The following is a 137,113-nucleotide window of genomic DNA, read 5'->3' on the forward strand; positions in this document are numbered from 1 at the left end:
AAATTTGTCGCGTTTTGTCCCAAATTCAGTGGACATTCTTGCGTGGAATTTCAAGAAAAAACTATTTCGGGAGAATTTTTAAGAAATTTTGTTCAAACCAAGGCTATCCTCTACCGAAACTTGTGAAATTCCGCCCTAATTTCTGCAATTTCATTCCGGGTTCGTAATGCGCTGAAAAAATTCACACAAGTACTTTCATATGTTGTTTGCACCCAGGTAAGGAGGCACCTCCATAAACAAATCACGAAAAGATGACACGGGGAAGAAAAGTCAGGACGTTTTGATTTCGGAAAACCAGTTTTGTTCACTCTCGGTCTGGGAATTACTACGGCTTGCTCCTTGGGTATTTTGGTCTGAAATTTTTACCAGACATTCGTCACTGTGTCTGTTGAGTTTTGGCTGAGATTTTAGCCCCAGATTTGTCCCACAAGCCTGGCAATAAATTTTTTATTCATCACTGCCACGGATGAAAGCAAGGTTCGTTTGTGTGCGAAACTGTTTGATTCTTTTCGAGTGTGAATACTCATCCGTTCGAACTTAAATTTGTCGCGTTTAGTCCCAAATTCAGTGGACATTCTTGCGTGGAATTTCAAGAAAAAACTATTTCGGGAGACTTTTTAAGAAATTTTGTGCAAACCAAGGCTATCCTCTACTGAAACTTGTGAAATTCCGCTCTAATTTCTGCAATTTCATTACAGGTCCGTATTGCGCTGAAAAAATTCACACAAGTACTTTCATATGTTGTTTTCTCCCACGTAAGGAGGCACGTCCATAAACAAATCACGAAAAGATAATACGGGGAAGAAAAGTCAGGACGTTTTGTTTTCGGAAAACCAGTTTTGTTCACTCTCGGTCTAGGACTTACTACGACTTGCTCCATGAGTATTTTGGTCTGAAATTTTTACCAGACGTTCGTCACTGTGTCTGTTGAGTTTTGGCTGTGATTTGAGCCCAGATTCGTCCCACAAGACTTGCAATAAATTTTTTATTCATCACTGCAAGGGCTAAAAGGAAGGTTCGTTTGTGTGCGAAACCGTTTGATTCTTTTCGTGGGTGAATACTCTTCCGTTTGACCTTAAATTTTTCGCGCTTTGTCCCAAATTCAGCGGAGATTCTTACGTTGAATTTCAGGAAAAAACTATTTCGGGAGAATTTTTCAAAAATTTTGTGCAAACCAAGACTATCCTCTACCGAAACTTGTGAAATTCCGTCCCAATTTCTGCAATTTCATTCCGGGTCCGTATTGCGCTGAAAATATTCACACAAGTACTTTCATATGTTGTTTTCACCCAGGTAAGTAGGCACGTCCATAAACAAATCACGAAAAGAAGATACGGGGAAGAAAAGCCAGGACGTTTTGTTTTCGGAAAACCAGTTTTGTTCACTCTCGGTCTGGGACTTACTACGGCTTGCTCCTCTAGTATTTTGGTCTGAAATTTTTACCAGACGTTCGTCACTGTGTCTGTTGAGTTTTGGCGGAGATTTGAGCCACAGATTCGTCCCACAAGACTGGCAATAAATTTTTTATTCATCACTGCCAGGGCTGAAAGGAAGGTTCGTTTGTGTGCGAAACCGTTTGATTCTTTTCGTGGGTGAATACTTATCCGTTTGACCTGAAGTTTGTCGCGTTTTGTCCCAAATTCAGTGGAGATTCTTACGTGAAATTTCAGGAAAAAACTATTTCGGTAGAATTTTTCAGAAATTTTGTGCAAACAAAGGCTATCCTCTACCGAAACTTGTGAAATTCCGACCTAACTTCTGCAATTTCATTCCGGGTCCTATTGCGCTGAAAAAATTCACACAAGTACTTTCATATGTTGTTTTCTCCCAGGTAAGGAGGCATGTCCATTACACAAATCACGAAAAGAATATACGGGGATGAAAAGTCAGGACGTTTTGTTTTCGGAAAACCAGTTTTGTTCACTCTCGGTCTGGGACTTACTACGGCTTGCTCCTTGGGTATTTCGGTCTGAAATTTTTACCAGACGTTCGTCACTGTGTCTGTTGAGTTTTGGCTTAGATTTGAGCCCCAGATTCGTCCCACAAGACTTGCAATAAATTTTTTATTCATCACTACCAGGGCTAAAAGGAAGGTTCGTTTGTGTGCGAAACCGTTTGATTCTTTTCGTGGGTGAATACTTATCCGTTTGACCTGAAGTTTGTCGCCTTTTGTCCCAAATTCAGTGGAGATTCTTACGTGAAACTTCAGGAAAAAACTATTTCGGGAGAATTTTTCAGAAATTTTGTGCAAACAAAGGCTATCATCTACCGAAACTTGTGAAATTCCGCCCTAAATTCTGCAATTTCATTCCGGGTCCTATTGCGCTGAAAAAATTCACACAAGTACTTTCATATGTTGTTTTCTCCCAGGTAAGGAGGCATGTCCATTACACAAATCACGAAAAGAAGATACGGGGAAGAAAAGTCAGGACGTTTTGTTTTCGGAAAACCAGTTTTGTTCACTCTCGGTCTGGGACTTACTACGGCTTGCTTCTTGGGTATTTCGGTCTGAAATTTTTACCAGACATTCGTCACTGTGTCTGTTGAGTTTTGGCTAAGATTTGAGCCCCAGATTCGTCCCACAAGACTTGCAATAAATTTTTTATTCATCACTACCAGGGCTAAAAGGAAGGTTCGTTTGTGTGCGAAACCGTTTGATTCTTTTCGTGGGTGAATACTCATCCGTTTGACCTTAAATTTTTCGCGTTTTGTCCCGAATTCAGTGGAGATTCTTACGTGACATTTAAGGAAAAAACTATTTCGGGAGAATTTTTTTTTAAATTTTGTGCAAACCAAGGCTATCCTCTACCGAAACTTGTGAAATTCCGCCCTAATTTCTGCAATTTCATTCCGGGCCTATTGCGCTGAAAAAATTCACACAAGTACTTTCATATGTTGTTTTCTCCCAGGTAAGGAGGCACGTCCATTACAATAATCACGAAAAGAAGATACGGGGAAGAAAAGTCAAGACATTTTGTTTTCAGAAAACCAGTTTTGTTCACTCTCGGTCTGGGACATACTACGGCTTGCTCCTTGGGTATTTTGGTCTGAAATTTTTACCAGACGTTCGTCACTGTGTCTGTTGAGTTTTGGCTGAGATTTGAGCCCCAGATTCGTCCCAATAGACTGGTAATAAATTTTTGATTCATCACTGCCAGGGCTAAAAGGAAGGTTCGTTTGTGTGCGAAACCGTTTGATTCTTTTCTTGGGTGAATACTCATCCGTTTGACCTTAAATTTTTCGCGCTTTGTCCCAAATTCAGCGGAGATTCTTACGTTGAATTTCAGGAAAAAATTATTTCGGGAGAATTTTTCAAAAATTTTGTGCAAACCAAGGCTATCCTCTACCGAAACTTGTGAAATTCCGCCCTAATTTCTGCAATTTCATTCCGGGTCCGTATTGTGCTGAAAAAATTCACACAAGTACTTTCATATGTTGTTTGCACCCAGGTAAGGAGGCACGTCCATAACAAAAATCACGAAAAGAAGATACGGCGAAGAAAAGCCAGGACGTTTTGTTTTCGGAAAATCAATTTTGTTCACTCTCGGTCTTGGACTTACTACGACTTGCTCCTTGTGTAATTTGGTCTAAAATTTTTACCAGACGTTCGTCACTGTGTCTGTTGAGTTATGGCTGAGATTTGAGCCCCGGATTTGTCCCACAATACTGGAAATAAATTTTTTATTCATCACTGCCAGGGCTGAAAGGAAGGTTCGTTTGTGTGCGAAACTCTTTGATTCTTTTCGTGGTTGAATACTCATCCGTTTGACCTAAAATTTGTCGTGTTTTGTTCCAATATAAGTGGAGATTCTTACGTGAAATTTCAGGAATAAACTATTTCTGGAGAATTTTTCAGAAATTTTCTGCAAACCTATCCTCTACCGAAACTTGTGAAATTCCGCCCTAACTTCTGCAATTTCATTCCGGGTCCTATTGCGCTGAAAAAATTCACACAAGTACTTTCATATGTTGTTTTCTCCCAGGGAAGGAGGCACGTCCATTACACAAATCACGAAAAGAAGATACGGGGAAGAAAAGTCAGGACGTTTTGATTTCGGAAAACCAGTTTTGTTCACTCTCGGTCTGGGACTTACTACGGCTTGCTCCTTGGGTATTTTAGTCTGAAATTTTTACCAGACGTTCGTCACTGTGTCTGATCAGTTTTGGCTAAGATTTGAGCCCCAGATTCGTCCCAATAGACTGGTAATAAATTTTTGATTCATCACTGCCAGGGCTAAAAGGAAAGTTCGTTTGTGTGCGAAACCGTTTGATTCTTTTCGTGGGTGAATACTCATCCGTTTGACCTTAAATTTTTCGCGCTTTGTCCCAAATTCAGCGGAGATTCTTACGTTGAATTTCAGGAAAAAACTATTTTGGGAGAATTTTTCAAAAAGTTTGTGCAAACGAAGACTATCCTCTACCGAAACTTGTGAAATTCCGTCCCAATTTCTGCAATTCCATTCCGGGTCCGTATTGCGCTGAAAAAATTCACACAAGTACTTTCATATGTTGTTTTCTCCCAGGTAAGGAGGCACGTCCATAAACAAATCACGAAAAGATGATACGGGGAAGAAAAGTCAGGACGTTTTGTTTTCGGAAAACCAGTTTTGTTCACTCTCGGTCTGGGACTTACTACGACTTGCTCCATGGGTATTTTGGTCTGAAATTTTTACCAGACGTTCGTCACTGTGTCTGTTGAGTTTTGGCTGAGATTTCACCCCAGATTCGTCCCACAAGACTTGCAATAAATTTTTTATTCATCACTGCCAGGGCTGAAAGGAAGGTTCGTTTGTGTGTGAAACCGTTTGATTCTTTTCGTGGGTGAATACTTATCCGTTTTACCTTAAATTTATCGCGTTTTGTCCCAAAATCAGTGGACATTCTTACGTGAAATTTCAGGTAAAACCTATTTCGGGAGAATATTTCAAAAATTTTGGTCAAACCAAGGCTATCCTCTATCGAAACTTGTGAAATTTCGCCCTAATTTCTGCAATTTCATTCCGGGTCCGTATTGCGCTCAAAAAATTCGCACAAGTACTTTCATATGTTGTTTGCACCCAGGTAAGGAGGCACGTCCATAAACAAATCACGAAAAGAAGATATGGGGAAGAAAAGCTAGGACGTTTTGTTATCGGAAAACCAGTTTTGTTCACTCTCGGTCTGGGACTTACTACGGCTTGCTCCTTGGGTATTTTGGTCTGAAAGTTTTACCAGACGTTCGTCACTGTGTGTGTTGAGTTTTGGCTGAGATTTGAGCGCCATATTCATCCCACAAGACTGGCAATAAATTTTTTATTCATCACTGCCAGGGCTGAAAGGAATGTTCGTTTGTGTGCGAAACCATTTGATTCTTTTCGTGGGTGAATACTCATCCGTTTGACGTTAAATTTGTCGGGTTTTGTCCCAAATTCAACGGTGATTCTTACGTGAAATTTCAGGAAAAAACTATTTCGGGAGAATTTTTCAGAAATTTTGTGCAAACCAAGGCTATCCTCTACCGAAACTTGTGAAATTCCGCCCTAATTTCTGCAATTTCATTCCGAGTCCGTATTGCGCTTAAAAAATTCACACAAGTACTTTCATATGTTTTTTGCACCCAGGTAAGGACGCACGTCCATAACACAAATCACGAAAAGAAGATACGGGGAAGAAAAGCCAGGACGTTTTGTTTTTGGAAAACCAATTTTGTTCACTCTCGGTCTGGGACTTACTACGACTTGCTCCTCTAGTATTTTGGTCTGAAATTTTTACCAGACGTTCGTCACTGTGTCTGTTGAGTTTTGGCTGAGATTTGAGCCCCAAATTCGTCCCACAAGACTGGCAATAAATTTTTTATTCATCACTAACAGGGCTGAAAGGAAGGTTCGTTTGTGTGCGAAACTGTTTAATTCTTTTCGTGGGTGAATACTCATCCGTTTGACCTGAAATTTGTCGCGTTTTGTCCCAAATTCAGTGGATATTCTTACGTGGAATTTCAGGAAAAAACTATTTCGGGAGAATTTTTCAGAAATTTTGTGCAAACCAAGGCTATGCTCTACCGAATCTTGTGAAATTCCGCCCTAGTTTCTGCAATTTCATTTCGGGTCTGTATTGCACTGAAAAAATTCACACAAGTACATTCATATGTTGTTTGCACCCAGGTAGGGAGGCACGTCCATAACACAAATCACGAAAAGAAGATACGGGGAAGAAAAGCCAGGACGTTTTGTTTTCGGAAAACCAGTTTTGTTCACTCTCGGTCTGGGACTTACTACGGCTTGCTCCTTGGGTATTTTGGTCTGAAATTTTTACCAGACTTTCGTCACTGTGTCTGTTGAGTTTTGGCTGAGATTTGAGCCCCAGATTCGTCCCACAAGACTGGCAATAAATTTTTTATTCATGACTGCCACGGCTGAAAGGAAGGTTCGTTTGTGTGCGAAACCGTTTGATTCTTTTCGTGGGTGAATACTCATCCGTTTGACCTGAAATTTATCGCGTTTTGTCCCAAATTCAGCGGAGATTCTTACGTGGAATTTCAGGAAAAAACTATTTCGGGAGAATTTTTCAGAAATTTTGTGCAAACCAAGGCTATCCTCTACCGAAACTTGTGAAATTCCGCCCTAATTTCTGCAATTTCATTCCGGGTCCGTATTGCGCTGAAAAAATTCACACAAGTACTTTCATATGTTGTTTGCACCCAGGTAAGGAGGCACGTCCATAACAAAAATCACGAAAAGAAGATACGGCGAAGAAAAGCCAGGACGTTTTGTTTTTGGAAAACCAGTATTGTTCACTCTCGGTCTTGGACTTACTACGGCTTGCTCCTTGTGTAATTTGGTCTAAAATTTTTACCAGACGTTCGTCACTGTGTCTGTTGAGTTTTGGCTGAGATTTGAGCCCCAGATTCGTCCCAATACACTGGTAATAAATTTTTGATTCATCACTGCCAGGGCTAAAAGGAAGGTTCGTTTGTGTGCGAAACCGTTTGACTCTTTTCGTGGGTGAATACTCATCCGTTTGACCTTAAATTTTTCGCTCTTTGTCCCATATTCAGCGGAGATTCTTACGTTGAATTTCAGGAAAAAACTATTTCGGGAGAATTTTTCAAAAATTTTGTGCAAACCAAGGCTATCCTCTACCGAAACTTGTGAAATTCCGCCCTAATTTCTGCAATTTCATTCCGGGTCCGTATTGCGCTGAAAAAATTCACACAAGTACTTTCATATGTTGTTTGCACCCAGGTAAGGAGGCACGTCCATAACAAAAATCACGAAAAGAAGATACGACGAAGAAAAGCCAGGACGTTTTGTTTTCGGAAAACCAGTTTTGTTCACTCTCGGTCTTGGACTTACTACGGCTTGCTCCTTGTGTAATTTGGTCTAAAATTTTTACCAGACGTTCGTCACTGTGTCTGTTGAGTTTTGACTGAGATTTGAGCCCCAGATTCGCCCCAATACACTGGTAATAAATTTTTGATTCATCACTGCTAGGGCTAAAAGGAAGGTTCGTTTGTGTGCGAAACCGTTTGATTCTTTTCGTGGGTGAATACTCATCCGTTTGACCTTAAATTTTTCGCGCTTTGTCCCATATTCAGCGGAGATTCTTACGTTTAATTTCAGGAAAAAACTATTTCGGGAGAATTTTTCAAAAATTTTGTGCAAACCAAGGCTATCCTCTACCGAAACTTGTGAAATTCCGCCCTAATTTCTGCAATTTCATTCCGGGTCCGTATTGCACTTAAAAAATTCACACAAGTACTTTCATATGTTGTTTGCACCCAGGTAGGGAGGCACGTCCATAACACAAATCACGAAAAGAAGATACGGGGAAGAAAAGCCAGGACGTTTTGTTTTCGGAAAACCAGTTTTGTTCACTCTCGGTCTTGGACTTACTACGGCTTGCTCCTTGGGTATTTTGGTCTGAAATTTTTACCAGACTTTCGTCACTGTGTCTGTTGAGTTTTGGCTGAGATTTGAGCCCCAGATTCGTCCCACAAGACTGGCAATAAATTTTTTATTCATCACTGCCACGGCATAAAGGAAGGTTCGTTTGTGTGCGAAACTGTTTGATTCTTTTCGTGGGTGAATACTCATCCGTTGGACCTGAAATTTATCGCGTTTTGTCCCAAATTCAGCGGAGATTCTTACGTGGAATTTCAGGAAAAAACTATTTCGGGAGAATTTTTCAGAAATTTTGTGCAAACCAAGGCTATCCTTTACCGAAACTTGTGAAATTCCGCCCTAATTTCTGTAATTTCTTTCCGGGTCCGTATTGCGCTGAAAAAATTCACACAAGTACTTTCATATGTTGTTTGCACCCAGGTAAGGAGGCACTTCCATAACAAAAATCACGAAAAGAAGATAAGGCGAAGAAAAGCCAGGACGTTTTGTTTTCGGAAAACCAGTTTTGTTCACTCTCGGTCTTGGACTTACTACGGCTTGCTCCTTGTGTAATTTGGTCTAAAAATTTTACCAGACGTTCGTCACTACGGCTTTGCATCTTCACGTCCTAGACGCTCCATGCATGAGTCTAGACGCTCCTTATGGTCTAGTTTTGGGTCTTGACCTCCTTGATGGGATGTGCTTGGCCTTCCTCCATCATCCCCTCCCCCTTGGAAAGGATTTGTCCTCAAATCCAGCTCGTCATCGTCATTGGTACCTACAAATGGAGAAAGATCAATTACATTAAAAGTGTCATGAACTCCATATTCAAGAGGTAGGTCCAATTTATATGCATTGTTGTTGACTCGCTTGAGGACTTGAAAGGGTCCATCACCTCGGGGACTTAGTTTGGACTTCCTTTGAGTTGGAAATCTATCTTTGCGAAGGTGAAGCCAAACTAAGTCTCCTTCCTCAAAAATTATTTCTTTCTTCCCTTTATTGTTGTATTTTGTGTACTTCTCATTTTGTTGTTGTATTTGGAGTTTTATCTTCTCATGCATTTTCTTTACAAAGTCGGCTTTGATTACGCCTTCCTTATGCACAAAATCTTGTGGATTAGGAAGAGGTATCAAATCCATGGGTGTGAGAGGATTAAAACCATATACTACTTCAAAAGGAGAAGCATTAGTAGTCTTGTGGACTACTCGATTGTAAGCAAATTCAATGTGGGGAAGATACTCATCCCAAGATTTATGGTTGCCCTTCATGATAGCCCTAAGCATAGTCCCAAGAGATCTATTGACTACTTCAGTTTGATCATCCGTTTGAGGATGACAAGAAGTTGAAAATTGTAGTCTTGTTCCAAGTTTGCCCCAAAGAGTTTTCCAAAAGTGGCTTATAAACTTGGGATCTCTATCGGATACTATACTCCTAGGGAGACCATGAAGTCTCACCACTTCTCTAAAGAAGAGTCTAGAAATATTTTGAGCATCATCTACCTTGTGGCATGGAATAAAATGGGACATTTTGCTAAAACGGTCCACTACCACAAAGATAGAGTCATGGCCTCTTGCAGTCCTAGGAAGTCCTAAAGTGAAATCCATGCTAATGTCTTCCCAAGGAGCATTTGCAATCGGCAAAGGGGTGTAGAGTCCATGAGGCATTGTTCTAGACTTTGCTTTTAAACATGATATGCATCTAGAACAATGTCTTTGGACATCTTTTCTCATGTGGGGCCAACAAAATTTTGCTTTTAAAAGGTCTAAAGTCTTATCAACTCCAAAATGGCCCATGAGTCCCCCCTCATGTGATTCCTTGACAAGGAGTTTTCTATGTGTTCCTTGGGGAATGCAAAGTTTTCCTTCTTTAAAGAGATACCCTTCGGACACATAGTAACCTCCTTGCGCTCTATGTAGACATTGGGCATAGATGGATGAGAGTTCTTGATCTTCTTGGTAAAGCTCTCTTATGTGGTCAAATCCAAGAATTTGGGCACCCAATTTTGAAAAGAGTGTATGCCGTCTTGAAAGAGCATCGACCACTATATTGGTGCTTCCTTTCTTGTATTTGATTACATAAGGAAATTGTTCAAGAAATTCCATCCATTTAGCATGTCTTTTGTTGAGCTTGTGTTGGCCCTTTAAATATTTTAAAGACTCGTGATGACTATGGATGACAAATTCTTTGGACACAAGGTAGTGTTCCCAAGTCTTTAGGGCTCGCACAAGAGCATAGAGCTCTTTGTCATAGGTGGGGTAGTTGAGGGTGGCACCATGGAGTTTTTCACTAAAATAAGCAATGGGGTGTCCACCTTGCAACAATACCGCACCTATGCCTACCCCCGATGCATCACACTCTATCTCAAAAGTTTTGGAAAAATTGGGAAGAGATAGAATTGGTGCATTGGTAAGTTGAGCTTTTAGCCTTTGGAAGGCTTGCTCATGCTTTTCATTCCAACAAAATGCAACATCTTTTTTAACAAGTTCATTCAAAGGAGAAGCTAGACTAGAAAAATTAGGCACAAACCTTCTATAGAAGCTAGCTAACCCATGAAAACTTCTTACATCACTTACATTTTGTGGAGTGGGCCACTCGCGGATGGCTTTGATTTTCTCGGGATCTACATGCACCCCCTTTTTGTTTACTATGAATCCTAAGAAAACTACACTATCTACACAAAAGGTACACTTATCCCTATTTGCAAAAAGACTATTTTTCCTAAGTACTAGAAGAACTTCCCTAAGGTGACTTAGATGGTCTTCTAGGGATTTACTATACACTAAGATATCATCAAAATAAACTACTACATATTTACCTATACAATCTCTCAAGGTGTGATTCATAAGCCTCATGAATGTACTTGGGGCATTAGTAAGCCCAAAGGGCATCACCAACCACTCATATAATCCAAATTTGGTCTTAAAAGCGGTTTTCCACTCATCACCTTCCTTGATTCGAATTTGGTGATATCCACTTTTAAGATCAATTTTGGAGAATAGAGTTGACCCATGTAATTCATCAAGCATATCGTCAAGCCTTGGGATTGGATGCCTATACTTGATGGTGATGTTGTTGATTGCTCGACAATCACAACACATGCGCCATTTTCCATCCTTTTTGGGCACCAACAAGACAGGTACAGCACAAGGGCTTAGGCTCTTTTGAACCCAACCCTTCTCCAACAAGTCTTGAACTTGTGATTCTATCTCCTTTGTTTCCTCGGGGTTGGTTCTATAAGCAGGCCTATTTGGTAGGCTTGCCCCCGGAATGAAGTCAATTTGATGTTCTATACCTCTAAGGGGAGGGAGCCTAATGGGACCCTCTTTAGAGAATAGATCTTCAAATTCACTTAAAAGGTTTTCTATTTGAGGAGGTAAATTCATAAGTTCACTACTTGTGGCAGTGCATGTAAGTGCTCCTTTACAAAAGATAAGGCTTGGTTGTTCAACAAGAAGCAAATTTTCAAAAACGTTTTCAAGAGGCTTTTCTTGTTGACCAACCTTGTGGGAAGGAACACTCTTCTCCCACGCCTTCCTATCCCTAAGGATTTTCTCTTTTTCTAGCTCTCTTTTCTTTTTGTTTTCCTCATCCCTCTTTTGCTTCATTTGTATTTGGTCTTTTACCACTTGAGAATGTGGTAAAGGACTAAGTACAAACTTTTTATACTTGTGGGTGAAGGAAATCTCGTTAGTGAGACCATCATGCAAGGTTTTCTTGTCAAATTGCCATGGTCTCCCTAATAAGATATGACAAGCTTCCATAGGTACTACATCACATAAAACTTTATCCTTGTAGTTCCCTATGGAAAACTTGATTTCCACTTGCTTGTCTACATGTAGTTCCCCATTTTCATTAAGCCATTGAAGTTTATAAGGTTTTGGGTGAGGAACTACTTGTAGCTTAAGCTTCTCCACCATCCTAGCACTACAACAATTGCAACTAGATCCACTATCCACAATGAGAGAGCATATGTTTTCTAAAACATTGCATCTTGTATGAAATATGTTCTCTCTTTGTGTTTCAATGGATGTGCTAGGGTGATTGTTGAGGGTTCTCCTAATCATAAGCAATTCTCCCTCTAGTGGAGCTACCCTCTCATCCTCTCCCCCCTCCTCTCTCTCACTAGGCTCATCCTCGCCACTAGTGTACTCATCTACACCTTTAAGAAACAAAGTCCTTTGGTTTGGACATTGTGCTTGCACATGTCCTCTACCATAGCACTTGAAACACTTGACATCTCTAGCTCGGATGGGTGGGGTGGAGGTTTCTTTGGTAAAGGGTTTGGTAGGTTCTTTTGGTTTTTCCTTTGATGTACTACCCTCCCTTCTAAACTCTTTCTTGGGATAAAAGTTAGAGTAAGGGCTCACCTTTTGACTTGACGTTTTGCGTAAGATTTGTTGTTCAACTTTAATGCAAAGTTGAACCAAGTCATTCAAGTCTTGGTAAGGTAAGAGCTCCACTCTATCTCTTATCTCAAGTGATAGGCCACTAAGGAACCTATCTATTGTGGTATCCTCCTCTTCTCTAATGGATGCTCTCATCATATAGAGCTCCATTTTTTGTCTATACTCTTCCACACTCATGTTTTTTTGTTGGAGTCTTTGGAGCTTGTCCATCAACTCCCTATGGTAGTAGGAAGGTATGTGTCGGCGTCTTAGGGCTCCCCTAAGGTCATTCCAATATGTAATGGGAGGTTCCCTATGAAGACGCCTTTCTCTTTCGAGAGAGGTCCACCAATACATGGCGTTCCCTTGGAAGCTAAGGGCGGCTAAGGGTACCTTACGTTCCTCACTTACCCTATGGCAAGCAAAGAGTTGCTCTACCTTCATCTCCCAATCTAGATAGATTTCTACATTTTCCTTACCATGAAAATGAGGTAGGTCTACTCTAGTTTCCCTTGGCACTTCTTGCTCCCTTTGCCTATTTCTTCTAGGGGGTGGTTGGTAATAGTCATTATTTCTAAGGCTTCCCTCCCCTAGAGACTCATTACTCCTAGATGCACGAGTATGAGTTTTTTTTTTTTATTTTTGTGAGTTTTGGGATTTCTCCTCTTGGGCTTTAGCCAACTCATTAATCTTATTCTCATTCTCCAATTGTCTAAAAGAAATCATTTGCACAGCTTGTGACACTTCTTTCAAAAGAGATTTAATAGATTTTACTTCACTTTCAATAGACTTTGGAGAGTGAGGAGAAGAAGACATGGCTAAAACTTTGTGTATACAAGTGTTTTACCTTGAGAAAGTTTAGGAAAGTCAAAGAAGGTAGTTTTCCAGGTAAGGGAGGTGAGTCACAAAGGACTACTTAAGTACCAAGCCTTTTCCTTGCCAAAAACTATCCCTTAATGCTTCACACAAAACTTTCTCTTAGTGAACCACTTAAACACAATCAAGTTGAGAAATCAAATGCAAGAAAACAATGTAAGCTAACTAAACAACAAAGCTAGTCGGTTTAACACAAACTAAACAAATAACCATGCAAAGCGTCACTATTTAAGCAATAGAAAAACAATTACAAACAAATAACAATTGCTAATTAAGAATTCTATACTAGTCGGCCCTAGGTGAGGCTTCTTGGACACTTTGAGCCCTTGAAGACACACTCACCGTCTAAAACGTAATTAAGAAGTAATTAACACAACTTAAGTTGTAAGGAAATTAAGAAAACTCCCTTTGTTGATCCTCTTTTTGCTAAATGCACTTCCTTGTTGTCTTTGCTTGTTGGTTCTCCAAGTGTTTGTAGTGTTTTCAAGAAAGCTTGTTTGGCTTTGGCTTTGTTTCCCCTTAGAATGAAGGTCTTAATTCTCCAATTTCCAGCACCTACCAAAAGACTAGACCTTACCCAAGTCAAGTTTCAATTCAAATAAGCACCAAAGGAGAATAATTTCCAGCACCCAATTAGAGGTCAAAGAACAAAAGCAAGAAACAATTTAATTGAATAAAACAGTACCACCAAAAGGAGTTAGAATATGACAACTAGAAAGAGGTCCAAGAAGTATTAAGCAAGCAAATAAAAGGTACCAAAATAAAGGTAGGCACATAAAAGAATCCTAAGAATGGCACTAGAATTAGATGACCAAATAAAAAAACAGCACCACTGGAAAATGTTGTGGGCCAGAAACGTTTTTTTCCCAATTTATGCTGAGCTGTGTTTTTAGAATTTTTCTCTGAAATTTTATATGCAAGATATTAAAGATGTTAGCTAAAATCTGGCTTTTGAATCACTCAAAACGCATGCACCAATATTTTTTAATAAATTTTGCAATTTTGGTGTTCAGTTACGCCAGCTGTAGCGCCTCAGATATGCACACTGATTTTAAAAGATTTATCATTTTTTTTTCTGTTGATCCTTTTGGACTAATTCTTTTTTTTGTCCTTTCTATAACACTTCAAACTTGCAAAATCCAAAGAATCAAAATTTTCCTATGAGTGGAAATATTTTTCTGGAACAAAACAGCCAGCTCAGAAAATGTAAAACAGGGGATTCTGGAAAACTGGAAACAAAAAACAGCAAGATACCAAAATTAAACACAATGGAATTTATGACAATAGAATTTGTGTATGATCTAAACACAAATAGGAACTCAAACTAAAATTAAAAGGCACCAAAAGATCAAAGAACAGCAGATTCAAGCAATTAAAGAGACCCAAAATCAAGAAACAATCAAGCCAAATAAAAGGACTACTATGAATTGTTGACAATGTGGATGAACATGACTTGACAAAACATGTATGGATTCAGAAAATAAAGACTCAAAAGCATAATATGAACCAAATTAAAAGTGCAATAAAGACTCAAAAGCCTAAAAGAAAATAGCAACTCAAAGGTGTATGGAATCCTATCACAATTTGCACAAGAATTTGTTCAAGATCAATTGAACAAAAGTGCTTCGGTTTGGATCTTCCAATTAGCACACCACAACAAATTAAAATGCAAAAAACAGCAAGACAATTATGGAAATAAGATGAACAACATGAAATAAAGAAGAACTAGAAATGAAAAGAACAAAAGCAACTCATCTTGAAGAACCCAAGCTCATGATACCAAATGATGGCATTTTCATGAAGGTCTTCTTGAATCATGTAAGAAAAGGGGTGTGGAAGCTATGGAGGTGTGTGTGCAAGATCCTCCTAAGAGTGATGTTGATCTTGAAGGTGCATGATAGGTATGAACATTGGGAGGTTCGGCCAGCCGAAGGAAAGGTGAAGGATGTGAAGTTTAGAGCCTAGAGTTCTAGGGAGAAGCAAAGCTTGGCACAAATTGGCAGCATAACTTTACTCACAATAAACTTGCAAATACAAGGTGTAGGCCTTCCTATTTATAAGCTAGATGGCCGTGAGTTTTAAGCTAATATCTAATGAAATGAAAGCCAAATGAAATGCAATTCACAAAGCACATGTGCCATGTGCTTATGACCGGCCAAACCTAGAGAGTTTCTAGAATGTTTCAAACAAAAATGCTTCCTACACTACTCTAGTTACTAAGTACCCCCATTGGGCCTTCATGTAGCATGTATAAGGCTTTCTCCGTTCCATCCGAATCTTCATTCAAGTGGTCATGCATGTGTTTAACCATTGATCTAGTCATTGGGCCTAGATGGTCTAGACGCTCCATGTGTGGCTTTGCATCTTCACGTCCTAGACGCTCCATGCATGAGTCTAGACGTTCCTTATGGTCTAGTTTTGGGTCTTGGCCTCCTTGATGGGATGTGCTTGGCCTTCCTCCATCACGTTCGTCACTGTGTCTGTAAAGTTTGGGATGAGATTTGAGCCCCAGATTCGTCCCACAAAACTGGCAATAAATTTTTTATTCATCACTGTCAGGGCTGAAAGGAAGGTTCGTTTGTGTGCGAAACCGTTTGATTCTTTTCGTGGGTGAATACTCATCCGTTTGACCTGAAATTTGTCGCGTTTTGTCCCAAATTCAGTGGAGATTCTTACGTGGAATTTCAGGAAAAGTCTATTTCGGAAGAATTTTTCAGAAATTTTTTGCAAACCAAGGCTATCCTCAACCGAAACTTGTGAAATTCCGCCCTCATTCTGCAATTTCATTCCGGGTCCGTATTGCGCTGAAAAAATTCACACAAGTACTTTCATATGTTGTTTGCACCCAGGTAAGGAGGCACGTCCATAAAAAAATCACGAAAAGAAGATACGGGGAAGAAAAGCCAGGACGTTTTGTTTTCGGAAAACCAGTTTTGTTCACTCTTCGTCTGGGAATTACTACGGCTTGCTCCTTGGGTGTTTTGGTCTGAAATTTTTACCAGACGTTCGTCACTGTGTCTGTTGAGTTTTGGCTTTGATTTGAGCCCCAGATTCGTCCCACAAGACTGGCAATAAATTTTTTATTCATCACTACCAGGGATGAAAGGAAGGTTCGTTTGTGTGCGAAACCGTTTGATTCTTTTCGTGGGTGAATACTCATCCGTTTGAACTGAAATTTGTCGCGTTTTGTCCCAAATTCAACGGAGATTCATACGTGGAATTTCAGGAAAGAACTATTTCGGGAGAATTTTTCAGAAATTTTGTGCAAACCAAGGCTATCCTCTACCGAAACTTGTGAAATCCGCCCTAATTTCTGCAATTTCATTCCGGGTCCGTATTGCGCTGAAAAAATTCACACAAGTACTTTCACATGTTTTTTGCACCCAGGTAAGGAGGCACGTCCATAAAAAAATCACGAAAAGAAGATACGGGGAAGAAAAGCCAGGACATTTTGTTTTCGGAAAACCAGTTTTGTACACTCTCGGTCTGGGACTTACTCGGCTTGCACCTTGGGTATTTTGGTCTGAAATTTTTACCAGACGTTCGTCACTGTGTCTGTTGAGTTTTGGATGAGATTTGAGCCCCAGATTCGTCCCACAAGACTGGCAATAAATTTTTTATTCATCACTAGTAGGGTTGAAAGGAATGTTCGTTTGTGTGTGAAACCGTTTGATTCATTTTGTGGGTGAATACTCATCCGTTTGACCTGATATTTGTCGCGTTTTGTCCCAAATTCAGTTGAGATTCTTACGTGGAATTTCAAGAAAAGTCTATTTTGGAAGAATTTTTCAGAAATTTTTTGCAAACCAAGGCTATCCTCTACCGAAACTTGTGAAATTCCGCCCTAATTTCTGCAATTTCATTCGAGGTCCGTATTGCGCTAAAAAAATTCACACAAGTACTTTCATATGTTGTTTGTACCCAGGTAAGGAGGCACGTCCATAAACAAATCACGAAAAGAAGATACGGGGAAGAAAAGCCAGGACGTTTTGTTTTCGGCAATCCAGTTTTGTTCACTCTCGGTCTGGAACTTACTACGGCTTGCTCCTTGGGTATTTTGGTCTGAAATTTTTACCAGACGTTCGTCACTGTGTCTGTTCAGTTTTGGCTGAAATTTGAGCCCCAGATTCGTCCCACAAGACTGGCAATAAATTTTTTATTCATCACTGCCAGGGCTGAAAGGAAGGTTCGTTTGTGTGTGAAACCGTTTGATTCTTTTCGTGTGTGAATACTCATCCTTTTGACCTGAAATTTGTCGCGTTTTGTCCCAAATTCAACGAAGATTCTTACGTGGAATTTCAGGAAAGAACTATTTCGGGAGAATTTTTTAGAAATTTTGTGCAAACCAAGGCTATCCTCTACCGAAACTTGTGAAATCCGCCCTAATTTCTGCATTTTCATTTCGGGTCCGTATTGCGCTGCAAAAATTCACACAAGTACTTTCATATGTTGTTTGCACCCAGGTAAGGAGGCACGTGCATAAACATATCACGAAAAGAAGATACGGGGAAGAAAAGCCAGGAGGTTTTATTTTCGAAAAACAAGTTTTGTTCACTCTCGGTCTGGGACTTACTACGGCTTGCTCCTTGAGTATTTTGGTCTGAAATTTTTACCAGACGTTCGTCACTGTGTCTGTTGAGTTTTGGCGGAGATTTGAGCCCCAGATTCGTCCCACAAGACTGGCAATAAATTTTTTATTCATCACTGCCAGGGCTGAAAGGAAGGTTCGTTTGTGTGCGAAACCGTTTGATTCTTTTCGTGGGTGAATACTCATCCGTTTGACCTGAAGTTTGTCGCGTTTTGTCCTAAATTCAGCGGAGATTCTTACATGGAATTTCAGGAAAAAACTATTTCGGGAGAATTTTTCAGAAATTTTGTGCAAACTAAGGCTATCCTCTATCGAAACTTGTGAAATCCGCCCTAATTTCTGCAATTTCATTCCGGGTCCGTATTGCGCTGAATATTTCACACAAGTACTTTCATATGTTGTTTGCACCCAGGTAAGGAGGCACGTCCATAAAAAAATCACGAATAGAAAATACGGGGAAGAAAATCCAGGACGTTTTGTTTTCGGAAAACCAGTTTTGTTCACTCTCGGTCTGGGACTTACTACAATTTGCTCCTTGGGTATTTTGGTCTGAAATTTTTACCAGACGTTCGTCACTGTATCTGTTGACTTTTGGATGAGATTTGAGCCCCAGCTTCGTCCCACAAGACTGGAAATAAATGTTTTATTCATCACTGCCAGGGCTGAAAGGAAGGTTCGTTTGTGTGCGAAACCGTTTGATTCTTTTCGTGGGTGAATACTTATCCGTTTGACTTGAAATTTGTCGCGTTTTGTCCCAAATTCAGTGGAGATTCTTACGTGGAATTTCATGAAAAGTCTATTTCGGAAGTATTTTTCAGAGATTTTTTGCAAACCAAGGCTATCTTCTACCGAAACTTGTGAAATTCTGCCCTAATTTCTGCAATTTCATTCCGGGTTCGTATTGCGCTGAAAAAATTCACAGAAGTACTTTCATATGTTGTTTGCACCCAGGTAACGAGGCACGTCCATAAAAAAATCACGAAAAGAAGATACGGGGAAGAAAAGACAGGACGTTTTGTTTTCGGAAAACCAGTTTTGTTCACTCTCGGTCTGGGACTTACTACGACTTGCTCCTTGGGTATTTTGGTCTGAAATTTTTAACAGACATTCGTCACTGTGTCTGTTGAGTTTTGGATGAGATTTGAGCACCAGATTCGTCCCACAAGACTAGCAATAAATTTTTTATTCATCACTGCCAGGGCTAAAAGGAAGGTTCGTTTGTGTGCGAAACCGTTTGATTCTTTTCGTGGGTGAATACTCATCCGTTTGACCTGAAATTTGTCGCGTTTTGTCAAAATTCAGTGGAGATTCTTACGTGGAAATTCAAGAAAAGTCTATTTCGGAAGAATTTTTCAGAAATTTTTAGCAAACCAAGGCTATCTTCTACCGAACCTTGTGAAATTCTGCCCTAATTTCTGCAATTTCATTCCGTGTCCGTATTGCGCTGAAAAAATTCACACAAGTACTTTCACATGTGTTTTGCACCCAGGTTAGGAGGCACGTCCATAAAAAAATCACGAAAAGAAGATACGGGGAAGAAAAGCCAGGACGTTTTGTTTTCAGAAAACCAGTTTTGTTCACTCTCGGTCTGGGACTTACTACGGCTCGCTCCTTGGGTATTTTGGTCTGAAATTTTTACCAGACGTTCGTCACTGTGTCTGTTGAGTTTTGGCTGGGATTTGATCCCCAGACTCGTCCCACAAGACTGGCAATAAATTTTTTATTCATCACTGCAAGGGCTGAAAGGAAGGTTCGTTTGTGTGCGAAACCGTTTGATTCTTTTCGTGGGTAAATACTTATCCGTTTGACCTGAAATTTGTCGCGTTTTGTCCCAAATTCAGTGGAGATTCTTACGTGGAATTTCAAGAAAAGTCTATTTCGGAAGTATTTTTCAGAAATTTTTTCCAAACCAAGACTATCTTCTACCGAAACTTGTGAAATTCTGCCCTATTTTCTGCAATTTCATTCCGGGTCCGTATTGCGCTGAAAAAATTCACAGAAGTACTTTCATATGTTGTTTGCACCCAGGTAAGGAGGCACGTCCATAAAAAAATCACGAAAAGAAGATACGGGGAAGAAAAGACAGGACGTTTTGTTTTCGGAAAACCAGTTTTGTTCACTCTCGGTCTGGGACTTACTACGGCTTGCTCCTTGGGTATTTTGGTATGAAATTTTTAACAGACGTTTGTCACTGTGTCTGTTGAGTTTTGGATGAGATTTGAGTCCCAGATTCGTCCCACAAGACTAGCAATAAATTTTTTATTCATCACTGTCAGGGCTGAAAGGAAGGTTCGTTTGTGTGCGAAACCGTTTGATTCTTTTCGTGGGTGAATACTCATCCGTTTGACCTGAAATTTGTCGCGTTTTCTCCCAAATTCAGTGGAGATTCTTACGTGGAAATTCAAGAAAAGTCTATTTCGGAAGAATTTTTCAGAAATTTTTTGCAAACCAAGGCTATCTTCTACCGAAACTTGTGAAATTCTGCCCTAATTTCTGCAATTTCATTCCGGGTTCGTATTGCGCTGAAAAAATTCACAGAAGTACTTTCATATGTTGTTTGCACCCAGGTAAGGAGGCACGTCCATAAAAAAAATCACGAAAAGAAGATACGGGGAAGAAAACCAGGTCGTTTTGTTTTCGGAAAACCAGTTTTGTTCACTCTCGGTCTTGGACTTACTACGGCTTGCTCCTTGGGTATTTTGGTCTGAAATTTATACCAGACGTTCGTCACTGTGTCTGTTGAGTTTTGGCTGGGATTTGATCCCCAGACTCGTCCCACAAGACTGGCAATAAATTTTTTATTTATCACTGCAAGGGCTGAAAGGAAGGTTCGTTTGTGTGCGAAACCGTTTGATTCTTTTCGTGGGTGAATACTTATCCGTTTGACCTGAAATTTGTCGCGTTTTGTCCCAAATTCAGTGGAGATTCTTACGTGGAATTTCAGGAAAAGTCTATTTCGGAAGTATTTTTCAGAAATTTTTTGCAAACCAAGGCTATCTTCTACCGAAACTTGTGAAATTCTGCCCTAATTTCTGCAATTTCATTCCGGGTTCGTATTGCGCTGAAAAAATTCACAGAAGTACTTTCATATGTTGTTTGCACCCAGGTAAGGAGGCACGTCCATAAAAAAATCACGAATAGAAGATACGGGGATGAAAAGACAGGACGTTTTGTTTTCGGAAAACCAGTTTTGTTCACTCTCGGTCTGGGACATACTACGGCTTGCTCCTTGGGTATTTTGGTTTGAAATTTTTACCAGACGTTCGTCACTGTGTCTGTTGATTTTTGGCTGGGATTTGATCCCCAGACTCGTCCCACAAGACTGGCAATAAATTTTTTATTTATCACTGCAAGGGCTGAAAGGAAGGTTCGTTTGTGTGCGAAACCGTTTGATTCTTTTCGTGGGTGAATACTTATCCGTTTGACCTGAAATTTGTCGCGTTTTGTCCCAAATTCAGTGGAGATTCTTACGTGGAATTTCAGGAAAAGTCTATTTCGGAAGTATTTTTCAGAAATTTTTTGCAAACCAAGGCTATCTTCTACCGAAACTTGTGAAATTCTGCCCTAATTTCTGCAATTTCATTCCGGGTCCGTATTGCGCTGAAAAAATTCACACAAGTACTTTCATATGTTGTTTGCACCCAGGTAAGGAGGCACGTCCATAAAAAAATCACGAAAAGAAGATACGGGGAAGAAAAGACAGGACGTTTTGTTTTCGGAAAACCAGTTTTGTTCACTCTCGGTCTGGGACATACTACGGCTTGCTCCTTGGGTATTTTGGTTTGAAATTTTTACCAGACGTTCGTCACTGTGTCTGTTGATTTTTGGCTGGGATTTGATCCCCAGACTCGTCCCACAAGACTGGCAATAAATTTTTTATTTATCACTGCAAGGGCTGAAAGGAAGGTTCGTTTGTGTGCGAAACCGTTTGATTCTTTTCGTGGGTGAATACTTATCCGTTTGACCTGAAATTTGTCGCGTTTTGTCCCAAATTCAGTGGAGATTCTTACGTGGAATTTCAGGAAAAGTCTATTTCGGAAGTATTTTTCAGAAATTTTTTGCAAACCAAGGCTATCTTCTACCGAAACTTGTGAAATTCTGCCCTAATTTCTGCAATTTCATTCCGGGTCCGTATTGCGCTGAAAAAATTCACAGAAGTACTTTCATATGTTGTTTGCACCCAGGTAAGGAGGCACGTCCATAAAAAAATCACGAAAAGAAGATACGGCGAAGAAAAGACAGGACGTTTTGTTTTCGGAAAACCAGTTTTGTTCACTCTCGGTCTGGGACTTACTACGGCTTGCTCCTTGGGTATTTTGGTCTGAAATTTTTAACAGACGTTCGTCACTGTGTCTGTTGAGTTTTGGATGATATTTGAGCCCCAGATTCGTCCCACAAGACTAGCAATAAATTTTTTATTCATCACTGTCAGGGCTGAAAGGAAGGTTCGTTTGTGTGCGAAACCGTTTGATTCTTTTCGTGGGTGAATACTCATCCGTTTGACCTGAAATTTGTCGCGTTTTTTCTCAAATTCAGTGGAGATTCTTACGTGGAAATTCAAGAAAAGTCTATTTCGGAAGAGTTTTTCAGAAATTTTTTGCAAACCAAGGCTATCTTCTACCGAAACTTGTGAAATTCTGCCCTAATTTCTGCAATTTCATTCCGGGTCCGTATTGCGCTGAAAAAATTCACACAAGTACTTTCATATGTTGTTTGCACCCACGTAAGGAGGCACGTCCATAAACAAATCACGAAAATAAGATACGGGGAAGAAAAGACAGGACATTTTGTTTTCGGAAAACCAATTTTGTTCACTCTCAGTCTTGGACTTACTACGGCTTGCTCCTTGGGTATTTTGGTCGGATATTTTTACCAGACGTTCGTCACTGTGTCTGTTGAGTATTGGATGAGATTTGAGTCCCAGATTCGTCCCTCAAGACTGGCAATAAATTTTTTATTCATCACTGCCAGGGTGAAAGGAAGGTTCGTTTGTGTGCGAAACCGTTTGATTCTTTTCGTGGGTGAATACTCATCCGTTTGACCTGAAATTTGTCGCGTTTTGTCCAAATTCATTGGAGATTCTTACGTTGAAATTCAAGAAAAGTCTATTTCGGAAGAATTTTTCAGAAATATTTTGCAAACCAAGGCTATCTTCTACCGAAACTTGTGAAATTCTGCCCTAATTTCTGCAATTTCATTCCGGGTCCGTATTGCGCTGAAAAAATTCACACAAGTACTTTCATATGTTGTTTGCACCCACGTAAGGAGGCACGTCCATAAACAAATCACGAAAATAAGATACGGGGAAGAAAAGACAGGACATTTTGTTTTCGGAAAACCAATTTTGTTCACTCTCGGTCTTGGACTTACTACGGCTTGCTCCTTGGGTATTTTGGTCGGATATTTTTACCAGACGTTCGTCACTGTGTCTGTTGAGTATTGGATGAGATTTGAGTCCCAGATTCGTCCCTCAAGACTGGCAATAAATTTTTTATTCATCACTGCCAGGGTGAAAGGAAGGTTCGTTTGTGTGCGAAACCGTTTGATTCTTTTCGTGGGTGAATACTCATCCGTTTGACCTGAAATTTGTCGCGTTTTGTCCAAATTCATTGGAGATTCTTACGTTGAAATTCAAGAAAAGTCTATTTCGGAAGAATTTTTCAGAAATATTTTGCAAACCAAGGCTATCTTCTACCGAAACTTGTGAAATTCTGCCCTAATTTCTGCAATTTCATTCCGGGTCCGTATTGCGCTGAAAAAATTCACACAAGTACTTTCATATGTTGTTTGCACCCACGTAAGGAGGCACGTCCATAAACAAATCACGAAAATAAGATACGGGGAAGAAAAGACAGGACATTTTGTTTTCGGAAAACCAATTTTGTTCACTCTCGGTCTTGGACTTACTACGGCTTGCTCCTTGGGTATTTTGGTCGGATATTTTTACCAGACGTTCGTCACTGTGTCTGTTGAGTATTGGATGAGATTTGAGTCCCAGATTCGTCCCTCAAGACTGGCAATAAATTTTTTATTCATCACTGCCAGGGTGAAAGGAAGGTTCGTTTGTGTGCGAAACCGTTTGATTCTTTTCGTGGGTGAATACTCATCCGTTTGACCTGAAATTTGTTGCGTTTCTTCCCAAATTCAGTGGAAATTCTTACGTGGAAATTCAAGAAAAGTCTATTTCGGAAGAATTTTTCAGAAATTTTTTGCAAACCAAGGCTATCTTCTACCGAAACTTGTGAAATTCTGCCCTAATTTCTGCAATTTCATTCCGGGTCTGTATTGCGCTGAAAAAATTCACACAAGTACTTTCATATGTTGTTTGCACCCAAGTAAGGAGGCACGTCCATAAACAAATCACGAAAAGAAAATACGGGGAAGAAAAGCCAGGACGTTTTGTTTTCGGAAAATCAGTTTTGTTCACTCTCGGTCTGGGACTTACTACGGCTTGCTCCTTGGGTATTTTGGTCTGACATTTTTACCAGACGTTCGTCACTGTGTCTGTTGAGTTTTGGCTGGGATTTGATCCCCAGACTCGTCCCACAAGACTGGCAATAAATTTTTTATTTATCACTGCAAGGGCTGAAAGGAAGGTTCGTTTGTGTGCGAAACCGTTTGATTCTTTTCGTGGGTGAATACTCATCCGTTTGACCTGAAATTTGTCGCGTTTTGTCCAAATTCATTGGAGATTCTTACGTTGGAATTCAAGAAAAGTCTATTTCGGAAGAATTTTTGAGAAATTTTTTGCAAACCAAGGCTATCTTCTACCGAAACTTGTGAAATTCTGTTCTAATTTCTGCAATTTCATTCCGGGTCCGTATTGCGCTGAAAAAATTCACACAAGTACTTTCATATGTTGTTTGCACCCACGTAAGGAGGCACGTCCATAAAAAAATGACGAAAAGAAGATACGGGGAAGAAAAGCCAGGACGTTTTGTTTTCAGAAAACCAGTTTTGTTCACTCTCTGTCTGGGACTTACTACGGCTTGCTCCTTGGGTATTTTGGTCTGAAATTTTTACCAGACGTTCGTCACTGTGTCTGTTGAGTTTTGGATGAGATTTGAGTCCCAGATTCGTCCCACAAGACTGGCAATAAATTTTTTATTCATCACTGCAAGGGCTGAAAGGAAGCTTCGTTTGTGTGCGAAACCGTTTGATTCTTTTCGTGGGTGAATACTTATCCGTTTGACCTGAAATTTGTCGCGTTTTGTCCCAAATTCAGTGGAGATTCTTACGTGGAATTTCAGGAAAAGTTTATTTCGGAAGTATTTTTCAGAAATTTTTCGCAAACCAAGGCTATCTTCTACCGAAACTTGTGAAATTCTGCCCTAATTTCTGCAATTTCATTCCGGGTCCGTATTGCGCTGAAAAATTCACACAAGTACTTTCATATGTTGTTTGCACCCAGGTAAGGAGGCACGTCCATAAACAAATCACGCAAAGAAGATACGGGGAAGAAAAGCCAGGACGTTTTGTTATCGGAAAAGCAGTTTTGTTCACTCTCGGTCTGGGACTTACTACGGCTTGCTCCTAGGGTATTTTGGTCTGAAATTTTTAACAGACGTTCGTCACTGTGTCTGTTGAGTTTTGGATGAGATTTGAGTCCCAGATTCGTCCCACAAGACTGGCAATAAATTTTTTATTCATCACTGCCAGGGCTGAAAGGAAGGTTCGTTTGTGTGCGAAACCGTTTGATTCTTTTCGTGGGTGAATACTCATCCGTTTGACCTGAAATTTGTCGCGTTTTTTCCCAAATTCAGTGGAGATTCTTACGTGGAAATTCAAGAAAAGTCTATTTCGGAAGAATTTTTCAGAAATTTTTTGCAAACCAAGGCTATCTTCTACCGAAACTTGTGAAATTCTGCCCTAATTTCTGCAATTTCATTCCGGGTCCGTATTGCGTTGAAAAAATTCACACAAGTACTTTCATATGTTGTTTGCACCCAGGTAAGGAGGCACGTCCATAAACAAATCACGCAAAGAAGATACGGGGAAGAAAAGCGAGGACGTTTTGTTATCGGAAAAGATGTTTTGTTCACTCTCGATCTGGGATTTACTATGGATTGCTCCTTGGATATTTTGGTCTGAAATTTTTACCAGACGTTCGTCACTGTGTCTGTTGAATTTCTGCTGAGATTTGAGCCCCAGATTCGTACCACAAGACTGGCAATAAATTTTTTATTCATCACTGCCAGAGCTGAAAGGAAGGGTCGTTTGTGTGTGAAACCGTTTGATTCTTTTCGTGGGTGAGTACTCAACCGTTTGACCTGAAATTTTGTCGCGTTTTGTCCCAAATTCAACGAAGATTCTTACGTGGAATTTCAGGAAAGAACTATTTCGGGAGAATTTTTCAGAAATTTTGTGCAAACCATGGCTATCCTCAACCGAAACTTGTGAAATTCCGCCCTAATTTCTGCAATTTCATTCCGGGTCCGTATTGGGCTGAAAAAATTCACACAAGTACTTTCATATGTTGTTTGCACCCAGGTAAGGAGGCACGTCCATAAACAAATAACGCAAAGAAGATACGGGGAAGAAAAGCCAGGACGTTTTGTTATCGAAAATGCAGTTTTGTTCACTCTCGATCTGGGACTTACTACGGCTTGCTCCTTGGGTATTTTGGTTTGAAATTTTTACCAGATGTTCGTTACTGTGTCTGTTGTGTTTCTGCTGAGATTTGAGCCCCACATTCGTCCCACAAGACTGGCAATAAATTTTTTATTCATCACAGCCAGGGCTGAAAGGAAGGTTCGTTTGTGTGCGAAACATTTTGATTCTTTTCGTGGGTGAATACTCATCCGTTTGTCCTGAAATTTGTCGCGTTTTGTCCCAAAGTCAGCAAACATTCTTACGTGGAATTTCAGGAAAAAACTATTTCGGGAGAATTTTTCAAAAATTTTATGCAAACGAAGGCTATCCTCTACTGAAACTTGTCATTTCCGCCCTAATTTCTGATATTTCATTCCGGGTCCGTATTGCGCTGAAAAAATTCACACAAGTACTTTCATACGTTGTTTGCACCCAGGTAAGGAGGCACGTCCATAAACAAATCACGCAAAGAAGATACGGGGAAGAAAATCCAGGACGTTTTGTTATCGGAAAAGATGTTTTGTTCACTCTCGATCTGGGACTTACTATGGATTGCTCCTTGGATATTTTGGTCTGAAATTTTTATCAGACGTTCGTCACTGTGTCTGTTGAATTTCTGCTGAGATTTGAGCCCCAAATTCGTACCACAAGACTGGCAATAAATTTTTTATTCATCACAGCCAGGGCTGAAAGGAAGGGTCGTTTGTGTGCGAAACATTTTGATTCTTTTCGTGGGTGAATACTCATCCGTTTGACCTGAAGTTTGTCGCGTTTTGTCCCAAATTCAGCGGAGATTCTTACGTGGAATTTCAGGAAAAAACTATTTCGGGAGAATTTTTCAAAAATTTTGTGCTAACCAAGGCTATCCTCTACCGAAACTTGTCAAATTCCGCCCTAATTTCTGCAATTTCATTCCGGGTCCGTATTGCGCTGAAAAAATTCACACAAGTACTTTCATATGTTGTTTGCACCCAGGTAAGGAGGCACGTCCATAAACAAATCACGCAAAGAAGATACGGGGAAGAAAAGCCAGGACGTTTTGTTATCGGAAAAGATGTTTTGTTCACTCTCGGTCTGGAACTTACTACGGCTTGCTCCTTGGATATTTTGGTCTCAAATTTTTACCAGACGTTTGTCACTGTGTCTGTTGAATTTCTGCTGAGATTTGAGCCCCAGATTCGTACCACAAGACTGGCAATAAATTTTTTATTCATCACTGCCAGAGCTGAAAGGAAGGTTCGTTTGTGTGTGAAACCGTTTGATTCTTTTCGTGGGTGAGTACTCAACCGTTTGACCTGAAATTTGTCGCGTTTTGTCCCAAATTCAACGAATATTCTTACGTGGAATTTCAGGAAAGAACTATTTCGGGAGAATTTTTCAGAAATTTTGTGCAAACGAAGGCTATCCTCAACCGAAACTTGTGAAATTCCGCCCTAATTTCTGCAATTTCATTCCGGGTCCGTATTGCGCTGAAAAAATTCACACAAGTACTTTCATATGTTGTTTGCACCCAGATAAGGAGGCACGTCCATAAACAAATCATGCAAAGAAGATACGGGGAAGAAAAGCCAGGACGTTTTGTTATCGAAAATGCAGTTTTGTTCACTCTCGATCTGGGACTTACTACGGCTTGCTCCTTGGGTATTTTGGTTTGAAATTTTTACCAGATGTTCGTTACTGTGTCTGTTGTGTTTCTGCTGAGATTTGAGCCCCACATTCGTCCCACAAGACTGGCAATAAATTTTTTATTCATCACAGCCAGGGCTGAAAGGAAGGTTCGTTTGTGTGCGAAACATTTTGATTCTTTTCGTGGGTGAATACTCATCCGTTTGTCCTGAAATTTGTCGCGTTTTGTCCCAAAGTCAGCAAAGATTCTTACGTGGAATTTCAGGAAAAAACTATTTCGGGAGAATTTTTCAAAAATTTTATGCTAACCAAGGCTATCCTCAACCGAAACTTGTGATTTCCGCCATAATTTCTGCAATTTCATTCCTGGTCCGTATTGCGCTGAAAAAATTCACACAAGTACTTTCATATGTTGTTTGCACCCAGGTAAGGAGGCACGTCCATAAACAAATCACGCAAAGAAGATACGGGGAAGAAAAGCCAGGACGTTTTGTTTTCAGAAAACCAGTTTTGTTCACTCTCGATCTGGGACTTACTACGGCTTGCTCCTTGGGTATTTTGGTCTGAAATTTTTACCAGACGTTCGTCACTGTGTCTGTTGAGTTTTGGCTGGGATTTGATCCCCAGACTCGTCCCACAAGACTGGCAATAAATTTTTTATTCATCACTGCAAGGGCTGAAAGAAAGGTTCGTTTGTGTGCGAAACCGTTTGATTCTTTTCGTGGGTGAATACTTATCCGTTTGACCTGAAATTTGTCGCGTTTTGTCCCAAATTCAGTGGAGATTCTTACGTGGAATTTCAGGAAAAGTTTATTTCGGAAATATTTTTCAGAAATTTTTTGCAAACCAAGGCTATCTTCTACCGAAACTTGTGAAATTCTGCCCTAATTTCTGCAATTTCATTCTGGGTCCGTATTGCGCTGAAAAAATTCACACAAGTACTTTCATATGTTGTTTGCACCCAGGTAAGGAGGCACGTCCATAAAAAAATCACGAAAAGAAGATACGGGGAAAAAAAGACAGGACGTTTTGTTTTAGGAAAACCAGTTTTGTTCACTCTCGGTCTGGGACTTACTACGGCTTGCTCCTTGGGTATTTTGGTCTGAAATTTTTAACAGACGTTCTCACTGTGTCTGTTGAGTTTTGGATGAGATTTGAGCCCCAGATTCGTCCCACAAGACTGGCAATAAATTTTTCATTCATCACTGCCAGGGCTGAAAGGAAGGTTCGTTTGTGTGCGAAACCGTGTGATTCTTTTCGTGGGTGAGTACTCATCCGTTTGACCTGAAATTTGTCGCGTTTTGTCCCAAATTCAACGAAGATTCTTACGTGGAATTTCAGAAAGAACTATTTCGGGAGAATTTTTCAGAAATTTTGTGCAAACCAAAGCTATCCTCAACCGAAACTTGTGAAATTCCGCCCTAATTTCTGCAATTTCATTCCGGGTCCGTATTGCGCTGAAAAAATTCACACGAGTACTTTCATATGTTGTTTGCACCCAGGTAAGGAGGCACGTCCATAAACAAATCACGCAAAGAAGATACGGGGAAGAAAAGCCAGGACGTTTTGTTATCGGAAATGCAGTTTTGTTCACTCTCGATCTGGGACTTACTAGGGATTGCTCCTTAGGTATTTTGGTCTGAAATTTTTACCAGACATTCGTCACTGTGTCTGTTGAGTTTTAGCTGAGATTTGAGCCCCGGATTCGTCCCACAAGACTGGCAATAAATTTTTTATTCATCACTGCCAGGGCTGAAAGGAAGGTGAGTTTGTGTGCAAAGCCGTTTGATTCTTTTTGTGGGTGAATACTCATCCGTTTGACCTGAAGTTTGTCGCGTTTTGTCCCAAATTCAGCGAAGATTCTTACGTGGAATTTCAGGAAAAAACTATTTCGGGAGAATTTTTCAAAAACTTTGTGCTAACCAAGGCTATCCTCTACCGAAACTTGTCAAATTCCGCCCTAATTTCTGCAATTTCATTCCGGGTCCGTATTGCGCTGAAAAAATTCACACAAGTACTTTCATATGTTTTTTGCACCCAAGGAAGGAGGCACGTCCATAAACAAATCACGCAAAGAAGATACGGGGAAGAAAAGCCAGGACGTTTTGTTATCGGAAAAGCAGTTTTGTTCACTCTCGGTCTGGGACTTACTACGGCTTGCTCCTAGGGTATTTTGGTCTGACATTTTTACCAGACGTTCGTCACTGTGTCTGTTGAATTTCTGCTGAGGTTTGAGCCCCAGATACGTCCCACAAGACTGGCAATAAATTTTTTATTCATCACAGCCAGGGCTGAAAGGAAGGTTTATTTGTGTGCGAAACCGTTTGATTCTTCGTGGGTGAATAGTCATCCGTTTGACCTGAAATTTGTCGCGTTTTGTCCCAAATTCATCGTAGATTCTTACGTGGAATTTCAGGAAAAAACTATTTCGGGGTAATTTTTCAAAAAATTTGTGCAAACCAAGGCTATCCTCTACCGAAACTTGTGAAATTTCGCCCTAACTTCTGCAATTTAATTCCAGGTCCGTATGTCGATGAAAAAATTCACACAAGTACTTTCATATGTTGTGTGCCCCCAGGTAAGGAGGCACGTGCATAAACAAATCACGAAAAGAAGATACAGGGAAGAAAAGCCAAGACATTTTGTTATCGGAAAACCAGTTTTGTTCACTCTCTGTCTGGGACTTACTACGACTTGCGCCTTGGGTATTTTGGTCTGAGATTTTTACCAGACGTTTGTCACTGTGTCTGTTAAGGTTTGGCTGAGATTTGAGCCCAAGATTCGTCCCACAAGACTGGCAATAACTTTTTTATTCATCACTACCAGGGCTGAAAGGAAGGTTCGTTTGTGTGCGAATCATTTTGATTCTTTTCGTGGGTGAATAGTCATCCGTTTGACCTGAAGTTTGTCGCGTTTTGTCCCAAATTCAGCGGAGATTCTTACGTGGAATTTCAGGAAAAAACTATTTCGGGAGAATTTTTCAAAAACTTTGTGCTAACCAAGGCTATCCTCTACCGAAACTTGTCAAATTCCGCCCTAATTTCTGCAATTTCATTCCGGGTCCGTATTGCGCTGAAAAAATTCACACAAGTACTTTCATATGTTTTTTGCACCCAAGGAAGGAGGCACGTCCATAAACAAATCACGCAAAGAAGATACGGGGAAGAAAAGCCAGGACGTTTTGTTATCGGAAAAGCAGTTTTGTTCACTCTCGGTCTGGGACTTACTACGGCTTGCTCCTAGGGTATTTTGGTCTGACATTTTTACCAGACGTTCGTCACTGTGTCTGTTGAATTTCTGCTGAGGTTTGAGCCCCAGATACGTCCCACAAGACTGGCAATAAATTTTTTATTCATCACAGCCAGGGCTGAAAGGAAGGTTTATTTGTGTGCGAAACCGTTTGATTCTTCGTGGGTGAATAGTCATCCGTTTGACCTGAAATTTGTCGCGTTTTGTCCCAAATTCATCGTAGATTCTTACGTGGAATTTCAGGAAAAAACTATTTCGGGGTAATTTTTCAAAAAATTTGTGCAAACCAAGGCTATCCTCTACCGAAACTTGTGAAATTTCGCCCTAACTTCTGCAATTTAATTCCAGGTCCGTATGTCGATGAAAAAATTCACACAAGTACTTTCATATGTTGTGTGCCCCCAGGTAAGGAGGCACGTCCATAAACAAATCACGAAAAGAAGATACAGGGAAGAAAAGCCAAGACATTTTGTTATCGGAAAACCAGTTTTGTTCACTCTCTGTCTGGGACTTACTACGACTTGCGCCTTGGGTATTTTGGTCTGAGATTTTTACCAGACGTTTGTCACTGTGTCTGTTAAGGTTTGGCTGAGATTTGAGCCCAAGATTCGTCCCACAAGACTGGCAATAACTTTTTTATTCATCACTACCAGGGCTGAAAGGAAGGTTCGTTTGTGTGCGAATCATTTTGATTCTTTTCGTGGGTGAATAGTCATCCGTTTGACCTGAAGTTTGTCGCGTTTTTTCCCAAATTCAGCGGAGATTCTTACGTGGAATTTCAGGAAAAAACTATTTCGGGAGAATTTTTCAAAAACTTTGTGCTAACCAGGGCTATCCTCTACCGAAACTTGTCAAATTCCGCCCTAATTTCTGCAATTTCATTCCGGGACCGTATTGCACTAAAAAAATTCACACAAGTACTTTCATATGTTGTTTACACCCAGGTAAGGACGCACGTCCATCAACGAATCACGCAAAGAAGACACGGGGAAGAAAAGCCAGGACGTTTTGTTATCGGAAAAGCAGTTTTGTTCACTCTCGGTCTGGGACTTACTACGGCTTGCTCCTTGGGTATTTTGGTCTGACATTTTTACCAGACGTTCGTCACTGTGTCTGTTGAGTTTCTGCTGAGATTTGAGCCCCATATTTGTCCCACAAGACTGGCAATAAATTTTTTATTCATCACAGCCAGGGCTGAAAGGAAGGTTTATTTGTGTGCGAAACCGTTTGATTCTTCGTGGGTGAATACTCATCCGTTTGACCTGAAATTTGTCGCGTTTTGTCCCAAATTCATCGTAGATTCTTACGTGGAATTTCAGGAAAAAACTATTTCGGGGTAATTTTTCAAAAAATTTGTGCAAACCAAGGCTATCCTCTACCGAAACTTGTGAAATTTCGCCCTAACTTCTGCAATTTAATTCCAGGTCCGTATGTCGATGAAAAAATTCACACAAGTACTTTCATATGTTGTGTGCCCCCAGGTAAGGAGGCACGTCCATAAACAAATCACGAAAAGAAGATACAGGGAAGAAAAGCCAAGACATTTTGTTATCGGAAAACCAGTTTTGTTCACTCTCTGTCTGGGACTTACTACGACTTGCGCCTTGGGTATTTTGGTCTGAGATTTTTACCAGACGTTTGTCACTGTGTCTGTTAAGGTTTGGCTGAGATTTGAGCCCAAGATTCGTCCCACAAGACTGGCAATAACTTTTTTATTCATCACTACCAGGGCTGAAAGGAAGGTTCGTTTGTGTGCGAATCATTTTGATTCTTTTCGTGGGTGAATAGTCATCCGTTTGACCTGAAGTTTGTCGCGTTTTTTCCCAAATTCAGCGGAGATTCTTACGTGGAATTTCAGGAAAAAACTATTTCGGGAGAATTTTTCAAAAATTTTGTGCTAACCAAGGCTATCCTCTACCGAAACTTGTCAAATTCCGCCCTAATTTCTGTAATTTCATTCCGGGACCGTATTGCACTAAAAAAATTCACACAAGTACTTTCATATGTTGTTTACACCCAGGTAAGGACGCACGTCCATCAACGAATCACGCAAAGAAGACACGGGGAAGAAAAGCCAGGACGTTTTGTTATCGGAAAAGCAGTTTTGTTCACTCTCGGTCTGGGACTTACTACGGCTTGCTCCTTGGGTATTTTGGTCTGACATTTTTACCAGACGTTCGTCACTGTGTTTGTTGAGTTTCTGCTGAGATTTGAGCCCCATATTTGTCCCACAAGACTGGCAATAAATTTTTTATTCATCACAGCCAGGGCTGAAAGGAAGGTTTATTTGTGTGCGAAACCGTTTGATTCTTTTCGTGGGTGAATACTCATCTGTTTGACCTGAAATTTGTCGCGTTTTGTCCCAAATTCAGTGGAGATTCTTACGTGGAATTTCAGGAAAAAACTATTTCGGGAAAATTTTTCAGAAATTTTGTGCAAACCAAAGCTATCCTCTACCGAAACTTGTGAAATTCCGCCCTAATTTCTGCAATTTCATTCCGGGTCCGTATTGTGCTGAAAAAATTCACAAAAGTACTTTCATATGTTGTTTGCACCCAGGTAAGGAGGCACGTCCATCAACAAATCACGCAAAGAAGACACGGGGAAGAAAAGCCAGGACGTTTTGTTATCGAAAAAGCAGTTTTGTTCACTCTCGGTCTGGGACTTACTACGGCTTGCTCCTTGGGTATTTTCGTCTGACATTTTTACCAGATGTTCGTCACTGTGTCTGTTGAGTTTCTGTAGAGATTTGAGCCCCATATTCGTACCACAAGACTGGCAATAAATTTTTTATTCATCAAAGCCAGGGCCGAAAGGAAGGTTTATTTGTGTGCGACACCGTTTGATTCTTTCCGTGGGTGAATACTCATCCGTTTGACCTGAAATTTGTCGCGTTTTGTCCCAAATTCAGTGGAGATTCTTACGTGGAATTTCAGGAAAAAACTATTTCGGGAAAATTTTTCAGAAATTTTGTGCAAACCAAGGCTATCCTCTACCGAAACTTGTGAAATTTCGCCCTAACTTCTGCAATTTCATTCCAGGTCCGTATTGCGATGAAAAAATTCACACAAGTACTTTCATATGTTGTGTGCCCCCAGGTAAGGAGGCACGTCCATAAACAAATCACGAAAAGAAGATACGGGGAAGAAAAGCCAAGACGTTTTGTTATCGGAAAACCAGTTTTGTTCACTCTCGGTCTGGGACTTACTACGACTTGCTCCTTGGGTATTTTGGTCTGAAATTTTTACCAGACGTTCGTCACTGTGTCTGTTGATGTTTGGCTGTGATTTGAGCCCCAGACTCGTCCCACAATACTGGCAATACATTTTTTATTCATCACTGTCAGGGCTGAAAGGAAGGGTCGTTTGTGTGCGAAACATTTTGATTCTTTTCGTGGGTGAATACTCAGCGTTTGACCTGAACTTTGTCGCGTTTTGTCCCAAATTCAGCGGATATTCTTAAGTGGAATTTCAGGAAAAAAATATTTCGGGAGAATTTTTCAAAAATTTTGTGCTAACCAAGGCTATCCTCTACCGAAACTTGTCAAATTCCGCCCTAATTTCTGTAATTTCATTCCGGGACCGTATTGCACTAAAAAAATTCACACAAGTACTTTCATATGTTGTTTACACCCAGGTAAGGACGCACGTCCATCAACGAATCACGCAAAGAAGACACGGGGAAGAAAAGCCAGGACGTTTTGTTATCGGAAAAGCAGTTTTGTTCACTCTCGGTCTGGGACTTACTACGGCTTGCTCCTTGGGTATTTTGGTCTGACATTTTTACCAGACGTTCGTCACTGTGTTTGTTGAGTTTCTGCTGAGATTTGAGCCCCATATTTGTCCCACAAGACTGGCAATAAATTTTTTATTCATCACAGCCAGGGCTGAAAGGAAGGTTTATTTGTGTGCGAAACCGTTTGATTCTTTTCGTGGGTGAATACTCATCTGTTTGACCTGAAATTTGTCGCGTTTTGTCCCAAATTCAGTGGAGATTCTTACGTGGAATTTCAGGAAAAAACTATTTCGGGAAAATTTTTCAGAAATTTTGTGCAAACCAAAGCTATCCTCTACCGAAACTTGTGAAATTCCGCCCTAATTTCTGCAATTTCATTCCGGGTCCGTATTGTGCTGAAAAAATTCACAAAAGTACTTTCATATGTTGTTTGCACCCAGGTAAGGAGGCACGTCCATCAACAAATCACGCAAAGAAGACACGGGGAAGAAAAGTCAGGACGTTTTGTTATCGAAAAAGCAGTTTTGTTCACTCTCGGTCTGGGACTTACTACGGCTTGCTCCTTGGGTATTTTCGTCTGACATTTTTACCAGACGTTCGTCACTGTGTCTGTTGAGTTTCTGTAGAGATTTGAGCCCCATATTCGTACCACAAGACTGGCAATAAATTTTTTATTCATCAAAGCCAGGGCCGAAAGGAAGGTTTATTTGTGTGCGACACCGTTTGATTCTTTCCGTGGGTGAATACTCATCCGTTTGACCTGAAATTTGTCGCGTTTTGTCCCAAATTCAGTGGAGATTCTTACGTGGAATTTCAGGAAAAAACTATTTCGGGAAAATTTTTCAGAAATTTTGTGCAAACCAAGGCTATCCTCTACCGAAACTTGTGAAATTTCGCCCTAACTTCTGCAATTTCATTCCTGGTCCGTATTGCGATGAAAAAATTCACACAAGTACTTTCATATGTTGTGTGCCCCCAGGTAAGGAGGCACGTCCATAAACAAATCACGAAAAGAAGATACGGGGAAGAAAAGCCAAGACGTTTTGTTATCGGAAAACCAGTTTTGTTCACTCTCGGTCTGGGACTTACTACGACTTGCTCCTTGGGTATTTTGGTCTGAAATTTTTACCAGACGTTCGTCACTGTGTCTGTTGAGTTTTGGCTCAGATTTCAGCCCCAGATTCGTCCCACAAGACTGGCAATAAGTTTTTTATTCATCACTGCCAGGGCTGAAAGGAAGGTTCATTTGTGTGCAAAACCGTTTGATTCTTTTCGTGGGTGAATACTCATCTGTTTGACCTGAAATTTGTCGCGTTTTGTGCCAAATTCATCGGAGATTCTTACGTGGAATTTCAGGAAAAAACTATTTCGGGAGAATTTTTCAGAAATTTTGTGCAAACCAAAGCTATCCTCTACCGAAACTTGTGAAATTTCGCCCTAACTTCTGCAATTTCATTCCAGGTCCGTATTGCGATGAAAAAATTCACACAAGTACTTTCATATGTTGTGTGCCTCCAGGTAAGGAGGCACGTCCATAAACAAATCACGAAAAGAAGATACAGGGAAGAAAAGCCAAGACGTTTTGTTATCGGAAAACCAGTTTTGTTCACTCTCGATCTGGGACTTACTACGACTTGCGCCTTGGGTATTTTGGTCTGAGATTTTTACCAGACGTTCGTCACTGTGTCTGTTGAGGTTTGGCTGAGATTTGAGCCCAAGATTCGTCCCACAAGACTGGCAATAACTTTTTTATTCATCACTACCAGGGCTGAAAGGAAGGTTCGTTTGTGTGCGAATCATTTTGATTCTTTTCATGGGTGAATAGTCATCCGTTTGACCTGAAGTTTGTCGCGTTTTGTCCCAAATTCAGCGCAGATTCTTACGTGGAATTTCAGGAAAAAACTATTTCGGGAGAATTTTTCAGAAATTTTGTGCTAACCAATGCTATCCTCTACCGAAACTTATCAAATTCCGCCCTAATTTCTGTAATTTCATTCCGGGACTGTATTGCATTAAAAAAATTCACACAAGTACTTTCATATGTTGTTTGCACCCAGGTAAGGAGGCACGTCCATCAACAAATCACGCAAAGAAGATACGGGGAAGAAAAGCCAGGACGTTTTGTTATCGGAAAACCAGTTTTGTTCACTCTCGGTCTGGGACTTACTACGGCTTGCTCCTTTGGTATTTTGGTTTGAAATTTTTACCAGACGTTCGTCACTGTGTCTGTTGAGTTTCTGCTGAGATTTGAGCCCCATATTCGTCCCACACGACTGGCAATAAATTTTTTATTCATCACAGCCAGGGCTGAAAGGAAGGTTTATTTGTGTGCGAAACCGTTTGATTCTTTTCGTGGGTGAATACTCATCTGTTTGACCTGAAATTTGTCGCGTTTTGTCCCAAATTCAGCGGAGATTCTTACGTGGAATTGCAGGAAAAAACTATTTCGGGAGAATTTTTCAAAAATTTTGTGCAAACCAAGGCTATGCTCTACCGAAACTTGTGAAATTTCGACCTAATTTCTGCAATTTCATTCCGGGTCCGTATTGCGCTGAAAAAATTCACACAAGAACTTTCATATGTTGTTTGCCCCCAGGTAAGGAGGCATGTCCATAAACAAATCACGAAAAGAAGATACGGGGAAGAAAAACCGGGACCTTTTGTTTTCGGAAAACCAGTTTTGTTCACTCTCGATCTGGGACATACTATGGCTTGCTCCTTGGGTATTTTGGTCTGACATTTTTTCCAGACGTTCGTCACTGTGTCTATTGAGTTTTGGCTGAGATTTGAGCCCCAGATTCGTCCCACAAGACTGGCAATAAATTTTTTATTCATCACTGCCAGGGCTGAAAGGAAGGTTCGTTTGTGCGCGAAACCTTTTGATTCTTTTCTTGGGTGAATACTCATCCGTTTGACCTGATATTTGTTGCGTTTTGTCCCAAATTCAGCGGAGATTCTTACGTGGAATTTCAGGAAAAAACTATTTCGGGAGAATTTTTCAAAAATTTTGAGCAAACCAAGGCTATCCTCTACTGAAACTTGGGAAATTCCGCCCTAATTTCTGCAATTTCATTCCGGGTCCGTATTGCGCTGAAAAAATTCACACAAGTGCATTCATATGTTGTTCGCCGCCAGGTAAGGAGGCACGTCCATAAACAAAACACGAAAAGAAGATACGGGGAAGAAAAGCCAGGACGTTTTGTTTTCGGAAAACCAATTTTGTTCACTCTCGGTCTGGGACTTACTATGGATTGCTCCTTAGGTATTTTGGTCTGAAATTTTTACCAGACGTTCGTCACTGTGTCTGTTGAGTTTTGGCTGAGATTTGAGCCCCGGATTCGTCCCACAAGACTGGCAATAAATTTTTTATTCATCACTGCCAGGGCTGAAAGGAAGGTGAGTTTGTGTGCAAAGCCGTTTGATTCTTTTTGTGGGTGAATACTCATCCGTTTGACCTGAAATTTTTCGCGATATGTCCCAAATTCAGTGGAGATTCTTACGTGAAATTTCAGGAAAAACTAATTTGGGAGAATTTTTCAGAAAATTTATGCAAACCAATGTTTTCTGAAATTTCATTCCGGGTCCGTATTGCGCTGAAAAAATTCACACAAGTATTTTCATATGTTGTTTGCACCCAGGTAAGGAGGCACGTCCATAAAGAATCACGAAAAGAAGATACGGGTAAGAAAAGCCAGGACGTTTTGTTTTCGGAAAACCAGTTTTGTTCACTCTCGGTCTGGGACTTACTACGGCTTGCTCCTTGGGTATTTTGGTCTGAAATTTTTACCCGACGTTCGTCACTGTGTCTGTTGAGTTTTGGCTGAGATTTGAGCCCCAGATTCGTCCCACAAGACTGGCAATAACTTTTTTATTCATCACTGCCAGGGCTGAAAGGAAGGTTCGTTTCTGTGCGAAATCGTTTGATTCTTTTCGTGGGTGAATACTCATCCGTTTGACCTGAAATTTGTCTCGTTTTGTCCCAGATTCAGCGGAGATTCTTACGTGGAATTTCATGAAAAAACTATTTCGGGAGAATTTTTCAAAAATTTTGTGCAAACCAAGGCTATCATCTACCGAAACTTGTGAAATTCCGCCCTAATTTCTGCAATTTCATTCCGAGTCCGTATTGCGCTGAAAAAATTCACACAAGTACTTTCATATGTTGTTTGCACCCAGGTAAGGAGGCACGTCTATAAACAAATCACGAAAAGAAGATACGGGGAAGAAAAGCCAGGACGTTTTGTTTTCGGAAAACCAGTTTTGTTCACTCTCGGTCTAGGACTTACTACGACTTGCTCCTTGGGTATTTTGATCTGAAATTTTTACCAGACGTTCGTCACTGTGTCTGTTGAGTTTTGGCTGAGATTTGAGCCCCAGATTCGTCCCACAAGACTGGCAATAAATTTTTTATTCATCACTGCCAGGGCTGAAAGGAAGGTTCGTTTGTGTGCGAAACCGTTTGATTCTTTTCGTGGGTGTATACTCATCCGTTTGACCTGAAATTTGTCGCATTTTGTCCCAAATTCAGTGGAGATTCTTACGTGGAATTTCAGGAAAAAATTATTTCTGGAGAATTTTTCAGAAATTTTGTGCAAACCAAGGCTATCCTCTACCGAAACTTGTGAAATTCCGCCCTAATTTCTGCAATTTCATTCTGGGTCTGTATTGTGTGAAAAAATTCACACAAATACTTTCATATGTTGTTTGCACTCAGGTAAGGAGGCACGTCCATAAACAAATCACGAAAAGAAGATATGGGGAAGAAAAGCCAGGACGTTTTGTTTTCGGAAAACCAGTTTTGTTCACTCTCGGTCTGGGATTTACTACGTCTTGCTCCTTGGGTATTTTGGTCTGAAATTTTTACCAGACGTTCGTCACTGTGTCTGTTGAGTTTTGGTTGAGATTTGAGCCCCAGATTCGTCCCACAAGACTGGCAATAATTTTTTTATTCATCACTGCCAGGGCTGAAAGGAAGGTTCGTTTGTGTGTGAAAGTGTTTGATTCTTTTCGTGGTTGAATACTCATCCGTTTGATCTGAAATTTATCGCGTTTTGTCCCAAATTCAGTGGACATTCTTACGTGGAATTTCTGGAAAAACCTATTTCGGGAGAATTTTTCTGAAATTTTGTGCAAACCAAGGATATCCTCTACCGAAACTTGTGAAATTTCACCCCAATTTCTGCAATTTCATTCCGGGTCCGTATTGCGCTGTAAAAATTCGCACAAGTGCTTTCATATGTTGTTTGCACCCAGGTAAGGAGGCACGTCCTTAAACAAATCACGAAAAGAAGATACGGGGAAGAAAAGTCAGGACGTTTTGTTTTCGGAAAACCAGTTTTGTTCACTCTCGGTCTGGGACATACTACGCCTTACTCCTTAGGTATTTTTGTCTGAAATTTTTACCAGACGTTCGTCACTGTGTCTGTTGAGTTTCGACTGTGATTTGAGCCCAAGATTCGTCCCACAAGACTGATAATAAATTTTTTATTCTTCACTGCCGCGAAACTGTTTGATTTTTTCCGTGATGAATACTCATCCGTTATGCGAGGAACAAGATTGTTTTTTTGTATTGCAAGCATTTGGAAGGTCTATGAGGCAGCCGTGGGTTCTCAAAAGTAGCAGGAATGTTCTCTTAAAGGTGCAACTGTTTGGAGTAGCAGAAGCATTGATGTACGTTGGGGCATGCACTTTTCTGCTTTTTCAGTGCAGAATCATTGATTCACGGTCTGCTACGCCTGAGGTAGCAGCAAATGTAGATGAAGGCTTAGTAGGTTTGTATCTTTAAAGCTGAAAGGATTTCTAAGTATAAAATGAGGTCTTCTTGGAAAGGTAGTGGGAATGCATATGTAAGACAAGTGGTCTTACTTATTTAGTGCAGAAAATGTATAGATTTGCTGCATAATTTGTTGTTTTAGTTCTTTGTTTTCTGGAAAATATGCACATTGTGGTATTGTTAGGGAGCCAAACATGTGTAATTTCGGTTACAGTTTCTTAAAATGCTGATGTAAGTGTTTTTTTACATTTATATTAATGTTAGTACACTCCTTTTAATTCATTTAATCTTTGTTAATAAAAAAAAAAAATGTGCCAAATGCTGTCCACATAAAAAATATTTATCGGATATGAACTGATCCGGAAGGAAAAAGTTTTATTGACACTCTTTAAAAATTAACATATATTTGACATACCACTTTAATAATATAATTATATATATTAGAATTTTACATTAAAAAAGAACACAAATATTATTAAAATATTATTATTTAGGAGTGTTATGTGTATGTTTTTTGTTTAATGAGTGTCAATATATCATCACGGAAACCTAAGGACCAACCCTCGTGAGAATAACTCATCGCTCAACGTGTCAAATCGTTTAACACTTGGAATTGATGTGCATGCCATGTCAAAATCTAATCGTTTGGGAGTAAAAGGAAAAGCTTTGAGAATTTCAATAGGTGTCATTCTACTGTGTATTCATTTGCATTCATTTTCTTTCTAAATTATGCTCTGAAAGATTTCTTTTAATATCTTTTAACAGAAGTATTGTAAAATATAACATAAGATTAATAACAAATATACAATATAAATCTATGGTTGTTTATGTTACTTGATAGTTTTTTCTGATTTTGATCTTAATAAAAAGATGATTCTTATTATTCTTTGAGTGTCGGTTGTCTATATAGTAATAGTGATTTTATAATGTCTTAATTTATTTTTCTAGTTCACTGTTGACGAGGATAAATTGGTTTTGTTTTATGCTGCCACAGGTAAAATATATTGTCAAATATCTAAAGCTTCTTCCATTAACAAATACATGTGTCTTTTTTATGTCTCCAAACATTTGTTCAAGGTAGTCTCAGAAATACCTAGGTAGGTTGGTGGACAACATTATGTTTAACTAGAAAACATGTGTACCTTTTACAGTTCAATAATTACATAATCCTGCTTCTGTAAATTTTATAAATAAATGGAAATTTGAGGAGGAAAATGTAATGTCAGAAGTAAAAGCTATTTTGCTCACTGCTTCAATGCCACTCCCAACACAGCATGAGCACAAATACAACTTCAAGTTCTATGAAAGGAAGTTTAGGATCCTCTGCCAACCGAAGATTGGAATACTGTGAAAAACATAATGTGATTATCAATCAAATCATTAATTTAAAATTAACAAACCAACAAAAGAAATCAGTAGACAAGTCATGAATACACAATACATTAGCATAAAGAGATTTTGTACAGAAGTGTGGGAGATCAAACAAATGTCCGATAAATTATAGTTTAATCATATTGCTTCAATGAGATTCTACAATCACATAGCTGAGATCAGCTACAATTTACTAATGCATTTGATCTATATATGTGTATGTATTCTAATTGCTATTGTTCAAGAAGCTCTACCATGACAGGAAAGATGTTGGAAATTATACTTATCCAATGTGAAATTTAGCAGAACAAAAAAATAATAAAAATTACTAATGTGATTACTTTAACAATTTTGTAATCAACAAATCCATAGTGATATTTGCAATGCTATGACATTATTACTAATTTTGTTCAAAAGTAACAACAGATAACAACAGCAAAAAGGCAACTTATAGAAAAATGTTTGATTTGGAAAAAAAAATATATTATTGCCAATTAACAAATAATCAATTAAAACTTGGAGTTTCTTTTGTTTAGTAAATACCGATTACAGAGTGAAACATTTTCAACTTAAGAAAATTGTAATTGAAAAGGTACAGAGATATTGGGGAAAATTAATTAGCACCTGTAGAAGAGGCAGTAAAATGGGAATTGCTCCACATCTAATTTTGAACTTGTGCTTCATCTTATTTACCTAACACTCAGTTTTTCAATGTGCGCAATCTTTCTCCTGTCTTTGCCTTCTGGATTCTGACAATGTTGTTTGAGCAATGAACATTCTCAAATTGTAAGAGAAGAGATGGATTTGGGCAGACCCTCCTCTAGTAAGCATTGGAGGCTGGAGCAGTCAATAAGTGTGAGAGAGGAGAGTTGACAGAGACCCTTGTAATCCACTTTTCAAGATTTGGCAATCAACTATTTGTAGAGAAGTGTGGAAGCAGAACTTCATCGGGAAAAGACTCCAAGTCAACCTTTTCAATACACAAGCTTGCAAGACATGTGTTTACATCCATAGTCTTTCAGGGAGGCCATAAGTTTGAAACTTGAAAGAGCACATGTTGAAAATTCCACATCGAATGTTCTTTATGTGCACTGCAGTTTCCAATCATCTTTTCTCCACTCAAAACCCATAACTTTATTTTATCCTGGCCAAGCTTTTCAATAATACATTCAGGAGTCAGTAGTGGTGTTAACAACTGAATTTTTGGGGTCATTTTTTCTCCAGTTTCAGTGATCTATTATTAAGTTAAAGTTCATTTTTCTTTGTAAGAAACTGCCATAGCATGGAGTAGAAGAAAGAAGGAAAAAATGTGACTATGAAAACAAAGATACTCATATAGCTAGATAAATGAAGATGATGCCACCACAACTTCCAACTATAGGCAACCTTCACTGTCTAAAAAGAGGAAACATATTTGGTTGGAATTTATTTTGAACACGACAATTGAAATAATTTTGCACGAGAATAAGAATGTGATAAAAGTAATTGAATCATGAAAAACGTAGCTGAGCCATCCTCCTTTAACAAATATCATCATTTTAAGTATAACATGTGATACTCTTGTTTAGAAAATGGCAATTAAAGGGTTACTGTTTGCAACGAAGAAAATTGTAAATGAATAGGAAGAGAGATATTGTGGAGAATTAGCACCTGTTGTGAAGTGGCAGAATGGAAATAGGTCCGTCTAATTTTTAACTTGTGGCTCATCTTATTACCAAAACAACACACTTTGGATGTGAGCCATCTTTTTCCAAATTTCGTCTTCTTTATTCTGAAAACGCTTAACCAGTAATGGACATCTCTCGATTTTAAGAGAAGAGATGGGTTTGGGTAGATCCTCCGGTTGAAAGTATTGAAGGCTGGGACAATCAAGAAATGTGAGAGAGGAGAGGTAGCAGAGACCCTTGAAGTGCATCTTTTTAAGATTTGGGCAATCATAAATTCGTAGAGAGGTGAGAGAGCGTGGCAGCAAAGGTTCATCGGGAAAACACTCCACATCCAACTTTTCAATACACAAGTGTTCAAGACATGTGTTGGCATCCAAGGCCTCTCTCAGGGAGGCGATAAGTTTTAAACTTGAAAGAAACACATATTTTATATTTAATGGCAAGCCTCTATCTAGGAACATCTCCACTTTTGGACAACCACATATCCGCAACACACTAAGGGACGGAAACAGGACTTGCATGGGTTTAGGCCACAACTTCAAATTCTCAGCTCCTTCAATTGATATTCCTTCACTCAGTAATGATTCAAATTGAGGACAATCATCAATATTTAGATCCATGAGATGATTATGAGCGTGCTCGTGTGAAATTCTTCTTAGGTTTTGGCACCTTATCATTTTAAGTAAACGGATCTTTGGAAAAAAATCTAGCCGGAAGATTGTAAGAGAGTCACAAGCACCAGTAATATTCATCTCTTCAAGGAAATCGTAATGGGTCATGGGAATATTCACAAGTGGACATGAATCAATACACAAGTATTCAAGCGACGAGGTGTCCATGTTGTTTCCGCTAATGACGACCTTACGACAGTACTTAATATATAGTTTCTTTAAATGAAGAAGTTGCTCTGACAGACCTTTCAGCTTTCGACAACCATGGACAAAAAGATATTGAAGACGAGGAAAAGAAGTAGGTTTACATTCCCATTCTTCCCATTCCTTCATATCGTGGAATTCCAATCTCTCCAAAGATGCAAATGAAGAGTTGCTCCCATAAAATTCAGCACCAATGCTCACTATTCCCTCAAACCCAGTAATTCGTAAGGTCTTCAGACATGACAAAAGTCCAATGGGAGGCAAACATAGACAATATTTACAGCCCGCCAACTCTAAGAACACCAAACTTGATAATGAATTATCGAATACCCAACTTGGGAATTTTGTACCATTGTAGTTGCAGATTGACAAACACTCCAAGTGTTTGGTGGGTTGTAGATTCTGAAATACTTCCTTTTCTTTCCTTGGATCATCAGGGATGTGGTCCCACTTCCATTTTAACTGTAACTCCACAAGTGGTTTATTTTTTAAATTTGCTCCTAATGCATCCAAAGGATTCAAAATATTCTGCACCTCATTAATTGATAGCCTTCCATGAAGATTGAGTCCTCCCAATGCGGCCAGTTGATTAGTACTTAGCCCACTATTTCTATCAATGAAAAACGGATTCAATACTTGAAGATTCTTCAATTCTCCAAAATGCATTGGCATCTTTCTCACTTTTGAATATTGAAATTCCAAGCACCTCAATTTGGTGAGTTTATACAAATTTGAAGGCAGCTCCTCCAAAAACCGACATAAGTTCAACTTCAGTATTAACAAATTATAGAGCAAGCATATTGAGTCAGGTAGTTTTTGTAGCAGAGTATTTGAAAGATCTAATGAATGGAGATGTTTAAGATCACCTACAGAATCTGGCACCAGTCTAATTTCCATACAACCATTGAAAGATAAGACACGTATAAACTTATAATTGGAGAACAAATCATGTATCAAAATCTTGAAATCCCATCCAAAATTAAGGTTAGGTTCCCATATAATAGGAAGAAATGAACGAAGTCTTTTAGCATCAGTTAAACTCACAAATCCATCAAAACTTATGACGTCACGGAATTCAAATGAAAAATGACGAGTTGTTTTCGGCATACATCGTCCTTTATCAAATTTCAACCTGAAACAGAAATCTGCACAAACATGTTTTGCCAAATCATTCAAAAGGTCATGCATGACGAAACGTCTATTGGCGCCTGCTTGTCGAAAAAAAGACCTTGACAGTAGATCAATATTTCCATATTGAAAAAAAGACCTTGACAATAGATCACTACTTGCATGTTGAAAAAAAGACCTTGACAATAGATCATTGAAGTACTCTTCACCAACTTCTTCTGGATGTCTAATCTGTTGTGGACTCTGGAGAAAATTTTGGGTCATCCACATCAAAATTAACTCCTCCTTCACAAACTCATAATCTTTGGGGAATAAGGCACAATAAGCAAAGCACCTTTTAAGATGAGAAGGAAGATAGCGATAGCTCAGAAATAGTGCAGGGATAATTTCACTGTCTTCTTTTGGTAAATCCCATATCTCACTTTCCATTATGCTTTTCCAATCTGAAATGGATGACTTTGTGCGTAAAAGACATCCAATTGATTTCAAAGCTAGAGGTAATCCCTTGCACTTCTCAACTATCCTTCTACAAATCTCCTTTAGCTCATCATTCAATTCATGATCACCATCTTTTAATGCGTGATTTTCAAAAACATTCCAGCATTCATCCTCTCCTAATTGCTTTAGGCGATGCACTTTAGACCTCATGTTAGAAGCAACTTTCTCACTACGAGTTGTGACAAGAATTCTACTTCCTGGAGCCCCATAGCGAAGAGGAGTTAGCACAGCTTCCCATTCTTCTCTTCTTTCGTTCCAAACATCATCCAAAACAAGAAGAAATTTCCTTCCTGACAAGTTTTCTTTCAGTTTTTTGTGAATCATTTCTAGGTTTTCACTATCATCTTTTTTATTATTGATTGCCTCAAGAATTGTTCTTGTCACGGTCAAAACATGAAAATGATCAGAAACACAAACCCAAGCTTTGACATCAAATTTTGCATCGTGAATCTTTGGATCATTGTACACATGCTGGGCGAGTGTGGTCTTACCCAAGCCACCCATGCCCACAATGGTAAGTATCGATGGCTGGTTAGGATTGTCGGTATCAGATGTGAGCCAACTAAATATGATTTCTTTGTCAGCATCTCTGCCATAAATGACACTTTCAACCACCAAAGAAGTTGATGGCAATTTCTGTGACACTTTACTGCCTGATCTATCATCAGAATAAGTACCCTCTTTCAAACCAAGAGCACCCTTTTGCTTTGCAAGATATTCTAGTTTCTCCAGGACTTCTTTCATCTCTGATTCAATTTTCTTTTTAAATGAAGTGAAAGTAGAGTTGAAGAGATTTGATACCTTGTAAATAATGTTTTGAGGTTCGGGTTGAGCTTCGACTTGGCATCTGGTGAGTTCATATTCTATTTCACCGAAAAGATCCTCTGCATCAAAGACAGCCTCTTTGACATCAAAAAGCCATGCTTTGACGTGTGGATCTGTGAACTGCTTTAGTTCAGCATCATCAGCAAGAGCATTGATGGAGCGCAGCATGATTTTCAAATTTGCGAGCAGTTTCTCATCAAGTTTTCTTCCACGAAAGAAGTCTACAAATTGAGGAGATGTGAGCCTGTCCAATGCAATCTGAAGAAAGGCCGAAAGAAGAGCACCACCAACAAGTTCTGCCATGGTAGGAGTTGAAATGGAGTGAATTAAAGTTTGTGATCTGAAATGGATTAAGTGCAGGGATTGCTATAGTGATGAAATGAGTAGTTAGCTAAGGATGACTCACTTTAAGGACAGTGGTTGTGATGAATGAAAGTATGAAATCCTGATATGGGAAGAGGGTTGTGGGCACCAGTGAAGGAATAATTGTTCACTGTTTCTGATAAGAAAAGTGTTGACAACTGTAATCCATGAATGGATGTCTGAACATTCTGTGAAATAAATTATCAGTGAAATCTGACAGCATTTCGAAACTAAAATTTTAATTGCTTCGCTAATCTCTGATTTCAAATAATATATTTTATGCACCAATTATATTATATTCATGCAAATTTAAAATATATATGATATGGAGGAGTTTGATTTATTTATTCATATACTCTGTATATAGAGTAAAATATAACAAAATTTCAAATATTAATAGTATTTCAATCTGACTTTCCTTAATCTAAATAATAAATGAATATATTTTTATCTTTATGTAAGAGATATTTTTAGAAAACTTAAAGATTTCCTAAAAGAATATTAAGCAGATATTTTCAATGTTGGTTTTTCTGAAATGGTACCTGATGTAAAGACACTATGAGTGTATAAAATTTGGAGAGTTGAAGTCACAATCTTACAAAAACATTTCTTAAAAATTATTTTAATGTACTTGTTCTGTAGATCAAGATTAAGCTGACTAATTGAATTTCATCTTACTTCCTGAGATTGTTAAGCAATCCATTTAAATAAGTGGTATTGATGATTTTCATAATATTTTGATTTATCTATGACAAGTTATAGAATTTTATAGCCTCATACCCTGCAGTTATATTACAGTGAAGACAGAAAACAATTATCTCTTCAAGCATCATGAACTTTAAGTCCTTTTGAATGACAAGCTTTCTTGTAGTTGCAACAATGTCCTTTCTTTGTAGAAATTGTTATTCTCTTTTTTAAGAGTGTTAGTTATCTACTCAGTTCAATCTTTGCAGATGGCCAAAGTGGAGAAAATTAGTAACTGGATTCAATTTGGATTAATATTGATTAGCACAGAATCTTGGAATCTTAGAATCTGTAAAGCATAACCTTAGAATCCTAAGAAAAAAAAAACTGAAAATAGAAGCTGAATTACTCTATTAAACAATATCTCATCATCTCTTATTCAAGAGAGAATGAGGGGTCATGAAGAATATGACTAAAGAATTAAGGACTCTGTTGAGCAAGCCGAGAAATCAGCTGAAGTGAGTGTGTTCTACTACCTCCAGATATAAAAGGGGATGATGTAAAACAAAGTGTGGAAAAATAGTAATTGAAAATTGTAGGATTAGTGTTTGAAACAAAGAAGATTGTAATTGAAAAGGTAGAGAGATATTGTGCAAAATTATAGCAGCTGTTGAAGTGGCAGACAAATTGAAATAAAAGAGTGTGAGAGTGGAGAGGTGACAGAGACTCATGAGATGATTATGTCTTGTGAAATTCTTCTTAGGTTTTGGCACCTTTTCAGATGAAGCTTTGGAAAGAAATCTAGCCGAAAGATGGTAAGAGAGTTAATTAAGTAACTAATTTCAATTGTTTAAGTAATTGTTTGAGTTAATTAAGGTCACAAGACAGAAGTCATCTCTTTCTACTAAGCTTCTGCACTACATCTTTTCTTATATTATTAATATTAATATAGTTTACATCATACACATTGTCATTTTTTTCATTATCATTGTTGAGTGTTCTTTCATGTATTATGTCGTATGACAATTTTCTCCTTCTTCTAATACAAGAATCAGTATACAATCAGAATTAAAACATTGCAATCTGAATACCATTGATTGAAAAACAACTAACCAGAAATTTATGATCAAGGTAATAGAAACAGTATATCTTCAATATTTATGGATATTAACAGTGTACATGCAAATTTCCTCGACAAAAACTTATAATGTTTCTTATACATTGTACCGCCCTGGTAGTCGGGAGTGATGACGTGGCACCAAGCTACAGTATAGGCGTGTTGAGAGGACGCCAGGTTGGTAGAAGGGAAGGAGGTCGGGGGGCTCGTGTAGTCGCCAGTTGTGAAGTTGGCGTGCTCCGATCCCCAGCATACCAGAACCGGCGATCACCCAGTTGAAGATGAAGTCGCCAGATGTAAACTCAGGCGACCCAGTGATTGGAGATCGCCAGAACAAGCACATCGCCGAAGATGAAGGTGGTGCAGATTATGAAGGCGGCCGGCGAGACCACAGGGAAGGTGTACGAAGGCACCCTAACTCGCCAGTTCCAGTAGAGATCGCACTCCCAAGTTAGCTATGCACTGGGCAGTACCGTGCATAAGTAACTTAGCCAAATAAGAGATAGAAGCAGCGCCCAAGTCAAGGAGACTCCAGATGATGGCACGTGTACGACTGGATGCGAGCCACGTGTCCAGGACTGTAACTGCCAGGAGAGAGAAAATGACCAGGTATATAAGGATTTCCCAACGGACTTTCAAGGTACGCACGTTCAGATCATACTCTTTACGCTTGCGAGTTTCCAGAGCATACTGGGAGAGAGAACATTGCACGGCTCCTTGAGAGTTCTTGAGTGTTGTTGTTCTTAGTATTTGGTGATTCGGTCACTGACTTGGGCGTTGGAGTGCGATCGGCCGCAGCGGCGCCGCTCTGTTCTTTTGCAGGTTCTTGAGGTGGATCTTGAAGAAGGACGGAGGTTGAAGCGGTGCACAAGTCGATCCAGGTTTGACGAGGCATAGCTCCTACGTTCTGGTCAACAGGCAGGATCATACATGAACTAACAAAAGTGAGCTACAATTTCAAAACAAAGTCCTGTTACAATCAGGAACTACCTATAATTTCAAAGCAAAGTCCTCTGGTAAGCATTGAAGGTTGGGACAGTCATCAAGTTCGAGAGAGAGGTGACGGAGACCCTTGTACTCCATCTTTTTAAGATTTGGACAATCATAAATTTGTAGAGACATATATTTTACATTTAATGGCAAACCTCCATCTGGGAACATCTCCAATTTTGGACAACTAGTTATCCTTAGCCTAGTAAGGAATGGGAAAAGGATTTGCATGGGTTTCTCCAACAACTTCAAATTCTTAGCTCCTAGTAATGGTGCCGATAATCCTTCACTCAAGAATGATTCAAATTGTGGGCATTCATCAATACATAGACTCATGAGATGATTGTGCGCGTGGTCATGTGAGATTCTTCTCAAGTTTTGGCACTTTCTCAGTTCGAGAAAAATGAGCTTTGGAAAGAAATCTAGTGGAAAGATTGTAAGAGAGTGGCAGCTACCAGAAATCGTCATTTCAAGAAGTAAATTGAATATTCACAAGTAGGCATGAACCAATATGAAAGGTTTCAAGCGTCGATGTGTCCATGTTGTTTTCACTAATGACGACCTTATCACAATCCTTAATAGATAGATTCTTTAGATTCTTTAAATGAAGAAGTTGCTCTGACAGACCTTTCAGCTTTGGACAAGTATCCATAGAAAGATGCTGAAGACGTGGAAAGGAAGTAGTTTTACATTCCCATTCTTCCCATTCCTTCATCTTGTAGAACTGCAATCTCTCCAAGGATGCAAATGAAGAGTTGCTCCCATAAAATTTAGCTCTAATGCTCACTATTCCATCAAACCCCGTAATCTCGAGAGTCTTCAGACATAACAATATTCCAAGGGGAGGCAAACATAGGCAATATTTACAGTCCTCTAACAGTAAGAACACCAGATTTGATAACAAATTATCAAATACCCAACTTGGGAATTTTGTACCTCTGTAGTTCCAGATTGACAAACGTTCCAAATGTTTGTGAGGTTGTAGATTCTCAAGTACTTTCTTTTCTTTCCTTGGATCATCGGAGATGTGGTTCGACTTCCATTTTAATTCTAGCTTCACAAGGTGTTTATCTTTCACATTTGCTTCTAATGCATCCAAAAGATTGAAAATATTTTGCAAGTCATTGATTGATAGCCTTCCATGAAGATTGAGTCCTCCCAAGGCTCCCAATTGCTTAGTACTTAGCTCACTATTTCTATCCACAAAAAATGTACTTAGTACTTGAATATTCTTGAATTCTCCAATATGCATTTGCATCTTCTTCACTTTTGTCTCTTTAAATTCCAAACAACGCAAATTAATGAGTTTACACAAATTTAAGGGCAACTCCTCTAACTTTGAACAGTAGTTCAACTTCAATATTAGTAAGTTATAGAGCAAACATATGTAGTCAGGTAGTTTTTGTTTCTCAGTATGCGACAAATCTAATGAATGGAGATGTTTAAGATCACCTACAGAATTTGGAACCTCTGTAAGATCTGAACAACTACAGAAAGATAAGATGTGTAAAAACTTAATCTTGGAGAACAAATCATGTATCGAAATCTTGAAATGCCATTGAGGTTCCCAATGTTGTGAAATAAGAAGAAATGAACGAAGTCTTTTAGCATAAGTTAAACTCCCAAAACCATCAAAACTTTTGACGTCACAAAATTCAAATGAAAAATGTCGGGTTGTTTTAGGTATACATCGGCCTTTATCAAATTTCAACCTGAAACAAAAATCCGCACATACATATTTTGCTAAATCATTCATAAGGTCATGCATGAAGAAGAGCCCTACGATGCTTGATTGCTGAAAAAAAGACCTTGACCGCAGATCATTGAAGTACTCTTCACCAAATTCTTCTGCATGTCTAATCTGTTGTGGATTCTGTAGAAAACTTTGGGCCACCACAACAAAATTAACTCCTCCTTCACAAACTCATAATCATTGGGGAATAAGGCACAATAAGCAAAGCACCTTTTAAGATGAGAAGGAAGGTAGCGATTGCTTAGAAATAGCGCAGGGATGATTTCACTGTCTTCTTTTGCTAATTCCCATATTTTACTTTCCAATATACTTTTCCAATCTGAAATTGATGACTGTGTCCGTAAAAGACATCCAATTGTTTTCAAAGCTAAAGGTAATCCCTTGCACTTCTTAACTATCCTTCTACCAATCTGCTCTAGCTCATTGCTAAGTTCAAGATCCCCATCTCTTAATGTATGATTTTCAAAAACATTCCAGCTTTCATTCTCTCCTAATTGGTTTCGGCGATGCACTTTAGACCTCATGATAGAAACAACTTTCTCACCACGAGTTGTGACAAGAATTCTACTTCCTGGAGCCCCATAACTAAGAGGAGTTTGCACAACTTCCCATTCTTCTCGTCTTTCAATCCAAGCATCATCCAAAACAAGAAGAAATTTTTTTCCTGACAATTTTTCTTTAAGGTTTTTGTGAATCATTTCTAAATTTTCACTATCATCTTTTTTATGAGTGACTTCCTCAAGAATTGTTCTTGTCACGGTCAAAACATTAAAATGATCTGAAACAAAAACCCAAGTTTTGCTATCAAATGTAGCATCGTCAATCTTTGGGTCATTGTACACATGTTGGGCAAAGTATTGATGGTTGGTTAGAATTGTCTGTTTCAGATGTGAGCCAATTAATGATTATATCTTTGTCAACATCTCTGCCATAAATAACACTTTCAATCACCAAAGAAGACGATGTCAATTTCTGTGGCACTTTACTACCTGATCCATCACCAGAATAGGTACACTCTTTCAAACCAAGGGCACCCTTTTGTCTTGCAAGATATTCTAATTTTTCTAGCCCTTCTTTCAACCCTGAGTCAATTTTATTGTTAAAAAGAACTGAAAGTAGCATTGAAGAAGTTTGATACCTTGTAAGTGATGGTTTGTGGTTGAGATTCAGCTTCTTCTTGGCATCTGGTGAGTTCATAATCTATTTCATCCAAAAGATCCTCTGCATCAAAGACAACTTCTTTGACTGCAAAAAGCCATGCTTTGACGTGTGGATCTTTGAACTGCCTTAGTTCAGCATCATCAGCAAGAGCATTGATGGAGTGCAGCATGATGTTCAATTTGCCGAGCAGTTTCTCATCAAGTTTTCTTCTACGAAAGAAGTCTACAACTTGAGGAGAAGCGAGGCTGTCGAATGCAACCTGAAGAAAAGCCGAAAGAAGAGCACCACCAACAAGTTCTGCTGCCATGGTAGGAATTGGAAAATGATTGGAAGAATGGTAATCAGTAAGTTGAAATGCAGTATGTATTGATAGGATGAGTAGTAATGTATTTTAGAAAGGATGACTTGAATTTAAGGATGGTGGAACATAGTTTTCTATGAGTCTTTGTTAAAAGCTTAATTCCATAAATATTTGTTGCATTCACAGATTCAGCCAATGATAAAGAGTGATTGATGGTTGGGTTCCAAACATTGGATACATATTTTATGTTTGATTAAGATATTCAATGGCTCTGGTGAGTGTAGGAAATGTGTGTCCAAATAAGGTCGATGGCCCCAAGTCAAGCTGTAATTGTTTATTTGATTGTTTTATCTGTAGCTTCAGTTCTTTTTATGTATTTCAATTTAAAAGAAAAACATTCTTATCATTTGGATATAAAATCTTCATTTTAAAATTAAAATAATGCTGATGTATGAATTTATATTATATTATTATCCTATGTTTAGATTGTATGAATAAAACACTAATGAAATTCTTCTGTGATAGGTCTAAGCTTCTTTTAAAAGCATATTTTGTATTATAAAAAATGTTACCCTGTGTTTACAATGTCCTACAGATTTTAAAACTTAGGGCATCTCTTAACTTATAGTATAAAATAGTTTGATGTCAATTTGTTGAGCAGTGCTACATCGAAGTTTTATTCCTTCTAATATCCATTTTTCATTCTTATAATATTTTGCTTTCAAGTGACTTGAGAGAGGCATTAGTATATTTCAAAAGCTGTAGAGATATTGTAGAGAATTAGCACCTGACAAAGAGATTGAGAAGTGAGAATTGGTGCATGATAAAAGTCCAAGGGGAGACAAATATAGGCAATATTTACAGTCCTCCAATCGTGAGAACACCAAATATGATGATGAATTATCAAATACCCAATTGGGATTTGTGTACCACAATAGTTACTGATTGACAGAAGCTTCAGGTGTTCTTGAGTCTTCTTGAAAACTAAAATATTCTCAGTTTAGTTCCACAGTTCAGACTTTAGATACATATTTTATGTTTGATTACAGATATATAAAACTTTAGCAGATTGATTTTTATTCAACGGTTTTGATGAGTTGGAGGACTGAATAATTCCAGGTGGAATTTATTATACTATTCTAACTCTAGCAACTCATGAGTTCAGACTTTAAACTTTTAGTGCACAACAAGAGTTTTTCTGTTGCAGGATGATCTCCAGATGGTAGAGGAGAGGTTACAAGGATGTGAAATAAAAGAGGAGAGACATGGTTTTTTATTGGAAGAATCAGATTTGTTTGTTCTTGATCCTCTGTAACTCATATCTAAGCTTGAGTATTGATGGTGTTCTTGAATTTCTTTGATTCACATCTTATACACATGGATTACAATCTTGTATCTTTAATTTCATCCACTTTTGTATCCACAAGAGGGTTAGTGGCGTAATGAGAGCTCAAGGAAAACTCCATTTTTCTTAGTTTATATAAGTATAGAATGATTGTTAGTTTTCCTGATTTGAAAGTGGCATAACTAATTGAAACAGTAGCATGCAAATAAGAAAAGATTTTATTCCTTCAAAGACAAATTTAGAATCAAATAGACCCACGAAGAGGTTAAACAAAACAGTTTAGCTCAGAAATACACTTTCCAATCTACAATGTTCTAAGAATTAATGTTTAAAGTATTTGCATTTCAAAACTCAATTGTTTCAATTTGCCTCTCAGATCTTGGAGTTTGCTCGGGAATTGTATAGGAACTCCTCATCAGAATCCAATTTCAAGCCCTTATAGTTATTTTCTCTGTATGATAAATATCATGGTACACTGCTACAAACCAACTTTGCAAGACCTGTGTAAGAAATAAGGTAGAAACAAAAGCACAAGCACATTGTTCAGTGTCCTGTTGAGAATCCAGACATAGAAACGGACACTGTAAACAATTTCACTGTAAACAAGATCCATCATAAATACATCAGCATACAAATTTTATATGTCTCTGGCATTAATGATAAAGCACATGTCTTTGGCATTAATGTATATTCTCATTGCTAGTTTGAGAAGCTCTACCATGAAAAAGTGGTTTAAAAATACTTTTAAATACCAATTACAAGTTCCTTAGATACAGAATGTCCCTTATTATGTCCACTGCAGTTTCCATTCATCTTTCCTCCACTCAAAACCCACAACTTCACTTTTGGGATCATTTTTTCTCCAATTTCAGTGATCTATTATTAAGTTTAAGTTCAACTTTTTGTCAGAAACTGTAGTAGCATGAAATAAGGAGATAGGAGGAAAAATGTGGCTATGAAAACAGATATACTTAGAGGATGCCGCCATAACCTCCAACTACAGACTACTCCATTCGGATTGGATGCCAAATGCCAGACCACCTTCACGACTGTCGTAGAATTCTAAAAATAAGAAACACATTTGATTGGAATTTAATTTCAACAGAACAATTGAAATAATTTTGCACAAAAATAAGAATAAAATAAAAGTAATTGAATAATGAAAAACGTAGCTGAGCCATCCTCCTTTAATAAATATCATGAGTTTAAGTATAACATGTGCTGCTCTTGTTTGGAAAATGGCAATTATAGGGTTAGCGTTTGCAACTAAGAAAATTGTAATGGAAAAGGTGCAAAGATATTGTGGAGAATTAGAACCTGTTGAAGTGGCAGACAAATTGAAATAGGGGCACGTCTAATTTTGAACTTGTGACTCATCTTATGATCAAACATCTAGTTCCAGTTCTTGGATGTGAGCAATCTTTCCCCAATCTTCGCCATCTGGATTCTGACAACGCTTCTTCAGCAATGGACAACGCCAGATTGAGAGAGAAGAGATGGATTTGGGCAGACCCTCCTCTGGTAAGCATTGGAGGTTGTGGCAGTGATCAAGTGAGAGAGAGGAGAGGTGGCAGAGACCCTTGAAGTGCATCTTTTTAAGATTTCGACACCAATAGATTTTTAGAAAGGTGAGAGAGCTTGGCAGCAAAACTTCATCGGGAAAACACTCCACGTCCAACTTTTCAATAGACAAGCTTTCAAGACATGTGTTGGGATCCAAGGTCTGTCTCAGGGAGGCGATAAGTTTTAAACTTGAAAGAGACAATTCTTTTACTTTTAATGGCAACCCTCCATCTGGGAACATCTCCACTTTTGGACAATCAATCATATGGAGCCTGGTAAGGGACGGCAACAGGATTTGCATGGGTTTCGGTAACAACTTCAAATTCTCATTTCCTATTAATGTTGCAGATAACCCTTCACCCAGGAATGATTCAAATTGAGGGCAATCATTAATATATAGATACATGAGATGATTATGAGCGTACTCCTGTGACATTCTTCTTAGGTTTTGGCAGCTTCTTAGTTGAAGAAGGCGAAGCTTTGGAAAGAAATCTAGCCGAAAGATTCTAAGAGAGTCGCAGCCACCAACAATACTCATTTCTTCAAGGAAATCGTAATGAGTCATGGGAATACTCACAAGTGGACATGACCAAATTTCGCTTATGACGACCTTATCACAGTAATTAATAAAGAGTTTCTTTAAATGAAAAAGTTGCTCTGACAAACCTTTCAGCTTTGGACAACTATCCACAGAAAGATGCTGAAGACATGGAAAAGAAGAAGTTTTACATTCCCATTCTTCCCATTCTTTCATCCGGTCGAATTCCAATCTCTCCAATGATGCAAATGAAGAGTTGCTCCCATAGAATTCAGAACCAATGCTCACTATTCCATCAAGCCCTATAATTTTTAGGGTCTTCAGAGATGACAAAATTCCAAGGGGAGGCAAACATAGGCAATATTTACAGTCCTCCAACCGTAAGGACACCAAATTTGATAATAAGTTATCGAATACCCAATTTGGGAATTCGGTCCCACCATAGTTGTTGATTCCTAAACTCTTCAATTGTTTGGAAGGTTGTAGATTCTCAAGTACTTTCTTTTCTTTCCTTGGATCCTCAGGGATGTGGTCCCACTTCCATGAGAATTCTAGTTTCACTAGGTGTTTATTTTTCAAATTTGCTACTAATGCATCCAAAGGATTCAAAATATTTTGCAACTCGTTAATTGATAGCCTCCCATGAAGATTGAGTCCTCTCAGCTGCTTAGTACTGAGTTCACTATTTTTATCGACTACAAATGTATTTAGTACTTGAAGATTCTTCAATTCTCCAAAATGCATTGGCATCTTTGTCACTTGTGTATATTTGAATTCCAGACAACGCAATTTGGTAAGTTTATGCAAATTTAAGGGCAACTCTACCAACTTTGAACAATAGTTCAACTTCAGTATTAGCAAGTTATAGAGAAAACCTATAGAGTCTGGTAGTTTTTGTATCCGAGTATTCGAAAGATCTAACGAATGGAGATGTTTAAGATCACCTACAGAATCTGGGACATCTTTAAGTTTTTGACAACCATTAAAAGATAAGGCGCGTACAAACATAATCTTGGAGAATAAATCATGTATCGAAATCTTGAAATGCCATCCATTATAACCAATGTAATTACTCCCACTTTGTGTAAGTGGAAGAAATGACCGCAGTCTTTTAGCGTCAGTTAAAGTCCCTAAACCGTCAAATTTTTTTACGTCATCGAATTTAAATGAAAAATGACGGGTTGATTTCGGTACACATCGGCCTTTATCAAATTTTAACCTAAAACAGAAATCCGCACAGACATATTTTGCCAAATCATTCAGAAGGTCATGAATGACGAAATGCCCTATGAAGCTTGATTGTTGGAAAAAAGACCTTGATAGTAGATCATTGAAGTATTGTTCACCAACCTCTTCTGGATGTCTAATCTGTTGTGGACATTGTAGAAAATTTTGGGCCATCCACAACAAAATTAACTTCTCCTTCACAAACTCATAATCTTTGGGGAATAAGGCACAATAAGCAAAGCACCTTTTAAGAGGAGAAGGAAGGTAGCGATAGCTCAAAAATAGCGCAGGGATAATTTCACTCTCTTCTTTTGGTAACTCCCATATCTCACTTTCCAATATGCTTTTCCAATCTGAAATGGATGACTTTGTGCGTAAAAGACATCCAATTGTTTTCAAAGCTAGAGGCAATCCGTTGCACTTCTTAACTATCCTTCTACCAATCTCCTTTAGCTCACCATTCAATTCAATATCACCATCTTTTAATGCATGGTTTTCAAAAACTTTCCAACATTCATCCTCTCGTAATTGTTTTAGAAGATGTACTTTAGACCTCATGCTAGAAGCAACTTTCTCACCACGAGTTGTGACAAGAATTCTACTTCCTGGAGCCCCATAGCTAAGTGGAGTTCGCACAACTTCCCATTCTTCTCGTCTTTCATTCCAAACATCATCCAAAACAAGAAGAAATTTCTTTCCGGACAACTTTTCTTTAAGTCTTTTGTGAACCATTTCTAGGTTTTCACTATGATCTTTTTTATTTGTGATTGCCTCAAGAATAGTTCTTGTCACAGTCAAAACATGAAAATGATCAGAAACACAGACCCATGCTTTGATATCAAATTTTGCATCATGGATCCTTGGGTCATTGTACACATGCTGGGCGAGTGTGGTCTTACCCAACCCACCCATGCCCACAATTGAAAGTATTGACGGCTGGTTAGGATGGTCGGTTTCAGACGTGATCCAACTAAATATGATTTCTTTGTCTGCATCTCTGCCATAAATAACACTTTCAACCACCAAAGACGTTGATGGCAATTTCTGTGACACTTTATTACCTGATCTATCATCAGAATAAGTACCCTCTTTCAAACCAAGAGCACCCTTTTGCTTTGCAAGATATTCTAGTTTCTCCAGGACTTCTTTCATCCCTGATTCAATTTTCTTGTTAAATGAAGTGAAAGTAGAGTTGAAGAAATTTGATACCTTGTAAGTAAAGGTTTGAGGTTTGGATTCAGCTTCCACTTGGCATCTGGTGAGTTCATACTCTATTTCACCCAAAAGATCCTCTGCATCAAAGACAGCCTCTTTGGCAGCAAAAAGCCATGCTTTCACGTGTGGATCTCTGAACTGCTTCTGTTCGGCATCATCAGCGAGAGCATTGATGGAGTGCAGCATGATATTCAAATTGCAGAGAAGCTTCTCATCAAGTTTTCTTCCACGAAAGAAGTCTACAACTTGAGGAGAAGCGAGCCTGTCGAAAGCAACCTCAAGAAAAGCCGAAAGAAGAGCACCACCAACAATTTCTGCTGCCATGGTAGGAATTGGAAAATGACTGGAAGAATAGTAATCAAGTTCAAATTCAGTTTGTGACAACTATTCAGCCGATGGATGCAACATATGTATTGATAGGATGAGTAGTAAAGTATTTTAGAAAAGATGACTTGACTTTAAGGATGGTGGAACATAGTTTTCTTTGAGTCTTTCTTAAAAGCTTAATTCAACAATTATTCGTTGCATTCACAGATTCAGCCAATCATAAAGAGTGATTCATGGTTGGGTTTTAAACATTGGATACATATTTTATGTTTGATTAGTTTTATATTCAATGGTTAGTTGAATAAGGTCGATAGAACCAAAGTCAAGAAATAATTGTTTATTTTCTGATATGATATCACAAACGTATTTAATGAATAAAAGTCTGACAATAATGGTGTGTTATACGTCTTTATTTTCTTGTTCTATCTCTAGCTTCAATTTGTCGAAAGAAGATACCCTTAAATATCAATCACCTAAATAAATTTTTAACTGTTTTTTTATGTATTTGAATTTAAAAGAAAAAAAAATCTTATCATTTGGATATAAAAACTTCATTTTAAAATTAAAATAATGCTGATGTATGACTTTATATTATATTATTATGATATGTTTAGATTGTATGAATAAAAATCTAATGAAATTCTTCCGTAATAGGTGTCAGCTTCTTTTAAAAGCATAAATTTATTACCCTCTGTTTAAATTTTCGCACAGATTTAAAAACTTGATGGCTTCTCTTAACTTATAGTATACATCAATATTTTAGTTTTATGTTTAGGATAGTTTAGAAAGAAATGAATCCTTTATTGTGTTTATGCACAATTGAGGAATATATACGTAACAAATAAAGAATTATTACACAAGGATGAACCTAAGTCCATGTACTAAATATATCAATAATATACTTGGCTCTTATTTTCTCTAAAAAAGTGAGAATCTATCTTGATATGTTGATTCTCTTGTGAAATACTGAGGCAATATATGTTAAGTGAAGAGACCTTGGAAAATGTGGTGAATATTTCTGCTGCTGCTGCTACCATAAGGAAACCCTGGGACACATGGTGATAGAATTAAGTGATTGAGTAACTCACAGTAGAGCACCTAAAAGCGTCCTGACTAGAAGTTAGAAAGCATAACCTGTATACAAAGCCTGTTCTGCATAAAACAGAATTCTTTTAACTACGTATACAGACTTTTAACATAAATCAATGTTTAGTTGTACATCAATCATAATAAAAGACTCATTCCTTCTACAAGAGTTATTGGAAATTTGAGGATCCATGGTGGAAGAGAATAACGCCACAAAGTATCATCTGACAGTTCAACAAATGAGTTGAATTGAAATTGTGAATTGCATGAGTTGATTTCTCTAATGTAAGAGTCCAAGAGGTGACAGTTTCAATATACAAGATTTCTAGAAAGGTGTTGGCTCCCAAGAATACCTTTTTATCTCCTTCTATACAGGGCCAAACTTGGTTAACAACAAACTTCACACTTTTGTTAGTTGCTGTTCAGAGTCTTTACACTTGTATGAACAATTTTTCTGTTGCGGGAGAGTCTTCAGATTGTGGACTAAGGAGAGGTAATAAAACAGCAAAACATACTTAATTATCACTTTAGATTTGAAATAAAACAGGAGAGACATGATTTTTTCCAAAGAATCAGAATTGATTGAGAATGGATACTTAATGAGATGCAATCTATTCAATTTTGTTGAAGATTGAAGAGTGATTTCTTAAATACCTGTCATGCATATTTTCAAAAAATCATGAGAGAAGCCAGCCTATCAAGTGCAATGGAATTTTTAACAGTTAAATGTGTAAATGTGTGATTGCTGACAACACAACCATTCAGTCTCAAACCACACACAGCACTCAGAACCATCCATAGATTTAATTAACAGTTTCACTTTGTCACACCATCTTTAATCTTTAATTTCATCTAGCTTTTGTTTCTTCTAGAGGGTTAATGACATATAGAGTGCTCGGGGAAAAGTTCATTTGTCTTGGTTTATATAATTATAGCATGCTGGATTATAACTGCCTGACTTAGTATTTGGTACCTGTTGCATAATATTGTCTATTTGTCTTTCTATATTCATCACTTTTTTTCAATTTTCTTACTTTGATTGTTAGTTTCCAAAACTGAAAGTAGCATAATTAATTGAAACAGTGGCCAAACAATTGGAGATGTTTAAGATTACCTATAGAATCTAGGACCTCTACAAGGTCCAAACAAGAATAGAAAAATATAACACGAAAAACTGAAATTCAGCTTCCACTTGGCATCTGGTGAGTTCATAATCTATTTCATCCAAAAGATCTTCTGCATCAAAGATAGTCTATTTGACAGCCAAAAACCATGCTTTCACGTGTGGATCTGTGAACTGCTTTAGCTCTGCATCATCAGCTAGAGCATTGATGGAGTGCAGCATGATGCTCAAATTTCCGAGCAGTTTCTAATCAAGTTTTCTTCTCCGAAAGAAGTTTACAACCTGAGGAGAAGCCAGTCAATCGAATGCAAACTGAAGGAAAGCCGAAAGAAAAGCATCACCAACAAGTTCTGCTGCCATGGTAGAAATTGGTGAGGGATAGGGTGAATGGAAATCAGTAATTTGAAGTTCAGTTCGTAACAATTATTGATGAGATGAGTAGTAAGGTGTTCTACAGAGGATGACTTGACTTTAAGGTGATGGAACATCTTTTCTTTGAGTCTTCTTGAAAACTAGATAATTCTCAGTTTAGTAGTGAATAAGAAAGAGTGATAGTTGGATTAGAAATGGATTGTTCAAACTTTAGCAGATTGACTTTTATTCAACGGTTTTGATGAGTTGGACTTGTGAGTGTATAAATCCATAGTGTAGAAAATCTGAATCTAAAAATTAATGAAACTCTTTCCTATGATAGATCCCCTCTTCTTATATTTTGTAGTGTACATGCACAATCACTTGCATTTAGCAAAGTGAGAGGGAGTGAAAGAAAATCATAGGGAAAAGACTCTAAATCCAATCTTTGAATATAGAAGATTTGTAGAAAGGTGTTAGCTCCTAATAATTACTTTTTATCTCCAACAATACAAGACAATACTTGGTAAACCAGTAGCTTTACAGTTTTGTAAGTTTGTTGTTGGTGTTCAGAGTCCTTAAACTATTAGTGCAGAGCAAGAGTTTTTCTTTTGCAGCAGGATCTCGATATTGTAGAGGAGAGGTAATAAAATGGTAAAATATAATTAACTGTTAGTTTTTGGATGGGAAGAGAGAATAGAAGGATGTGAAATAGAACAGGAGAGAAACGATTTTTTATTGGAAGAATCAGAATTGTTTGAGAATGGATACTTAATGAGGTTTTAAAACAACACTGCAATAATCATGACCAGAGACCATCCATCTAATCCAGCCCGAAGGAAATAAATTTTGAACAGTTAAATGTGTGTGTTGTGAAATCTGGATCCAATCAATGCCGAGTCTTTCTGAGAACACGACCATTCAGTCTTAAACCACTCGAAGCACACTGAGAATCCACGCATATTCAATTAACGTTGCACTTTCTCCAACAATCTTGGCACAAGTTTGCTCTTGATCCTCTGTAACTCATATCTAAGCTTCGGTAGGGAGATAGATGGTGTTTGGTACATGCCCTTGTACTTATTTTCTCTGTATAATAAATATCATGGTACACTGCTACAAACCAACTTTGAAAGAGCTGTGGAAGAAATAAGGTAGAAAGAAACAAAAGCATAAGCACATTGTTCAATTTACTTAATCAAGAAAGAATGAGTGTATCCATCATAAATACTAGCAAAGTGATTTAAAAATACTTTTAAATTCCAATTACAAGTTCCTTAGAAAAATGAAGATGATGCCATAACTTCCAACTACAGAATACTCTGTTCGGAATGGATGCCAAATGCCAGACCACCTTCACGATTTTCGTAGTATTCTAAAAATAGGAAACACATTTGGTTGGAATTTAATTTCAACAGAACAATTGAAATAATTTTCCACGCAAATAGAATAAAATGAAAGTAATTGAATCATGAAAAACGTAGCTGAGCCATCCTCCTTTAATAAATATCATCAGTTTACGTATAACATGTGCAGCTCTTTTTTGGAAAATAGCAACTAAGAAAATTGTAATCGAAAAGGTACAAAATATTGTTGAGAGTTAGAACCTGAAGTGGCAGACAAATTGAAATAGGTGCACACCTAATTTTGAACTTGTGACTCATCGTATCACAAAACATGCAGTTTTTGGATGTGAGCAATCTTTTCCCAGTCTTCTCCATCTGAATTCCGACAACGCTCCTTCAGTAATGGACAACCATAGATTGAGAGAGAAGAGATGGATTTGGGGAGACCCTCCGCTGGTAAGCATTGAAGGCTGGGACAATCATAAAGTATGAGAGAGGAGAGGTGGCAGAGACCCTTGTAGTGCATCTTTTTAAGATTTGGGCACGAAGAGATTTGTAGACAGGTGAGAGAGCGTGGCAGCAAAACTTCATCAGGAAAACACTCCACGTCCAAATCTTCAATAGACAACCTTTCAAGACATGTGTTGGGATCCAAGTTCTCTCTCAAAGAGGTGATAAGTTTTAAACATGAAAGAGACATTTCTTTTATATTTAATGGCAAACCTCCATCTGGGAACAACTCAACTTCTGGACAATTAGTTATAAGCAACTTGCTAAGGGATGGAAACAGAATTTGCATGGGTTTGGGAATCAAGAATGATTTAAATTGAGGGCAATCATAAATATATAGTTTCATGAGATGATTATGAGCGTACTCCTGTGAAATTCTTCTTAGGTTTTGGCAGTCTGTCAGTTGAAGAGAACGAAGCTTTGGAAAAAAATCTAGCCGAAAGATTGTAAGAGAGTCGCAGCCTCCATGAATATGCAGGGTTTCAAGCGGCGATGTGTCCATACTGTTTTCGCTAATTCTGAGCTCATCACTAACAACTACTTTCTTTAAATGAGTCCCTTTCAGTTTGGGACATTCAGTCATATAAAGCTCTTGGAGACGTGGAAAAGAAGTAGTTTTACACTCCCATTCTTCCCATTCCTTCATATTGCCGAATGCCAAACTCTCCAAGCATGCAAATGAACAGTTGCTCCCATAAAATTCGGCACCAATGCTCACTATTCCATCAAGCCCTATAATTACGAGGTACTTCAGTGATGACAAAAGTCCAAGGGAAGGCAAACATAGGCAGTATTTACAATCCTTCAAATTTAAGGACACCAGATTTGATAACGAATTATCAAATACCCAACTTGGGAATTCTGTACCATTGTAGTTCCTAATTTTCAAATCCTCCAAGTGTTTGGAGGGTTGTAGATTCTGGAGTACATCCTTTTCTTTCCTTGGATCATCAGGAATGTAGTCTGACTTCCATTTTAATTCCAGCAACGCAAGGTGTTTATCTTTCATATTTGCTTCTAATGCATCCAAAGGATTCAAAATATTCTGCACGTCATTGATTGATAGCCTTCCATGCAGATTGAGTCCTCCCAATCCAACCAAGTGCTTAGTAATTAGCTCACTATTTCTATCCACAAAAAATGGATTTAGTACTTGAAGATTCTTTAATTCTCCAAAATGCATTGGCATCTTTGACACTCTTGTATCTTTATATTCCAGACAACGCAATTTGGTAAGTTTGTGCAAATTTAAGGGCAATTCCTCCAACTTTGAACAATAGTTCAACTTCAATATTAGTAAGTTATAGAGCAAACATATCGAGTCAGGTAACTTTTGTATCGCAGTACACCATGAAAGATCTAGTGAATGGAGATGTTTAAGATCACCTACAGAATCTGGGACCTCTCTAAGGAATGAACAACGACAAAAAGATAACATGCGTATAAACTTAATCTTGGAAAACAAATCATGTATGGAAATCTTGAAATGCCATTGACGTTCCCAAAATTGTGAGATAGGAAGAAATGAACGAAGCCTTTTAGCATCTGTTAAACTCCCAAAATTATCAAAACTTTTGACGTCACAGAATTCAAATGAAAAATGACGGGTTGTTTTCGGTATACACCCGCCTTTATCAAATTTCAACCTAAAACAGAAATCCACACAGACATATTTTGCCAAATCATTCAGAAGGTCATGCATGACGAAACGTCCAACAATGGTTGACTGTTGAAAGAAAGACCTTGACAGTAGATCATTGAAGTACTCTTCACCAACTTCTTCTGGATGTCTCATTTGTTGTGGACTCTGTAGAAAATTTTGGGCCATCCACATCAAAATTAACTCCTCCTTCACAAACGTATAATCTTTAGGAAACAAGGCACAATAAACAAAGCACCTCTTAAGATGAGAAGGAAGATAGCGATAGCTCAAAAATAACGCAGGGATAATTTCACTGTGTTCTTTTGGTAACTCCCATATGTCACTTTTCAATATGTTCTTCCAATCTGAAATGGATGACTTTGTGCATAAAAGACATCCAATTGTTTTTAAAGCTAGAGGCAATCCGTTGCATTTCTCAACTATCCTTCTACCAATGTCCTTTAGCTCATCATTCAATTCAAGATCATCATCTTTTAATGCATTATTTTTAAAAATATTCCAGCATTCATCCTCTCCTAATAGCTTTAAAAGATGCACTTCAGACCTCATGCTAGAAGCAACTTTCTCACCACGAGTAGTGACGAGAATTCTACTTTCTGAAGCCCCATAACTAAGAGGAGTTCGCACAGCTTCCCATTCTATTGGTCTTTCGTTCCACACATCATCCAAAACAAGAAGAAATTTCCTTCCTGACAATTTTTCTTTCAGCTTTTTGTGAACCATTTCAAGGTTCCCACTATCATCTTTTATACCAGTGATTGCCTCAAGAATTGTTTTTGTCACTGTCAAAACATGAAAATGATCAGAAACACAAACCCAAGCTTTGATATCAAATTTTGCATCGTCAATCTTTGGGTCATTGTACACATGTTGGGCGAGTGTGGTCTTACCCAAACCACCCATACCCACAATGGAAAGTATTGATGGCTGGTTAGGATTATTTGTTTCAGATGTGAGCCAATTAATGATTATATCTTTGTCAGCATCTCTGCCATAAATAACACTTTCAACCACCAAAGAAGATGATGGCACTTTACCACCTGATCCATCAACAGAATAAGTACCCTCTTTCAAACCAAGAGCACTCTTTTGCTTTACAAGATATTCTAGTTTCTCCATAACTTCTTTCATCTCTGATTCAATTTTCTTGTTAAATGAAGTGAAAGTAGAGTTGAAGAAATTTGATACCTTGTAAGTAAAGGTTTGAGGTTGGGATTGAGGTTGGACTTGGCATCTGGTGAGTTCATAGTCTATTTCACCCAAAAGATCCTCTGCATCAAAGACAGCCTCTTTGACAGCAAAAAGCCATGCTTTGACGTGTGGATCTGTGAACTGCCTTAGTTCAGCATCATCAGCTAGAGCATTGATGGAGTGCAGCATGATATTCAAATTGCCGAGCAGTTTCTCATCAAGTTTTCTTCCACGAAAGAAGTGTAGAAATTGAGGAGAAGCTAGCCTGTCGAATGCAACCTGAAGAAAGGCCGAAAGAAGAGCACCACCAACAACTGCCATGGTAGGAGTTGGAAATGAAGTGAATGGATTCAGTGCAGGAATGAAAGCTATAGTAATGAAATGATCAGTCAGAAAGGATGACTTGACTTTAAGGACAGAGGAACATCTTTTTTCTTTAATGGCTATAGTGATGTATTGATTCATCGGTTGTGATGAATGAAAGTATGAAGGGAAGACAGTTGTGGGCCCCAGTGAAGCAGTAATTGTTGATTGTTTATAAGAAAAGTGTTAACAGCTGTAATTCTTGAATGGATGTCTGATAATAGGATGAAATAAATGATCAGTGAAATCTGACAGTATTTCGAAACCAAAATTTTAATTGCTTGGTATAGTGATGAGAAGAGTAGTTAGGAAGGATGACTTGACTTTAAGAACATGTTTTTCTTTAATGGCAACTCAACCAATATAAAATGTGAGCTGTTGGATATTCATTCAACGGTTGTGATGAATGAACAAATGGGAAGAGGGTTGTGGGCCCAGTGAAGCAATAATTGTTGACTGTTTCGGATAAGAAAAGTCCATGAATGACTGTAATCCACGAATGTATGTCTGATAATAAGATGAAACAAATCATCAGTGAAATCTGACAGTAGTTCTTGAATAATATCTGACTTCAAATAATATCTTTTATGCAACAACTATATTATATTCATGCAAATTTAGTTTATGTACTAATTCGCATCCTTTCGTTATTCACTTAATTTGGTATCTTTATCTCTTTATTTATCACTTAATATACCTTAAAAACATAAAAGATATATGATATGGAGGAGTTTGATTTATTTATTCATATACTCTATATACAGAGTAAAATATAACAAAATATCAAATATTAACAATTTCTCAATCTGAATTTTCTTAATCTAAATAATAAATTAATATATTTTTATCTTTATGTAAGAAATATTTTTAAAAAACTTAAGATTTCCTAAAAATATATTAAGCAAATATTTTCAATGTTGCTTTTCTGAAATGGTGCCTGATGTAAAGACATTATAAATGTATAAAATTTGGAGAGTTGAAGTCACAATCTTGCAAAAGCATTTCCTAAGAATTATTTTAATCTACTTGTTCACTAGATCTACAACTTAAGATTATCTTTTAAGTTATTTTCTACATTTAAAAGGTTAGTGTAGTTTTTTGCATTTATTTGAATAATGTCGTGGTGTTTTCAATGTATAATAGTGTGATTAAAATACTATGCAAACAAGGTTTGTTTGTTTCTAGTAATTAATTATATAGTTTCGTGATTTTAGAATATTTTATAATATTGATAACTTTGTTTGAGTTTATTAAGACTTTTTTAGTCATCGTATGCCTATTTTTGTTGTTGTTAATGATCCATTATTTGTTTGTCAATGTATATTGTTCGATTTTATTTTATAATTTTGTTTATGAATTTTCTTATCCCGCAAGGTTATTTAGTTATTGCTTGTAATGTATGAGTGCTTTTTTAAGAAGAAAATGTGTAAATATAGAATGAAATATGATGGTGAGATACTTCTTCTAAGCTAGATAGATGGAGTTATTTTTGAGATATTATGTATTCTTAAAGAAATTAGATATGTTTTTGGTGGTGGAAGTATGATGTTCTATTGATGGAGATATTAAAGACATTGAAAAGATTTTACCTGCATCTCATAGGAAATTTTGTATTTGACATGTATTCAAATTTTAGGAAGAAATTTCTAGGAAAACGTTGAAGAATATAACATTAAAAAATTTGTAACATTTTCAGATACAGTAATAGATCGTCCAGAAATTTGTATTTATTTAAATATTTTCATGTTTTGATTTTTAAAGTTTATAAATGGTCATTTTTTTCTTAACCATCCTATCTAGAAAAGTTAGATTATAAGTTTGGAATGAGCAGCATCTAAACTTTGGTGAGCATATGAAATTAGTGGGTTGTGTGGATAGCTATAAATGATATAAAATGATTATTTACATTGGCCACCATAATGGTTTTCTTACCTTTAACATGAATCATGGCTGCATGAGACACCACATTCATAGGAATTAATGATGACACAACTTTCCCATGCAGCCTTCCTCTTCTTCTTTGTCCTACTAACCCACTCTTGGAACTCTCTTTTGTGTACCATTGTAACAACTAAGAAGCATCATCACTCACATGGCCACTTATGTACATATATATATATATATACATATGTACATATATATATATATGTACATATATATATAGCTAATCTTCAGCAGATGTCTGCTACTGATATACTCCAACCACCACTCATTTTATAAACAAACTATAGTACATCAGTCTTTATATATTATATATATATAGAGAGAGAGAGAGAGAAAGTAAATTGATATATACCTGTTTCATCCACATGGTTCATGACTGTTTTATTAAAAAAGATGAATGAATGATTTCTTTCGTATATGGCTTCCATTAGAGAGAAGAAATTGAACACATATTAACCGTTGGATCCGTACTTTACATAAAACCATCAACGACAAAGATGAGAAAGAAAATAGTTGAAAAAAATTGTTAATGACAGGCAGCTAGAAGCATGTAGGTAATAGTGAAGTACAGGAAAAATCAAGTCCTATGTCAAACAGAGATAATATCAACATAATAATGTAAACCAGTTTTTGTAGAATTGAGTTATACTGAAATCTACATTCTAAGATATATAAATGAGAGTGAAGGCCTCTCAAAAACCAATGATTCAATTTACGTACATTCAATAAATAGTTCTTCTTTCATCATTTTCTGATACAGTTATTATCATGAAGTAATATAGTTCACCACTTTTTTCTGTATTTTCGTATGGACACCACAGAAGTTTCAAAAGAAAGATGATAGATATGCATGTCTTTATCCAAGCATATGAGATAAATGAAAGAAAATTTGGTTTCAACAGTTGACATCGGATCTAACCAGAACATATTTTTTCATATACTGTGACTAGATGGAAACAAAAGGAATAAAAAATACAAGTTACATGCAATGCTCACAAACAATTTGAATGCTATTTCTAACTCAGTAAGAAAAGCATGTACAATTTCAAGTTCTAATAATGGATGCTTAGAAGCATTTACATTTCACAACTCCCATTGCTTCAATCTCTCTATCAGATGTAGTAGTTTTCCCTGGACTTGTTTAGGTAACTCATCCTCTCATAATCTAATTTCAAACCCTTCTACTTGTTTTCTCTTCATCATATGTTGACACATTGGTAGAAACAGACTTTGGAAAGACTTATAATATCACAGTCCACACAACACACTGTGACCATAAGTATTTCAAAAACAGCAACCTTACCCTCTCTTCTGAAGGCTTGATTCAAGACAGAAATAGTGGTCAAGAGTAAGATCTCTAAAGAGGGTCTCTTCTACTCCCTCTAGATATAGAAAAGGATACTGTAAAAAAAGATATTATGAGTGATTGATTAGTAAAGCTTCTTGTCTTCCAATTAAATCATTAATTTAAAATCAAAACCTAACAAAAGATAAGTCAGCACATCATCGATACATTAGCATTGGATAAGCATATGATGGACCTTGTTGCTGTTGAGAGTCTTTAAACTTTTATTGCAGACCAAGGTTCTATCAAAGAAAAGAAGGAAATAAAAGAGAAATGTTGATGTTGATGGAGTAGCACAGCCACTTCTAACAGTTAGATTATGTACCGATAACTTTACCAATATTCTACGGTGCAAATGTAGGCGTTTTACATCTTGGTTGATTATCTACAATTCAATTTCTCCATAATTTAACATAATACACCAAGTCCTGTTCACATTTTAGGACCACATGTTAAATAACACAGAAAAAAATACACAAGTGAGTGTGAAAAAGGTAGCTTAAGTATGTGTTCATGAAAACAACTTAATTTATTCTTGTTCTCTAAATTTGAGCATTGAACATAATGGAATAATCTAAAAGGAGTTCTTTTGAAAAAGGTTATCTAAGAAGCTTATTGAAACAATAGAGATTATACGAGTCATAAGCTCAAATAAACTTCCAATATGCTCTTCAAAATACTTCCTTAGATAGAATTAAAATCCTCAATTTCTTCGTTTATTATGAATTCAGAGAATGTTAATCTTTTTAAATGCAGGTAAAGACATAGACCACATAGGTATAATCAAGTGAATCTTTAGACGTGAATTCTTTCAACACCACTGCTGGCAACATAATTTGCCCCATCACTGATAGAGAATGTTGTCTCCCCTGACCCTGTACCTACATATTTTGTTTTTGGCTGATGTGATTATAATTTTTTGATACCTCAAGCAATGACTATATTAAGGAATTTCTATTATTCATGACATACAAATTCAAAATTGAACTCCAGTAATACTCCCACATGCTTTTGTTTGGTTAAGATCAACTACATGTTTTGACAGAAGCACAGTATGATTTGCAAATGCTAAGAAAGGACCTCTCCAAAATCATGTTCAGAGAATAATCGAAGGACTTCCTTTATTTATATTAGAAATCATTGTGTAAACATATAAAGCAGATAGAAAAATTATTTGAAAATAACTTTCAAGTTTACCTTTGCTGGACACTCCTTTTCCCTTGTTTTTCCAGTGATAGGATATCTCAAGTATCAAGAGTAATTACTATTTGATTAACGTCTTATCTAAAGTAAACCAAAAGCAGACCTGTAAAAGGAAAAGGGAAAATAAAACTAGTTTATATTAAATACAAGTTCCTTAGAGATGGAATTCAGAAGAAGTCATTCTTAATGTACCCAATGTTCTCAGCTGTTTCCTTTCATCTTTTCTCCAGTCAATACCCCTAGCTTCATTTTATCATGGACAGCATTTTCAATATATCATGAACCAGTATTTCATTCAAAAAGAATTAAGAAACATGAGAATTGGTGTGAATAACTGCATTCTATTAAGTTTGTTTTTTTTTTTTGTCAGAAACATCATTAATCTAACGTACGAAGCATGGATTAAGAAGAAAGATGGATAGGTGTGGACAAGAAAATAAATTTACCCATGTAGCAAGCCAAAGGATGATGATGGATGGAACTATACCTTCCAACTACAGAGTAATCTTTCGGAATAAATGCCAGAACTTCTACACTTCACAATTTTCAGTGTCCTAAACATAGGAAAGATATTTAGTTGGATTTCAATTTGCAACAAACAACATTGCATTTCAAAAGATGTGGAGATATTGGGGATAATTAGCACCTAATAAAGAGGAGTGACAGACAAATGGAAATAGCTGCACGTCTAATTTTGAACTTGTGCCTCATCTCATGATAAAACTTTCAGTTTTTGGATGTGAGCAATCTTTTCCCAGTCTTCGCCATCTGGATTCTGACAACGCTCCTTGAGAAATGGACAACGCCGGATTGAAAGAGAAAAGATGGATTTGGGCAGACCCTCCTCTGGTAAGCATTGGAGGTTGGGGCAATTATCAAGTTTGAGGGAGGAGAGACGGCAGAGACCCGTGAAGTGCATCTTTTTAAGATTTGGGCAATTCAAGATTTGTAGATAGGTGACAGAGTGTGGCAGCAAAACTTCATCAGGAAAAAACTCCACATCCAACTTTTCAATAGTCAAGCATTCAAGACATGTGTTGGCATCCAAGGTCTCTCTGAGGGAGGCGATAAGCTTTAAACTTGAAAGAGACACATCTTTTACTTTCGATGGCAAACCTCCTTTTGGAAACATCTCCACTTGTGGACAATCAATTATCCGCAGCACAGTAAGAGACGGAAACAGGATTTGCATGGGTTTCGGCAACAACTTCAAATTCTCACCTCCTAGTAATGTTGCATATAATCCTTCACTCATGAATGATTCAAATTGAAGGCAATGATCAATTAGTATATCCATGAGATGATTATGAGGGTGCTCCTGTGAAATTCTTCTTAGGTTTTTGCACCTTCTCAGATGAAGTAAACGGAGCTTTGGAAAGAAATCTAGTTGAAAGATTGTAAGAGAGTCACAGTCACCGTCAATCTCCAGTTCTTCAAGGAAATCGTAATGAGTCATGAGAATATTCACAGGTGGACATGAACAAATCATCAAGACTTCATGCGACGAGGTGCTAATGACGAGCTTATCACAATAACGAATAACTAGTTTCTTTAAATGAAGAAGTTGGTTTGACAAACCTTTCAGCTTTGGACATTCAACCATAGAAAGATGTTGAAGACGTGGAAAAGAACTAGTTTTACATTCCCATTCTTCCCATTCCTTCATCTTGTAGAATATCAATGTTTCCAAAGACATAAATGATGAAGAGTTGCTTCCATAAAATTCAGCACCAATGCTCACTATTCCATCAAGCTGTCCAATTTCAAGGGTCTTCAGAGATGACAAAAGTCCAAAGGGGGGCAAACATAGGCAATACTTACAGTCCTCCAATCGTAAGAACACCAAATTTGATAAAAAATTATTGAATAACCAACTTGGGAATTGTGTACCACCATAGCTAATGATTGACAAACGCTCCAAATGATTTGAAGGTTGTAGAAACTGAAGTAGTTGCTTTTCTTTCCTTGGATCATTAGGGATGTGGTTCGACTTCCATTTTAACTCTAGCTTCACAAGGTGTTTATTTTTCAAATTTGCTTCTAATGCATCCAAAGGATTCAAAATATTCTGCACCTCATTAATTGATAGCCTTCCATGAAGATTGAGTCTTCCTAGCTGCTTACTACTGAGCTCACTATTTGTCTCGATGAAAAACGTATTCAGTACTTGAAGATTCTTCAATTCTCCAAAATGCATTGGCATCTTTGTGACTTTTGTATTTTTAAATTCCAGACGACGCAATTTGGTTAGTTTATGCAAATTTAAGGGCAACTCCTCCAACCTTATACAATAGTTCAACTTCAGTACTAGCAAGTTATAGAGCAAACATATCGATTCAGGTAGTTTTTCTATCTCAGTACGCTAACGAATGGAGATGTTTAAGATCACCAACAGAATCTGGGACCTCAGTAAGATCCAAAAAATGATAGAAAGATAAGACGCGTAAAAACTTAAACTTGGAGAACACATCCTGCATTGAAACCTTGAATTGCCAATCATAATTTACAAATTGAGTAATTGGAAGAAATGAACGCAGTCTCTCAGCATCAGTTAAACTCCCTAAACCATCAAAACTTTTGACGTCATCGAATAAAAAGGAAAAATGACGCGTTGTTTTCGGCATATATTTGCCTTTATCAAATTTTAACCTGAAACAAAAATCCGCACAAACATATTTTGCCAAATCATTCAAAAGGTCATGCATGATGAAACGCCTTTTGACGTTTGATTGTTGAAAGAAAGACCTTGACAATAGATCATTGAAGTAGTGTTCACCAACTTCTTCTGGATGTCTAATATGTTGTGGACATTGTAGAAAATTTTGGGCCATCCACAACAAAATTAACTCCTCCTTCACAAACTCGTAATCTCTGGGGAATAAGGAACAATAAGCAAAGCACCTTTTAAGATGAGAAGGAAGGTAGCGATAGCTCAGAAATAGCGCAGGGATGATTTCACTCTCTTCTTTTGGTAACTCCCATATCTCACTTTCCATTATGCTTTTCCAATCTAAAATGGATGACTTTGTGCGTAAAAGACATCCAATTGTTTTCAAAGCTAGAGGTAATCCTTTGCACTTCTCAACTATCCTTCTACCAACCTTCATTAACTCATCATTCAATTCAAGATCACCATCTTTTAATGCATGATTTTCAAAAACTTTCCAGCATTCATCCTCTCGTAATTGCTTTAGAAGATGCACTGCAGACCTCATGCTAGAAGCAACTTTCTCACCACGAGTTGTGACAAGAATTCTACTTCCTGGAGCCCCAAAACTAAGAGGAGTTCGCACAGCTTCCCATTCTTCTCGTCTTTCGTTCCAAACATCATCCAAATCAAGAAGAAATTTCCTTCCTGACAATTTTTCTTTCAGTTTTTTGTGAACCATTTCAAGGTTCCCACTATCATTTGTTTTATCAGTGACTGCCTCAAGAATTGTTCTTGTCACGGTCAAAACATGAAAATGATCAGAAACACATACCCAAGCTTTGATATCAAATTTTGCATCGTGGATCTTTGGGTCATTGTACACATGTTGGGCGAGTGTGGTCTTACCCAAGCCACCCATGCCCACAATGGATAGTATTGATGGTTGATTAAGATTGTCGATTTCAGATGTGAGCCAACTAATGATTATATCTTTGTCAGCATCTCTGCCATAAATAACACTTTCAACCACCAAGGACGTTGATGGCAATTTCTGTGACATTTTACTGCCTGATCTATCATCAAAATAAGTACCCTCTTTCAATCCAAGGGCACCCTTTTGCTTTGCAAGATATTCCAGTTTCTCCAGGACTTCTTTCATTCCTGATTCAATTTTCTTGTTAAATGAAGTGAAAGTAGAGTTGAAGAAATTTGATACCTTGGAAGTAAAGGTTTGAGGTTTGGAGTCAGCTTCCACTTGGCATCTGGTGAGTTCATAGTCTATTTCACCCAAAAGATCCTCTGCATCAAAGACAGCCTCTTTGGCAGCAAAAAGCCATGCTTTCACGTGTGGATCTGTGAACTGCTTTAGTTCAGCATCATCAGCGAGAGCATTGATGGAGTGCAGCATGATGTTCAAATTGCAGAGAAGCTTCTCATCAAGTTTTTTTCCACGAAAGAAGTGTAGAAATTGAGGAGAAGCGAGCCTGTCGAATGCAACCTGAAGAAAGGCCGAAAGAAGAGTACCACCTACAAGTTCTGCTGCCATGGTAGGAATTGGAAAATGATTGGAAGGATGGAAACCAGTAAGTTGAAATGCAGTATGTATGGATAGGATGAGTAGTAAAGTACTTTAGAAAGGATCAGTTGACTTTAAGGATGGTGGAACATTGTTGTCTTTGAGTCTTTCTTAAGAGCTTAATTCCATAATTATTCGTTGCATTCACAGATTCAGCCAATCATAAAGAGTGATTGATGGTTCGGTTTTAAACATTGGATACATATTCTATGTTTCATTAGTTTTATATTCAATGGTTTTGGTGAGTTGAATAAGGTCCATAGAACCAAAGGGAAGAAATAATTTATATGATATCACAAACGTATTTAATGAATAAAAGTCGGACAATAATGGTGTGTTATACATGTTTATTTTCTTGCTCTATCTCTAGCTTCAACTTGTGGAAAGAAGATATCCTTAAATATCGATCAATTAAATCATTTTTTAACAGTTTTTTTTGTATGTACTTCAAGCTGTAATTGTTTATTTCTGATATGATATCATAAACGTATTTGATGAATAAAAGTCTGCAATTATGGTGTGTTATACGTCGTTATTTATTGTTTTATCTGTAGCTTCAATCAGTGGAAAGAAGATACCCTTAAATATCGATCAATTTTTTAATAGCTTTTTTTATGTATTTCAAGTTTTAAAATATTACTTCAAGATAAGAAAATGGATCTTATCATTTGGATATAAAATATTCATTTTAAAATTAAAATAATGCTGATGTATGACTTTATATTATATTATTATGCTATGTTTAGAGTGTATGAATAAAAAACTAATGAAAATTCTTCCATGATAGGTCTCAGCTTCTTTTAAAAGTATATTTTGTATTATAAAGCAACAAAAATATGTTACCCTATGTTTACAATGTCCTACAGATTTTAAAACTTGAGGGCATCTCTTAACTTATATATCAATATTTTAGTTTTATGTTTACGATATGATGAGAATCAACTAAAGGTGACTTTTTATAATGAAGAACAAGATCATTCGTCTTCACATTTAAAGTTTTTCTTGTTAATCTTTGCAAAAGATAAAGCCCAAGCCCAAGCCCAAGTCCAAGAAGGCCAAAGCCCACAAAAGCCCAAAGACCATCCCATGAAGGGCAAGGCCAAGTTTTAAATAAATATTGTTTAGAAAGGTGCTTAGAGGGAAACATTAGAATCCTCTATTGTTAAAGCATCTTTTAGTCTTTAGTTAAGAGTCTTAGGGGGGGTGTATTAGTAGATAGGTGTAGGAGTAAATAAGGAGGTGCCAAAGTGAGAGAAAGGATCACACCTTCCTCATGCCTTGTTTTAGGCGCAAATTCTAGAAGCTTTTTGGGAGGGAGTTTTTTTGAATTTGTGTAGCTTACATTTCAGCACCTTAGGCTATAAATAGAGGTGCTCTCTTTGTAAAATTCAGATTGGAATTAATCTAAGAAAACTCTACTCAAATTTTGAGTGACCTTTGGAGAGCTTTTGGAGCCTTCTTCTCTAGTCTTATCTTGACGGATCAATGGAGTCCTCAAGTGGCGGCATCACTCTCATCTAGGAGCATTCCACACTTCTAGTGGCGAGATCATCCATCCTCCTTCCATCTTCATGAGCATTCTCTTCTCCTTCCTTTCTTCTTCTTCAATTGTTCATGTTGCCTTGTGTTCTTGAGTTGTTTAGTTTCGGTTTTTCTATTTTCCAGCACTATGTTCTGTTTTTGTTTTTAATTTCTGTTTTGGTTCGGTTCATTTGTTCAATTGTTCAATTCTGTTCGGTCAATTCCAGTTTTAATCTCTTTGTTGATTCAATTTGACAATATTTGGTTCATCCAAATGAGTTTGGGATTTGGTACTAGTTATTGGTGAGTTCTTGTCTTAGAACAATGATCCAACTCTAAGAAAAGTGTCTCTATATTTTCCAGCTCAAGGTGATTCCTAAGAATGTCAAGAATCTTGTTCTATGTGGCTATTGGAATCACATCATGTGGTATCATGAGTCTTAGGTTCATTCTTGTTTAATTGTTGAGTTGTGTGCACTTTATTTCAAGAGCTCTTTTAATTTCTTGCAATTTAAGTTTCTATTTTAGAATTTTACTTGAGTATTCTTGCTGTTTTTCTTTTACACCAAGTGTTTGTGAAAAGGTTTATAGCACTCATTCTTCTTATGAGTATGGTTGCTCTTTTGGAATGGCATTATCCTTCCTAGAGTTTACCTTAAGCTTCCTTTCACTTGTTGTTTAAGTTTGTGATGTGTCTTTTAATTTTTTTGAATCATGTCAAGTTTTGTCTTAGTCATGTTATTCCATATATGTCATTACTTCTAGTAGTACTTTTTTTTGTTTTGATTGTTTCTTGCTTTGGTGTCATATAATTTTCTGAATTGATGTTGATCCTTTGTGCATTTTCTTTTTAGAATTGAGTTCATACTTGTATTCTAGACCTATACAAGTTCCAATACATCATTTTCTATTATGTCTTTGCTAGTTCATCATTCTGTTTTTTATTCCTATTAGGATTCCTCTGTTTCTGAAAAGAGTGCTTACTGTTTTTCCTTATTGCAATTGATTTACGTACTGTAAAATTCTGAAATTCTGGATTTGAGATATTCAAAGTGTTAGAAAAGAATAGAAAAAAGAATCATTCAAAAATATGAAGTACACAAAAAATGATAAATAAAATAAAAAAAGTGTACATTCCTGCCGAAAAAAATACGGTAATCTGGCAGCGATTTTAAAAAATTTATTTCTCTCAATTGGCTTACTGTTTTTACTTCGTTCCAGTGCCATTATTGAGTTGAGACATTGAAGTTTCTGTGGTTATTTTTTGATAATCCAGTTCGCTCTACATCATTCCAGTTAAATCAGTGAATATCAAGCACAGTTTGCATTAAAAAAAAAATTTCCAGTAGCTAAATTTTTTGTTTTCTTCATCTACTCTAGTGCTTTTCCTTAAGTATTCTTTTGTGTGCCTACTTTTCTCATTGAGTTCTTTATTTTCTTGATTGTCTTTCATTCTTACTCTTTGAGTTTGTCTCACATATAGTTTTCCTTTTGCAATTACCTTTCCTTGCTTATACCTTTTCTTGTTTGTCTTTATTGTTTCATTGGTTTTGTGGTGGTTGCTCTTGAGATTGGTGTGCTTGCTTTGACATATTTCATTTGAGGATTCCAAGGCCTCAAGATCAGATTGGTGCAAGAACATTATTTCTTTGAGAGTGATCTCTTTTTTCAGCCTCATTTCACTTCGGCAGTTTCATTGCCATAGCTCACTGTTTTTGCTAATTTTGTTTATTAACTTGTTTGCTGTTTTTATGTGTTTGCTGTTTTTAATTACAAATGGCTGGATTTTCAAGTGATGCATCATACAAGCAGAATTCTCCTTCCAAAGCTTCAATCCTTGGTGAATTACATGAAGCACAAAGAACTATTAGACGCTTGGAAGAGAAAATGCAAAAGATGGAGGTCCAACAAGCTAGACCATCTCCTTCTATCCATGATGGGCATCATTCACATAGACCTTCAACAAGAGGTTCTTCCAATGACATAGGCCGTGAAGAGGACCATAGGAGAAGGAGAACTCCACCCCAATTCCTTGGACATAGACATCACAACCAAGGGGAGAGACCTCACTACGGCAATGGTTACTACCAAGATGCAAAGGCTAGGCTACCTTCGGTCAAGCTTCCTTGTTTTAATGGCTCTTGTGATCCTAATGTATATTTAGATTGGGAGGCTAAGTGTGAACAAATATTTGAGATCCATGAGATCCAAGATGAGCATAAGCTTAAGCTAGCCACCCTAGAGTTTAGTGATTATGCCATGAAATGGTGGCATGGAATTGTAAAGGACATTATCTATCACAAGGGTCCTCCCGTGGACTCTTGGAACTCTTTAAAGGATCAAATGCGCTTTAGGAAAGACCTCATGTTGAGACTCCAACGGTTTCAACAAGGCACGCTAAATGTGGATGAATATTATAAAGAGCTAGAGACGCTTGTGCTTAAAATTGAATTAGAAGAAAGTGAGGAAGCTATGATTGCTAGGTTTGTGAGTGGTCTTAGGAAGGATATTCAAGACATTGTTGAGTTACAAGAGTATTCATCATTGGGCTCTTTAGTTCATCTTGCAATGAAGGTGGAAGCCCAACTTGCTAAGAAAAACTCTTTCAAAAATGCTTCCAATGATGGATACTACTCCAAGTCTTGGAGAACCAAAAATTCTTTTTCTAAACATCCTTCCAAAGATTCTTCTTTCAAACCCAAGGATCCTACGCCATCTACTTTTAGGCCTAAATCCCCAATTAAATCATCTAGTCAAAAGTGTTTTAAATGTTTGGGATATGGTCACATTGTTGCTAATTGCCCTTCTAAAAGAAGTATGTACATGCATGAAGGCATTGTAGTTAGTGAGCATGATTCCACTTCACCTAGGCATTCTTCACCTTCTAGACCATCAAGTGAAAATGAGAGTGAAAGTCCTTGTGAAGGTGACTTATTGATGGTAAGACGTATGTTGGGCACAATTCCAAAATCTTTGAATGATACTCAAAGAGAAAATATTTTTCACACCCGATGTCTTATCAACAACAAGTTATGTTCCTTGATTATTGATGGGGGAAGTTGCACTAATGTGGCTAGTACAAGAGTTGTGGAGAAGTTAGCCTTACCCACTATCTCTCATACCAAGCCCTACAAATTACAATGGCTTAGTGAAGTAGGTGAAATAATGGTGAATAAACAAGTCCTCATTAACTTCGCTATAGGAAAGTATAAAGATGAGGTTTTATGTGATGTTGTGCCCATGGATTCTCATCTTCTTTTAGGAAGGCCTTGGCAATATGATAGACATGTTTTACATGATGGCCTATCCAATACAATGTCTTTTTCCTTCCTAGGGCGCAAGGTTATATTAAAACCCCTCTCTCCCAAAGAGGTTCATGAGGACCAAATAAAAATGAAAACTAAAAGAGAAAATGAGAAAGAAAAAGAAGTAAGTACTACACCGAGTCACACCATTTTCTCCTCTAAATCCATCATGTTGACTCGTGCTATACCTCAAACGGACCCTCCAAGGTCTTCTTCTTCTTTATCTTTTTCATTACCCAAGGTTCCTATTTCAACACCACCTTGGTTAAAATATGTTAGGGATGATTTTCTCATACCTCCTAATGGGTTTCACCATTTAAGAGGTCTTTTTCCAAAAAATATCATCATTCCCAAACAAATTTTTCCAACTTGGTTGATTCATAGGACCTCCTTTTCTGCAATCCCTTTGATTCCCTCTACTAAGTCATGTATTCCTTTTTCTTACTCTTTTGATTGTAAAAGTACACTGACTTTGTTATATGCAGGGATTCAGAATTCGTGGGCGAATTCTCTCCAACTCGGGGAGTATGATGAGAATCAACTAAAGGTGGCTTTTTATAATGAAGAACAAGATCATTCGCCTTCACATTTAAAGTTTTTCTTGTTAATCTTTGCAAAAGATAAAGCCCAAGCCCAAGCCCAAGCCCAAGAAGGCCAAAGCCCACAAAAGCCCAAAGACCATCCCATGAAGGGCAAGGCCAAGTTTTAAATAAATATTGTTTAGAAAGGTGCTTAGAGGGAAACATTAGAAACCTCTATTGTTAAAGCATCTTTTAGTCTTTAGTTAAGAGTCTTAGGGGGGGTGTATTAGTAGATAGGTGTAGGAGTAAATAAGGAGGTGCCAAAGTGAGAGAAAGGATCACACCTTCCTCATGCCTTGTTTTAGGCGCAAATTCTAGAAGCTTTTTGGGAGGGAGTTTTTTTGAATTTGTGTAGCTTACATTTCAGCACCTTAGGCTATAAATAGAGGTGCTCTCTTTGTAAAATTCAGATTGGAATTAATCTAAGAAAACTCTACTCAAATTTTGAGTGACCTTTGGAGAGCTTTTGGAGCCTTCTTCTCTAGTCTTATCTTGATGGATCAATGGAGTCCTCAAGTGGCGGCATCACTCTCATCTAGGAGCATTCCACACTTCTAGTGGCGAGATCATCCATCCTCCTTCCATCTTCATGAGCATTCTCTTCTCCTTCCTTTCTTCTTCTTCAATTGTTCATGTTGCCTTGTGTTCTTGAGTTGTTTAGTTTCGGTTTTTCTATTTTCCAGCACTATGTTCTGTTTTTGTTTTTAATTTCTGTTTTGGTTCGGTTCATTTGTTCAATTGTTCAATTCTGTTTGGTCAATTCCAGTTTTAATCTCTTTGTTGATTCAATTTGACAATATTTGGTTCATCCAAATGAGTTTGGGATTTGGTACTAGTTATTGGTGAGTTCTTGTCTTAGAACAATGATCCAACTCTAAGAAAAGTGCCTCTATATTTTCCAGCTCAAGGTGATTCCTAAGAATGTCAAGAATCTTGTTCTATGTGGCTATTGGAATCACATCAGGATACTTTAGAAAGAAATGATGATATACATTAATGCTATAGAATCGTTTAGTGTGTTTATGCAGAGGAATATATACATAACAAATAAAGCATTACTACACAAGAATTAACCTAAGCCCTTGAATTAAATATATGAATAATATACCGATACAGTCTCCTAGTGCTGAAGCTTATAAACATAATGAAGCTTATAAACATGTGCATCAAACTTGTTATAAAAAATCTTATCATTTTAAAATTAAAATAATTCTGATGTATGACTTTATATTATATTATTATGCTATGTTTAGATTGTATGAATAAAAAACTAATGAAATTTTTCCGTGATAGGTCTCAGCTTCTCTGTGAAAGAGTGAGGCAATATATATTAAGAGCAATTTGGTTATCACAAGCAAGAGTCATCTCTGTAACTTTCCCAAATCTCAATTCTTTAAGTAATTGTTTGAGTTAATTAAGGTCACAAGACAGAAGTCATTTCTTTTCGCTAAGCTTCTGCATTACATCTTGCCACCATGTTCTGCTCTTTTTTTTTTTATCAGCAATGAATAAATAAAATTAAAAGGGATACTTCAAGGGTCCTACATTCACCTCGCCATACGACGAATTACCCATGCACGTTGCATAACTTCGGCGACCACCGATTACACACATATGGAGGACACCGCTTCCTCGACCGGCGATCATGTTGACCTTTCCATAACTTCAACGACCACCGACTACGCACACATGGAGATCGTCGTTTCATTGACCGGCGATCATGTTGACCTTGCATAACTTCGGCGACCACCGACTACACACATATGGAGAACATCGCTTCTTCAATCGGCGATCATGTTGACCTATGGAGAACGCCCCTTCATCGACCGGCTATCATGTTGACCTTTGCATACCTTCGACGACCACCGACTACGCCGCATGGAGATCGTCGTTTCATCGACCGGCAATCATGTTGACCTTTGCATACGACCACCGACTACGCACGCTAGGAGATCGCCGTTTCATCGACCGCAATCATGTTGACCCGAACGCCGCTTCATCGACCGGCAATCATGTTGACCTTTGCATACCTTCGACGACCACCGACTACGCACGCATGGAGATCGCCTTTTCATCGACCGGCGATCATGTTGACCTTGCATATCTTCGGCGACCACCGACTACACACATATGGAGAGCGCCAGTCATCGACCGGCGATCTTACCTGTTCCTTGTTACATCATATCAGGTTCAATTGATACACATAAGGCATTGATTAGGATTCAAATGCCAATCAGAAAATGAATATGAGAAAGAACTTGCCCTATATTTCAACCATAGCCAAGAGAGAAGCTGAGCCGCTTGAAAGATTTCCTCAGAATCGGGGACCCCTTGTCTAAAAATCACCCTATTTCTATGCTCCCATATACAACGTACAATCGCTGCCCACACTCCCTTCCATACCTGATTCTGTTTCTCGGTCATGTGGACAAGGTGGAAGTTCTCAAAATGGCTGCCAATATCCTTATTATTTGCTCCCAAGATACCGATCCATCTGCAGCATAACATCCACACCCGATGTACATAGATACAGTCTAGAAAAAGGTGCTGAGTGGTTTCTTCTGCCATGTTACAGAACACACATAGAGCTGAATTTACTATAATACCCCGTGATTCCAGGTTCCTTTTAGTTGGTATTCTGTCCCAAAGAATTCTCCATGCAGTAATCATAACTTTTGGTAAAGCTTTGGTCTTCCACAACAAACTAAACACATCACTATTCGGTCCAGTGTCTTGGTTGGTCAGTAGGTTGTATGCAGATTTCACAGTGAAAATCCCCTTGGTATCCCCTCTCCATGTAATAAAATCCTTTACATCTTTATGTAAGACTTCCTTATCTAGAATTTCCAATAATTCCTCCTCCTGGTCCATTTCCCATTGGAACCTCTCCCTCTTCCATTTTAAGTTCCATTGCCATTCACCTTCTCCCCATAAATCGGTCTCCCCCACTGTCATGCCTTGATGTAGGGACAGAGCGTATAATCTGGGATATAAATCCTTGAGCTTACTGTGACTAACCCAGTGATCTTCCCACATCCTAATTGAGTCACCAGACCGGACTTTCCATTCTACGGCCTTTTGAAACCACCCTTCGCCCTCACCTTCTCTGCAGATTTTAAGTAGATCACTCCACCACCATGATTGTTTTTTCATCTGGCCATTGGTATTACTAGACGCCATTACATATTTAGACTTCAAAATATCTTTCCATTTCCCTTCTTCTTCACTCATCAACCTCCACTTCCATTTCGCCAATAGAGCAGAGTTGAATTTCCTAATATCTTTGATTCCTAACCCACCTTGTTCAAGAGGCTTACAAATGTTCTCCCAGCCTACCCATGGTATAGACCTGTTGTCTCTACTCCAGGCCCGCAGAAAACTCCTTTGTATACTCTTAATCTTGTTACAAACCGAAGCCGGAGCTTTAAAGAAAGACAGGTAGAATAAGGGAATGGCTGTGAAGACTGATTTAATCAAGCAGATTCTTCCTGCCATAGACAAGAATTTTCCTTTCCAAAAACTCAGTCTAGCATTAATTCTATTGATGACAGGCTCCTACAATGAAGCCTTACCAGGGTTACCACCTATTGATGTTCTGCTTCTTTCTTCTTTTTTCCTTTATAAGCATACACTATTATCTTATATTATTAATATTAATATAGTTTACGACATGCTCAGAAAGGACCTTCCAAAATCATGTTTACAGAATAATTTTGCTTTTATATTTATGAATAACGCGACAAAGTATCAATTGACAGTGCAACAATGAGTTCAAATTATGAATTGCATGAGCTGATTTCTCCTGTTAAGTGTCCAAGAGGTGACAGTTTATGCATTGCAGAAAAGTTTAGAAGTCTTAACAGTTCAATTCAATTTTTTAGTACATAACTAGTTCAGTTCACTGTTGACGAGTATAAATTGGTTTTGTTTTATGCTGCCTCAGGTAAAATATATTGTAAAATATCTAAAGCTTCTTCCATTAACAAATACATGTGTCTTTTTTAGAAGAATTTCAAGTTAAAGTTGTTAGGTGTGCATTCGCAGCTAATGTCTCCAAACATTTGTTCAATGTAGTCTGACAAATACCTAGGTGGTTGGTGGACAACATTAAGTTTAACTAGAAAACATGTGTACCTTTTACAGTTCAATTATTACACAATCCTGCTTCTGTAAATTTTATAAATAAATGGAAATTTGAGGACGAAAATGTAATGTCAGAAGTAAAAGCTATTTGCAATGCTCACTGCTTCAATGCCGCTCCCAACACGGCATGAGGACAAATATAACTTCAAGTTCTATGAAAGGAAGTTTAGGATCCTCTGCCAACCGAATATTGGAATACTGTGAAAAAGATAATGTGATTATCAATCAAATCATTAATTTAAAATTAACAAACCAACAAAAGAAATCAGTAGACGAGTCATGGATACATAATACATTAGCATAAGAGATTTTGTACAGCTACATTTTTAGATTAAAGTGTGGGAGATCAAACAAATCTCCAATAAATTATAGCTGAGATCAGCTACAATTTACTAATGCATTTCATCTATATATGTGTATGTGTATGTATTCTAATTGCTATTGTTCAAGAAGCTCTACCATGACAGGAAAGATGTTGGAAATCAGACTTATTCAATGTTAAATTTAGCAGAACAACAAAATAATAAAAATTACTAATGTGATTACTTTAACAATTTTGAAATCAACAAATCCATAGTGATATTTGCAATGCTATGACATTATTACTAATTTTGTTCAAAAGCAAGATAACAACAGCAAAAAGGCAACTTCTAGAAAAATGTTTGATTTGGAAAAAAGAATTATATTATTGCCAATTAACAAATAATCAATTAAAACTCATCTGACATCTCCTCTAAAACTAAGAGTTTCTTTTGTTTAGTAAATGCCAATTACACAGTGAAACATTTGCAACTTAAGAAAATTGTAATTGAAAAGGAACAGAGATATTGTGGAAAATTAATTAGCACCTGTAGAAGAGGAAGACAAATGGGAATTGCTCCACATCTAATTTTGAACTTGTGCTTCATCTTATTACCTAACACTCATTTTTTCAATGTGAGCAATCTTTCCCCATCTTTGCCTTCTGGATTCTGAGCAATGGATTTAGGCAGACCCTCCTCTGGTAAGCATTGGAGACTGGAGCAATCAATAAGTGTGAGAGAGGAGAGTTGACTGAGACCCTTGTAATCCACTTTTCAAGATTTGGCAATCAACTATTTGTAGAGAAGTAAGTGTTGCAGCAGAATTTCATCGAGAAAAGACTCCAACTCAACCTTTTCAATACACAAGCTTGCAAGACATGTGTTTACATTCAAGGTCTCTCTGAGGGAGGCCATAAGTTTGAAACTTGAAAGAGCACATGTTGAAAATTCCACATCGAATGTTGTTTATGTGCACTGCAGTTTCCAATCATCTTTTATCCACTCAAAACCCATAACTTTATTTTATCCTGGGCAAGCTTTTAAATAATACATTCAGGAGTCAGTAGTTGTGTTAACAACTGAATTTTTGGGGTCATTTTTTCTCCAGTTTCAGTGATCTATTATTAAGTTTAAGTTCATTTTTCTTTGTAAGAAACTGCCATAGCATGAAGTAGAAGAAAGGAGGAAAAAATGTGACTATGAAAACAAAGATACTCATATAGCTAGATAAATGAAGATGATGCCACCAGAACTTCCAACTATAGGCAACCTTCACTGTCTAAAAATAGGAAACAAATTTGGTTGGAATTTATTTTCAACACGACAATTGAAATAATTTTGCACGAAAATAAGAATGTGATAAAAGTAATTGAATCATGAAAAACGTAGCTGAGCCATCCTCCTTTAACAAATATCATCATTTTAAGTATAACTAAGAAAATTGTAATTGAATAGTAAGAGAGATATTGTGGAGAATTAACACCTGTTGTGAAGTGGCAGAATGGAAATAGGTCCGTCTAATTTTTAACTTGTGGCTCATCTTATTACCAAAGATCCAATTCATGGATGTGAGCCATATTTTTCCAAATTTCGTCTTCTTTATTCTGAAAACGCCCATTCAGTAATGGACATCTCCGGATTGTAACAGAAGAGATGGGTTTGGGTAGATCCTCCGGTCGAAAGTATTGAAGGCTGGGACAATCAACAAATATGAGAGAGGAGAGGTAGCAGAGACCCTTGAAGTGCACCTTTTTAAGATTTGGGCAATTTTTTATTAGTAGACAGGAGAGAGAGCGTGGCAGCAAAAGTTCATCGGGAAAACACTCCACCTCCGACTTTTCAATATAAAAGAGTTCAAGACATTGGTTGGCATCCAAGGCCTCTCTGAGGGAGGCGATAAGTTTTAAACTTGAAAGAGACAAACATTTTACATTTAATGGCAAACCTCTATCTAGGAACATCTCCACTTTTGGACAGCCACATATCCGCAACCCAGTAAGGGACGGAAACAGGACTTGCATGGGTTTCGGCCACAACTTCAAATTCTCAGCTCCTTCAATTGATATTCCTTCACTCAGTAATGATTCAAATTGAGGACAATCATCAATTGTTAGATCCATGAGATTATTATGAGCGTGCTCCTGTGAAATTCTTCTTAGGTTTTGGCACCTTATCATTTTAAGTACACGGATCTTTGGAAAGAAATCTAGCGGGAAGATTGTAAGAGAGTCACAAGCACCAGTAATATCCATCTCTTCAAGGAAATGGTAATGGGTCATGGGAATATTCACAAGTGGACATGAATTAATACTCAAGTATTCAAGCGACGAGGTGTTCATGCTATTTCTGCTAATGACGACCTTATCACAGTCCTTAATAGATAGTTTCTTTAAGTGAAGAAGTTGCTCTGACAGACCTTTCAGCTTTGGACAACAATACACATAAAGATATTGAAGACGTGGAAAAGAAATAGGTTTACATTCCCATTCTTCCCATTCCTTCATATTGTGGAATTCCAATCTCTCCAAAGATGCAAATGAAGAGTTGCTCCCATAAAATTCAGCACCAATGCTCACTATTCCATTAAGCCGAATAATTCGTAGGGTCTTCAGACATGACAAATGTCCAATGGGAGGCAAACATAGACAATATTTACAGCCTGCCAACTCTAAGAACACCAAACTTGATAATGAATTATCGAATACCCAACTTGGGAATTTTGTACCATTGTAGTTCCAGATTGACAAACACTCCAAGTGTTTGGTGGGTTGTAGATTCTGAAATACTTCCTTTTCTTTCCTTGGATCATCAGGGATGTGGTCCCACTTCCATTTTAACTGTAACTCCACAAGTGGTTTATTTTTCAAATTTGCTCCTAATGCATCCGAAGGATTCAAAATATTCTGCACCTCATTAATTGATAGCCTTCCATGAAGATTGAGTCCTCCCAGCTGCTTAGTACTTAGCCCACTATTTCTATCAATGAAAAACGGATGCAATACTTGAAGATTTTTCAATTCTCCAAAATGCATTGGCATCTTTCTCACTTTTGTATATTGAAATTCCAAGCACCTCAATTTGGTGAGTTTATATAAATTTGAAGGCAGCTCCTCCAAAAACCCACATAAGTTTAACTTCAGTATTAGCAAGTTATAGAGCAAACATATTGAGTCAGGTAGTTTTCGTATATCAGTCTTTGAAAGATCTAATGAATGGAGATGTTTAAGATCACCAACAGAATCTGGCACCAGTGTAATTTCCTTACAACCTTTGAAAGATAAGACACGTAAAAACTTAATCTTAGAGAACAAATCATGTATCGAAATCTTGAAATCCCATCCAAAGAGAAGGTTCGGTTGCAATATAATAGGAATAAATGAACGAAGTCTTTTAGCATCAGTTAAACTCCCAAATACATCAAAACTTCTAACATCATGGAATTCAAATGAAAAATGACGGGTTGTTTTCGGCATACATGGGCCTTTATCAAATTTCAACCTGAAACAGAAATTTGCACAAACATGTTTTGCCAAATCATTCAGAAGGTCATGCATGACGAAACGTCTCCTGGCGCCTTGAAAAAAAGACCTACTTTCATGTTGAAAAAAAAACCTTGACAATAGATCACTACTTGCATGTTGAAAAAAAGACCTAGACAATAGATCGTTGAAGTACTCTTCACCAACTTCTTCTGGATGCCTAATATGGTGTGGACTCTGTAGAAAATTTTGGGCCATCCACAACAAAATTAACTCCTCCTTCTCAAACTCATAATCTTTGGGGAATAAGGCACAATAAGCAAAACACCTTTTAAGATGAGAAGGAAGATAGCGATAGCTTAGAAATAGTGCAGGGATAATTTCATTGTCTTCTTTTGGTAAATCCCATATCTCATTTTCCAATATGTTTTTCCAATAAGAAATGGATGATTGTGTCCGTAAAAGACATCCAATTGTTTTTAAAGCTAGAGGTAATCCCTTGCACTTCTCAACTATCTTTCTCCCAATCTTCATTAGCTCATCACTTAATACAAGATCACCATCTTTTAATGCGTGATTTTCAAAAACATTCCAGCATTCATCCTCTCCTAATTGCTTTAGGCGATGCACTTTAGACCTCATGTTAGAAGCAACTTTCTCACTACGAGTTGTGACAAGAATTCTACTTCCTGGAGCCCCATAGCGAAGAGGAGTTAGCACAGCTTCCCATTCTTCTCTTCTTTCGTTCCAAACATCATCCAAAACAAGAAGAAATTTCCTTCCTGACAAGTTTTCTTTCAATTTTTTGTGAACCATTTCTAGGTTCTCACTATCATCTTTTTTATTAATGATTGCCTCGAGAATTGTTCTTGTCACGGTCAAAACATGAAAATGATCAGAAACACAAACCCAAGCTTTGACATCAAATTTTGCATCGTGGATCTTTGGGTCATTGTACACATGTTGGGCGAGTGTGGTCTTACCCAACCCACCCATGCCCACAATGGAAAGTATAGATGGCTGGTTAGGATTATCGGTTTCAAATGTGATCCAACTACATATGATTTTTTTGTCAGCATCTCTGCCATAAATAACACTTTCAACCACCAAAGAAGTTGATGGCAATTTCTGTGAGACTTTACTGCCTGATCTATCATCAGAATAAGGACCCTCCTTCAAACCAAGAGCACCCTTTTGCTTTGCAAGATATTCTAGTTTCTCCAGGACTTCTTTCATCTCTGATTCAATTTTCTTGTTAAATGAAGTGAAAGTAGAGTTGAAGAAATTTGATACCTTGTAAATAATGTTTTGAGGTTCGGATTGAGCTTCGACTTGGCATCTGGTGAGTTCATATTCTATTTCACCGAAAAGATCCTCTGCATCAAAAACAGCCTCTTTGACATCAAAAAGCCAGGCTTTGACGTGTGGATCTGTGAACTGCTTTAGTTCAGCATCATCAGCGAGAGCATTGATGGAGTACAGCATGATTTTCAAATTTGCGAGCAGTTTCTCATCAAGTTTTCTTCGATTAAAGAAGCGTAGAAATTGAGGAGAAGCGAGCCTGTCGAATGAAACCTGAAGAAAGGCCGAAAGAAGAGCACCACCAACAAGTTCTGCTGCCATGGTAGGAAGGAGTTGGAAATGAAGTGAAATGGATTGAATGTAGGAATGAATGGCAGAGTGATGAAAAGAGTAGTTAGAAAGGATGAGTTGACTTTAAGAAGATGCTGTTAGATATTCATTCAACGGTTGTGGGCCCAGTGAAGCAATATTGTTGAGTGTTTCTGATACGAAGTGTTGACAACTGTAATACATGAATGGTTGAAATAAATAAATTTGAATATATCCTTTCATCATCAATTATATTATATCCTCTATAAACCAATTTATTTGATGTAATAATTCGCATCCTTTCGTTATTCACTTAATTGGCTGTCATGAGTTTAGTATATGCAGTCACTAATATTTGGTTTATCGGTCTTTTCTTTGTCTCTTTATGTATCCTTTTTTTTTCAATTTTGTTTAATAGTGATTTTTATCTCTTTATTTATACTTTTTTATTTTATTATTTTTGAAAGTTCTCAAATTAGTTTCACTTTTATTTAAAATTAGTCAGAATTTTTTTAATATATTGTTTCGTTGACTAACTTTAGAGTGGGACTTAACATTGATTGGTATTATTGTAGTTACGTATTAAATTTGGATGATATTTTTATACGTAATTTTAGATGAATACAGTGACGTTGTTCTCCTCAAGTCATCGTGAATTGATGTACTCTGTTGGTTCTACATTTATTTCATAAGGTAAGTATAATTTTCAAATAATAGTGTGATTAAAATACTATGCAATTAAAGCTATTACAACCATGGACACTAAGAGAAGAAAATTCAGAGTGTTGTTCATTGACTGTGGTCTTTTTTGGTGTTTTTTTTTTATCAGCAAAGAATAAATAAAATTAATATGGGACACTTCAGAGGTGTCCCAACCCGTATACAATAGTGAAGAACTCCATACAACAAAAGCTTTTGGTTCTTGATCACCATAGAGCACCTACTAGACTCACACAACCATTGATGCAGTAAAACAACATGCAGACTACTAGAAACCAGCACATGCCTTAGGTCAATCAGAACCACTAGCAATCAAAAAAGCACAAAAACAGTGGCTTTAAAACTGAATGAAGTGAAATAAGCACATCCCCACATCCAATTCCAGCATACCAAACAGCAGAGTGTTGCACATGACAACATCTGCACACCGAACTCCTCAACATCCAACCACCATGCTCAATACATACGTTGAAGACGTGGAAAAGAACTAGTTTTACATTCCCATTCTTCCCATTCCTTCATCTTGTAGAATATCAATGTTTCCAAAGACATAAATGAAGAAGAGTTGCTTCCAAAAATTTTAGCACCAATGCTCACTATTCCATCAAGCTGTCCAATTTCAAGGGTCTTCAGAGATGACAAAATTCCAAAGGGGGGCAAACATAGACAATACTTATAGTCCTCCAACCGTAAGAATACCAAATTTGATAAAGAATTATTGAATAACCAACTTGGGAATTGTGTACCACCATAGTTACTGATTGAGAAACTCTCCAAATGATTTGAAGCTCGTAGAAACTAAAGTAGTTGCTTTTCTTTCCTTGGATCATTAGGAATGTGGTCCGACCTCCATTTTAACTCTAGCTTCAAAAGGTGTTTATTTTTCAAATTTGCTTCTAATGTATCATCTGCCGAAACTTGTGAAATTCTGCCGCAATTTCATTCCGGGTCTGTACTGCGCTGAAAAAATTAACACATGTACTTTCATATGCTGTTTGCACCCAGGTAAGGAGGCACGTCCAAAAACAAATCACAAAAAGAAGATACGAAGAAGAAAAGCCAGGACATTTTGTTTTCGGAAAACCAATTTTGTTCACTCTCGGTCTAGAACTTACTACGCCTTACTCCTTGGGTATTTTGGTCTAAAAATTTTACCAGACATTCGTCACTGTGTCTATTGAGTTTTGTCTGAGATTTGAGCCCAAGCTTTGTCCCACAAAACTGACAATAAATTTTTTATTCACCACTGTCAGGGCTGAAAGAAAGGTTCATTTGTGTGCGAAACTGTTTGATTTTTTTCGTGGGTGAATACTCATCCGTTTGACCTGAAATTTGTCGCGTTTTGTCCCAAATTCAGTGGATATTCTTACGTGGAATTTCAGGAAAAAACTATTTTGGGAAAAATTTTCAGAAATTTTGTGCAAACCAAGGCTATTCTCTACCGAAACTTGTGAAATTTCGCCCTAATTTCTAAAATTTCATTTTGCGACCGTATTGCTCTGAAAAAATTCACACAGGAACTTTCATATGTTGTTTGCACCCAAGTAAGGAGGCACGTCCATAAACAAATCACAAAAAGGAGATACGGGGAAGAAAAGGCAGGACTTTTTGTTTTCGGAAAACCAATTTTGTTCAATCTCGGTCTGGGACTTACTAAGGCTTGCTCCTTGGGTATTTTGGTATGAAATTTTTACCAGACATTCGTCACAGTGTCTATTAGGTTTTGGCTGAGATTTGAGACACAGATTCATCCCACAAGATTGATAATAAATATTTTATTCATCACTGGCAAGGCTGAAAGGAAGGTTCGTTTTTGTGTGAAACTGTTTGATTTTTTTCGTGGGTGAATGCTCATCCGTTTCACCTGAAATTTGTCGCGTTATGTCCCAAATTCAGTGGAGATTCTTACGTGGAATTTCAGGAAAAACTATTTCGTGAGAATTTTTCAGAAATTTTCTGCAAATCAAGGCTATCCTCTACCGAAACTTGTGAAATTCCGCCATAATTTATGCAATTTCATTCTGCGTCCGTATTGCGCTGAAAAAATTCACACAAGTACTTTCATATGTTTTTTGCACCCAGGTAAGGAGGCACGTCCATAAACAAATCACAAAAAGAAGATACAGGGAAGAAAAGCCATAACGTTTTGTTTTCGAAAAACCAAGTTTGTTCACTCTCGGTTTAGGACTTACTACGGCTTGCTCCTTGGGTATTTTGGTCTGAAATTTTTACCAGACATTCGTCACTGTGTCTATTGAGTTTGGGCTGAAATTTGAGCCCAAGCTTTGTCCCACAAAACTGGCAATAAATTTTTTATTCATCACTGCCAGGGCTGAAAGGAAGGTTCATTTGTGTGCGAAACTGTTTGATTTTTTTCGTGGGGGAAGACTCATCCGTTTGACCTGAAATTTGTCGCGTTTTGTCCCAAATTCAGTGGATATTCTTACGTGGAATTTCAGGAAAAAACTATTTTGGGAAAAATTTTCAGAAATTTTGTGCAAACCAAGGCTATTCTCTACCGAAACTTGTGAAATTTCGCCCTAATTTCTAAAATTTGATTTTGCGACCGTATTGCTCTGAAAAAATTCACACAGGAACTTTCATATGTTGTTTGCACCCAAGTACGGAGGCACGTCCATCAACAAATCACAAAAAGGAGATACGGGGAAGAAAAGGCAGGACTTTTTGTTTTCGGAAAACCAATTTTGTTCAATCTCGGTCTGGGACTTACTAAGGCTTGCTCCTTGGGTATTTTGGTATGAAATTTTTACCAGACATTCGTCACAGTGTCTATTAGGTTTTGGCTGAGATTTGAGACACAGATTCATCCCACAAGATTGATAATAAATATTTTATTCATCACTGGCAAGGCTGAAAGGAAGGTTCGTTTTTGTGTGAAACTGTTTGATTTTTTTCGTGGGTGAATGCTCATCCGTTTCACCTGAAATTTGTCGCGTTATGTCCCAAATTCAGTGGAGATTCTTACGTGGAATTTCAGGAAAAACTATTTCGTGAGAATTTTTCAGAAATTTTCTGCAAATCAAGGCTATCCTCTACCGAAACTTGTGAAATTCCGCCATAATTTCTGCAATTTCATTCTGCGTCGTATTGCGCTGAAAAAAATTCACACAAGTACTTTCATATGTTTTTTGTACCCAGGTAAGGAGGCATGTCCACAAAAAAATCACAAAAAGAAGATACAGGGAAGAAAAGCCATAACGTTTTGTTTTCGAAAAACCAAGTTTGTTCACTCTCGGTTTAGGACTTACTACGGCTTGCTCCTTGGGTATTTTGGTCTGAAATTTTTACCAGACATTCGTCACTGTGTCTATTGAGTTTGGGCTGAAATTTGAGCCCAAGATTCGTCCCACAAGCCTGGCAATAAATTTTTTATTCATCACTGCCAGGGCTGAAAGGAAGGTTCATTTGTGTGCGAAACTGTTTGATTTTTTCGTGGGGGAAGACTCATCCGTTTGACCTGAAATTTGTCGCGTTTTGTCCCAAATTCAGTGGATATTCTTACGTGGAATTTCAGGAAAAAACTATTTTGGGAAAATTTTTCAGAAATTTTGTGCAAACCAAGGCTATTCTCTACCGAAACTTGTGAAATTTCGCCCTAATTTCTAAAATTTCATTTTGCGACCGTATTGCTCTGAAAAATTCACACAGGAACTTTCATATGTTGTTTGCACCCACGTAAGGAGGCACGTCCATAAACAAATCATAAAAAGGAGATACGGGGAAGAAAAGGCAGGACTTTTTGTTTTCGGGAAACCAATTTTGTTCAATCTCGGTCTGGGACTTACTAAGGCTTGCTCCTTGGGTATTTTGGTGTGAAATTTTTACCAGACATTCGTCACAGTGTCTATTAGGTTTTGGCTGAGATTTGAGACACAGATTCTTCCCACAAGATTGATAATAAATATTTTATTCATCACCGGCAAGGCTGAAAGGAAGGTTCGTTTTTGTGTGAAACTGTTTGATTTTTTTCGTGGGTGAATGCTCATCCGTTTGACCTGAAATTTGTCGCGTTATGTCCCAAATTCAGTGGAGATTCTTACGTGGAATTTCAGGAAAAACTATTTCGTGAGAATTTTTCAGAAATTTTCTGCAAATCAAGGCTATCCTCTACCGAAACTTGTGAAATTCCGCCATAATTTCTGCAATTTCATTCTGCGTCCGTATTGCGCTGAAAAAATTCACACAAGTACTTTCATATGGTTTTTGCACCCAGGTAAGGAGGCATGTCCACAAACAAATCACAAAAAGGAGATACGGGGAAGAAAAGGCAGGACTTTTTGTTTTCGGAAAACCAATTTTGTTCAATCTCGGTTTGGGACTTACTAAGGCTTGCTCCTTGGGTATTTTGGTGTGAAATTTTTACCAGACATTCGTCACTGTGTCTATTGAGTTTGGGCTGAAATTTGAGCCCCATATTCGTCCCACAAGCCTGGCAGTAAATTCTTTATTCATCACTGCCAGGGCTGAAAGGAAGGTTCATTTGTGTGCGAAACTGTTTGATTTTTTCGTGGGGGAAGACTCATCCGTTTGACCTGAAATTTGTCGCGTTTTGTCCCAAATTCAGTGGATATTCTTACGTGGAATTTCAGGAAAAAACTATTTTGGGAAAAATTTTCAGATATTTTGTGCAAACCAAGGCTATTCTCTATCGAAACTTGTGAAATTTCGCCCTAATTTCTAAAATTTCATTTTGCGACCGTATTGCTCTGAAAAAATTCACACAGGAACTTTCATATGTTGTTTGCACCCACGTAAGGAGGCACGTCCATAAACAAATCACAAAAAGGAGATACGGGGAAGAAAAGGCAGGACTTTTTGTTTTCGGAAAACCAATTTTGTTCAATCTCGGTCTGGGACTTACTAAGGCTTGCTCCTTGGGTATTTTGGTGTGAAATTTTTACCAGACATTCGCCACAGTGTCTATTAGGTTTTGGCTGAGATTTGAGACACAGATTCATCCCACAAGATTGATAATAAATATTTTATTCATCACTGGCAAGGCTGAAAGGAAGGTTCGTTTTTGTGTGAAACTGTTTGATTTTTTTCGTGGGTGAATGCTCATCCGTTTGACCTGAAATTTGTCGCGTTATGTCCCAAATTGAGTGGAGATTCTTACGTGGAATTTCAGGAAAAACTATTTCGTGAGAATTTTTCAGAAATTTTCTGCAAATCAAGGCTATCCTCTACCGAAACTTGTGAAATTCCGCCATAATTTCTGCAATTTCATTCTGCGTCCGTATTGCGCTGAAAAAATTCACACAAGTACTTTCATATGTTTTTTGCACCCAGGTACGGAGGCATGTCCACAAAAAAATCACAAAAAGAAGATACAGGGAAGAAAAGCCATAACGTTTTGTTTTCGAAAAACCAAGTTTGTTCACTCTCGGTTTAGGACTTACTACGGCTTGCTCCTTGAGTATTTTGGTCTGAAATTTTTACTAGACATTCGTCACTGTGTCTATTGAGTTTGGGCTGAAATTTGAGCCCCATATTCGTCCCACAAGCCTGGCAGTAAATTCTTTATTCATCACTGCCAGGGCTGAAAGGAAGGTTCATTTGTGTGCGAAACTGTTTGATTTTTTCGTGGGGGAAGACTCATCCGTTTGACCTGAAATTTGTCGCGTTTTGTCCCAAATTCAGTGGATATTCTTACGTGGAATTTCAGGAAAAAACTATTTTGGGAAAATTTTTCAGAAATTTTGTGCAAACCAAGGCTATTCTCTACCGAAACTTGCGAAATTCCACCCTAATTTCTGCAATTTCATTCAGCGACCGTATTGCTCTGAAAAAATTCACACAGGAACTTTCATATGTTGTTTGCATCCAAGTAAGGAGGCACGTCCATAAACAAATCACAAAAAGGAGATACGGGGAAGAAAAGGCAGGACTTTTTGTTTTCGGAAAACCAATTTTGTTCAATCTCGGTCTGGGACTTACTAAGGCTTGCTCCTTGGGTATTTTGTGTGAAATTTTTACCAGACATTCGCCACAGTGTCTATTAGGTTTTGGCTGAGATTTGAGACACAGATTCATCCCACAAGATTGATAATAAATATTTTATTCATCACTGGCAAGGCTGAAAGGAAGGTTCGTTTTTGTGTGAAACTGTTTGATTTTTTTCGTGGGTAAATGCTCATCCGTTTCACCTGAAATTTGTCGCGTTATGTCCCAAATTCAGTGGAGATTCTTACGTGGAATTTCAGGAAAAACTATTTCGTGAGAATTTTTCAGAAATTTTCTGCAAATCAAGGCTATCCTCTACCGAAACTTGTGAAATTCCGCCATAATTTCTGCAATTTCATTCTGCGTCCGTATTGCGCTGAAAAAATTCACACAAGTACTTTCATATGTTTTTTGCACCCAGGTACGGAGGCATGTCCACAAAAAAATCACAAAAAGAAGATACAGGGAAGAAAAGCCATAACGTTTTGTTTTCGAAAAACCAAGTTTGTTCACTCTCGGTTTAGGACTTACTACGGCTTGCTCCTTGAGTATTTTGGTCTGAAATTTTTACCAGACATTCGTCACTGTGTCTATTGAGTTTGGGCTGAAATTTGAGCCCCATATTCGTCCCACAAGCCTGGCAGTAAATTCTTTATTCATCACTGCCAGGGCTGAAAGGAAGGTTCATTTGTGTGCGAAACTGTTTGATTTTTTCGTGGGGGAAGACTCATCCGTTTGACCTGAAATTTGTCGCGTTTTGTCCCAAATTCAGTGGATATTCTTACGTGGAATTTCAGGAAAAAACTATTTTGGGAAAATTTTTCAGAAATTTTGTGCAAACCAAGGCTATTCTCTACCGAAACTTGCGAAATTCCACCCTAATTTCTGCAATTTCATTCAGCGACCGTATTGCTCTGAAAAAATTCACACAGGAACTTTCATATGTTGTTTGCATCCAAGTAAGGAGGCACGTCCATAAACAAATCACAAAAAGGAGATACGGGGAAGAAAAGGCAGGACTTTTTGTTTTCGGAAAACCAATTTTGTTCAATCTCGGTCTGGGACTTACTAAGGCTTGCTCCTTGGGTATTTTGGTGTGAAATTTTTACCAGACATTCGTCACAGTGTCTATTAGGTTTTGGCTGAGATTTGAGACACAGATTCATCCCACAAGATTGATAATAAATATTTTATTCATCACTGGCAAGCCTGAAAGGAAGGTTCGTTTTTGTGTGAAACTGTTTGATTTTTTTCGTGGGTGAATGCTCATCCGTTTGACCTGAAATTTGTCGCGTTATGTCCCAAATTCAGTGGAGATTCTTACGTGGAATTTCAGGAAAAACTATTTCGTGAGAATTTTTCAGAAATTTTCTGCAAATCAAGGCTATCCTCTACCGAAACTTGTGAAATTCCGCCATAATTTCTGCAATTTCATTCTGCGTCCGTATTGCGCTGAAAAAATTCACACAAGTACTTTCATATGTTTTTTGCACCCAGGTACGGAGGCATGTCCACAAAAGAATCACAAAAAGACGATACAGGGAAGAAAAGCCATAACGTTTTGTTTTCGAAAAACCAAGTTTGTTCACTCTCGGTTTAGGAATTACTACGGCTTGCTCCTTGGGTATTTTGGTCTGAAATTTTTACCAGACATTCGTCACTGTGTCTATTGAGTTTGGGCTGAAATTTGAGCCCCATATTCGTCCCACAAGCCTGGCAGTAAATTCTTTATTCATCACTGCCAGGGCTGAAAGGAAGGTTCATTTGTGTGCGAAACTGTTTGATTTTTTCGTGGGGGAAGACTCATCCGTTTGACCTGAAATTTGTCGCGTTTTGTCCCAAATTCAGTGGATATTCTTACGTGGAATTTCAGGAAAAAACTATTTTGGGAAAATTTTTCAGAAATTTTGTGCAAACCAAGGCTATTCTCTACCGAAACTTGCGAAATTCCACCCTAATTTCTGCAATTTCATTCAGCGACCGTATTGCTCTGAAAAAATTCACACAGGAACTTTCATATGTTGTTTGCATCCAAGTAAGGAGGCACGTCCATAAACAAATCACAAAAAGGAGATACGGGGAAGAAAAGGCAGGACTTTTTGTTTTCGGAAAACCAATTTTGTTCAATCTCGGTCTGGGACTTACTAAGGCTTGCTCCTTGGGTATTTTGGTGTGAAATTTTTACCAGACATTCGTCACAGTGTCTATTAGGTTTTGGCTGAGATTTGAGACACAGATTCATCCCACAAGATTGATAATAAATATTTTATTCATCACTGGCAAGCCTGAAAGGAAGGTTCGTTTTTGTGTGAAACTGTTTGATTTTTTTCGTGGGTGAATGCTCATCCGTTTGACCTGAAATTTGTCGCGTTATGTCCCAAATTCAGTGGAGATTCTTACGTGGAATTTCAGGAAAAACTATTTCGTGAGAATTTTTCAGAAATTTTCTGCAAATCAAGGCTATCCTCTACCGAAACTTGTGAAATTCCGCCATAATTTCTGCAATTTCATTCTGCGTCCGTATTGCGCTGAAAAAATTCACACAAGTACTTTCATATGTTTTTTGCACCCAGGTAAGGAGGCATGTCCAAAAAAAAATCACAAAAAGAAGATACAGGGAAGAAAAGCCATAACGTTTTGTTTTCGAAAAACCAAGTTTGTCCACTCTCGGTTTAGGACTTACTACGGCTTGCTCCTTGGGTATTTTGGTCTGAAATTTTTACCAGACATTCGTCACTGTGTCTATTGAGTTTGGGCTGAAATTTCAGCCCCAGATTCGTCCCACAAGCCTGGCAATAAATTTTTTATTCATCACTGCCAGGGCTGAAAGGAAGGTTCATTTGTGTGCGAAACTGTTTGATTTTTTCGTGGGGGAAGACTCATCCGTTTGACCTGAAATTTGTCGCGTTTTGTCCCAAATTCAGTGGATATTCTTACGTGGAATTTCAGGAAAAAACTATTTTGGGAAAATTTTTCAGATATTTTGTGCAAACCAAAGCTATTCTTTACCGAAACTTGTGAAATTTCGCCCTAATTTCTAAAATTTCATTTTGCGACCGTATTGCTCTGAAAAAATTCACACAGGAACTTTCATATGTTGTTTGCACCCACGTAAGGAGGCACGTCCATAAACAAATCACAAAAAGGAGATACAGGGAAGAAAAGGCAGGACTTTTTGTTTTCGGAAAACCAATTTTGTTCAATCTCGGTCCGGGACTTACTAAGGCTTGCTCCTTGGGTATTTTGGTATGAAATTTTTACCAGACATTCGTCACAGTGTCTATTAGGTTTTGGCTGAGATTTGAGACACAGATTCTTCCCACAAGATTGATAATAAATATTTTATTCATCACCGGCAAGGCTGAAAGGAAGGTTCGTTTTTGTGTGAAACTGTTTGATTTTTTTCGTGGGTGAATGCTCATCCGTTTGACCTGAAATTTGTCGCGTTATGTCCCAAATTCAGTGGAGATTCTTACGTGGAATTTCAGGAAAAACTATTTCGTGAGAATTTTTCAGAAATTTTCTGCAAATCAAGGTTATCCTCTACCGAAACTTGTGAAATTCCGCCATAATTTCTGCAATTTCATTCTGCGTCCGTATTGCGCTGAAAAAATTCACACAAGTACTTTCATATGGTTTTTGCACCCAGGTAAGGAGGCATGTCCACAAAAAAATCACAAAAAGAAGATACAGGGAAGAAAAGCCATAACGTTTTGTTTTCGAAAAACCAAGTTTGTCCACTCTCGGTTTAGGACTTACTACGGCTTGCTCCTTGGGTATTTTGGTCTGAAATTTTTACCAGACATTCGTCACTGTGTCTATTGAGTTTGGGCTGAAATTTGAGCCCCAGATTCGTCCCACAAGCCTGGCAATAAATTTTTTATTCATCACTGCCAGGGCTGAAAGGAAGGTTCATTTGTGTGCGAAACTGTTTGATTTTTTCGTGGGGGAAGACTCATCCGTTTGACCTGAAATTTGTCGCGTTTTGTCCCAAATTCAGTGGATATTCTTACGTGGAATTTCAGGAAAAAACTATTTTGGGAAAATTTTTCAGATATTTTGTGCAAACCAAGGCTATTCTCTATCGAAACTTGTGAAATTTCGCCCTAATTTCTAAAATTTCATTTTGCGACCGTATTGCTCTGAAAAAATTCACACAGGAACTTTCATATGTTGTTTGCACCCACGTAAGGAGGCACGTCCATAAACAAATCACAAAAAGGAGATACGGGGAAGAAAAGGCAGGACTTTTTGTTTTCGGAAAACCAATTTTGTTCAATCTCGGTCTGGGACTTACTAAGGCTTGCTCCTTGGGTATTTTGGTGTGAAATTTTTACCAGACATTCGCCACAGTGTCTATTAGGTTTTGGCTGAGATTTGAGACACAGATTCATCCCACAAGATTGATAATAAATATTTTATTCATCACTGGCAAGGCTGAAAGGAAGGTTCGTTTTTGTGTGAAACTGTTTGATTTTTTTCGTGGGTGAATGCTCATCCGTTTGACCTGAAATTTGTCGCGTTATGTCCCAAATTCAGTGGAGATTCTTACGTGGAATTTCAGGAAAAACTATTTCGTGAGAATTTTTCAGAAATTTTCTGCAAATCAAGGCTATCCTCTACCGAAACTTGTGAAATTCCGCCATAATTTCTGCAATTTCATTCTGCGTCCGTATTGCGCTGAAAAAATTCACACAAGTACTTTCATATGTTTTTTGCACCCAGGTACGGAGGCATGTCCACAAAAAAATCACAAAAAGAAGATACAGGGAAGAAAAGCCATAACGTTTTGTTTTCGAAAAACCAAGTTTGTTCACTCTCGGTTTAGGACTTACTACGGCTTGCTCCTTGAGTATTTTGGTCTGAAATTTTTACCAGACATTCGTCACTGTGTCTATTGAGTTTGGGCTGAAATTTGAGCCCCATATTCGTCCCACAAGCCTGGCAGTAAATTTTTCATTCATCACTGCCAGAGCTGAAAGGAAGGTTCATTTGTGTGCGAAACTGTTTGATTTTTTCGTGGGGGAAGACTCATCCGTTTGACCTGAAATTTGTCGCGTTTTGTCCCAAATTCAGTGGATATTCTTACGTGGAATTTCAGGAAAAAACTATTTTAGGAAAAATTTTCAGAAATTTTGTGCAAACCAAGGCTATTCTCTACCGAAACTTGCGAAATTTCGCCCTAATTTCTAAAATTTCATTTTGCGACCGTATTGCTCTGAAAAAATTCACACAGGAACTTTCATATGTTGTTTGCACCCAAGTAAGGAGGCACGTCCATAAACAAATCACAAAAAGGAGATACGGGGAAGAAAAGGCAGGACTTTTTGTTTTCGGAAAACCAATTTTGTTCAATCTCGGTCTGGGACTTACTAAGGCTTGCTCCTTGGGTATTTTGGTATGAAATTTTTACCAGACATTCGTCACGGTGTCTATTAGGTTTTGGCTGAGATTTGAGACACAGATTCATCCCACAAGATTGATAATAAATATTTTATTCATCACTGGCAAGCCTGAAAGGAAGGTTCGTTTTTGTGTGAAACTGTTTGATTTTTTTCGTGGGTGAATGCTCATCCGTTTGACCTGAAATTTGTCGCGTTATGTCCCAAATTCAGTGGAGATTCTTACGTGGAATTTCAGGAAAAACTATTTCGTGAGAATTTTTCAGAAATTTTCTGCAAATCAAGGCTATCCTCTACCGAAACTTGTGAAATTCCGCCATAATTTCTGCAATTTCATTCTGCGTCCGTATTGCGCTGAAAAAATTCACACAAGTACTTTCATATGTTTTTTGCACCCAGGTACGGAGGCATGTCCACAAAAAAATCACAAAAAGACGATACAGGGAAGAAAAGCCATAACGTTTTGTTTTCGAAAAACCAAGTTTGTTCACTCTCGGTTTAGGACTTACTACGGCTTGCTCCTTGGGTATTTTGGTCTGAAATTTTTACCAGACATTCGTCACTGTGTCTATTGAGTTTGGGCTGAAATTTGAGCCCCATATTCGTCCCACAAGCCTGGCAGTAAATTCTTTATTCATCACTGCCAGGGCTGAAAGGAAGGTTCATTTGTGTGCGAAACTGTTTGATTTTTTCGTGGGGGAAGACTCATCCGTTTGACCTGAAATTTGTCGCGTTTTGTCCCAAATTCAGTGGATATTCTTACGTGGAATTTCAGGAAAAAACTATTTTGGGAAAATTTTCAGAAATTTTGTGCAAACCAAGGCTATTCTCTACCGAAACTTGCGAAATTCCACCCTAATTTCTGCAATTTCATTCAGCGACCGTATTGCTCTGAAAAAATTCACACAGGAACTTTCATATGTTGTTTGCACCCAAGTAAGGAGGCACGTCCATAAACAAATCACAAAAAGGAGATACGGGGAAGAAAAGGCAGGACTTTTTGTTTTCGGAAAACCAATTTTGTTCAATCTCGGTCTGGGACTTACTAAGGCTTGCTCCTTGGGTATTTTGGTATGAAATTTTTACCAGACATTCGTCACAGTGTCTATTAGGTTTTGGCTGAGATTTGAGACACAGATTCATCCCACAAGAATGATAATAAATATTTTATTCATCACTGGCAAGGCTGAAAGGAAGGTTCGTTTTTGTGTGAAACTGTTTGATTTTTTTCGTGGGTGAATGTTGATCCGTTTGACCTGAAATTTGTCGCGTTATGTCCCAAATTCAGTGGAGATTCTTACGTGGAATTTCAGGAAAAACTATTTCGTGAGAATTTTTCAGAAATTTTCTGCAAATCAAGGCTATCCTCTACCGAAACTTGTGAAATTCCGCCATAATTTCTGCAATTTCATTCTGCGTCCGTATTGCGCTGAAAAAATTCACACAAGTACTTTCATATGTTTTTTGCACCCAGGTACGGAGGCATGTCCACAAAAAAATCACAAAAAGAAGATACAGGGAAGAAAAGCCATAACGTTTTGTTTTCGAAAAACCAAGTTTGTTCACTCTCGGTTTAGGACTTACTACGGCTTGCTCCTTGGGTATTTTGGTATGAAATTTTTACCAGACATTCGTCACAGTGTCTATTAGGTTTTGGCTGAGATTTGAGACACAGATTCATCCCACAAGAATGATAATAAATATTTTATTCATCACTGGCAAGGCTGAAAGGAAGGTTCGTTTTTGTGTGAAACTGTTTGATTTTTTTCGTGGGTGAATGCTCATCCGTTTGACCTGAAATTTGTCGCGTTATGTCCCAAATTCAGTGGAGATTCTTACGTGGAATTTCAGGAAAAACTATTTCGTGAGAATTTTTCAGAAATTTTCTGCAAACCAAGGCTATTCTCTACCGAAACTTGCGAAATTCCATCCTAATTTCTGCAATTTCATTCATGGTCCGTCTTGCGTTGAAAAAAATCACACAAGTAATTTCGTATGTTTTTTTGCACCCAGGTAAGGAGGGACGTCCTTAAACAAATCACAAAAAGAAGATACGGGGAAGAAAAGCCAGGACGTTTTGTTTTCGAAAAAACAGTTTTGTTCACTCTCGGTCTGGGACTTACTTCGGCTTACTACTTGGGTAGTTTTGTCTGAAAGTGTGACCAGACATTCGCCACTGTGTCTATTGAGTTTTGGCTGAGATTTTAGCCTCAGATTCGATCCACGAAACTGGCAATAAATTTTTTATTCATCATTGTGAGGGCTAAAAGGAAGTTCGATTTTATGCGAAACTGTTTGATTTTTTTCGTGGGCTAATACTCATCCGTTTGACATGAAATTTGTTGCGTTTTGTCCCAAATTCCGTGGAGATTCTTACGTGGAATATTAGGAAAAAAAAATATCGAGATAATTTTTCAGAAATTTTGTGCAAACCGAGGCTATCCTCTACCAAAACTTGTGAAATTTCGCCCTAATTTCTGCAATTTCATACCGGGTTCGTATTGAGCTGAAAAAGTTCACACAAGTACTTTCATATGTTGTTTGCACCAAGGTAAGGAGGCACATCCACAAAAAAATCACAAAAAGAAGATACGGGGAAGAAAAGCCAGGACGTTTTGTTTTCGGAAAACTAGTTTTGTTCACTCTCGGTCTATGACTTACTACAGCTTGCTCTTTGGGTATTTTGGTCTGAAATTTTTACCAGACATACCTCACTGTGTCTATTGAGTTTTGGCTGAGATTTTAGCTCTAGATTCGTCCCACAAGATTGACAATAAATTTTTTAATTATCACTTCCAGGGCTGAAAGTAAAGTTCGTTTGTGTGCGAAACTGTTTGATTTTTTTCGTGGGCAAATACTCATCTGTTTGACTTAAAATTTGTCGCGTTTTGTTCCAAATTCAGTGGAGATTCTTACGTGGAATTTCAGGACAAAACTATTTCGGGAGAATTTTTCAGAAATTTTGTGCAAACCAAGGCTATCCTCTACCGAAACTTGTGAAATTCCGCCCTAATTTCTGCAATTTCATTCTGGGTCCGTATTGCGCTGAAAAAGTTCACACAAGTACTTTCATATGTTTTTTGCACCCAGGTAAGGAGGCACGTCCACAAACAAATCACAAAAAGAAGATACGGGGAAGAAAAGCCAGGACGTTTTGTTTTCGGAAAACTAGTTTTGTTCACTCTTGGTCTGTAACTTACTACGGCTTGCTCCTTGTGTATTTTGGTCTGAAATTTTTACCAGACATACCTCACTGCGTCTATTGAGTTTTGGCTGTGATTTTAGCCCCAGATTCGTCCCACAAGATTGACAATAAATTTTTTAATTATCATTGTCGAGGCTGAAAGGAAGCTTCGTTTGTGTGCGAAACTGTTTGATTATTTTCGTGGGCGAATACTCATTTGTTTGACTTGAAATTTGTCGGGTTTTGTCCCAAATTCACTGGAGATTCTTACGTAGAATTTCAAGAAAAAACTATTTCGGGAGAATTTTTTAGAAATTTTGTGCAAACCAAGGCTATCCTCTACCGAAAATTGTGAAATTGCGCCCTAATATCTGCAATTTCATTCCGGGTCCGTATTGGGCTGATAAAGTTCACACAAGTACTTTCATATGTTGTTTGCACCCAGGTAAGGAGGCACGTCCATAAACAAATCACAAAAAGAAGATGCGGGGAAAAAAAACCAGGACGTTTTGTTTTCGGAAAACCTGTTTTGTTCACTCTCGGTCTAGGACTTAATACGACTTGCTCCTTGGGTATTTTAGTCTAAAATTTTTACCATACATTCGTCACTGTGTCTATTGAGTTTTGGATGAGATTTGAGCCCCAGATTCGTCCCACAAGACTGGCAATAAATTTTTTATTCATCACTGCTAGAGCTGAAAGGAAGGTTCGTTCGTGTGCGAAACTGTTTGATTTTTTCGTGGGCAAATACTCATCTGTTTGACTTAAAATTTGTCGCGTTTTGTTCCAAATTCAGTGGAGATTCTTACGTGGAATTTCAGGACAAAACTATTTCGGGAGAATTTTTCAGAAATTTTGTGCTAACCAAGGCTATCCTCTACCGAAACTTGTGAAATTCCGCCCTAATTTCTGCAATTTCATTCTGGGTCCGTATTGCGCTGAAAAAGTTCACACAAGTGCTTTCATATGTTGTTTGCACCCAGGTAAGGAGGCACGTCCACAAACAAATCACAAAAATAAGATACGGGGAAGAAAAGCCAGGACGTTTTGTTTTCGGAAAACCAGTTTTTTTCAATCTCGGTCTGGGACTTACTAATGCTTGCTCCTTGGGTATTTTGGTCTGAAATTTTTACCAGACATACCTCACTGTGTCTATTGAGTTTTGGCTGAGATTTTAGCCCCAGATTCGTCCCACAAGATTGACAATAAATTTTTTAATTATCATTGCCGAGGCTGAAAGGAAGCTTCGTTTGTGTGCGAAACTGTTTGATTATTTTCGTGGGCGAATACTCATCTGTTTGACTTAAAATTTGTCGCGTTTTGTTCCAAATTCAGTGGAGATTCTTACGTGGAATTTCAGGAAAAAACTATTTCGGGAGAATTTTTCAGAAATTTTGTGCAAACCAAGGCTATCCTCTACCGAAACTTGTTAAATTCCGCCCTAATTTCTGCAATTTCATTCCAGGTCCGTATTGCGTTGAAAGAGTTCACACAAGTACTTTCATATGTTGTTTGCACCCAGGTAAGGAGGCACGTCCATAAAAAATCACAAAAAGAAGATACGGGGATGAAAAGCCAGGACGTTTTGTTTTTGGAAAACCAGTTTTTTTCACGCTCGGTCTGGGACCTACTACGGCTTGCTCCTTGGGTATTTAGGTCTAAAATTTTTACCAGACATTCGTCACTGCGTCTATTGAGTTTTGGTTGAGATTTGAGCCCCAGATTCGTCCCATGAGACTGGCAATAAATTTTTTATTCATCACTGCCAGGGCCGAAAGGAATGTTGGTTTGTGTGCGAAACTGTTTGATGTTTTTCATCAGGGAATACTCATCCGTTTGACCTGAAATTTGTCGCGTTATGTCCCAAATTCAGTGGAGATTCTTACGTGGAATTTCAGGAAAAAAACTATTTCGGGAGAATTTTTCAAAAATTTTGTGCAAACCAAGGCTATCTTCTACCGAAACTTGTTAAATTCCGCCCTAATTTCCGCAATTTCATTTCGGGTCCGTATTGCGCTGAAAAAGTTCACACGAGTACTTTCATATGTTGTTTACACCCAGATAAGGAGGCACATCCATAAACAAATCACAAAAAGAAGATATGGGGAAGAAAAGCTAGGACGTTTTGTTTTCAGAAAACCAGTTTTCTTCACTCTCGGTTTGGGACTTACTACGGCTTCCTCCTTGGGTATTTTGCTCTGAAAATTTTACCAAACATTCGTCACTGTGTCTATTGACTTTTGGTTGAGATTTGAGCCCCAAATTCGTCCCACAAGACTGGAAATAATTTTTTTTTCATCACTGCCAGGGCTAAAAGGAAGGTTCGTTTGTGTGCGAAACTGTTTGATTTTTTTCGTGGCCGAAGACTCATCCGTTTGACCTGAAATTTGTCGTGTTTTGTCCCAAATTCAGTGGAGATTCTTATGTGGAATTTCAGGAAAAAACTATTTCGGTATAATTTTTCAGAAATTTTGTGCAAACCAAATCCTCTACCGAAACTTGTGAAATTCCGCCCTAATTTCTACAATTTCATTCTGAGTCTGTATTGCGTTGAAAAAGTTCACACAAGTACTTTCATATGTTGTTTTCACCCAGGTAAGGAGGCACGTCCATAAACAAATCACAAAAAGAAGATACGGGGAAGAAAAGCCAGGACGTTTTGTTTTCGGAAAACCAGTTTTGTTCACTCTCGGTCTGGGACTTACTACGGCTTACTCCTTGGTTATTTTGGTCTGAAATTTTTGCCAGTCATTCGGTACTGTGTCAATTGGGTTTTGGCTTAGATTTGAGCCCCATATTAGAACTCACAAGACTGACAATAAAGTTTTATTTATCACTGTCAGGGCTGAAAGGAAGGTGTGCGAAACTGCTTGATTTTTTTCGTGGGTGAATACTCATCCGTTTGACCAGAAATTTGTCGTGTTTTGTCCCAAATTTAGTGGAGATTCATACGTTGAATTTCAGGAAAACACTATTTCAGAATAATTTTTCAGAAATTTTGTGCAAACCAAGGCTATCTATCCTCTAACGAAACTTGTGAAATTTTGCCCTAATTTTTGCAATTTCATTCCAGGTTCGTATTGTGCTGAAAAAATTCACACATGTACTTTCATATATTCTTTGCACCCAGGTAAGGAGGCACGTCCATCAACAAATCACAAAAAGAAGATATGAGGAAGAAAAGCCAGGACGTTTTGTTTTCGGAAAACCAGTTTTGTTCAGTCTCGGTCTAGGACTTACTACGGCTTACTCCTTGGGTGTTTTGGTCTGAAATTTTCACCAGACATTCGTCACTGTGTCTATTGAGTTTTGGATGAGATTTGATCCCCAGATTCGTCCCACAAGACTGGCAATAATGTTTTTATTCATCATTGACTAAGCTAAAGGAAGGTTCGTTTGTGTGCGAAACTGTTTAATTTTTTTCGTGGGTGAATACTCATCCGTTTGACCTGAAATTTGTCGCGTTTTGTCCCAAATTCAGTGGATATTCTTATGTGGAATTTCAGGAAAAAACTATTTCGGGATAATTTTTCAGAAATTTTGTGCAAACCAAGGCTATCATCATCTACCGAAACTTGTAAAATTCTGCCCTAATTTCTTTAATTTCATTATGGGTTTGTATTGCGCTGAAAAAATTCACACAAATACTTTCATATGTTGTTTGCACCCAGTTAAAGAGGCACGTCCATAAAAAAATCACACAAAGAAGATACGGGGAAGAAAATCCATGACGTTTTGTTTTCGGAAAACCAATTTTTTTCACTCTAGGTCTGGGACTTACTACTGCTTACTCCTTGGGTATTTTGATATGAAATTTTTATCAGACATTTGTCACTGTGTCTATTTAGTTTTGGCTGAGATTTGAGCCCCAGATTCATCCCACAAGACTGACAATAATTTTTTTATTCATCATTGTCATTACTGAAAGGAATGTTCGTTTGTGTGCGAAATTGTTTGATGTTTTCCGTGGGTGAATACTCATCCGTTCTGCAAGGAACAAGATTATTTTTTGTATTGCAAGCATTTGGAAGTACTATGAGGCAGCTGTGGTTTCTCAAAAGTAGCAAGATTGTTCTCTTAGCGTGTGTTTGGATCAGGGGGTGGCCTTGTAGCGCGGACGGCTCATTGGGTGGCCACCCCATTTGGTTCTGGGAGAGGGAGAGGGTGAGGGTGAGTGGAAAGGAGAGTGGTTTTTGGTTCATCTGTAATATTAGGAGATAGGAGGGTGAGAAGGGTGGAAAGCCAAGTAGGATTCCTTCATTTATCATGGTGCCCCTATTCACGTTACGCACAGTAATCGTTACGCACATGTGTGCCCTGAGTTACATCTTTTTTTTTCCAGTTTGAACCTAATCGATTATTTCAGCTTCATGTTTGCTCACATAATCGGTTATCTGGAAATTTTTGGCAACCATAATCGATTATGGATCATGTGTTATTTTGACCATAATCGATTATGAAACTAACATAATCGATTATGTTAGTTTTTGCACTACAAGCATAATCGATTATGTCTGTGGATAATCGATTATGTGGTTTTTTGAAGGGAAGTGATAATCGATTATGTTCATAGTTTTTAGATTTATGATTTTTTGATTTTTTTTTTTAATATTTTTTCAGGGAGACTTTGATCTTGCTGGTACTTGCATTGTGTGGTGATTTTGTTCTACTCTCTTGAGGTATGTGATTTTTTTAAAAATGTATGTTTTATTTATGTTTAAATTTTCTTTGGAATTGAATTTGTTTAAATTATTTGAAAGTAATTATTGATGTTAATTACTTTGTAATTTTAGATCTGAATATTTAGGAGAAATTTATTAATTATATTAGTAAATTAATTATTGTGATAACTTATTTGTGCAATTGTATATTGGAAGGAAAGATTATATTGAAATATGAATATTTATTTTGTTAAAGATGAATTGAAATTATAGATATGAATACTTATTTTAAAAATAGTAATAATAATAATGTTTAGTGTTTCTTTTGTTAGGTTGTACATAAATTATTAATCTTATAATTATAAAATTATAAAAAAATTTGTAGTAATTAAAAACACAGACCAAAGAATTTAATTTTTTTATAATATATATACATAGATTTATGAAGTATACATAGTTATTTTTATTTTGTTTACTTTTAAGCTGTTAATAAAAAAAAATTGATTTAAAATTAAGAAATTTACAGAATATATTATTTTTTTGAAATTATTATTTTTACAGGATAGAAATAGAAATTTTTAATGGTATTTATTTGAAATTATTATTTTTACAGAATAGAAATAGAAATTTGGAATGTTATATATATATATATATATATATATATATATATATTATTTTTTTCATTTTACATTGAGTTACCATAATTACCATAATGTTATCAAATGCATATAATTTATTTGTCACATTTTACATAAATGGTCAATGTTATTATTAAAAAATTATAAAAAATATTGTAGTAATTACAAGAAAACAGAAACAAATTACATAAGAAATTAGAATTTTTAATAATATGTGTAGATAGTTAATATTGTTTTGAACATTTAATTCTTTATTAAAAATATATTAATTTTTTTGGAATAATTATTTTTACAGAATTGTTTATAAAAAAAATATATTTATTTATTTTGAAATTATTTTTTACATAATGGAATTTTTTGTAATGTTATATTTTTTAAATCATTATTTATTCTTTTTTTATATACAAGGGTAAAATTGTAATCTTATAAACTTTACTATTTAAAATAATTTATAATATTCTTACAACTATCACATCACTCACAAATTTCAATAAACTTTCCTCACACATTCACTCTAACATATTTCAATTCAAACAACCTCAACTTTTTCACACTTTCACTTCCACTCACTCTCAACTTTTCACTCCCCATACCCTCTAATCCAAACACACCCTTAAAGGTGCAACTGATTGGAGTAGCAGAAGCATTGATGTACGTTGGGGCATGCACGTTTCTGCTTTTTCAGTGCAGAATGAGTGATTCACGGTCTGCTACGCCTGAGGTAGCAGAAAATGTAGATGAAGGCTTAGTATAAAATGAGGTCTTCTTGGAAAGGTAGTGGGAATGCATATGTAAGACAAGTGGTCTTAGTTATTTAGTGCAGAAAATGTATAGATTTGCTGCATAATTTGTTGTTTTAGTTCTTTGTTTTCTGGAAAATATGCAGATTGTTGTATTCTTAGGGTGCCAAACATGTGTAATTTCGGTTACAGTTTCTTAAAATGCTGATGTAAGTGTTTTTTTGACATTTATATAAAGGTTAGTACACTCCTTTTAATTCATTTAATTTTGTTAATAGAAAAAAAGTGTGCCAAATTCTGTCCACATAAAAAATATTTATTGGATATGAACTGATCCGGAAGGAAAAATTTTTATTGACACTTTTTAAAAAATAACATATATTTGACATACCACTTTAATAATATAATTATATATTAGATTTTTAAATTAAAAAATAACACAAATATTATTAAAATATTATTATTTAGGAGTGTTATGTGTATGTTTTTTGTTTAAGGAAAATGATTATTTGACACCTCCAAACCGATTACTCCAATTTACACCTGTGTGACGTGAAGGAATGGATGATGTGGCATGGGCACTTTTGGTATTTTTGGTAAAAGCAACGTGGCATGTGATTTGAAAAGGGGGAAGAGTGTATTAGGGTTTGAAATTCAAATTTCCCGCAAGCATAGGAACGTGTAGAGATAGACGAACGGTGACTTCGGTGACTGCGGAGACGAAGTTGTGTACAGTGACGGCGGAGAGGGCAAAGGTGCGAACTGACGGTGACGACGGAGTAGTGCGAACTGACGGTGGTTTAGTGCGAACTGACGGCGGAGTAGTGCGAAGTGACGGTGGTGTGCGAAACGCTGCGAGGAAGGAGGAGAAGGTGGTTTGCGAAACACTACGAGGAAGGAGGAGAAGGTAAGTGTGTTTATTTTGGTGTAGTGATTGACCAAATTTGACTTCTATAGTGGATGTATTTGAGATTGTGCATGCATAACAAGAACCTGTTAAAAAAGCATCATCTGTTTATCCAGAAATTTAAAGTTAAAAATTCAATGTGTAGGTAATTTCTTCTTTTTTTTTCATAGACAAGATGATAGGTAATCCTGGGAACTGAATCTGTATAGGGTGTGTGACTGTGAAGGATTTTGGATTGATGTTCTATTTCGTTGGCTGACGTTCGAAATTGATATACTGAGAAGCAACAAATGTATCTTAGAAATTAACGTGGGTTCATGGCGTAAGTCCAGAAGGGCAGTTAAAGGTTTTTGGTCTCCTAATCCTTCATATGAAATTTCATGAAAATCTTACAAGTCCTAACACATTTGGTAAGTTGGAGAATCATGTGTTCATAAAAGTACTTGTAATTCCAAAGCCTCCTCTAAGGTTATTCTTTTTTGGACATTTTGTTAACAGCAAATAGGTATCATCATTTGGTGTACATATTATATTTAGTTTTTTACCCTTGAATATGTATTTGTTGTCTAGAATACTGCAAATATTTTATGTTTCAGCCGGCAAGAGGAATTGTCGCACACACCCAGAAACGAAGTCAGTATATTAAATTTCTATCTCATTGGTACCCTTATAGTGTAAGTGGGGACCCAAGTGTTAATAAGTGGGGAACCATTAATAACTTTTTGCATGCTGATTGTCTTCATTTTATTTTTCAGATTCTTGTATTTGGAACTGAATGTTGTGTGTAGTTGACAATAGTTGGATGGTATGAATCTTATTTGGGTGTGTTTTAGCATGATGTTGTGTTCATTGGAACCCTGGTAGTGAAAGTGGGGACCCATGTGTTAATTAGTGGGGACCCATGAGTAACTTTGTGCTTGCTCATCGGCTTCAATTATTTTTATTTATTCCTGGAACTAGAACTAAATATTGTGTGTAGTTGAGACAAAGTTGGATGGTATAAATGTTAATTGGCTAGGTTTTAGCATGATGTGGTGGTCATTGGAACCCTTATAGTGTAAGTGGGGACCCATGTGTTAATAAGTGGAGACCCATGAGTAATTTTTTGCATGTTCATTGTCTTCAATTTTGTTTTTGCATTCCTGTACGTGGAACTGAATGTTGTGTGTAAGTGACACATAGTTGGACTGTATTAATGCTAATTGGGTGGGTTTTAACATGATGTGGTGGTTATTGGAAGCCTTATACTGTAAGTGAGGACCCATGTGTTAATAAGTGGGAACCCATGAGTAAGTTTCTGCATGTTCATTGTCTTCAATTAATTTTTTGTATTCCTGGAAATGGAACTGAATGTTGTGTGTAGTTTAAACATAGTTGGATGGTATGAATGTTAATTGGATGGGTTTTAGCATGATGTGGTGGTCAATGGAACCCTTATAGTGTAAGTGGGGACCCATGTGTTAATAAGTGGAAACCCATTAATTACTTTCTGCATGGTCATTGTCTTAAATTTTGTTTTTGGATTCCTGGAAATGGAACTGATTGTTTTGTGTAGTTTAGACATAGTTGGATCGTATGAATGTTAATTGAGTGGGTTTTAGCATGATATGGTGGTCATTGGAACCCTTATAGTGTAAGTGGGGACCCATGTGTTAATAAGTGGAGACCCATGCATTACTTTCTGCATGGTCATTGTCTTAAAATTTGTTTTTGGATTCCTAGAACTAAAACTGATTTTTGTGTATAGTTTAGACATAGTTGGATGGTATGAATGTTAATTGGGTGGGTTTTAGCATGATGTGGTGGTCAATGGAACCCTTATAGTATAAGTGGGGACCCATGTGTTAATAAGTGGAAACCCATTAATTACTTTTTGCATGGTCATTGTCTTAAATTTGTTTTTGGATTCCTGGAAATGGAACTGATTGTTTTGTGTAGTTTAGATATAGTTGGATAGTATGAATGTTAATTGGGTGGGTTTTAGCATGATGTGGTGGTCATTGGAACCCTTATAGTGTAAGTGGGGACCCATGCATTACTTTCTGCATGGTCATTGTCTTAAATTTTGTTTTTGGATTCCAAGAACTGGAAGTGATTGTTGTGTGTAGTTTAGACATAGTTGGATGGTATGAATGTTAATTGGGTGGGTTTTAACATGATGTGGTGGTCATTGGAACTCTTATAGTGTAAGTGGGGACCCATTTGTTAATAAGTGGAAACCCATTAATTACTTTCTGCTTGGTCATTGTCTTAAATTTTTTTTTTGGATTCGAAGAACTGGAAGTGATTGTTGTGTGTAGTTTAGACATAGTTGGATGGTATAAATGTTAATTGGGTGGGTTTTAGCATGATGTGGTGGTCATTGGAACCCTTATAGTGTAAGTGGAGACCTATGTGTTAATAAGTGGGGACCCATGAATTACTTTCTGCTTGGTCATTGTTTTAAATTTTGTTTTTGGATTCCAAGAACTGGAAGTGATTGTTGTGTGTAGTTTAGACATAGTTGGATGGTATGAATGTTAATTGGGTGGGTTTTATTCCCGTATCAGGGAATATCTTATTGTGATTATGTAAGTTAATATTATTGATGTTTTCTGTGAAATTTGTCGGTGTTTGTTGAATGGTGATGTTGAGTGTGACTTTAAACTTTGCAACGTTTTGTATGTGTTTGTCCCAACCGTGTTCAAGGAACACTGGTGGCTGTACGCACTCAATTGTCGAACCAGGCAATTGCATGTATTGGACTCCATTGGTCATGGAATTCAAGATCGATTCAAGATTGATAAAGCAATGGTAAATACCTGGATGTTGTTGAATACTTATGAATATATTTGGTTTGGATTTCTTTATCATTGTTGTTAAATTGCATGTTGTAGGTTGATCGTCTACAACACCTTTTTTGAAATTCTTGACGAATTTTCTGGAAAGAGTGGTGCTCAAATTTCATTGGTAAAAGAAAATGTTCCCCTACAATCGAATAGGTTAGTATTGACAGTAATATTCATATTTATTTTGATTTGATATTTTCTCTAATTTGGTTTGGAGTTAATATTTTGAATTCTTCTTTAGGGTTAAATTTATTTTGGTTGTATGCAGTTATGACTGTGGTATTTTAGTTGTGAAATATAGGGAGTTGTGGGATGGTTCACAACACTTGGAAGGGAATACCTTTCCCAATTACACCACGGTAAGAGTTATTTTGATTACTTAACACATTTTATTTATAGTTTGGTGATTGCAAACTGATTCCATGATATATTATTTAGATGGAGCTCCTACGCTTTCGTCAAGAGATGCTATTTTCGTGGGTGCTGCATGAGTCTAACGTTCAACGAAAAGCCGTATTGACAGATTTGGAAGTAGATTGCCCTAGATTTTTATTGGACTTATTTTGAATGTAATTGTACACTTTCAATTGTAACAAAAAAAGTGTTAGTTATTATGAGTTGATGTGAACAATGTAGATACTTTTATTTCATGAATGGAAGCATTCTCAATTTCATTTAAGTTATTTAGTTTAAGAATTTTTTTATATCATATTTTGGGCAGAAAGTTGTCATTGGAGCACATGAATGTGAAGGTCTTTGTTAATAAATTAATTGAAACCCTTATAGTGTAAGAGAGACCCTTGTGTTAAAAAGTGGGGACCCAAGAATAACTTTGTGCATGGTCATTGTTTTCAAATATTTTTTTGGATTCTTGTAAATGGAAGTGAATGTTGTGTGTAATTGAGACATAGTTACAGTGTATGAATGTTAATTGGGTGGGTTTTACCGTGATGTGGTGGTCATTAAAACCCTTATACTGTAAGTGGGGACTCATGTGTTAATAAGTGGGGACCCATGAATTACTTTCTGTTTGGTCATTTTTTTCAAATATTTTTTTGGATTCTTGTAAATGGAAGTGAATGTTGTATGTAATTGAGACATAGTTGCAGTGTATGAATGTTAATTGGGTGTGTTTTACCGTGATATGGTGGTCATAGAAACCCTTATACTGTAATAGGGACCCATGTGTTAATAAGTGGGGACCCATGAATTACTTTCTGCTTGGTCATTATTTTCAAATATTTTTTTGGATTCCTGTAAATGGAAGTGAATGTTGTGTGTAAGTGAGACATAGTTGCAGTGTATGAATGTTAATTGGGTGGGTTTTACCATGATGTGGTGGTCATAGAAATCCTAATACTGTAAGTGAGGACCCATGTGTTAATAAGTGGGGACCCGTGAATAACTTTCTGCATGGTTATGGCTTTCATGTTGCTTTTTAGTTCCAAATGGGGTTTATTTTGGTTTTTTTTTTCCAACTCAGCAACTGGACCCACACACTCTTTCTTTAATATTAAAAGTGTCATGTCAGCCAGATGTAATTTGGAGCAACCTCAACCGAGGTGTCAAAATATCGGTACTCTTTGTGAGTATAATGAGTATCGTCACGGAAACCTAAGGACCAACCCACGTGAGAATAACTCATCGCTCAGATTTCTTTTAATATCTTTTAACAGAAGTATTGTAAAATATAACATAAGATTAATAACAAATATACAATATAAATCTATGGTTGTTTATGTTACTTTATAGTTCACTGTTGACGAGGATAAATTGGTTTTGTTTTATGCTGCCACAGGTAAAATATATTGTAAAATATCTAAAGCTTCTTCCATTAACAAATACATGTGCCTTTTTTAGAAGAATTTCAAGTTAAAGTTGTTAGGTGTGCATTCAGCTAATGTCTCCAAACATTTGTTCAAGGTAGTCTCACAAATACCTAGGTAGGTTGGTGGACAACATTATGTTTAACTCGAAAACATGTGTACCTTTTACAGTTCAATAATTACACAATCCTGCTTCTGTAAATTTTATAAATAAATGGAAATTTGAGGAGGAAAATGTAATGTCAGAAGTAAAAGCTATTTTGCTCACTGCTTCAATGCCACTCCCAACACAGCATGAGCACAAATACAACTTCAAGTTCTATGAAAGGAAGTTTAGGATCCTCTGCCAACCGAAGTTTGGAATACTGTAAAAAAGATAATGTGATTATCAATCAAATCATTAATTTAAAATTAACAAACCAACAAAAGAAATCAGTAGACAAGTCATGAATACACAATACATTAGCATAAAGAGATTTTGTACAGCTACATTTTTAGATTAAAGTGTGGGAGATCAAACAAATCTCCAATAAAGTATAGTTTAATCATATTGCTTCAATGAGATTCTACAATCACATAGCTGAGATCAGCTACAATTTACTAATGCATTTGATCTATATATGTGTATGTATTCTAATTGCTATTGTTCAAGAAGCTCTAAAAATAGGAAACATATTTGGTTGAAATTTATTTTGAACACGACAATTGAAATAATTTTGCACGAGAATAAGAATGTGATAAAAGTAATTGAATCATGAAAAACGTAGCTGAGCCATCCTCCTTTAACAAATATCATCATTTTAAGTATAACATGTGATACTCTTCGTTTAGAAAATGGCAATTAAAGGGTTACTGTTTGCAACGAAGAAAATTGTAAATGAATAGGAAGAGAGATATTGTGGAGAATTAGCACCTGTTGTGAAGTGGCAGAATGGAAATAGGTCCGTCTAATTTTTAACTTGTGGCTCATCTTATTACCAAAACGACACACTTCGGTTGTGAGCTATCTTTTTCCAAATTTCGTCTTCTGTATTCTGAAAACGCTCAACCAGTAATGGACATCTCTCGATTTTAAGAGAAGAGATGGGTTTGGGTAGATCCTCCGGTTGAAAGTATTGAAGGCTGGGACAATCAAGAAATGTGAGAGAGGAGAGGTAGCAGAGACCCTTGAAGTACATCTTTTTAAGATTTGGGCAATTCAAGATTACTAGAGAGGTGAGAGAGCGTGGCAGCAAAAGTTCATCGGGAAAACACTCCACATCCAACTTTTTAATACACAAGAGTTCACGACATTTGTTGGCATCCAAGGTGTCTCTGAGGGAGGCGATAAGTTTTAAACTTGAAAGAGACACATCTTTTATATTTAATGGCAAGCCTCTATCTAGGAACATCTCCACTTTTGGACAACCACATATCCGCAACACATTAAGGGACGGAAACAGGACTTGCATGGGTTTCAAATTCTCAGCTCCTTCAATTGATATTCCTTCACTCAGTAATGATTCAAATTGAGGACAATCATCAATTGTTAGATCCATGAGATTAGTATGAGCGTGCTCGTGTGATATTCTTCTTAGGTTTTGGCACCTTATCATTTTAAGTACACGGATCTTTGGAAAGAAATATAGCGGGAAGATTGTAAGAGAGTCACAAGCACCAGTAATATCCATCTCTTCAAGGAAATGGTAATGGGTCATGGGAATATTCACAAGTGGACATGAATTAATACTCAAGTATTCAAGCGACGAGGTGTTCATGCTATTTCTGCTAATGACGACCTTATCACAGTCCTTAATAGATAGTTTCTTTAAGTGAAGAAGTTGCTCTGACAGACCTTTCAGCTTTGGACAACAATACACATAAAGATATTGAAGACGTGGAAAAGAAATAGGTTTACATTCCCATTCTTCCCATTCCTTCATATTGTGGAATTCCAATCTCTCCAAAGATGCAAATGAAGAGTTGCTCCCATAAAATTCAGCACCAATGCTCACTATTCCATTAAGCCGAATAATTCGTAGGGTCTTCAGACATGACAAATGTCCAATGGGAGGCAAACATAGACAATATTTACAGCCTGCCAACTCTAAGAACACCAAACTTGATAATGAATTATCGAATACCCAACTTGGGAATTTTGTACCATTGTAGTTCCAGATTGACAAACACTCCAAGTGTTTGGTGGGTTGTAGATTCTGAAATACTTCCTTTTCTTTCCTTGGATCATCAGGGATGTGGTCCCACTTCCATTTTAACTGTAACTCCACAAGTGGTTTATTTTTCAAATTTGCTCCTAATGCATCCGAAGGATTCAAAATATTCTGCACCTCATTAATTGATAGCCTTCCATGAAGATTGAGTCCTCCCAGCTGCTTAGTACTTAGCCCACTATTTCTATCAATGAAAAACGGATTCAATACTTGAAGATTCTTCAATTCTCCAAAATGCATTGGCATCTTTCTCACTTGTGTATCTTGAAATTCCAGGCACCTCAATTTGGTGAGTTTATACAAATTTGAAGGCAGCTCCTCCAAAATCCCACATGAGTTCAACTTCAGTATTAGCAAGTTATGGAGCAAACATATTGAGTCAGGTAGTTTTCGTATATTAGTATTTGAAAGATCTAATGAATGGAGATGTTTAAGATCACCAACAGAATCTGGCACCAGTGTAATGTGCATACAATTTTTGAAAGATAAGACACGTAAAAACTTAATCTTGGAGAACAAATCATGTATCGAAATCTTGAAATACCATCCAAAGATAAAGTTAGGTTTCCATATAATAGGAAGAAATGAACGAAGTCTTTTAGCATGAGTTAAACTCCCAAATCCATCAAAACTTGTGACGTCTTCGAATTCAAATGAAAAATGACGGGTTGTTTTTGGTATACATCGGCCTTTATCAAATTTCAACCTGAAACAGAAATCTGCACAAACATATTTTGCCAAATCATTCAGAAGGTCATGCATGACGAAACGTCTCCCGGCGCCTGCTTGTTGAAAACAAGACCTTGACAGTAGATCAGTACTTCCATGTTGAAAAAAAGACCTTGACAGTAGATCACTACTTGCATGTTGAAAAAAAGACCTTGACAGTAGATCATTGAAGTACTCTTCACCAACTTCTTCTGGATGTCTAATCTGTTGTGGACTCTGTAGAAAATTTTGGGCCATCCACATCAAAATTAACTCCTCCTTCTCAAACTCATAATCTTTGGGGAATAAGGCACAATAAGCAAAGCACCTTTTAAGATGAGAAGGAAGATAGCGATAGCTCAGAAATAGTGCAGGGATAATTTCACTGTCTTCTTTTGGTAAATCCCATATCTCACTTTCCAATATGTTTTTCCAATAAGAAATGGATGACTGTGTCCGTAAAAGACATCCAATTGTTTTTAGAGCTAGAGGTAATCCCTTGCACTTCTCAACTATCCTTCTCCCAATCTTCATTAGCTCATCACTCAATACAAGATCACCATCTTTTAATGCGTGATTTTCAAAAACATTCCAGCATTCATCCTCTCCTAATTGCTTTAGGCGATGCACTTTAGACCTCATGTTAGAAGCAACTTTCTCACTACGAGTTGTGACAAGAATTCTACTTCCTGGAGCCCCATAGCGAAGAGGAGTTAGCACAGCTTCCCATTCTTCTCTTCTTTCGTTCCAAACATCATCCAAAACAAGAAAAAATTTCCTTCCTGACAAGTTTTCTTTCAGTTTTTTGTGAACCATTTCTAAGTTCTCACTATCATCTTTTTTATTAATGATTGTCTCAAGAATTATTCTTGTCACGGTCAAAACATGAAAATGATCAGAAACACAAACCCAAGCTTTGACATCAAATTTTGCATCGTGAATCTTTGAGTCATTGTACACATGCTGGGCGAGTGTGGTCTTACCCAACCCACCCATGCCCACAATGGAAAGTATTGATGGCTGGTTAGGATTGTCGATTTCAGATGTGAGCCAACTAAATATGATTTCTTTGTCAGCATCTCTGCCATAAATGACACTTTCAACCACCAAAGAAGTTGATGGCAATTTCTGTGACACTTTACTGCCTGATCTATCATCAGAATAAGTACCCTCCTTCAAACCAAGAGCACCCTTTTGCTTTGCAAGATATTCTAGTTTCTCCAGGACTTCTTTCATCTCTGATTCAATTTTCTTGTTAAATGAAGTGAAAGTAGAGTTGAAGAGATTTGATACCTTGTAAATAATGTTTTGAGGTTCGGGTTGAGCTTCGACTTGGCATCTGGTGAGTTCATACTCTATTTCACCGAAAAGATCCTCAGCATCAAAGACAGCCTCTTTGACATCAAAAAGCCATGCTTTGACGTGTGGATCTGTGAACTGCTTTAGTTCAGCATCATCAGCGAGAGCATTGACGGAGTGCAGCATGATTTTCAAATTTGCGAGCAGTTTCTCATCAAGTTTTCTTCCACGAAAGAAGTCTACAAATTGAGGAGAAGTGAGCCTGTCGAATGCAACCTGAAGAAAGGCCGAAAGAAGAGCACCACCAACAAGTTCTGCCATGGTAGGAGTTGAAATGGAGTGAATTAAAGTTTGTGATCTGAAATGGATTAAGTGCAGGGATTGCTATAGTGATGAAATGAGTAGTTAGCTAAGGATGACTCACTTTAAGGACAGTGGTTGTGATGAATGAAAGTATGAAATCCTGAAGAGTTGTGGGCCCCAGTGAAGGAATAATTGTTGACTGTTTCTGATAACAAAAGTGTTGACAACTGTAATCCATGAATGGATGTCTGATCATTCGGTGAAATAAATGATCAGTGAAATCTCAGAGTTTTTCGAAACCAAAATTTTAATTGCTTGGATAATCTCTGACTTCAAATAATATCTTTTATGCACCAATTATATTATATTCATGCATATTTAAAAGATATATGACATGGAGGAGTTTGATTTATTTATTCATATACTCTATATATAGAGTCAAATATAACAAAATTTCAAATATTAATAATATTTCAATCTGAATTTCCTAATCTAAATAATAAATGAATACATTTTTATCTTTATATAAGAGATATTTTAAAAAAACTTAAATATTTCCTAGAAAAATATTAATCAAATATTTTCAATGTTGTTTTTCTGAAATTGTGCCTGATGTAAAGACACTATGACTGTATAAAATTTGGAGAGTTGAAGTCACAATCTTACAAAAACATTTCCTAAGAATTATTTTAATGTACTTGTTCAGTAGATCAAGATTAAGCTGACTAATTGAATTTCATCTTACTTCCTGAGATTGTTAAGCAGTCCATTTAAATAAGTGGTATTGATGATTTTCATAATATTTTGATTTATCTATGACAAGTTATAGAATTTTATAGCCTCATACCCCGCAGTTATGTTACAGTGAAGACAAAAAACAATTATATCTTTAAGTCCTTTTGAATAACAAGCTTTCTTGTAGTTGCAACAATGTCCTTTCTTTGTAGAAATTCTTATTCTCTTTTTTAAGGGTGTCAGTTATCTACTCAGTTCAATCTTTGCAGATGGCCAAAGTGGAGAAAATTAGAAACTGGATTCAATTTGGATTAATATTGATTAGCACAGAATCTTGGAATCTTAGAATCTGTAAAGCATAACCTTAGAATCCTAAGAAAAAAAACCCTGAAAATAGAAGCTGAATTACTCTATTAAACAATATCTCATCATCTCTTATTCAAGAGAAAATGAGGGGTCATGAAGAATATGACTAAAGAATTAAGGACTCTGTTCAGCAAGCTGAGAAATCAGCTGAAGTGAGTGTGTTCTACTACCTCCAGATATAAAAGGGGATGATGTAAAACAAAGTGTGGAAAAATAGTAATTGAAAATTGTAGGATTAGTGTTTGAAACAAAGAAGATTGGAATTGAAAAGGTAGAGAGATATTGTGCAGAATTATAGCAGCTGTTGAAGTGGCAGACAAATTGAAATAAAAGAGTGTGAGAGTGGAGAGGTGACAGAGACCCTTCTAGTGCATTTTTTAAGATTTGTGCAATCATCAATATATAGACTCATGAGATGATTATAAGCATGCTCTTGTGAAATTCTTTTTAGGTTTTGGCACCTTGTCAGATGAAGCTTTGGAAAGAAATCTAGTCGAAAGATAGTAAGAGAGTTGCAGCCAAATTTCAATTCTTTAAGTAATTGTTTGAGTTAATTAAGGTCACAAGACATAAGTCATCTCTTTCTACTAAGCTTCTGCACTACATCTTCTCACCATGTTCTGCTTCTTTTTATTCCTTTTATAAGCATAGACTATTATCTTATATTATTAATATTAATATAGTTTACATCATACACATTGTCATTTTTTTCATTATCATTGTTTATTCTTGGGTGTTCTTTGGTTGGGAGAAAAGAGAGAATGTAACAAAGGACAGAATCTGGAAAATCACTGATGATATCAGCCATGGTTGAGATGCAAAGTGTGCATGGATGCTTAACAATAAGATGACTAATATATCTTTGTTTTTATGGCCCACCTAAACCTCTATAATTAAAACTTAAAATTATCATATCATACCATTATCATCCCCTTCTATATCCTAATTACAATTTTTATCTTTCTCTTCCATCTCTCCAATATTTTCAATAACTGCCTCCTCCTCTGTAAACCCTAATTGTTTTGCTAAATTCCACATTTTAACAGCCTCACAAGATTTATTTCTCAACCACAAAAATCTATTGCAATTCCTGATATCAGAAAATGAAATTGTAGTATTTATTTCTGATTTAGAAAAGCCATATATGGCTGAGATCTAGAAACTTTAACTATTAAGTAAGGGTTGAAACACTCCATAATATTTTTCTTAATTTATTAATTCTTACCGATTAAAAAAAATCTAAAAAATTTGAGACTAAGTAACATTTCCACCTATTTCCAATATTACATGGTACAAATTAAATATATTAAAAAAATATGACACATTATGGTGTCCAAACCGTATAAAAAACTAAGACTAACTACTTTCTAATTTACAAATACATTTATAAATCTAAATATATAAGAACTTATACAAATGCATAACAAATTTTGTTTAACAGCGTGATGCGATTATTAGAATTCACAATCGACGTCAATAATCCATATAATATAAAGGAGGCTTCTTTTTCCTGCACCCCTACATTTTTTTTCCTGCACCCCCACAATTTTTTAAATCCCGAAACTAACCTTAATCTTTAATTTGAAAAAGGACACCGTGATTACCGGAAATAGGGATCTGGGAGTGTGTTACAGATTCATCAATCCAGAACTGAGTATTTTTTTTCCGGATGAGAGAGTGCTCTGGAAGCAATTTTTGCATAAATTATTGATTTTCGGATTGCTGAATCCGGAAGCCTAATTCTGTTACGGATTCATGGATTCGGAATGTTTTTTTTGAATTACGGATTTCTGAATCCATAATGCATATTTCTGTTACGGATTGATGGATCCAGAATGCTTTTTTTGAATGATGGATTTTTGAATGTGAAATGCATATTTTGAATTACGGATTGGTGGATCCGAAATTTTACCAGAAGTGTCAATCCGAAATTTTTCCAGATTCCATAATCCATAATGAAAAAATAAATAAAGTTCAAGTGCATTTTAAGGTTTTTTAAAAATAATAAGGACAATTTAGTCTTTGCAAACATTGTGGGGGTGCATGAAGAAAAATGTAGGGGTGCATGAAAAAACTGCCTATAAAGGATTACTTTTAAACATCATCTTAAATCACCACTGTAAGATAGATTGATAGCACTAGTTTCTATAAGAATTACCACAGAAAAAATACGAATACTGAATTACGATTCTTTGCAATGAATTTCTTTTACATTTAACAGTTAATCATATAATTTAAACTTACACACCCATGATAACATCCACTAATCTGTAAGAAAATTATGACACAGAAACTAAACTAAATTTAGAGACATAGGTGAAGAAAAGTAGATTAATTTGATAAACATACTCACTAATAGAAAAGTCAAAAATTTACTGATTTTTCAAATGATAGGGTACAAGTATCTGAACTCTTACTGCATGACGATAAATCTCTTATCATAACATGTCTTCTCAAAAGATCATCATATTCATAACTGCTTACGAGAAATTTCATTGTCCGTAAATAATTTGCATTCAGCATAATATATTCCGCAAATTGAAACTCAAATGCACAACCCCTGTAGTCTTTCACACAACAGGTTTTAAGGTGTAATGAAATGCAGGTAGAAACAGTATGTGGGTATGGCAAAACTGCTTCTTCTTCATCGATAATGACAAGAGTTTGAAGTTTTGGACAATGCCTGAACACTTTTAAGACGTCACGCCATCCCTCACTAGACTCCGAAGTGACAAACTCAAGTTGAACTAAATTCTGAAGATCAAAAACTAGGTCTTGTTCATATATCTGCAAGAGATACAAAATAATATAAAAACATCAGTAATCATATTTTTTTCGCTTAAAACTGAAAAGTGAAAGAAACAAATTTTACGCGCATTACCCTAGAAGTTACCAAAACTTGAACGTTCTTAACAATTTCTAATGGAACTACACATGTTTCGATTTCAGCTCTGACCAACTTGGGCAGAGTCTGTAATTCTTCCAGAGTACGATAATCCATAATCTTGACTTTCAGGTGCTCAAGATTAAGACACCCAGAAAGAAACTGTTGAAGAAGATCTGGACAGTCTACTACAGAAATAAAATTCAAATGCAAGATTTTAAGCAAGGGCAAATCAACAAAAGAAGTATTTTCCACTCTTATGAAGACCAACTTTAAAACTACAAGAGTCTTGCACGTAAACACAACCGATGGCACCGGAGCGAACAAACCCATTTGAAGGTGGAGGTGTTCAAGTGTACCACTTCTTCTCAATAAATCATGAATGCATGCATGAATAGCATCATGATTAAATACAAAGTAACATCCAAGGCGTAATATATGGAGGGGTTGGTCCATATCGCGCCCACGCAGAAAAGAGTTCATCGAGAAAAGAAGGCGTGTTGGAGATCTCACATCGACTAGAGATTAGAGCCTTTCATTGTATATAAGTGGGTACAAACTTCAACTCTGTGAGTCGGTTTTATGGGATTGAGTTAAGCTTAAAGTCTATCAGAGCCAACTAGCTAGAACATCGGTCACAACAACTTGTTTGGTTGGTAGAAAAGAGAGGATGTAGCAAAGAATTGAGTCTGGGAAACAACTGAAACAACTGATGATATCAGCCATGGTTGATAATGCAAATTGTGCATGGATGCTTCAGATTCTTATAGGAATAACTCATCGTTCAACTATCAAATGGCTTAACTAGACTTTATGTTTGCATTGGAATTGATGTGCATGCCATGGCAAATTTAAACCTTGGAAAGTGAAAGGACAAGGTTAGAGAATTTCAAATAGTGAAAAGATGCTTTTACAATTGAATATAATTATTGATGCGATAGATTTATATATAAATATATACAATAAATAAAATAAATTATATATTTGTAATTAAAAAAATATTAAAATAATAGTATTAAGTGTGTGAATATATAATTATCCAAATAGAGTCATTCTGGTCATTTTATAATGTATTGTCAGATTTCTTTTAATATCTTTTTACACAAATTTTATTCAAATAGGTAAATTCACATCTTTATTAATATTTTATTTGATAGGTAAAAAAAAAGGTATACTTTTAATATAATGATTTTTATATTTTTACAATTCAAGATTTTTTTGTGTTATTTTTTATATTGGGTTAGATTTATTTTAATATATTTTTTCACAACTTTTACTCAAACAGGTAAATTCAAATTTTTATTAATGTTTTATTTGATAACAAACAAAAATATATATTTTTAATATAATGATTTTTGTATTTTTACCATTCAATATTATTTTGGTTTCTTTAATATTATGTGAACATATTTTAAGGAGAAGATCTCATAATCTAAATTTTTATGTTAAGATATTTCAGTGAGAAAAATCTTATAAAATTCAGATGTTAATGTTATGTTTTAAGATATATGTTATTGCCGATAAAAAAAATGTTTTAAGATATCAAGAGTCTTAAATTTTATATTATGTTAATATAATTCAAGTTTTTTTAAGATATAGATTTTAAACTTATGACTTTTACAATGAAATTAAGTGATACATTAATGATTGATGACCACTTATAAGTTTCCTTATAATTTGTTTTATTTCAGTGTTGGCATATTTTAAGTGATAAACTATTCATATGTCAAGAATAAAATTAATCAATATGATCCAACCTAACATAATTTTCCTTCAGTTACATTTTGCATCCCTTTTTACCTTTCAATATTCCTTATTTAAGTGGTGAATAAAAACAAAATTGATTTTGTAAGTTTTTAATGTTCACTTGCTTGAAAAACTGCTTAAGTATTAAATATCAATTATGAACAAACATTATAAATGGTGTTTCTGTATGACTTGATAATCATGAGAATCTGTAGAAAGAATAGTGTTTGGTTGAGAGAAAAGATGGAACTATGAGTCATGGTTAAGAATCCAAAATATGCAAAGCTGCTTCAGTTTCTTGTAGGAATAACTCACCACCCAACATATCAAATCGTTTAACAAGATTTTGTTTTAGAATTGGAATTGAAAAAGATTACATTAAACATCATCTTAAATAACCACTGTAAGAAATATTCTAATTATAATTTGAGAATATTAGTAAAATTAAGTTGTTTATAATTGAGTGATAGTAGGTAAATACTCTTATGATCATAGGGACTACTTTCTATAATAATTACCTCAAAATAAATATCAATACTAAATTACGATTCTTTGCAATGGAACTACAACTGTATCAATCTTATCTCTGACCAACTAGGGCAAACTGGAGAATTTTTCTAGAAAAATATCTTATCGTCTTTCTTTGTCTCTTTATTTATCATTTTTTTTAATTTGTTTCAATAGTAATTTTTATCTCTATAATTTTATTATTTTTGAAAGGTCTCAAATTAGTTTTCATTTTATTTAAAATTAGTCAGAAAAGAAATATTAATATTGTTTCATTGACTAACTTAAGAGTGAGACTTAACATTTATTTGGTATTATTATAGTTACGTATTAAATTTGGATGATATTTAGAAGAATACAGTGACGTTGTTATCTTTACAAGTCATCGTGAAATGATGAATAGTGGCATTTGACAATTAACAGTACGTATACATGTGACCCCAAGTATTTCAAATACAATATATAATTTTTAGTTTAATAGTTTTGTTCTATTTTCTTTCTTTCTATTTGTAATAGTTAAGTATGGTCGTTGTAACTATGAGACTTTGTTGTTACATTGATAAAAAAGTAATTGAAAATTATAGGATTAGTGATTCTAAACAAAGAAGATTGTAATCGAAATTTATAGGATTTGCTGCATAATTCTTCAACAATCATGAATTCTGCAGCTGGTGCCATAACTAAATTAATGATAGAAGATTTACTATAAAATATTCATTGTTTCTAGTCAATAATTAAATTACATTAATATCTTTTATGTAGGTGCTCATTGTCTATTATAACTTACAAATGTGTAACGTATTTACAAGATTCCACTCTTTAATATCATAGAACAGTAGCGTCACATTGCAATTCTATTCTCAAAAAAAATATTGTGTATTTTTTTTTCATAAAGATTCTTCACTGAACTAAGAACGCAAGAGATGGATAATATATAAATAAAAAGAAGGAAAAAAAGACATGGTGGGAGGACTATATCAAGATCCATAAAGGCCATGAAGATTGTGAAATAAAAAGTTAGGTGAATCTAAACACTAAAATGCAATGATCGCAAAAATTTGAAACTTCAAAGGGTTCCATAAACAACGCAGGAAAATTCAATAGGTGAAGAAAAGTAGATTAATTTGAAAAACATATCCACATTATTGTAGTTATGAATGGAAAGACAAACAAAAGAAACCATAACAGTCACTGCTCAAATCTTGTAACTATTCAAATGAAAGTGTCCCAAGTATATGAACTCTTCCTGCATGAAGATAAGTCTCTTATCATAGCATCACGTAACAAAGGATTCTTATAAGCCTTACTATAACAGTTAAAGCAAAATTTCATAGTTCGTAAATAGTTTGCATTCTGCATAATATATTTTGCAAATAGAAACTCAACTACAAAACCACTGTATTTCTTAATACAACAAGTTTTAAGGTGCAATGAAATGCATGTAGGAACAGGTTGTGTGTATGCCAAAACAGCTCCTTCAAGGCCTTTAGCAAGTGGAAAATTTTCGAGCTGTTAAAATCAATTATAAAAGTATATTAATCCTTATGTTTGAATAAAAGATAAGAAGATTCATACTTGAAAATATTAGATAACGAAACCTGACAAATGCCAATGACAAGATGTTGAAGCTTTGGACAATGATTAAGCAGATCCAAGACCACATCCCATTGCTTATTAAGGAACACAAATTTCAACTCAAGTTGAACTAAATTCGGAAAATCAAAACCCGTATCTTCTAGACGTATCTGCAAGATGCAAAATATATCAAACTTCAGAAACCCCATTTTTTCCCTTAGAAATGAAAAATATATCAGAAACAAATTTTACACACATTACCCAATCCAAGACCAAAACTTCAACGTTCTTCACATTTTCCAAAGGAACTAAATCTGGATCGACTTCAGCTCTCACCAACTTGGAAAATCTGTTGAACTTTTCTGCAGCATTAGCACTGAAATTCTTGACTTGCAAGTCCTCAAGATTAGGGCTCCCAGAAAGAAACTGTTGAAGAAGATCTGAACCTTTTGAGAAAGAAACACAATTCAAGTGCAAGATTTTCAGCAAAGGAAAATCAACAAAGGAAATATTTTTCAGTGCTAAGTTGGCCAACTTGAGGACTACAAGAGTTTTGCAACTGAACACCACAGAAGGCACCGCAATGACCGGAGGCAGACTGAGGTCGAGGTGTTGAAGTCTACCACTTATTCTCATTGCAGCCTTAATGCATGTCTCGAACATATAATCATTATAGTTAGAAAAACATCTAAGGCGTAACCTATGGATGGGTTGTTCAGTATTACGCAAAAACATAAAAGAGTGCACTGAAAGAAGAAAGCGAGAGCAAGCCACTTCGTCTACGTATTCGTCTCCACCTGGGTAAACGAAATCCAAAGAGGGAACTGAACGCCATAGAAGATTCCAGCGCTTGGAGAGAACACTGGTTGCAACAGCTTCTTTGGTTGAGAGAAAAGAGAGAACATTACAAAGGATTGAGTCTGGAAAATTACTGATCCTATCAGGCATGGTTGAGAATGCAAAAAGTGCATGGATGCTTCAGTTTCTTATAGGAATAACTCATCCTTCAACTCATCAAATCGCTTAATAAGACTTTATGTTTGCATTGGAATTGATGTGCATGCCATGCCAAATCTAAACCTTGGGAAGCGAAAGGACAAGCTTGGAGAATTCTGAAGTGTATTAATTTTTTCTGGATTATGTCTTTTGATATCTTTTTACACAAATTTTACTCCAGTAGGTAAATTCTTAATTTTATTAATATTTTATTTGATAAGTAATAAAAATATATTTTTTAATATAAGATTTTTATATTTTTACAATTCAATATATTTTTGTTTTTTTTTTTATATTATGTGAACGTATTTTAATGAGAAACCTTATAATCTTAAGTTTCATTTATTTCATTTATGTTAAGGTATTTTAGTGGGAGATATTCTTAAAGATATATTTATTATTTGTTAGTAATGTTTGGTAAATAAGTTTTTAATATTTTTTAAAGTTTCTAAATTTTTTATTTATAGTTTTTTTATTTTTTTAAAATATTTACTAAGTGTTTATATAAGATACAATTTTATTATTTTATTTTTTATTATAATATTTTTTTGAACTTATTTTTTGTATATTTTAATAAATAAGATATTTGAGAAAAACTTTACTATTATTTTTACTGTTATTTTCATACTTTTATTTTATTTACAATATCTATTAAATTTACTATTTTTGAAAATACTATTGAGATTATATTTACAATTCTTTTTTTATTGGCTATATTATTTACAGTATTTATTAATTTTACTATTTTAGAAAATATTACTAAATTTTATTGTAAATAAATAGTGACTAATGAACACGAACTTACGACTATATAATGCTGAATATAAAAATCTAAAAATTTAACATTTAAAGTAATATTACCAACTAATTCAAGACAAACATTGCTAAATACATAATTTTATAACGAAAATGATACAATGACAATCTTGTTCCAATATACAACTCTCTTTCTTATCATTGTTCATGACTCATCAGAAGACTTTGTGTTTGTATTGGAACTGATGTAATTCACATCCTTATTAATATTTTAATTGATAGGTAAAAATATGTATACTTTTAATGATTTTTATATTTTTACAATTCAAGATTTTTTCCTCTTAGGTAATATTTCTTTTAATATCTTTTTACACAACTTTTATTTAAATATCATACTTTTAATAATGTTTATTAGATAACTAACAAAAATATATTTTTTAATATAATGATTTTTATATTTTTACCATTCAAGATTTTTTTTTGTTTCTTTTATATTATGTGAACATATTTTAAGAAGAAGATCTTATAATCTTTAAGTTTTATTTATTTATTTTTATGTTAAGATATTTTAGTGAGAAAAATCTTATAAAATTCAGATGTTAATATTATTATTTTTGGAATAAAAATATTCTTAAAGATTTATTTATTATTTGTTACTAATGTTTGGTAAATAAGTTTTTAATAGTTTTTAATTTTCATTTGTATATTTTTTTTAAAAATTATTATCAACTTTTTTTATAAAAAATATAATTTTTTTAATCAATGATCCAACCTAACATGTTATTTTAAAAATGAATCAATATGAAACAACCTAACATAATTTTCCTTCAGTTACATTTTGCATCCCTTTCAATATTCCTTATTTAAGTGGTAAATAAAAAGAAAATTGATTTTGTATGTTTTTAATGTTCACTTGCTTGAAAAACTGGTTAAGTATTAAATATCAATTATGAACAAACATTATAAATGGTGTTTCTGTATGAGTTGGTAATCATGAGAATCCCTGTAGAAAGAATAGTGTTTGGTGGAGAAAAGATGAACTATATGAGTCATGGTTAAGAATCCAAAATATGCAAAGATGCTTCAGTTTCTTGTAGGAATAACTCACCACCCAACATATTAAATTGTGTAAAAAGATTTTAATTTTTCATTGGAAATGAAATTGATGTGCATGCCATGAGAAACCTACACCTTGGGAACTGAAAATAAAAGTTTAGGGCTATGATTGAAAAACTTATTATAGGAAATCTGAGTAGGAAAATGTAATGTACAAACTACTTTGTTGCTCTAGGTTCTTCGAACGTTAGGCTATGGTATGGTTTTGATTTTTGTAAAAGTATTGGGATAACTAAGTGTCCTTTTAATTTAATTATTCTTAAACAATAGATTTTTTTTAAATGATTAATCTTTAACTTATGAAGAAATTTTCAATTTTAAATGAATGATAGTAGTTTTATTAAAAAATATTCATTGTTTCTAGCCAATAATTAAATTACATTAATATTTTTTATTTAGGTATTCATTGTATATTATTACTTACAAATGTTTATCGAATTTACAAGATTCCACTCTTTACCATCATAGAAAAGTAGCATAACATTGCAATTCTATTCTCAAACAAGTATTTTGTGTATTTTTTTTCCATAAAGTTTCTTCACAAATATAAGAACGCAAGAGGTGGATAATATATAAATAAAAATAAGAAAAGAAAGACATTGGGAGGACTATACCAAAAGATTGTGAAATAAACAGTTATTTGAATCTAACTTTGAAACTTCAAAGGGTTCCATAAACAACTCAGGAGAATTCAATAGGTGAAGAAAAGTAGATTAATTTGATAAACATATCCACAATCTTGCAGTTACGAATGTACACAAACAAAAGAAACCATAACATTCACAAACTATTCAAATGTTGAATAAAAGTATACAAGTATCTGAACTCTTTATACAACGAGATAAATCACTTACCATAACATCATAAAAAAAAGATAATTATAAGGCATACTACATCTGTTAAGGCAAACTTTCATGGTTCGTAAATATTTTGCATTCTGCATAATATATTTTGCAAATAGAAACTCAAATACAAAACCACTGTATTCCTTAATACAACAGGTTTTAAGGTGTAATGAAATGCATGTAGGAACAGGTTGTGTATATGCCAAAACTTTTCCTCCAAGGTCTCTAGCAAATGGAAAATCACGAACCTGTTAAAAACAATTATAAAATTATAGTAATCCTTACGTTTGAAGAAAAGATAACATGAGGATTGATACTTCAAAAAAGATAACTTTTCTGTAACAAAACAAATAGTAAAACACACACTTCACAACTCTTTATAAAAATAATTGAAATATAAATATTTTTGGATATTAAGTATATGTATTTACTATTTATGGTGTCAATATAACACCTCGCTACTTCAAAAGCTTATATAATTAAACCTCAAAAATGTCAACGACAAGATGTTGAAGCTTTGGACAATGATTGAGAACTTCCAAGACCACACCCCAATCCTTACAAAGGCTCACATTTTCCAACTTAAGTTGAACTAAATTCTGAAGATCAAAAACCAGATCTTTTAGATATATCTGCAAGAGATAAAAAAACATATCAAACTTCAGAAATCCAAATTTTTTCCCTTCAAAATGAAAAATATATCAGAAACAAACTTCACACGCATTACCCCATCTAAGACCAAAACTTCAACGTTCTTCACATTTTCCAACGGAACTAAATATGAATCGACTTCAGCTCTGACCAATTTGGAAAATCTGTTGAACTTTTCTGCAGCATTAGCACTGAAATTCTTGACTTTCAAGTCCTCAAGATTAGGGCTCCCAGAAAGAAACTGTTGAAGAAGATCTGAACCTTCTGAGAAAGTAATAGAATTCAAGTGCAAGATTTTCAGCAAGGGGAAATTAACAAAAAACATATTTTTCAGTGCTAAGTTGGCCAACTTGAGGACTACAAGAGTTTTGCAACTGAACACCACAGAAGGCACCAAAATGACCGGAGGCAGATTGAGGTCGAGGTGTTGAAGTCTACCACTTATTCTCATTGCAGCCTTAATGCATGTCTCGAACATATAATCATTATAGTTAGAAAAACATCTGAGGCGTAACCTATGGATGGGTTGTTCAGTATTACGCAAAAACATAAAAGAGTGCACTGAAAGAAGAAAGCGAGAGCAAGCCACTTCGTCTACGTATTCGTCTCCACCTGGGTAAACGAAATCCAAAGAGGGAACTGAACGCCATAGAAGATTCCAGCGCTTGGAGAGAACACTGGTTGCAACAGCTTCTTTGGTTGAGAGAAAAGAGAGAACGTAACAAAGGATTGAGTCTGGAAAATTACTGATCCTATCAGGCATGGTTGAGAATGCAGAGTCTGCATGGATGCTTCACTTTCTTATAGGATTAAGAGAAAAGATAGAAGTATATAACTATAATAAATTCATAAAATTTGTACAATGAAATATATAACTCTTTTTTTTCAACAATAAATAAATTAAATAAAAAATAAATATTTCAAAAATGTCTTAATCTTTAATTTATACATTAAGTCAAAATCCAAACAAAACATTTCAGAAATACACCATCCTTTAATTTATTCATTAAAAATACATTCACAAAGATACCAATAATATATGAATTTACATAATTAGGATATTAATCGAAATATATTATCTTTTCAAAAAGAATAATATAATTCACTCTTTTAAGACTTTGATATGTGATATAACGATAAATCTCTTCCAGCTTCTTACTAATATATACCTTAGTTTACGTGATTTCAATCATCATTAAAACTAGTAAATCTCCATTATAATATATATCTTTATTTTTTATCAGCTATAAATTAATTAAATAAATTATTTATATGTCAAGAATAAATAGGATTAACATGTTATTTTAAAAATTAATCAATATGATCCAACCTAAGATATATAAGTTTCCTTCGGTTACATTTTGGCTTTCACTATTCCTTATTTAAGTGGTATAAAAGAATAAAAAGAAAATTTATTTTGTATGTTTTTAATAACAAATATTATAAGTAATCACGAGAATCCCTATAGTGTTTGGTTGAGAGAAAAGATAGAATATGCACACTTGGTTCAGTTTTTTTGCAGAAATTACTCACTACCCATCATAGCAAATCTTTTAACAAGATTTTATTTTTTGCATTGGAATTGGAAATGATGTGATGCCATGAGAAACTTACAATTAGGAAAGTGAAAGGAAAAAGTTTAGGATTATATTTCCCATTCTGCATTGAAAAACTTATGATGTGATGGTATTTTTTATTACCAATAATATGTAAATATTTGTTAAATAAGTTTTTTTTTAGCAGTTTATCGAAGTTTTTATATTTTATAAAATATTTATTAAATTTGTTATTTTTTATATAAGATATAATTTTATTATTTTCTTTTTTATTCATCATATATTATATGACCTTATACTGTTTAATTTTTTTACACAAAGTAAAAAATGTTTCTTTAATATTTTATAAGATATTTGAGAATAAGTTTATTATCATTTAGTTTAACTATTATATTATTTACAATATTTATTTTACTGTTTTAGAATTCTACTTTAATATTCATAAATACTAATTTTGTTTTATTTTATTAGTTTTAAACAATTTTTTATTATATTGCTAAAAAAACATTTATGAAGATCATGTTAGCAATCACTCATAACATAATATTAAATTGTGTCAGAGACTCCTCTAACCTCAATAGTAAAGTGTGTACCCGAATTTATTTGTATACCCAGTATATTTGTAGTAAGTTATAATATAAATGTTGATACAAGATTAAATCCTGGTGAACCACTTTCTTTTGTGACGATCTTCTCGTCTTTTCGGTCTTTGGTTAGTTATTTTTAGTTGGATTACCTTTGGTCTGGACACGATGGAGGGAGTACCTGCAAAGACACTTCGACGATCAAGTCAGATCGAGAGCTAAGTACCAGAAGAATGGGGAGTGAATAGTTACCTTGGGTGTTGTGTCTCTTCTGCTATTTATACTGCTCTAGATGGGCTACGGTCGCTATGGGCCTGCTTTAGGGTCCAAACGAAGGCCCAATTGTGCCTTAATCGCGCTTATCACTTAAGTTGGCTTGTTTATACCTAATTACGTGTTTAGCTTTGTTTCTTGTCGTTCGATCGGCTTTGTCGTCTGGTCGGCCTTTCGGCCACCCGGTAATACATATGCCCATAGGCTCG

The 137,113-nt window shown here is 36.5% G+C and overlaps 9 protein-coding genes and 1 pseudogene across 16 annotated transcripts; all 10 read right to left on the reverse strand.

Moving 5' to 3' along the window:
• Positions 1-41,750: 41,750 nt before the first annotated feature.
• On the reverse strand, positions 41,751-47,543 carry LOC137836757 (putative disease resistance RPP13-like protein 1). Of its 4 annotated transcripts, none has more exons than XM_090301458.1 (3): positions 43,705-47,543; positions 42,748-43,198; positions 41,751-42,028 (listed from the first exon to the last, which is right to left on the reverse strand). In XM_090301458.1, the coding sequence occupies exon 1, from the start codon at positions 47,348-47,350 to the stop codon at positions 43,766-43,768; it is 3,585 nt and encodes a 1,194-aa protein (XP_090157584.1). In that variant the 5' UTR covers positions 47,351-47,543; the 3' UTR covers positions 41,751-42,028; positions 42,748-43,198; positions 43,705-43,765. The 4 variants fall into 4 exon arrangements, with proteins under 4 accessions (XP_090157584.1, XP_090157583.1, XP_090157582.1 ...); XM_090301457.1 differs by having other exon boundaries at positions 42,679-43,198; XM_090301456.1 differs by having other exon boundaries at positions 42,748-43,207; positions 43,705-47,542.
• A 1,823-nt stretch (positions 47,544-49,366) lies between these two features.
• Positions 49,367-53,525, reverse strand: LOC150027789 (putative disease resistance RPP13-like protein 1; annotated as a pseudogene).
• A 1,436-nt stretch (positions 53,526-54,961) lies between these two features.
• On the reverse strand, positions 54,962-59,846 carry LOC137836738 (putative disease resistance RPP13-like protein 1). 2 transcript variants are annotated; one of them, XM_090301596.1, is made up of 3 exons: positions 56,079-59,846; positions 55,733-55,823; positions 54,962-55,261 (listed from the first exon to the last, which is right to left on the reverse strand). In XM_090301596.1, exon 1 carries the CDS (start codon positions 59,626-59,628, stop codon positions 56,146-56,148), a length of 3,483 nt encoding a protein of 1,160 aa, XP_090157722.1. In that variant the 5' UTR covers positions 59,629-59,846; the 3' UTR covers positions 54,962-55,261; positions 55,733-55,823; positions 56,079-56,145. The 2 variants fall into 2 exon arrangements, with proteins under 2 accessions (XP_090157722.1, XP_090157723.1); XM_090301597.1 differs by lacking the exon at positions 55,733-55,823.
• Positions 59,847-61,668: 1,822 nt separating this feature from the next.
• Positions 61,669-67,399, reverse strand: LOC137836560 (putative disease resistance RPP13-like protein 1). Of its 3 annotated transcripts, XR_016520515.1 has the most exons (3): positions 66,899-67,398; positions 63,799-66,492; positions 61,669-63,329 (listed from the first exon to the last, which is right to left on the reverse strand). XR_016520515.1 is itself a non-coding variant. In XM_090301598.1 (2 exons), the coding sequence occupies exon 1, from the start codon at positions 67,364-67,366 to the stop codon at positions 63,860-63,862; it is 3,507 nt and encodes a 1,168-aa protein (XP_090157724.1). In that variant the 5' UTR covers positions 67,367-67,399; the 3' UTR covers positions 61,672-63,329; positions 63,833-63,859. The 3 variants fall into 3 exon arrangements, 1 of the variants encoding a protein (XP_090157724.1); XR_016520514.1 differs by having other exon boundaries at positions 61,672-63,329; positions 63,799-67,399; XM_090301598.1 differs by having other exon boundaries at positions 61,672-63,329; positions 63,833-67,399.
• Positions 67,400-69,985: 2,586 nt separating this feature from the next.
• LOC137836687 (putative disease resistance RPP13-like protein 1) lies at positions 69,986-76,111 on the reverse strand. Its single transcript, XM_090301599.1, is given in 5 exon segments — positions 69,986-70,981; positions 71,751-71,859; positions 71,949-72,310; positions 72,403-74,116; positions 74,118-76,111. Coding segments are annotated over 2 exon segments (3,483 nt in total). The 5' UTR covers positions 75,953-76,111; the 3' UTR covers positions 69,986-70,981; positions 71,751-71,859; positions 71,949-72,310; positions 72,403-72,468.
• Positions 76,112-85,293: 9,182 nt separating this feature from the next.
• On the reverse strand, positions 85,294-91,003 carry LOC150027790 (putative disease resistance RPP13-like protein 1). 2 transcript variants are annotated; one of them, XM_090301461.1, is made up of 3 exons: positions 87,318-91,003; positions 86,381-86,809; positions 85,294-85,730 (listed from the first exon to the last, which is right to left on the reverse strand). In XM_090301461.1, exon 1 carries the CDS (start codon positions 90,934-90,936, stop codon positions 87,379-87,381), a length of 3,558 nt encoding a protein of 1,185 aa, XP_090157587.1. In that variant the 5' UTR covers positions 90,937-91,003; the 3' UTR covers positions 85,294-85,730; positions 86,381-86,809; positions 87,318-87,378. The 2 variants fall into 2 exon arrangements, with proteins under 2 accessions (XP_090157587.1, XP_090157586.1); XM_090301460.1 differs by having other exon boundaries at positions 86,381-86,871.
• A 26,790-nt stretch (positions 91,004-117,793) lies between these two features.
• On the reverse strand, positions 117,794-122,446 carry LOC150027791 (putative disease resistance RPP13-like protein 1). Its single transcript, XM_090301459.1, has 2 exons — positions 118,708-122,446; positions 117,794-118,159 (listed from the first exon to the last, which is right to left on the reverse strand). The coding sequence occupies exon 1, from the start codon at positions 122,330-122,332 to the stop codon at positions 118,769-118,771; it is 3,564 nt and encodes a 1,187-aa protein (XP_090157585.1). The 5' UTR covers positions 122,333-122,446; the 3' UTR covers positions 117,794-118,159; positions 118,708-118,768.
• A 3,070-nt stretch (positions 122,447-125,516) lies between these two features.
• Positions 125,517-126,755, reverse strand: LOC137836585 (F-box/FBD/LRR-repeat protein At5g56420). Its single transcript, XM_090301506.1, has 3 exons — positions 126,297-126,755; positions 125,833-126,202; positions 125,517-125,560 (listed from the first exon to the last, which is right to left on the reverse strand). The coding sequence occupies exons 1-3, from the start codon at positions 126,753-126,755 to the stop codon at positions 125,517-125,519; spliced, it is 873 nt and encodes a 290-aa protein (XP_090157632.1).
• Positions 126,756-129,764: 3,009 nt separating this feature from the next.
• On the reverse strand, positions 129,765-131,075 carry LOC150027792 (F-box/FBD/LRR-repeat protein At1g16930-like). The gene is made up of 4 exons (XM_090301507.1): positions 130,389-131,075; positions 130,151-130,297; positions 130,002-130,061; positions 129,765-129,905 (listed from the first exon to the last, which is right to left on the reverse strand). The coding sequence occupies exons 1-4, from the start codon at positions 131,073-131,075 to the stop codon at positions 129,765-129,767; spliced, it is 1,035 nt and encodes a 344-aa protein (XP_090157633.1).
• A 3,244-nt stretch (positions 131,076-134,319) lies between these two features.
• LOC137836586 (F-box/FBD/LRR-repeat protein At1g16930) lies at positions 134,320-135,254 on the reverse strand. Its single transcript, XM_068645249.2, has 2 exons — positions 134,568-135,254; positions 134,320-134,472 (listed from the first exon to the last, which is right to left on the reverse strand). The coding sequence occupies exons 1-2, from the start codon at positions 135,252-135,254 to the stop codon at positions 134,320-134,322; spliced, it is 840 nt and encodes a 279-aa protein (XP_068501350.2).
• Positions 135,255-137,113: the final 1,859 nt, after the last annotated feature.

This window comes from Phaseolus vulgaris, chromosome 4, assembly GCF_051622355.1.
Source record: "Phaseolus vulgaris cultivar YP4 chromosome 4, ASM5162235v1, whole genome shotgun sequence".
Taxonomy (NCBI): Eukaryota; Viridiplantae; Streptophyta; class Magnoliopsida; order Fabales; family Fabaceae; genus Phaseolus; species Phaseolus vulgaris.

What these genes read in the sequence shown, in the direction of transcription:
- LOC137836757 (XM_090301458.1), bottom strand. Translation starts at nt 47,350, where the DNA reads ATGGCAGAACTTGTTGGTGGTGCTCTTCTTTCGGCCTTTCTTCAGATT.
- LOC137836738 (XM_090301597.1), bottom strand. Translation starts at nt 59,628, where the DNA reads ATGGCAGCAGAAATTGTTGGTGGTGCTCTTCTTTCGGCTTTTCTTGAG.
- LOC137836560 (XM_090301598.1), bottom strand. Translation starts at nt 67,366, where the DNA reads ATGAATCAATACATCACTATAGCCATTAAAGAAAAAAGATGTTCCTCT.
- LOC150027790 (XM_090301461.1), bottom strand. Translation starts at nt 90,936, where the DNA reads ATGGCAGCAGAACTTGTTGGTGGTGCTCTTCTTTCGGCCTTTCTTCAG.
- LOC150027791 (XM_090301459.1), bottom strand. Translation starts at nt 122,332, where the DNA reads ATGGCAGAACTTGTTGGTGGTGCTCTTCTTTCGGCCTTTCTTCAGGTT.
- LOC137836585 (XM_090301506.1), bottom strand. Translation starts at nt 126,755, where the DNA reads ATGGACCAACCCCTCCATATATTACGCCTTGGATGTTACTTTGTATTT. An exon ending in AAGTTTTGGTAACTTCTAGG is followed by an intron (nt 126,203 to 126,296) that starts GTAATGCGCGTA and finishes TATCTCTTGCAG; the next exon opens with ATATATGAACAAGACCTAGT. An exon ending in AAGAGATTTATCGTCATGCA is followed by an intron (nt 125,561 to 125,832) that starts GTAAGAGTTCAG and finishes TAATTCTTATAG; the next exon opens with AAACTAGTGCTATCAATCTA.
- LOC150027792 (XM_090301507.1), bottom strand. Translation starts at nt 131,075, where the DNA reads ATGCCTGATAGGATCAGTAATTTTCCAGACTCAATCCTTTGTAATGTT. An exon ending in AAGTTTTGGTCTTGGATTGG is followed by an intron (nt 130,298 to 130,388) that starts GTAATGTGTGTA and finishes TGCATCTTGCAG; the next exon opens with ATACGTCTAGAAGATACGGG. An exon ending in TTGTCATTGGCATTTGTCAG is followed by an intron (nt 130,062 to 130,150) that starts GTTTCGTTATCT and finishes TGATTTTAACAG; the next exon opens with CTCGAAAATTTTCCACTTGC.
- LOC137836586 (XM_068645249.2), bottom strand. Translation starts at nt 135,254, where the DNA reads ATGCCTGATAGGATCAGTAATTTTCCAGACTCAATCCTTTGTTACGTT. An exon ending in AAGTTTTGGTCTTAGATGGG is followed by an intron (nt 134,473 to 134,567) that starts GTAATGCGTGTG and finishes TATCTCTTGCAG; the next exon opens with ATATATCTAAAAGATCTGGT.